The sequence below is a fragment of the Grammomys surdaster genome, unplaced genomic scaffold (genome assembly GCF_004785775.1).
Source record: "Grammomys surdaster isolate TR1022 unplaced genomic scaffold, NIH_TR_1.0 125630, whole genome shotgun sequence".
NCBI classification, from domain to species: Eukaryota; Metazoa; Chordata; class Mammalia; order Rodentia; family Muridae; genus Grammomys; species Grammomys surdaster.
Genome location: NW_021620469.1, coordinates 754,140 through 878,994, shown reverse-complemented (window position 1 = coordinate 878,994; position 124,855 = coordinate 754,140). Strand labels below are relative to the sequence as shown.

Sequence of the window (124,855 nt, the reverse complement as noted above, 5' to 3'; positions counted from 1 at the left end):
TCCAGCTCCAGCTCCAGCTCCAGCTCCAGCTCCAGCTCCAGCTCCAGAAGGCAAAAGTGCCATCAGGAATAGAAGGTCTGCATTTTTTGTGGCCAGAGAAGCAGCCTATGGTGGGCTTTTGGTGTATGCCTGTCCTGGTTCCTGCTTTTATAGCTCTAAAGTAGGAGAACGGAAGGGCTTCAAACCACAGATCTGTCTGGGACAAGCTTTATTATCCTTTATTCTCATGACTCTGCCCTCTGGTGGTGTTGAATCTGTCCCCAGATTCTGAGATTTTGAGATGATGACTGCACCCATCCAAGTGACAAAAGTGAGTCAATTTTTGTATTCAACACACACTAGGAGGAGTGTGTGTTGAATACAAAGCATGCAGGACATGACCAAGATATTTAGTTAGAGCTTCTTTAGCTTCCTAATGCTGTGACTCTATAATACAGTTGTGGTTGCTTCCAGCCATAAAATTATTTCATTGGTACTTTGATGGTTCAAACTTGCATGTGGGAGGCAGCTTGGGCCCACACGCACACCGAGCCCTCGGCACTCCCCTGAGCTGCTGCAGGCCACTGCTGCTGGGGAGGGAGCCCCACGGGCCACTGCAGTGGGGGAGCAGAGAAGCTTTTCCTGCGGGCGAGTTTCCCACTTACACAAGAAAGTCCAAATTCCAGGAGACACGTGGAATCCAAGATGAAATTTTATTTTCCATGATGATAGTTGTATCGAGATGATGTGCACTCCTCCTAAATGCCAGGAGGAGCTCCCTTATATGGGGAGCAGGGAAGAGGAAGAGCTAGGGAAGGGAAAACTTAATTATCTATGTCCCTCGGCCTTTAGGTAATTCATTAATATGTAAATCTCGAGGCATAGGCCTGTTATTCATGCCCTCTACCTGTGCCTTACATGACCGGGACATACAGGTTAAATGGAAATGAGACTGCATGTTAGGTCTCTGGGTTCTAGGGGTGTGGCCAAACACCCCAGGATGTCTTCTACAGCCCAACAATACTTCATAACTATAATACTACTTTTATGAATTATAATGTAAAATATCTTACATGTAAGATATCTGATATTCTCCACTCCTAAATGGGTTGTGATCCACAGGTTGAGAATAGCTGCTGTAAGTGCATGTTCTGATCTAGTCATACTAATAATCCTGTTGATAGATGTTCCAGTATACATTTTGGGAGAACTCAAGGGACTTTCAGGATATCACAGAACAGGAAGATCTTACAGTTAATTAGTTAGTATCTAAAACTTGTTCATTTCAATTCCAGTGGAATGAACGCAAAACACAATGGAAAGTTGAAAGTACCACCTCTGAGTTCCATAGGCGATCTCAGGCTTGCTAGCTATACATGGAGGGTCTCCTTGCTTGAGAACAATGTCAAATCTGTGCAGATCAGTATTGAGACTTGGTGCTTTCATCTTTTCATGTGTCACGGGAAATAAAACAGGGCTCACACTTACACAGGAAAGTACCATTGGTTACAAAGTTCATTCTTCCTTAATTGCTTACAATTCTGTGCATGTTTGACTAATTGACACATTGTTACATTTCTGGTCTCTGCTATTGAGAGAAAAAGACAAAGTGATTCCTGCTGTATCTCCCTTCAGGATATCAACTTGCATCTTGGAGAACTACAGTGGAGTATTATAAATTTAACTGGGTGGTGACTCTAGCCAAAGATGCTCTTGGTGTAGTTTTATTGTTGCTGCAAATGACACATGCCTGGGTCCTAATAATCTAGGAAAGGCATTGACATCCATCATTAAGTGTAGTAATGTCTATTGAAGGGACAGAATCATGTCACACTGATGGTATCATGTTCATTGGGCTTGGAGTATAGGAAGTAGCACCTACTGTAGACACCTTGAGAAGTCACACTCTTGCCTCAAAGTAGGAATAAGGACATTGACTTTATCATAGTATCCATGGTCAGTGATATTTCATAGGTCAAGTTATCTCTTCCTAAGTAAGGTTGTTGCATCTGACTCATTCATCTCTAAGGTAGAAGTGAAACCTTCCATGGGTATTTGGATGAGTAGTTGTCTGAGAAAGAATGCTCACACAGGATAGAATACAATTTGAGAGTAGATGTTTGGATTAATACAATCCTACTTGATGGTGTCATGGAAGACAGTGATGTACAGAAGTTTAAAACCAGCACAGCTGGGCCCAAGCGTAGAGCAGGTCTCAGGCAGCAGCTCTGTACCCAACCTCAGAAAACTGAGAGAAAGAGGGCCTCCCAGGAGCTTTAACTCAGGCAGCATCTCAGGTAAAAATGAATCACCCGTGATGTCTGCTGTTAGAAGTTCTAATCCAGATGCTGGCCTCTGAACTTATACTACTCAGACCTTTGAAGGACCACTGACAAGAACATCAAACAGCTAGAGATTGACATCTCTAATCTGAAGAAATCCCTTGTTTCACTGTCTGAAGAAACCTCCAAAAATCGCAAAGATCCTTATTGGACTTGATTTACTCTACTACAATAGAAAAGGCTGTGTGCAGATCTTGACTGTGTACAGCCCTTAAGGAAGAAGGTTGCCTTTACATAGACAAGACAGGGAGGGTTAAAGAGAGCATGAAATAGGTCAGTAAAGGCCCTGAGAAAAATCAGAGAGAGAAAGAGACAGATGAATGCTGGTACAAGAATTGGTTTACAGCCTCTCCAAGGTTGTCAACCCTACTTCCTCCCATCTTTGGACCATTATTTGGGTTCTTTTTGCTTATTTCTACTGGTCCCTGGGCCTCAAATAGGTTGACTAACTCTGTGAAACAACAAATAAATAATTTGGTAGCAAAACCTATTCACATACATTATCATAAGTTAGCTATGGAGGACTACGAGACTCAAGATGAGGTTGTTACTTTATACAGGGTGTTCCCAAAACCCATCTCCACCCAACCTAAAAGGGGGAACTTCTGCTCCTAGACCAAGCAGAGAGGGGCTACCCAGAACCCCCTCTCACTGGTGATCTGAATTCTTGCTTAGGCTGCAAGGCTAAGCACTGCAAGGGAATATAAATAAAGTTAAAAATATCTCTCTGGGTTCCCTGAGGGACAAGCCTGACTGCATAGGGGTTGATGTCAAAAGTATCCCCTCTCCAGGAAAAAAACATCAGGATGGATATGGACCTCATGCCTTACTGGACAACAACAGGGGGATGGGAGCCATTACAAGGTCCCCTTCAATTACTGGAGGTCAGGCCTCTATCCCTGCCTTCGCAAGATTGGAATCACCACAGCCCTTCTATACTTAGAGAAGTGAGGAGATGTCAGGGGCAGCCCTGTTTACACACTGTAGGCCTAAAATCAGCCATAGGCCTAAAATCAGCAATAGGCCTGTCATACATGTATACTAACACCAAGTCTTGGGTCTCAGTGGAAAAACATTGAAACAAATGGCTATAAGCTATTGTAAACAGGCAGCTTTTGTGGAAATTTACCAGCCCGAGTAGTCATAGACCTTGTAAATAGGTAGCCGTGGCAGATAATACCAACTTAGATAAAGACAAGTGAGTCATAGGCAGAGTCATAGTGACTTGTCCCCTGAACCTTCACCCAGCCGATACCTGGTTCTGAAAGATATCTGTATTCCCCCTGAACACCCATACTCCAGTGTCATCCCCTTCCCCACATCCTGCCTTTCTGTGTTTATAACCCCTGTGTGAATGAATTACAATTTGAGAAAAAATAAATAAATTATTTTAAAAAAAAAAGAAATTTAAGACCAAAATAAAACCATCCTCTACTTATACAAAAAGACCACCTAATCTATAATATTGGAAACAAGTAGCAACCAAAATTATATTTATTAATGCCATTTTCCTTTTGGACACGTGTAGATTCACATTGAATTGTGGAAAATAACCAGAGCCATCTTGACTTTCATCTTGCCAAAGACAATTTCTTAAATTTAAAATGTTTGTTTTTTAGAAATGTTGTGCAGAGGTATGGTATTTATAGCACTATCATGCCTCCTCTCCCTCTGAAATTCCTTTCATGATGTATTTTGCATAGCCTTATGGGGAATCCCACGTGGTAGGAGAGGTGAATGGTGTCCTTCATTTCCACTTTCGCATCCATTTTTCATATCCTGTTTTCACATCCCTTCTCTTAGTCCATATTTTTTAAATTGGGAGTTAAGACCATTACTATTGGAGAGTTATTAATGAGCACAGTTGTTGATTCCTGTTATTCTGTTATGTTGTGTGCCACAAACAACATATGCCCACTGTCTATGACTAGTTTAGCATTGTTTATTATTCGTTGTTTTTTCTTGAATGTGGTTGACACCTTCAGATTAAAGTTTTCCTTATAGTCCCTTCTGTAAAGCTTTATTTCTGGACAGAAATTACTTAGATTTATTTTTATCGTTACATGCTGTTTTTTTTTCTCTATCAATTGTGATAGTTCTATTGGGTATAATAGTCTGAATTTTCATCTGTGGTCTCTTAGAGCTTGTAGAACATCTATGAAGGCCCCATGGCTTTCAGAGTTTCCAGTGAGAAGTCAGTATTATTTTAGTGTGTTGTTATCACCAAAATTTTTTATAACATCTTCAATTTTATTACACTTTTGTGAGTTGGCTCACAGACCACATGAAGCTCAACAAGAAGGAAAACCAAAGAGTGTATGCTTCAGTCCTACTTAGAAGAGGAAATAAAATACTTATGGAAGGTAGAGGGAAGGAGGGACCTGGGAGGGAAAGAGGTGGGTCAGGGAAAATGGGGGGGGGGGAGAATCAGGTGTGGGAGGAGCAGAAGAGAAGTACAGAGGGTCAGGAAATTGAACAGGGTTGTGTAGCAGTGTGGGATGGGGAACTAGAATATCCCAGATGCCAGGCAAGCAAGAGTTCCCAGGACCCAATGGGGATGACATTAGCTGAAATATCCAACAAAGGGGAAAAGAACCTGTAGAGACCATATCCAGCAGTCAGGCAAAGACTCTGGTTGAGGGATGTAGCCATCCATTCATCTTAAAATTTTTAATTCAGAATAGTACCTGTTTGATGAAAATTCATGGACAAATTATGGAACAGAAACTGAAGGAAAGGTGACCCAGAGACTCCCCCACCTAGGGATCCATCTCATCTGTAGACAATAAACCTAGACCCTTTTGCTGATGCTAAGAATCACTTGCTGACAGGAGCCTGGTATAGCTGTCCTCTGAGAGACTTTGCCAGAGCATGACCAATGCAGATGAAAATGCAGATGCTTGCTGCCAACCATCAGAGTGAGCATGGGGACCCCAATGGAGGAGTTAGGGGAACGGACTAAAAGAGCTGAAGGGAATTGCAATCCCATAGGAAGAATAACAATATCACCCAGAGCTCCCAGTGACTAAACTACCAACCAAAGAGTACACATGGAAGGACCAATGGCTCCAGCTTTATACATAGCAGAAGATTGCCTTCTCTGGCATCAATGGTAGGGGAGGACCTTGGTCCTATATAGGCTTCATGCCCCCTCATGGGGGGATGCTAGGGCAGTGAGACAAGAGTGCGTGGGTTGGGAATCACTCACATAGACGTAGGTAGAGGGACAAAGGATGGGGGTTGCCAAGGAAAGACCAGGAAGGGGGACAATGTTTGGAATGGAAATAAATAAAAATAATCAATAAAAAAGAATCTTAGTTGGCACTTGCACATAATTCATAAGTTTAGGTTTTTCATAAACTCTCAGAATCTGTGTCTTGGATTTCATCTGAGTTTTTCTCTTTAGGAGACATAACTATAGAATTGGGCATGCTGTCTGGATTTTTCACATTGTGTTTTTCTGTTAGAAACTGGATATTTTAATTTATACTGCTTGCTGCTGCTGCTGGTAGTGGTGGTGGTGGTTCTGGTGGTGGTAGTGGTGTGTGATTTTCTCCAATAAGCTTGAATCCTGAGGTAGCCAGGATTCACTTACACTGAGTGTCTTGGGGTGTCTCAAAGGATGAAGCCCTGGCTGGGAATCTGGGTCTAGGGCAGAGTGTCCTACCACATCCAAGTCAGGTCTAGGCCCACAGCAATCCTGTGGAATGGCTGGGTCTGAGGTCAGAGGAGTGTTGTGAGATGGTATCACATTTAGGGTATGCTGGAGTCATGATAGTGTAGGAAAACACACCTGAGTTGAAGAACAATGTGGTAGGAAACTGGATGTGAGGTGGGCTCAGATTTCTGGGAGAAGATCACTGGTCCCAAGGTAGCATTGCAGTGGTAAGCCATGATAGGTCAGGAACTTGATTGGTTGGGTGATCTCACCAGAGCTGGAGCAGCCATGTTGAACATATCTTGATTAATCCCATTCCTACCATTGATTAAGGGTTAAGGGTGGCCTTCTGTGCCTGAGATGAGGTAGGTAACTTCCAAGGAGCTATTGGCTGTAAATGGTTTCTGGAGGAGACAAAATAAAATGATGCTTCCCATGCTCTACTGCAGTGGTTCTCAACATAAGGGTCTCCATCCCTTTGTGGGTAGAATGACCCTTTCACAGGGTCACATATCAGATATTCTGCATACCAGATACTTTCATTATGATTTATAGCTGTAGCAAAATTGGTTGTGAAGTACCTATACAAGTAATTTTGTGGTTGGGGATCACCACAACATGAGGAAGTGTTATAAAGCAGTACAGTATTAGGAAGGCTTCAACCCCTCCTCTAGTGGAAGGACCCACACCCATGTACAAATGGGAAGGACTAATTATACTTGTGGGTTTTAAGAAGAAATCAACTCTAGCTTTAAGTATCTCCATCAAGTAAGTAGCTATTAGGGTGATGTGTCTGCCCATGTTGTGACTCAGCCCTTATCTCTTGAAGCTTTCAGCACCTTTAGCCCTTTTAGTTTTAGCATTTTGATGATAATAAATCATCAAAATTTCACTTCTTTGACATTCCTTGAACCTGTGTACTTGGATGAGTAGCTCTTTCTTTGTGTTTGGGGATTTTTCTTCTATGAGTTTAATGAGAGTGTTACCCATGACTTTGGCCAGGAGTTCTTCTCTGTCTTCTATGTCATAAACTTGGGAAGGGCTTTGTCAAGGAGTACATGGTGGGAGTTAGATGGGGAGATGGGGAATATATATGATCATATTGTATACAATACAAATTCTCAATGAAATTCACAAAGGTAATGGAAAATTAAAAATAAACAACAAAAGATAAAACCAATTGAAAATGTCCTATAACAGAACCAAACAGAAAGCTCAGAAGAGAATAAACAGAAAGAGCTAGAAATAAAGAATTTAAAAGTTTTCAGCATCTGTAGCCAGAAGAAAAACCCAGACTAAAACCACTTTAAGATTCATTTACTATAGCACAATGGCCATCATCAAGAATGGCAACAACAAATGCTAGCATGGATGGATAGAAAGGGGAACACTTTACATTGTTTTTTGGAAGGTAAACTGGGTGAAGCTGAATTGGAAATCATTCTGGAGATTTCTCAAAATAACACCACTACCACCACTAGCACCACCATCAACATCCTGCCAAAATAAAACTACCACAGTTCCGGCTAAGTCACTCCTGAGCACTTATCCAAAAGACTCCATAATCTCTGATATGGATATCTCCACATTCAAGTTCATTGTTGCCATATTCACAGTAACTAAGAAATGGAAGCAGCCTAGCTGCCCATCAATTGATGAAGAGATAGTAAAGATGTGCTACTTATATAAAATAGGAAAATTTCAGGAAAATAAATGGAATGGAAATTCTATTTTTTCTGAGTGAGGTAATTCAGGACTTCAAGCACAAAACCTGCATGTTCTCTCTCATATTAGGATCCTAGCTATGTGAATGTACGGTTTTGTGTGTCTAACATGGAGTAACTATGGAAGCTAGGAAAGAACAAAAGACAGCAGAAATTACCTCCAAGGAGGAGGAATAGTAAAGCATATGCAGTAAAGTAAGTTTATACCAAAGTAGAAAGGTTTAGGCAGTAAGAAGGCAGGGGGCTGAAAGCTGAGTGTGTAGGTTAGAGGGAAGAATTAACCAATATAAAAAAGTATAAAGGAACCATGTGAAAAACCAGATGTGCCCACATGTGAAATATCAGCTTCTCTATTTTGATGGTAACCAACTGCCTTGTAATCAGATTCAAGACCAACAACTTGGGGATGGAGAGGCCAATGTCTGGTACTCTTTCCTGGCTAACAACATACAGGGAAGTAAACTTAGGCAGTAGCAAACTGCCTTCTAAAGACCCACGCTTTTCCCCATAGACAAAAGTAGATCCCAGCGTTACTCAGAGATGATTCCCCTTCTGATGAACAGTGGGGTGAATGCAGAGAAGCCCAAGGGCCCAGGATGCACAAGTAAGTGGTGGTTGTGGGTCCTCTAAACAAGTCACTTAGTCCACCCCTCCTAAGGCTCAGGGAATCTACGTTGAGAGCATGAGAAGTATTTAACTGCTGGAAGACAGGGGAAAGGGATGCAAACTCCATTCTCTAGACTGGATACAGTTATGACAATCATCAGTTCACACCAACTGTAGTTTCAGCACTGGACCCATGTAAGACTAGTCAAATCAACAACTACTCAAGGAAGGGGGAAGGGAGTGCAGGATGCCACTTTTGATCTCTTGAAATATTGGCTATTGATAGTTTCTGGAATCGGAAGAGGAAATCACTGTTTTTAGTTGAGTATCCACGGCTGAGCCAACCAGGCTCCAATTTACACAGATGGTCATTGTTAATCTTCGTGGGTTACAAAATTAAACACATGGACATGAACATGAGAGAGATATTTGTGAGGAGATCCTAGGGTGTCCAAGGATGTTAGGGAGATGAGAGTGGTTAAGAATGTTTAATTTGTATGGAGTACATGTGAAAAATTGTTTTTTAAAAAAATGTATCAGGCTGCCTTCATGATTATGTGCACAAGGTGAATAAAACAATAATTATTCAGTGGGTTGCTCATGACTCTAAGCTTACACCAGGTCTCTGAGCCAAGATATATTATATGAGAGGTGCTGACCTGGCCCTGCTGCAGAGGAAGTGAGTCTACTTACTGGTCTGGGCATTCAATATTTTAGTCTCTTTCTAAAGTTTCTGATCTGCATTCGGGGGCTGTCCTGTGTCATCTCCTGAGTCCCTTTGGACAAAGTGAACAGAGGTCAGTATAGTTCTAAGATTAGATGACAGCTTCATAGAGAGGCCTTGCTGAAGCTGGACCAGGGGACCTGGGGGGAGTCTCAGAGAACAGTGAACTTCCCAGTGTAGGACCCCCAAAGGCTGCCATGCCCTAGCTGAGACTTTACATGTGCTGCTGTCTGCCAATTAACATTCTGCAGGTTTTTCTAAGAACAAAACCTCCTGTTGAAGGTGTAATGTCCTGGGCAGGGACTTTCCACTATACAAACCATTGGCCCCAGTTGAGTTCCTGTTTGTGTTTTTCTTTCCCCAGTTTGGTGTATATACTGAACCTGCTCAGAAGAAGATTCAGCATTCTCTCATAGTGAATGACCTGATTCTGTGTTTTCCTTTAATCTCCCAGGCCTAAGCTTTAGCTCAGTACCATGGCAGTGCTGGCACTGTCACCCAGGACAAGAGGCATTCCTTAGAGGAACAGGGAGAGTGAGAGGTATAGACTAATGATCTTTCTGAACCTTGGTAGCCTGATAAGTGTAAACAAGAATTGAAAGAAGAAAGAAAGAAAGAAAGAAAGAAAGAAAGAAAGAAAGAAAGGAAGGAAGGAAGGAAGGAAGGAAGGGGGCATCCTTCTCAGGCAAAAGACAGGACTTTCCAGGACTGAGAGTACTGGCCTTTGTGTATGCTGTTATGATGGAATCAGTGCACAGGCTTGATTCTCAAGCTTCATGAAGTGATCTGAAAAAAGAAACAATTAAATGAAGAGAGTAAAGAGAGAGCAAATAAAGAGAGAGTAAAGAAGGTCATGTATGAAAATGTTTTAAGCTCTGCACTCATGGAAGAGAGCAATACTACTCCTTTCCTGCAGACAGATTTCTTTATTAAGACTCAGATAGCCATACCCCAGGATGCTGCACACTGGCCCAGACACAGGTTTTGTGTTCTAGAGTTGTTGCAGGAGTTTCACTGTTCTCTGAATCCAAGGTATAAAGCTGGAGACTCTGGTGAATACCCGAGGAGGTGCATATGCACTTAACCGATAACTGACAATGCCCTGGGCCACTCCATCACACACAAAAGGTCCCCCAGAGTCTCCCTGTAGACAGAAAAAGGAGAAGTCTTAGTACATAGTCTCTTATCACCTCTTTCCAGACCCATTTTCTCCCTGCTCTTCTCTGTTCCCACTTAGACCTGAGTTTTCAGATGGGAAACATACTTGAGCCCATTGACCTCAATTCTGAATGGGACCAAGTAGACAGAGTCTGTGAATCACTAACTAGTGTGTCTCTGTCTGGCTGTGTCCTTCTTTCAGGTTAACTAGACTTAGCTCTCCTATTTTCCCATGGTGAAAGGACAAACGATTGGCTGAGGGAAAATGCCAGATCCCCATATGTTGTTCTCTCCATATCCTGTGGACTACTCGTGGTTGTAGAGCCTGGCTGTATACCTGCAGTATAACTCTGGCCCTGGGCAAACATTTGAAGATGGTTATGTCCTTACGTAGGAAGTAGCCTTCCTCTCATTGGGATTTCCCACACAGAGCTGGATGAAGTTGTTGTAGTTTCTGGACCTGGCATAGCACTTTTGGCCGTTTTGAACTTCTAGATTCACTTCTTGAAGTGTTTCAGGTGAAGTACAATTGGGCAAGATTCCCCAACCTGCCACTGTGCACACCTGCCCAGGCTTCACCCAATCATGGCTTTTTGGAAGACCAATAGTCTTCACAGCACTATTGAGTTGAGCTTTGCTTTCCAGCTGGTGAGAAAGACGAAGAATAAGAGTTCAAGTCTGGCTCTCTCAGCAAGCTTAAACCAGGGATGAAGCTGCCTGTATCCTCCCTATTTTCAAAGTCCCCCACACCACTCCCACTCCAGGTACATTCTATTGCTCTAGGACCAATAGATCAACCACCAAGTAGAGAAAACAGGACTGATCCACTACTGATCTATGGGAGTAAACCAGATAACAGTAAAATGGTACCTTCAGGAGCATGATGTCATTAACCAGTGTTTTACTATTAAAGTACAAATGAGGTATGGCTTTATAAACACGAATGACCTGGGTGTTTTCCAGTTCCTGGATATTGTGAGCACCTAAGGTTACAATCATATGGCTGTGAAAAGAAGATGGGTTAAGTATAACACAGGAGCAGTGAAGTGGTCCCTGAAAGGCAGGTTGAGGGATCAGGCTAAGGCTGAGTCAAATAGCAAGACATTGATGGGGGCATTGCTCCTTTGGTCTTCAATAACCGTCTATCCATTCAGATCCTTCACTGACACTATCGGTCTTGAGTTTCACAATCACTTTAGGTCAACTAGGATAAAGTCAGGTTGATCTTCACCTTTGGTTCTACATGTTTAGGGACAGCCAGGGTCTGTTGTTATTTGGTCAGTCCCAGGCATCAAAGACCCAGTTGTTTCTCCTTACCTTCCAAAACAGTGAGCTGCTGTCATTACAATGTCTTCTCTGACCAGGAAACCACCACAGTGACTGAGACCTATTTTGGTATCATAAAACTTTATGTATGCCATGTAGGGCCGGGAGTGGGGTTTGGTCTCTGTACCCCATATGATTTCTCCTGAAAAAGAAAGCATATTCTGAATCTTGGTGCTCATGGAAACTGTGCAACAATCCTGGAGGCTGGAATAAGGGACATTTCATGCTTGGAGAGTCTGTGGACCTGACGCAGATGGAGAAAAGATCCTTTTGTAGGGGCTGTGACACAACAAGAAAAGGTGCCTGGATGCTTCGAGGCATCACACAGAGCCTGCCACATGACGTCACTTTCCCCTAGTTTCCAGTTTCTTCTTGTCATCGTGATGGTGCTAAGACTTTGCCTTGAATCAAATTAAATCTCATGTACACATTAAGGAGGAACTCAGCACACATTATCCAGCAGATCAACACACTCCAAACAACTAGATTTGTTCCTGTGTCTCATGATTCACCTGGTGTCCTGCTCACTTAAGCACTGGACTCTGTCCCAAGTAAGCATGATGCATTATTGAGGTAGAAAGCTCTGGCTGCTTTTCCTCTATTCTGATTCATGAGACACAGTAAGTACTTCCCTTAGTGATGGGAATGCTGCATAAACACTGAAAAGCTCTCAGATGTGCTAAGCAAGTAGCTGGGAGGAGGTTTCCTAATGTAGTCTGCACCTCAGCATAGATTTGTCTTCCTAAGTCATTGGAATAGCCTTCAGGATGAAGAAGAGAGGGCACAGGACTAGTAAGATCATAGAGAAGAGGGGAAATGTGTTGTAGGATCCTGTGTCTGCCTGTTTCCATCAAGCTGTGGAGCAGGGATGGAACCACACTTTGCTGGCTCTGCTAGATTTGGGGTGTTATAGTAGATCTACATGGTTCAAAACAACAGAGATGAGACCAAGGTGACTTCTGGAAACCTGAATAGAAGAATTCTTCTAGTCTTGATCCAGGTGGCAACCCCTGGATAAAGCTGGTTGCTCTTTGATTTGTGCAATTGAAACTTCCAGCCCTCATTTTCAACTGCAGCTTTCCAGTAGGGTCCTATGATGTTTTATAATCCATCACTTTTAGATGATTGAGGTCTCACTCACCAGGTGCCACTGCAAGTAGTTCACTGACATTTTGGTGCCCTATTTATCTTGTGCTAGAGCAGGGGCTCAACTAACTTCTTAGATGAACCAAGTCAAGAAAAGACCTCAGGTACAGCCTGACTGGGCACCATGCAAGCAAGTGTCAGTGCTGGAAGCCACATGCCACACCTCTAGGAATCTGGATGGTTGCTTACCTCCTTCAGTGTTGACTGGTAGGACAGCCACCAGGAAGACCAGGAGCAGGAACATCCTCTTCAGGTTCTGACCAGGTCTCAATTGGTCACTTTGTCACTTCTCACAACTTTTAAACCATCAGGTGAGGAAAGAAGTCCAGAGCCAGAGATCTCTAATTTCCTGTGTGATAATTAAGATCCGAGTTCTTGTCACATCTGTGTGGTGAATGTACAGGAAACACACTATCATCAGTTGCTGGTGATCATGACCACGTTCCCCACAGGAATGATGGAATCTGAGAAAGGTAGAAGTGCCTACTGAGGCCTTCCACACTAGGCAGAGGACAAGTCAATGCTTCAGGTCTCTTTTAAATAATAATATCTCTACATATCATAGTACTCTCTTTGAAGAGTTTTGTTGTTGTTTGTTTTGTTTTGTTTTTGGTTTGGTTTGGTTTAGTTTGATTTTTTTCCACAGGACATTTGGTTTCAGATTTAGGCCGGGTCATATATTAACATCCTAAGAGCTTTGAACACTTTGGGGTATGGGATAAGAGTAAAGACTTAGGTTGAAATGCCATTGGGATGCTGATGACAGTGTCAGGAGGTAAGAAAATGACTGAATGGGAGCTGTACAGGAAGGATTTGACAGACACATGCTCAGAGTCCCACACTATAAAGACACTGATGTCCTTGTCATCTTGACATCTCAAAGGTTTCAGATATTTTATCGTGAAAGTAGTTAGTGGCACAAAAGTAGACACAAACAGCAAAAAGAAAGCTCTACTGTTGGCGCTGAGTCTCCGCATTTGCTATTTTCAACACTGTCAAGGCAATCTGGTCCCTAGGGAAGACTGTATGCAATGCAGGCAAAGCCCTTTACTGCTCACTTCTCTGTCTCTGCTGAGCAATCAGCTGTGATTCATCTTAACCTGGTTGATGTCAGCTTTTGAATGTAGAACTCAAGTGCATTTCTTCCTAGAATACCAGAGTCAACCGAGACTACTGTTCCTGGCAATCTTGTCATTTCATATAGACATAAGGATACTTCTGATGTAAGCTGCATATTGTCTTCATACTGACTTTGCATCTGTCCCACCAAAGCTGGAATATTCAAACACATTCTCATTTGCATTGCCCTCTCAGGGGATTCTACAAGGATTATTGTTATTATCTTATTACTCCGTTAATTTACTTGCATCCTCATCCTGTCAATTTGAAAATGATGAACACATTCAGTAATGGTGGAGTAACTATTAAATATCTGTGTGATACCATATATCTGCTAAAACAAAATCCATAAGGCTATACACCAAGAAAATAAAGATACTACATTATAATGTTACTCCCATAGCCTGATTAGCCTGTGAATGCATCCGATCCTGTGCTGTCACAATTTCCACTGCTGATTTCTTGTATCTTGATAAAGGTATCACATTTCCCTTGTAGTTAAACGTCTTTTGAGTCACTGGGACAGGCACTTGAACTAGCCTGCTGCCTCACACATGGCTCACAGCCCCATATCTCAGGACTTCTGGGAACCAGTTCAAACTGTCAGGCAAAAACAGTGTGAGCACCTCTCCTGCTCCCAAAATTTATGGCTGTTCTGACCAAGGATTGGGGAGTCTGTGGATGTGCTTAGACACCATGTGGAGAAGGAAGTTTGTTTGTTCATGTAAAGATTTTACTGCTAAATGTGTAACTGCCTTAAGACTTTGTGAGTAGAAAGAAGGAATACAAATAGGGATGACCTTTTAATTGGATAGTGTGTGTAGATCTACAGTAAGGTCTGGAAGGTAATGACAGAAGGGCCAGGAAAGATGTATGAAAGCAATGAGCAGAAAATTCTCATGTTTGATGGAAAAAAAATCACCAAGGTCCTCCCGTGGAGCCCAAGGCCTTTATGTAGGATAAACTCAGACAAGGGTCTAGGACATGCAAGCTCACTCTCCTTGTGTCTTAGCTCGATTTCTCTTTTCCTACCCAGACCTGTCTTGAGATAGTACCTCTGGGGTCCCTGTCACCCACGACTTCTGTTTCTATGCTAAGGTCACAGATGAGCATGGAGCTTCTGCTAGGCTTCTGATAGCTACACTTGGAACCTCTCTTCCTGAGCTTGGGAAGCTGAAAGTCCAAGGGGAAAAGGAGCCCTTGGCAGTACTTTACCTGAACAGGGGATGGGGCTGCCCACTGTATCTAGACAACATCTTAATCCATTTAAGATCTGATCTTTTTGCATTCTCAGAATCTGTTTAAAATTTTAAAAAAAATCATCACTATTACAAAAATGAGAAAACACAAGTTTGATGATTATAGCTGTTTCTATTAGTAAAGCACAATGGCACAGTCTTCTACAGCTATCAAACAACATTCTTCTTAGACATTTTTCATCTTCGTGTATGGAAACAATAACCCTATATGACACCATTGCTCCTTCTGTCTGACTCTGTGTCTCCATGGATCTGTGGGAGACTTGCACAGACACCAGCATCCAGAGAAGGATGCTACCTCATGCTTCATACGTGGTCACTACTTTATTGACCAACCAGACCTTAGTAGATAGTAGGGAAGCCCTATGAATATTCAGGACTATAGTGGGGCCTAGAAAATGAGGAGAGTGTAAAGACCAGATCAAGAGCTGGGGAGAGGGTAGGGTGATAATCCAAAGCCTGAATTCATCCTTCTGTTCTGAACACCTAGGATGAATCTTCCAAGAGGGAGTTGGCTCAAAATGTCCCCTGAGTGGTATAAGGCAGACTACAGGGATTGGGTTGCCACAACTTTGGATGTTTTGGAGGATAAACAAGAGAAACAATGATTTATTGTTGTTTGTTTTATTTTGTTTTGTTTTTGTTTCTTTGTTTTTTTATAAGTGGGAAATGTATGTTCTCAGACTTAACTTAGAAAAGCCTTGCACAGGCCTTTCATCTTGTTTCCAAGGAATCTTTGGTTCTGCTTTCCAAATGCCCCCAGGGTGTTTGAACTCTGCTAAGGCAAGCTCAAGAAAGCTATGCTGCATTTTCCCTGTGCTGCCTTCTGGTGTCTGGTGATGGGCTTTTGAGAATTGCTGAAGCACTCTCCAGGTGGGAGAAAACAATCTAGGATGGGGACCTCAGACTGGATGAGAAACAAGGCAGGCTGAGGCCAAAGTGTCAGGGGTTCTCAATCTCCTAGAAGTCCATTCGCACTGGAAACCTCAGGGAATCAGTAATGAAAGGGGGAGGGGACTGCAATGGGGGAGGTGGGCTCTGGTTTAGCTCTGAGCAAATGTTGTGGAGGGGCCTTCTGTTAGGTGAAATCTCTGCATAATGAAGGCTTCCACCCACTACAGGCCTCTATGACCAGAGATTAAATACCTTTTGTATGAAGGAATGTCTGGGAAGGAAAGATCATTGGCTAAACCCTCAGAGTCCATCTAGATACCTCCTTAGCAGATAGGTTTCAAGTCAGTGAGAGGAGAAGAAATAAGTCAGTTTTATATGAGACATCCTCTCCAGGTACATAGTAAAGCTGAGGAAGCACCATGAAAAATATTTAATTGGAGGAGCATTGGCTAAGAGTGCAGATGCAGCCCAGGGATCAACTGTGTTCCTGTAGTCACTTAACAAGGTGCTGTGTGCTCATTTCCTTTCTGGGCCTCCCATTTCCATGAAGGTGCTTAGTGTCTGTTGGGCCTTACAGTTTTCTTTTGTAAGCCATGCATATTTTCATTAACTAAATGAAACTGAGTCAGCAGGTGGTATCTCACACCTTTAATCCCAGCACTTGAGAGACAGAGGCAGGTGGATCTCTGAGTTCAAAGTCAGTCTGGTCTATAGAATGAGTTCTAGGAAAACCAGAGCTAAAACAGAGAAATCCTGTCTCAATAAACCAAAACCCAAACCCAAACCAAAAACTAACAAAGAAAGAAAGAAGCCCTAGCAAATACTCATGGTTTTTCTCTGACTTAGTGGAATGGGGTAGATAGGTATCTTGATTCAGTTTCCCCCTCCAACCCATATAGGCTGTTGCCCAATTTGAATGCTTGAACGTGATAGAATCTGTGGCAAGTTACTGGTCTAGCAGGACAGTCCTGTAGATACCATGTGACAGGAAGTCCTAGAGAGCTGTTAACTGAGGCCTGGGAATCCAACAGTCTTCTGGAGCTGCTTGATAAGAGAATCCTCAGTTCCATGTGCTCAAACCCTTTTGCAATAAGGATAAACCACCAAACAGTGTCTGTGCTTGAGGGTTAAGTGTCTGTACATATAGTATCTCTAATATTAGGAAAATATTACAGTTTATTTTGGCTTTTTAACCCTGTCAATTGTTCAGCATGGGGCATTGAGTTTTATCCTATGACTGTCTCATCAGAAATGGGTTCAAACATGTGGTCTTGGGTGAGTTGGAGGGGAGGAATGAAAGGACTGCCCTGAAGCTGGGAGAGGAGCTGCCCCGTTGTCCTGACTTCTGCAGTCCTTTCTCCATGTTTATACCCTGCTTGTTCCAGATATTCCTGTAGGCCATATTTCAATTTGTTTTAGGCCTGATATCAGGCCTTTTGCAATGTGTCTCAGCTCTTCCTGAGGAAATTCTTTCATGCCTCAATACCACAATGTGTTGAAGGGGCTACACTTTCAAGCACCACAGTGTTTCAACATATATGTAGAACAGGAAGAGGTAACACATGTTGATAGTTACAATTTAAACTACAAAATTTAAATTACAATAGCAGAGACAGCAGGGTACTGGCAATGGGAGAGACAGACAGGTCAAGGGAACAGGATAAAGATATTTTAATAGCCCCAGAAAAATAAAGTCAATGACTTCTGGGGAACCTAGCCCCCAGTGGATACATTGACACCACAGGTCCTGCATCTGTAGCTCAGAGAACATCACGGAAGAGGGGCTGGAGAGATTGTAAGAGCCTGCAAGTCTGCTGTGAAAGAGTGTCTCCTAGAAATGGCAGCATAAGCAAAACCAGGGCTAACAGGTCAATGGACACGTTAGCATGGAAGGGGGACAATTCTGCTGGGTACAATCCCCAGACAGGAAATACAAGAAACTATTGACTGCTGAGAGGAGAACTAGAACCTCCCAGGGATGAGCCTCCTTGTTTTTTATCCAATTCAGAATTGTCATCCTTGACACACATACACAAGAAAAACAGACCCAGCTGGTTGTGTTTGTGACAATAACAGATGGCATGTTGACTAGTCTTATGCCAACTTGACAAAAGCTAGAGTCATTTGAAAAGAGGGAAAATCAATTAAGAAAGAAAATGCCCCAAAAATCAATAAGTAGGCAAGGTTGTAGGGCATTTTTGTTTATTGATTGATGTGGGAGGGCCAAGCCCATTGTGGGTGGTGCTGCTCCAGGGCTGGTGGTCCTGGGTTCTATAAGGAAGCAGGCTGAACAAGCTTGAGGAACAAGCCAATAGGCAGCATTCCTCCATGGCCTCTCCATCAGCTCCTGCCTCCAGATTCCTGTTTCGAGTTTCTGCCCTGACTTCCTTCAGTGAAGCACTGTGACCTAAGAGTTTTAAGATGAAATAATCTGTTTCCCAAGTTGCTTTTGGTCATGGTGTTTATCACAGCAATAGAAACTCTAACAAAGACAGTTACATAATCGATTTTCAATTAATACCACAGTGAAAGACACTGGTAAGAGAATGAGAAGGCACAGCAAAGAGAACATTATCCTCTCAGATATCCCCTAATCAATTTCTGCTAAATGTTACAAGTACTGATTTAATGAGGCTACTTTTTTTTTCTCTCATTCAGACTCTGTACTGGTCTCAGCTGGATGCTGTGTGTGCTTGACTTAATGATGTGTGACCTCTCTCCCTACCTCTTACGTATTCTTTTACTTTTGCTTGCTATGTACTTAATAAGCTTGGTCACTCAAAACTGAAAGAAGGAGTATGCACATCACTCTCCAGACCTTAGAGAACACTGTACTCTGTAAGAGTGGGAAGGGAGGCAGGGGCCTGGGACAGCATCCCTGCTGTGGTCATTGTCACCTAGTCTAGCCCTGGGGCAAGAAGAGAGGTCCTGCAGCTGTCAACTTGAGTTCACTTTGCAACCAGAGCAGGTGAGATTTAGAGGCTAGTATCTGCATTCACATCAGTTTCTATGGTCAGGGATTGGACTGTGCTTTCTCTCCTAAAGATACCTTAGGATCTAAAGAGAAAAGCCATTGTCCTTGCCTGACTCTCCTGTGGGTCCTGGGCTTAGAGTTCTCTGAAAGTAGGAGATTCATGGCTGTTTTCCCATAGGCAACATGCTAACAAGTGTGATTGTGCCTGGAATATAGGAGACCAGATTGAGTTATTTTCATTTCCTGCTCAGATGTAACTATTTCTTCAATAGTGACTGATTCTATTGCTGCTGCTTAGAACAATATTCTACAGGAGAAACACTTAAGCCTCTGGTTGCTAAAATGTCATAATATATCCATAGGCACTTTGTTTTTGACCTTTAATTTTTTTGAGATTATAGTTTAATTACAATATTTCTCCCTCTTCTTTTCTCCCTCAAAATCCTCCCATATATCCCTCCCTGCTCTCCTTCAAATTCATGGCCTTAAAAAATGTTACTACATTTATATATGTATTTGTATACATATACATATACATGTACATGTACATGTACATGTACATGTACATGTACATGTACATATACGTGTGTGTGTGTTTAAAAATATGATCTGATGAATCCATATAATGTTGCTTGTATGCATGCTTTTAGGATGGACCATTTAGCACTGGACAACCAATTGGTATGTTCTTTCCTGAGGAGGGTCACCTCTCCTGCTCTATAGTCACCTACAGTCCTTTGTGTAGGGTTTAGGCCTCCTGGGTTTTTCCTTGTCCAGTTTGGCATGCCCATTGGTGTCAGCCTTTTTCACTTTGCACTTGGATGGTCATGTTGGTGAGACTTTATGCATAGCTTCTACTGTTACTAGGAGACACAATCTCACATCAAACTCCCTGGTCCTCTGGCTCTTACAAACTTTCTGGCTCCTCTTCTGCAATCTTCCCTGAATCTTAGATACAGGAGTGTTTCATAGATGTATCTACTTGAACTGGCCTCCACAACTCTCCATATTGATTGGTTGTAGTTTTTTCTAGGGGTCTCTGTTACAGAGCAAAGTTTCTTTGGTGAGAGGCAAAGACTACAATCATCAATCTACACTCTTCCCTGGAGATAGAAGTCTGGGTCCCAAAGGCTCTTATACCTTTGAAGGTGTGTTGAAGCAATGGTGATTAAATGTAATGCTGAAGACTGTTTTAAGCATGCTAGGAGACATGCCACCTAAATCTGAACTTCAGTAGTTCTTCATTTGGATGAAGTGCCTAGCAACTCCAGACATTTATTGAACTTTTATTTTGACAGAGATATTTCCTTGAACCTTTGAGGTCACCTCTACTGTGTCTCTGGGCTTCACTCCCCACCCATAACAATCAACTGTATGAGTGACTGCACTCCTAATATAAGTCCCTGTATTCTTCTTTTTCTCCTCTTTTTTAGGTTCCAGAACTGAGTAGTTCAGATGTGTAAAGTCACAGCAATAGATCTCTGAAGATAACAGGCTGTTCAAATTCTATTGCTAACTGGAGATGTGCAGGTGATAAGTAGCTCAGAGGCAGGATGTGAGACCACATGGTCTCTCATGCAATATCCTCCCAGACCATGTCGGAGGGCACTGGGTGTCCACACAAACATATTTGGAAGAAAAATGAGAGTGAAAAGGAAATTTGTCTAAGTAGAGGAGTTTGGACAAGAGAGTCCTGGTTCTGTAGAAGTCTTGTTGAGGCCTAGGAGGGTCATGCTATTGTCTGGGACTTACATCTGCTTATAAGCCTGTATCCTTAATTTTTTTAAAAATGTGATAGTTTTTATCTTAGGGTCTCATTGCTCTGAAGGGATAATATGATCAAGGCAACTCTTATGAAGGCAAATGGTTTTTAATTTAATTTTATGTTTAATTATTGACTTTAGATCTTGCTCACTGCCCTCCTACCAGTCACCCCCTCCCACAATCCTTCCCACATCCTCCCTCCCTTTCTCCTCTGAGTGAGTGGGCAGTCCCTGGGTATCCACCCCCATCGTGGCATTTCAAGTCTCTGTGAGCAAGGAGCATCCCCTCACACTGGGGTGAGACAAAGCAGCCCATCTAGAAGAACGTATCCCACATACAGGCAACAGTTTTTGGAATAATCTCAGCTCCAGTTATGTGGGACCTACATGAAGTCCAAGCTGCACATATGCTACATGAGAAGGGAGGCATAGGTCCAGCCTCTGTATGTTCTTTGGTTGGTGGTTCAGTCTCTGAGAGCCCCAAGGTTCCAGGTTAGTAGATTCTGTTCTTCCTGTGGAGTTCCTTTTCCCTTCAGGACCACAGTTCTTTCTCCTATTCTTCCATAAAGTTCCCAAGGTTTTTCCACTGTTTGACTGTGGGTGTCTCTATCTGTCTGAGTCAGCTTCTTGGTGGAGCCTCAAAGAGGACAGCCATACTAGAAGCTTGTCTACAAGCATAATATAGCATCATTATTAGTGTTAGGGATTGGTGCTTGCCTATGGGATTGATCTCAAATTATGTTGGTTTTTGGTTGGAAAGGCAAACATTTAGTTGAAGCTGGCTAACAGTTTCAGAGGTTTAGTCCAATAACATCATGGCGGGAAGCATGGCAATATGCAGGCAGATGTGCGTCTGGAGGAACTGAGTGTTCTACATCTTGAGCCAAAGGTAGCTAGGAGAAAACTAATTTCCACACTGGGTATACCTTGAACTTTTATATGGGACCTCAAAGCCTACCTCTACAGTGAACACTTCCTCCAACAAGGCCTCATCTACTCCAGCAATGCCACCACTTTTAGTAGTGCCACTTCTTTGGGCCAAGCACTCAAAGTTATGAATCTATGGGGATCATACCTATTCTAACAACCACCATTTTCTTTCAGGAAATAATTTTACCCATGAAATTACTCATTATACTCATGAGTGAAATACTTCACATTTAAGACCCATGGGCATATGTAAATAATTGTAGAGGGATCGGGCTTTAGCATCTTTCTTCCTCTTGTCCTCTGGGGACCTTCATAATTTGATCCCTGGGCCATGAGCATAAGCAATTTCTATGAACTCCAGTCATTTTTCTAGTAGTAATTTACTATGGCCATGCCAAATTCTGCCAGAATATATAGAATACAGGTGCTATAGTGACAGTTGTGATATTTATACTAGACTTGAATATTCTTACTTCTAGTATCAGGAACTGGATTTACAGTTGGGTTGCAGATTGCCTCCTAACCCAGCAATGAAGGTGAAGTCACCCATATTCCACAGGGATCTGAGCATCTCTTGCCATGGCAATTACCATAAATTCTCAGCGTCCATGTAGTTCACCTCCTACCTTTACCTGTGAGCAGTTACATCACAGGCTAAATAAAAGGCAGATCCTCTTGTCCTTTGCTCTCTCTTTTCTCTCTTTTCTCCTTTCATCTCCGTCACCACCTTTTGCCCCCTTCCCCCACAATAAACTTCTCACCTGGAACTGTACTAGCCTGGTGTGGTCTCTCTAGACACAAGCTGCGATTCTAACACAACACTTAGCTTTGTACTGACATTAATTTATTAAAATTAAGATACAATTACATTACTTCCCCCTTTCCTTTTCTCTCTCAACCCTCTTAAATATTCCCTTGCTTTATCTCATATTCATAGCCTGTTTTCTTTCTTTTTGTTAAGTATGAGTATATGCATCGTATGTGTTGGAGGATGGAATACAGCATAGGATCGCTGAAGATGCAGTTACAGGCAGTTGTGAATTGTCTGAGGTGGGTGCTGGGAACCAAACTCAGGTCCTGTGAAGGAATAACCACTCTTAAACATGGAACCAAGTCTGTAGGCTCAGAATCTCGTTTTTTTAAAAAAAATTATTACTGTTACACACACACACACACACACACACATATATATATATATATATATATATATATATATATATATACACATACATGCATACATAAACATATAAATAAAATGACCCATTGAGTTCATTTAGTGTTGCTTATGTGTATATGATTTCAGGGCTTGACACTTGGTATTGGACAACCAATCAGAGGGTCAGCTCTGAGGAAGACAATTTCTTCTGCTTTCAGAATTTCTTAGTTGCCTGTAGCTCTTCCTTTAAAGTTACAGCCCCTAAGATTCCCTGTCCCATGTTAGCATGTCTATTGGTAACTATTACTTGTTCAGCTCTTGTTTGGGTAACTATATTATTGAGGTATCATGAGTGAAGCCTCCTTGTCATTTCTAGGAAGCTTAATCACACAGCACATTTCCTGACTCTCTGGCTCTTACAATCTTTCTTCTTTCCCCCTCTTCTGAGATGTTCCCTGAGCCTTAGGTTCAGGTGTTTGTTGTAGGTGTATCCATTAGAGCTGAACATCCCATGATCCTTTGCTCTCTGCATTTTGAACACTTGTGGTTTTTTGTAATGGTCTCTGTCTCTTAAAAAAAACTTCCTTGATGAGGGAGGAGAGCTACCTTTATTTGTGGGCATAAGGATAAGCATTTAGAATGTGGAAAGGAATCAAGCTGGTTTAGTAAAGTGGTAGTAGTCGGTTCTCTAACATCCATGATCTCACTAGCTCCAGGAATTGGTTAGATTTCCAGTTCCAAGCATGCCTCTCCTCCTCCAGTTGAGCAATAGCAAACATGCCTTTCTTCCTGTTGCACAGGCTTTAAATCTAATTAGACAGATATTGATTACTGCCATGATATAAGTGCCACTAGTGCATCTTAAGGGATACCTTGTTATGATGGTCATTGTGGTTTATAGATGTCATGGTTAGGACTATTGGTTGTTTCCCTCTGTTGGTAGCTTTCAGAGTATCTTCCATTATAACCATAGCTAATCTTTAGGGAGGAAACTCTCAGGCTATAATCAGCCTAGAGTATTTGAGTCCTGTGTCCAAAGGGTATGGTGTCTTCAGCAACAGGGAATTACTTTCAAGTTCTGAGAGGCAACTAAGGGCAACAGAAATAACCTACATTTGTTTTAGAAGTTAATTGAACTTCCCTGACTAACAACTCAAAAGGAGGCTTCCCATGCCTGGTACCAGTGTTTTTGTTAGATAGTGTATACCTTTTCACTGAGCATTGTCAGCTTAAGTCACACCACTTGGTATTATTTTCCCTCCTCCCTTCCTGATTCTTCTATATCAACCCCACTTCACTGCCCAGTAAAGCCCTCCTCTATGTTTTCCTTGTATAGTCTTTTCACCTAAGATTCATCACAAGGGGCTATTAGCACAGAGCACAAGACTCTGTGAGTGTAGATTGGATCACCCAAACAGCAGGTTAGCGAGCACTTGTCATTCTTCCCACTGCATCTCCAGAGCACAGCATTCTTAGACTCCTCTTACAACAAGGCTGGCTATCATCATCATCGTCATCATCGTCATCATTGTCATCCTACATTATTGACAGGCTGACAGCTATTAGCAGCGGGATTGTCTAAAGTAATGTTGAGACTGGAGAATGACTGGATAGTATGTACCTTTGAACTTGGATACATGCCCAGGACTCTGCTTAGAATCCAGCTTAGAATCCTCTTTGCTGAGATAGAATGTAGACTAGCATCAGAGGAATATCCTGGCTGTCACCACTGTTACAACAGATGGTTAATAAAAGCTTTGAACTCTCACCAGGGAGATGTGAGAGACACAGTGGGAACAGGTGCTGGTGTAGAGTGGTCTCCCAGTCCCTCAGGCCTTTCATATCTGATTGATACATTGAGCACATGGATTTGGTCATGACAAGAGCAAAACAGTGGACATCTGGACCTTCAGACATGTCTTCCTTCAGAAAAAGGATTCCTTTACAGTCTAGACCTACATATGTTAGTGGGTTAGACCCCAAGAGAGACTTTAAGTCCTGAGTGTGTGTGTGTGTGTGTGTGTGTGTGTGTAGTGGTGTGCTAAAGAACACAGAAGTACCAAGGAGAGTGATGATGTAGTTAGGGTCTGCAGGATCTCGTGGGAAACAGGCTTCAGGCCTGTATGGAGTTGTAGAAAACTTTCTAAACAGATGTCTGGTCTGGAAGCTGCCTTAGAGGTGCTGACAGGAGCAGGAAGACATGCAAAGAGGTGGAGACTCCATTGTGTTTCTTTATTATCGGGTCTGGGACTGGGCAGTGTTCTGGGGTTCCAAGTAAATGTCACAGAACAAATGTGGTGTGGGGGACTTTTCTGCTGCTCTCTGCTCTTCTGACCTTACTGGCAAGAGTTGTCTCCATTTGCCAGTACAACCATTTAATAGTGAGACTGTCATCCCTGAGAAACTGCTACATGTAATCAATAATTCACATGGGCATGCAGTTACTAGAGAATGACTGTGTGATGCTAGAGATGAGCTGTTAACTACAATTTTGTTTACAATGGTCTTCACTGAGTATTAAACAAATGGCCGTATGACAGGAGTTACATGTAAAACAATGAACTTGGATAGATGCTTAAAGGAATTCATGAAAGCATTTCGTATGTGCCCAGTTGGATTTGGTAAGACATCTGATCATTAATTATTTCACTTAAGACAATAGAAACTGAAGAAGTTCAGATTGTAAACACCACAGGATCAGGTGTAATTAACATTTTGATGTGTCAGAAAAGCCTTACCAGCTGAGTCCCTGCAGTTACTTTAAGATGCTTAAAGTCTGATTTCAGTCTACGTGATTTCAGTGACCTTTTATTTGATTTAGACAACCACAGAGTAGTCTATAGGGCAAATACACCATTCTTTTAGTCAACATTTTTTCTGTAGTTTTATGGAACTTCAAAGCACTCAAAGTGTGAAGCAAATCTTCACCACTGGAAATGGAAACACTGGTCTATAACCCAGTGTCTTAGTATAACCTGTGGTTTTAGACAGGAAGTGCCGTCTCTGTTGGACACTGCCTTGCTTCTAATCTGATTTTGTGACTTGTATTCCTACTAACATTGGCATTAGCTTAAATATTCCTACGTTCTATTTTTCCCTTTCTTCTAGAGCGTATGTAGTTTAAGCTAATACCATGTATTAAAAACTCGGTTTTTATCTTTTTTCTAACCTTAAGATTTATTCACGTATTTATTTCACGTAAGAGTGCTCTATCTGCATGTCCACGTGCAGTCCAGAAGAGGGCATCAGATCACATTATAGATGATCATGAGCCACCATGTGGTTGCTGGGTACTAAACTCAGGACCTCGAGATGAACAGCCAGTGCTCTTAACTGCTGAGCCATCTCTCCAGCATCAGAAGTTCATTATTTTCATGGGTTTGAGATTTGTCTTAAATAAGGAATTAGTGGAATTTCAACTCTGTCCTTGGATCAAGATTATCTGTCTGGATAGCTCAGCACTGAGTGGGAGGGTTTCAGGGAGAGAGTCTTGACCTGGGGAGAGATGCTGATTCAGAAAGTGGGATAAGGTGACAAGGGGGATGCATGGCTTAGGGAAGAAAAAAATCTCATCTTGATCCCCATGCTGAGGAGAGTGGCCCACAGGGTGTGTTTGTGATTGGGAAGAAATCTCATTTTCTGTAGGAACGTCACTCTATCTAGGCAGATGTCATTGGGTATCCACTAGAGAAGGAGTGTTTATGCTCCTTCAGTATCAATACATGGAAACCTAATCCCTATCAGAAAGGAATTACATGAGAAGTGACAGCTACTGAACCCTTGTGAGTAGCAGTCCTGTTAGAGAGGCCCCATGGATTCCTCTTGTGCTTTCTACATTGTGAGAATGCAGGAAAGGATAGCTGTGATCTAGTGAACAGCTTCTCATCAGACACCGGATGCTGATGCCTTGACTTTGAACTTCTCAGCCTCTGAAATATGGTAAAATGAATGTCTGTTGTTTAATATACCACTCTAATACCACTATGTGGTTCTTTGACATATGAGTTCCAACACAGTAAGACAACACTAAATAATATTTAATAAACAAAAATATATGCTGTCCAGGAGACATTAATAAGGGCTATGGAAATCACCTGGAGCTGGTCTGCATCTGAGACAGGAACTCAGCAGGTCCCTGATATCATGGAGCAAGACGTCTCATTGTTCTTTTGATCCAGGGCATGAAGCTCTGGATCTTGGTGAATACAGCTGGAGGGTTCCCATTGTTGCTTCCATAGGAGACAATGCCCTGGGCCACATTGCTACATACCAGAGGACCACCAGAATCCCCCTGTGGGCAGAGGAGAAAAAGAACATGAAGCTAGGCTTTCTGGATCTTGCTGCCCTATGATACAGGCTCCCAGAGAAAGGTATGTGTTGGAGGCTTCTTCCAGTTGCCTGTGTGTGGGCGATGGGCTTTTGATGGGCTTACAGGAAACAATTTGCTGTGTCTTTCAGCTGCTAGCCTTCAGATCCTGTTAAAGTTACTGCTGTCAGCTAACTCCATCAAGGTACTTCTACCTTCCCCAGTACACTAAATTGTGGGTCTTCCTGTCATTCCTGAAGAGGAAAAACCCTTTCCACTTTGGTCTAGTCCCCAGGTTTGAAGGAGTGGAGACCTGTCCTGCTGTCCTCTGCCAGCCTTGAGCCCCTTGTCCCAAGAAAAATACTGGTGGGTGTTCACAATCTTACCCTGAAGGCAGACTTCCTCTCTCTTGGGTTTCCCACACAGATCTGAGTCTGGCTGTTGTAGAATTGGAAGCGATTGGAGCACTTTTGGTCCATCTGGATTCTTAGCTGCACCTCCTGGAGTACATTTGTTCTCCTTCCCTGGCTCACCTGGCCCCAGCCAGCCACTGTGCACACATCCCCTGGCTGCAGTTTCCTGCTGGCCTGAGGCAGAGCCACTGGCTTCACTGCTCTACTCCTCCGGGCTCTGCTCCTCAGCTGTCAGGAGGGATGGAGGCATTCCAGCTCAGCTGCTGTCTCCCACCAGCACCCATTGATTCTTCCTCCCCATCACCCCTCTGGAATCCTGTTGAGGCATTCTCCTCAAAAGCCACACACCAGGAGTGAGCCAGTAAGCCTGGAGAACCAGAGGTCAGAAGGGGAGTACCTGCAGTAGCATGATGTCATTCCTAATGGTCTGTGGATTGTAATCAGGATGGCGGATGGCTCTGAGCACAGTGATGTGTTGCTGGGTCTTTTCTCGCCTTTGGATGTTGTGGGCCCCTAGGGTAACATTTATGGAGCTGCAAAAGAAAGGTTGTGATAGAGGTAGGTATGATAACCAGGATCTTAGATCCAGCAGTTCAGAAGGGCAGATGAATATCCCAAGGGCAGAAAAATAAGCTGGAAGTGGGGGTGAGGGGGGGGAAGTGCGAGGGCCTTAGGCCTGACCCCTGCCTGCTGATTCCCACAAACCCTGAAATGGGGAAAGCAGATTAAACATAAACAGTCTGAGTTCATAGTTAGCGCCCAGCCTGTGTCTTCCACTTTCTGTTTCTTTTTGGACCACAGCCTCCTTTTCTGTGTATGGGCACTTGCTTCTTACCACCCTCCTCCTGGTCCCATCTTGTCTCCAGAGGTTCATTATCATGCTACTCAATTGTAATTGCATACTTTCAGGCTCTGTTGAGGGAATTTGGGGACACTGACTTCCTCAGAAGCCCCTGAGTTTCTCACCTTCCCAAGCAATGACCTGCTGTTAGGACAAAGTCTTCTCGCACTAGAAACCCTCCACAAGCACTCAGCCCTTCTGGACTCTGGATCAGAAGAAATGCCATGTAGGGGTACGAATTTGGTTTGGCTTCTCGGCCTCCAATGATCTTTCCTGCAAAGAGGCATCTGCCACTCACCTGTGTACTTGGAAACTTGCTGACAGCGCCAGGTGGGCAGCTTAAGAAAGGCTGGAAGTGGGGGAGGGAGGTGATACAGAAGAGCTTTGTGGAACATCAGACACAGGGAGAAGATGCCAAGACTCCACAGGAGTTACTCCTAGCTTGAAGGGAAATTCATCTCCTTCCCAGACCTTCTCCAAATGGAAAACTATGCTTTGTTCCACATGAGGCTGACTCAGGCTATTGAGGCAAGATGCTTTCCCAAAGTATGAACTTTCTCTGTTTTCTGGTACTTCTTTCTTCAGAGAACAACCCATGGCCCAGAGTCTACCTTCACAAATCTTGGGACTAGATATGGGTGACTGAATAAATTCATGTAGAAAATATTTATATAGTACTTTCTATGTGTGAAGGCCAATGACAAGACTCTCTTGTATATTAACTAATTTAATTTCCATCCAACTCTATATGGCAGTAATAATGTTATCTACATTTTATAATTAAGGAATCTGAGGAGACGTAAGTTCAAGTAACTTGCTCAACAATAGAGAGTTAGGATTGCTACAACATGTCTATTCAAGTGTATAGGATAGGACCCATTCTATGAGGTGCGGTTGGCCACTCACCTGCCTCATCTCCTTGGAGTAGAATAAAGGTCAACAGGAGCAAAAGTGGCTGCATCTTTCCAGAACTGGTGCTTAGTTGCTGCTTGTACTTTCCTCTGGCAGACTTTTATCCTCCCCTGGAGAGGAAGGAAGGGTGTGCTGAGAAGTCACAGGTCCATTTTCCTGCTCCTGTGATAGATTTCATCACCCAAGGCTTCCTAGGAGGTTTGCACACCAACTGCCAGTGATCTGGGAGAAGAGAGAGTTGTCTACATCTATGTGTTGTCCCACACAGTTGCTGTGTCCTTGCTAACAGCAAAATAGAAATCCAGCAAAGAGTGAGGTCTTTGAATATTGTGTACCAAGAATACCATACACCAATAATTCTGGGAAACTGGTGACTACTTTCTTTTCCTCCTCTCCTTCTGGGATTACAGCTTCAGTTGACAATGAAAGACACACACACACACACACACACACACACACACACACACTGAGGATGACTTTGAACTTCTGATATTCCTGCCTCCATTCCTGACTGCTGGAGTTCACCACAATATCAGGTTTATGAGGTGCTGGGAATCAAACCTAGAGTCTCATGCATGATAGGCAATCACAATATCTGCTGAGCTAAAGCTCTCCAGTTCTGGACCTCTTCCTCACTTCCATTTAGCAATGTCCAAGGATAAGGTGAGTAAATGATGGTGAGTGTGGGGGAGGTATGGATGAAGACAGCAGCAACATGCCAAAGAGGGATAAAGAGAAATAAAACCTGCTTGTCTTCATCCTTTAAGAACCCTACTGCTCCTACTACTGTCTAGAAGTTGCCAAGATTGATAGAATGAATGGTCACTCTCTTGAAGTCATGGAGGGAGCTACTGGGGAAGGAAAGGGTAGATCAAACCTCTCATATTGACTGTTTCTCTTAGGTCGCCTGAGCTGCAACCCACACTCAGAGAAAATCATAACTCACTTGAAGAGTTTTTGTCAATTCTGGCAAAGATCTTTGTGTTCTGCAGGATGCCCTGAATGCTGTGGTGCCCAGCAGGCTGACTTGCTGAGAGCTCTCTGCTTCGAAACATTTGGGATCCCATATCATTGATGATGGAAGACACCAGGCAGCCTGGTTTCCATTCTCTGCCTTGTAGATACCAACTTTAAAGAGAAGAAAGAAAAGAAAGAGAAAATAAAGTAGTCACCAGTTTCCCTGAATTATTGAGTGTATGGTCACTCATCGTTTATTACGTGTACCTCAAGAAAAGCTATGGTTAAATAATGAACAGTATGGGACAGTGGGGGTGAGATGACACAAAAGAGATCGCTGTTACACAGCGGATCTTTAAACCTGCTGAAGAATAGCTAACAGATTCAGTGTTTGCTGCAGAGCATTGTAATCCTGTATCTCTTCTGTGAAGGAGCTGAAGACTGACATACTAATATATGGAGCATGTAGGCTAACTCCTAAAAACCTTAGAAGTTAAGGATTCTTTCTCATCTCATACACAGTTTCCCACTTATTTTATAGTTGCATGAACTGTAATCCCATCTTAATCCATGTTCTCTGACATTTTATTTTTTTGTGTTATGAATTTATTTTGTTTGTTTTGTCTTGAGAAAGGGTTTCTCTGTGTAATCCTGGCTGAGCTGGAACTTAGAACTAGGCTGGCCTCAGACTCAGAGATCTTCCTCCTTCTGTCTCCTGAATGCAGGGGTAAGAGACAGGTGCCACCAAGGCCAGGTTTGGATTTGTTTGTGTGGGAGGAGTAGCAGAGGGAAGATAGAAGAGCACCTAGCATTCTTACCTTTGCATTTGCTATAATTTCATTTCACTGATATCTTAACATTTTGCGTTGTTTCTGAAATGATATCTGAATGGAAATAAAGGAAAAAATGATAAAATTGTCTGCATATACAGAAAAAGAGGGATGAAAGACATACCCTGACTTATGTAGATACAGCTGTGCATAGGGCATTTTGTACTAGGGAACAAGGAATTCATGTCAACTTTCCCACTGAAATCAACCAAAAACCCAGCTGCTTAAAATAACCAGCGAATGTAAAAGCCTGAGAACTGCCTGTACAGGAGTTATTGTCAGGCCCTGATTGAAAGAATAGTGAGTCTAGGCAGGAAGCTAATGATGTCCAGGGAAGGTACTGAACCCATGAATTATGAACCTTTGAAAATCAAAATAGTGAAAGACTATTGTATATAACTCCTGCAGACAGGGCTCCCATCTCTTTGATGGGATTAGCATAACTTTAAGACCAAATCTAATGAAAATATTAATCTTTATGAGAAAGATACTGATGTGTCATATTTTCAAGTCTTTATTTGCGCTTGGCCCTATTTTCTCCCTAGAAAGAATTTTTTTGGTGTGGTGTGAATAAAAAGACATAGTGTACTTTTTCCACACAGAAAATATGTGTCCACATAAGACAATAGAAACTTGTGCCTTATAAATATTACCTATTAGGGTGAAAAGAAGACAAAACCTTACTATGTCAGAGGATGCACCCTCTATCACAAACGAAATATCCAGCCAACAGCCATAACATATGTGAAAAGAACATTATGGAGCAATGTTACTTTGAATACATATCAAATTTGATATACAATAATACACACAAATTAGCAAAAATTTACACCATGAGAAGATTGAGTTTATTCTAGGAGCATGTGGTTGTCTTTGCATTTGAAAATTGGTTGCTATAGTAACTAACTGATTAGAGAGAAACATTGTTCACAGTGATGCAAGAACAAAAGGAAAAACTGCCTAAGTATTTGCTAAATTTCACAATCATTCATTGCATTTTTTTACAGCAAATTAGAAAGGAATCTGATCTCATAAAATTAAACACTAATAATAATTAATGGTGAAACATAAGAAACGTTTTCTTTCAGAGCAAAAATATATCAAAATACCTGGATATAAATTGCCATCCATCATCTTCCATGTCATGTTAGCAGTTTGAGTTAGTTAGGCAGGAAATATAAGTGAAAGGGCTAAGGCCCAGGAAGGAGGAAACCAAACTGTAGTATTTGTGGATAGGGAAGTACTTAGAGAGGCTTTAAAAGAATCTACAACTAAATTACCATCATTGATATAAGAGCCTAACAAAGGGGCTGGATAAAAAAAATCAATTGTATTTTTACAAATATAGCAATAGTGTTAGAAAAATTAAAAATGCAATAATTTAATATATAATTGCATAGAAATGAAAAAATGATAAAACTACATGAAAGTTTAAAAGAACAGATGTGATAAAAATGAGCAAAGAATCATTTAAGAAGACTTAAACATAGTGATTTCCATGCACATGAACTGGAAGACAATACTATAAAAGTGTCTTTTTCCCCAAAGTTGACATGTAGATCCATTGCTCTTGAGAAATATTTTGTAGGATTCTTTGCAAGTGTGTGTGTGTGTGTGTGTGTGTGTGTGTGTGTGTGTGTGCTGATATGTGACATAGCATATGGAGAGAGTTCAGAGGACAACCCATGGGGGTTAAGGTTTGCTTTTAGACCTCACACAGTCCGATATTGACATACCACATACGACAATTTTGTTCTCCATCAAATACTCACTGAGCAGGGTCAACTCTGCTCAGATCAGACAAGACTAGGCATGTTCCGGGGGGAAGGTATGGCTGTTGGCTGCATATTTAATTTTTGATAGAAATTACATCCCTTGACGTAGTAAAAACTAATATTCTCTTATTTCTAATAATGAGAAATGATATTTATAAGGCACAAGCTTTTCCAGCATCCTAGAAGCACAGACATTTCTATGTGGAAGAGATAAAACTTTACCTGTTATTTATGCCACTTCAAAAATTCTAGGAGAGGAAGGACATTGACCAAATGTGAATAAAGACTTGAAAATATGAGACATCAATATCTCTATCATAGATAAAGATTTTATATACTATAATTAAAAGTAAACAATATAAAGAGAATAATTGATGGATTTGATACATTAAAATCGAGAGGAAACAAAGACAGAGATTCTTAGAACACACACAACCAGCAAGACTTGTGAGTCAAGTTATATAATGAACTTCCATAAAGCAGTGTGAAAGATAAATAAATAAACAGCATAATGGACTTTAATAGAAATCTCAAAACAGAACAACCAGCTGACCAATAAACATCTTGAGAGTTGCTGATCTCACCAGGTATCACCAAAGCAGCAAGTTAAAACACTCTGAGCTACCAACATCACCACCCATCCATCGATATAAATGTGAAGGAAGCCTGTGTCCAAGAAGGCTGCATCAAGCCAGAATCGCAGCACTTCAAGGATTGGCATAGAGAGTCATAGAGGGCTTCTGGAGAATGGCCCACTTCCTGACATAAAACACAGTGATTGTCTTATAAGTATTCTTTCAAGAGTATACATGGAATCTGTAGACTTTTCAAGTGAGCATATTTCACAATAAACACACACACACACACAGTTTGCTTGCTATAGAGTGGGTGTTAGAGAAAACATTTGAGTGGAGAGGAGATTAGCATAATATATTAGAGCTTGTACCTTTAAAATGTTTTTACTTTAATAAAAAATGTGGTTTGAACAAGTAAGACTGTGATAGGTTTCACAATGTCCATGGCTGGTGGCATCTGTTTCCGGCTGTTCCACTACATTTCTGTCAGTTACAGTTTTTCTCCTTTGGGGTGTTGGGACACCAATAGTGGGTGTTTCCCATCTCCACGCTCTGATCCTCTGGGCAGGCAGTGAACAGATGCCACTGGCTCAGAGTTCTACCCTCCCGCCCGCCCCCCCCCCCAATCAAGAAACCAATTTAGTTGTTCTTGACTTTGTAGGAGACTGGGACTCTACTGACCTCAGGTCCTCAGGGTGTCTTAGTGTCACTCCTGAAATGGTGTTTGGAAAAATCTCAGATGCCTCCTCTGAGTGTGGATATTTTGTCATTATTGGTGTTGGGAGTAGGATGCATCACAAGCAGTCCTTTTGACATAGTGTCTGCAAGCAGCCAGACCTTTTAATGGAGAATTGGAGTGTGTGTTGCTTTCTGTGAAATAGCAGCAGGCAACAAAGGAGATATGGAAGCTCCAAACGGTCCTGAAGCACGTGATTGCAATAGCAGATTTGCTGGCATCTGCACAAAACCCCTCAGATTGAGAATGCAGATGGAACAACACATGTGGATGTCTCAGGTCTTCAGCATGCAAGTCAGAACGATATTTCCAAGGTTAGGCAGAGGTCAATGTAAGCAAGAAGAGGAGTACACTTTGAGACCCTCTTGGCAAACCTTCAGACCATCCAAATAAGCAACAATATAGGTCATGATATAGGTATGGAATGAAGTGCTAACAAGTCAGAAAAGTTTATCTTAAAATTCTATTTAGTGACATTCAGAAACCTGTATTCTCTTATGGTGAGTGGAAAAAGCAGAGTGTAAAACCATGTATATAATTTAATTCTAATTCTATAGAGGGAAAGGGGCAATAACCAGAAAGAAGGGCAATTTTATATAACCCTTACTTGCATCACCATATTATCTATTTTTCCATAAGGGAGATGATTGTTCCTACTTACCCTTTTTTAATTTTTTATTTTTTGGAGACAGGATCTCAGGTAGCTCAGGGTGGACTCTAAGTCTCTGTGTTGCCAAGGATGATTTTGGATTCATAATCTTCTTCATCACTAGTGCTGGGATTGCAGGCATGCACTACCATGACAGACTGGGTTGAAATGTACTAGTTTTATAAGAAGAGAAAATTATGTTGCTTACAGGAAAATGGATGGAAATAGAGGTCATTTGGAGAAATGAAATAAACCAGACTCAGAAAGACAAATGTCACATGCTTTCTTTCAGGTGTGGATTTTGGAGACAGGGAGACATGGTAGTAAAGGGTGTCTATTAGAAATATGGAAGGAGGTAAGGCTTGGGGCAGGAGGGAAAGGGTAGGGGAGGCTGAATAGGATTAAAATGTGTTATATGCATATAAGGAAATTTCCAAGTGAAACCCACTACTTTGTAAAATCAGTATATGATAATAAAAGAAGATGGTAGAGGAAGGAAAATCTAAAGTAGGGCCCATATGTTCTTACAAACAGCAATGGCATTAAGCATTGTAATCACCATGAGCTAAGCATGTTCCCTTGCTCCCAGCTCAGGTGAGGGCTAATGCTGTACTGTGACTGTTGTTGTACAACATGAGAACACGTCAAAGCTCTCCTTAGAAAATGTCTTGGGTTGAGGAGGGAGGGAGAGAGACAACTAGAATTAGGGGGCATCTCATCAACAAGCCAGAAACCTACAGCAATAGGACCTCCCAGGAATCTATGAGGATGACCCTAGCTAAGGCTCCAAGTAATGAGGATATGGAACCTGAACTTGCTATTTCCTGTAACCAGGTGAGACTACCAGTGGAGGGATTGGGACTCCAGCCCAGCCACAGAATCTTTAACCTATACTTTATTATTGTGGATTTGGTTTATTGTTTTTATTATGTTAATTGGGTTCCTCAAAAAATTACAAGAGAATCCCTCATGCAAAATGCTGTGGTTCCCTGCTCCCACTTGGTTCTAATTGGTAAATAAAGTTGCTGAGAGCCAATGGTTGGGCAGGGAGACAGAGGAAGGACTTTAGTTTTCCCAGGGCAAGGGAACTGAGTAACAAAGAAGGAGGAGAATCGCCATGCTACGGAAAGAATAAGATTCAAGCTTGAGAGCTGCTAGAAGAGAGGCATACCAGCCATGTAAGAGCCAGGAAAGAGTGGTCCCAGGGCCCCCAGCCCCACTGGGTCTGGGGAAGGAAAGATGGAATATAGATTTTAGTAAGTAATAACTCAGAAGTATCAGAGGGGAGGTGTTAGCAATGTGGAAGTCTGAGAGTGGCCCAGCTGACTAAGGCATATTAAATATAAGGCTGTGTGTGTGTGTGTGTGTGTGTGTGTGTGTCTTTCATTCAAGAATCCAGAGCACCCTTCCTCCACTGCCTGGTCCTGTGGGCTGGGGCAGACACAGAGTTGGTCTGCTCCTGTCCTGTGGGGATACTGACTCCTGAGTCATCCTAGAGGAGCCACTGCACTCAGAGCAGCCGAGGAGCCACTGCACTCAGAGCAGCTGAGGATCCACTGTACTCAGAGCAGCTGACACTGAGTTGATCTACTCCTGTCCTGTGGAGATACTGACTCCTGAGTCATCCTAGAGGAGCCACTGAACTCAGAGCAGCAGAGGAGCCACTGCAATCAGAGCAGCAGACACCAAGATGAGAATCTTAAGACTACAGAGACATCTGGACTCTGAGGAGCTCTGCAACAAGCAAGATAACTGGAAATACAGACTCCAGTCTTACACAGTGAGGGCAGGCAACACTAGAGTTAACCAGATGGCGAAAGGCAAGTGCAAAACATAAGCAACAGAAACCAAAGTTTCTTGGCATCATCAGTACCCAGTTCTCCCAATATAGCAAGCCCTGAACACCCCATCACACCTGAAAAGCAGGATTCAGAATTAAAATCACTTCTCATGATGATGATAGAGGATTATAAGAAGGAATTAAGTAACTCCCTTAAAGAAATACAGGAGAGTACAAGTAAACAGAAGCCCTTAAAGAGGAATCACAGAAATCCCTTAAGGAAATGCAAGAAAACACAAAGGAGGAATTAAACAAAAAAATTCAAGATCTGAAAATGGAAATAGAAACAATAAAGAAAGCTCAAAGGGAGACAACCATAGAAATAGAAAACTTAAGAAAGAGGTCAGGAGTCATAGACGCAAGCATCACCAACCGAATACAAGAGATAGAAGAGAATCTCAAATGCAGAAGATGCGGTAGAAAATATTGACACAGTTGTCAAAGAAAATGCAAAATGCAAAAAATTCCTAACTCAAAACATCCAGGAAATCCAGGACACAATGAGAAGACCAAACCTAAGGATAATAGGTATAGATGAGAATGAAGAGTCCCAACTTAAAGGGACAGTAAATATCTTCAACAAAATTATTGAGGAGAACTTCCCTAACCTAAAGAACAAGATGCCCATAAACATACAAGAAGCCTACAGAACACCAAATAGAATAGACCAGGAAAGAAATACCTCCCGTCACATAATAATCAAAACATCAGATGCACAAAACAAAGAAAAAATACTAAAAGCAGTAAGGGAAAAAGGTCAAGTAACATACAAAGGCAGACCTATAAGAATTACACCAGACTTCTCACCAGAGACTATAAAAGCCAGAAGAGCCTGGACGGACATCATACAGACCCTAAGAGAACACAATTGCCAGCCCAGATTACTATACTCAGCAAGACTCTCAATCACTATAGATGGTGAAACCAAGATATTCCATGACAAAACCAAATTTGCACAATATCTTCCCACAAACCCAGCACTTCAAAGGATAATTGATGGAAAACACCAACACAAGGAGGGAAACTACAACCTAGAAAAAGCAAGGAAATAATCTTCCAACAACCCCAAAAGAAGATAACTATACAAACATAACTTTACCTCTAATAGCAAAAATAACAGGAAGCCCCAATCATTTTTCCTTAATATCTCTTAACATCAATGGTCTCAATTCCCCAATAAAAAGACGCAGACTAGCAGACTGGATACACAAACAAGACCCAGAATTTTGCTGCATACAAGAAACGCACCTCAGTGACAAAGACAGACATTACCTCAGAATAAAAGGGGGGAAAACAATTTTCCAAGCCAATGGTCCCAAGAAACAAGCTGAAGTAGCCATTCTAATATCAAATAAAATCGACTTTCATCCAAAATTAATCAAAAAAGATAAAGAAGGACACTTCATACTCATCAAAGGAAAAATCTACCAAGGTGAACTCTCAATTCTGAACATCTATGCTCCAAATGCAAGGGCACCTACATACATAAAAGAAACTTTACTAAAGCTCAAAACACACATTACACCTCATACAATAATAGTGGGGGATTTCAACACCCCACTCTCAGCAATGGACAGATCATGGAAACAGAAACTAAACCGAGACACTTTGACATTAACAGAAGTTATGAACCAAATGGACTTAACAGACATCTATAGAACATTTCATCCTAAAACAAAAGAATATACCTTTTTCTCAGCACCTCATGGTACCTTCTCCAAAATAGACCATATAATTGGTCACAAAACAGGCCTCTACAGATACAAAAAGATTGAAATAATCCCTTGCATCTTATCAGATCACCACGGAATAAGACTGATCTTTAATAATGACAAAACCAATGGAAAACCCACATCCACATGGAAACTGAACAACTCTCTACTCAATGATGACTTGGTCAAGGAAGAAATAAAGAAAGAAATTAAAAACTTTTTAGAATTCAATGAAAATGAGGACACATCATACCAAAACTTGTGGGACTCCATGAAGGCAGTGCTAAGAGGAAAACTCATAGCTCTAAATGCCTACAAAAAGAAACTGGAAAGAGCACACACTAACAAGTTGACTGCACAACTAAAAGCTCTAGAACAAAAGGAAGCAAATACACCCAGGAGGAGTAGAAGGCAGGAAATAATCAAACTCAGGGCTGAAATCAACCAAATAGAAACAGAAAGAACAATACAAAATATCAATAAAACCAGGAGTTGGTTCTTTGAGAAAATCAATAAGATAGATAAACCGTTAGCCAGATTAACCAGAGGGCACAGAGACAGTATCCAAATTAATAAAATCAGAACTGAAAAGGGAGACATAACAACAGAAACTGAAGAAATTCAAAAAAATCATCAGATCCTACTACAAAGGCCTATACTCAACAAAACTGGAAAACCTGGAAGAAATGGACAATTTCCTAGACAGATACCAGGTCCCAAAGTTAAACCAGGAGCAGATAAACCATCTAAATAGTCCCATAACCCCTAGGGAAATAGCAGCAGTCATTAAAAGTCTCCCCACTAAAAAAAGCCCAGGACCAGATGGTTTTAGTGCTGAATTTTATCAGACCTTCAAGGAAGACCTAATACCAATTCTCTTCAAACTATTCCACAAAATAGAAACAGAAGGAACACTACCCAATTCGTTCTATGAAGCTACAATTACACTCATACCCAAACCACACAAAGACCCGACAAAGAAAGAGAACTTCAGACCAATCTCCCTTATGAACATCGATGCAAAAATACTCAATAAAATTCTAGCAAACCGAATCCAAGAACACATCAAAACAATCATCCATCATGATCAAGTAGGTTTTATCCCAGGAATGCAGGGATGGTTCAATATTCGGAAATCCATCAATGTAATCCACTATATAAACAAACTCAAAAAAAAAAAAAAACCACATGATCATCTCACTAGATGCTGAGAAAGCATTTGATAAAATTCAACATCCCTTCATGATAAAAGTCTTGGAAAGATCAGGAATTCAAGGCCCATACCTAAACATAGTAAAAGCAATTTACAGCAAACCAGTAGCCAACATCAAGCTAAATGGAGAGAAACTTGAAGCAATCCCACTAAGATCAGGGACTAGACAAGGCTACCCACTCTCCTCCTACCTATTCAATATAGTACTGGAAGTCCTAGCCAGAGCAATTAGACAACAAAAAGAAGTCAAAGGGATACAAATAGGAAAGGAAGAAGTCAAAATATCGCTATTTGCAGATGATATGATAGTATACTTAAGTGACCCCCAAACTTCCACCAGAGAACTCCTAAACCTGATAAACAACTTCAGCAAAGTGGCTGGTTATAAAATCAACTCAAACAAATCAGTAGCCTTCCTCTACATGAAAGATAAACAGACTGAAAAAGAAATTAGGGAAATGACACCCTTCACAATAGTTGCAAATAATATGAAATACCTTGGTGTGAATCTAACCAAGCAAGTGAAAGACCTGTATGACAAGAACTTCAAGTCCCTGAAGAAAGAAATCGAAGAAGATCTCAGAAGATGGAAAGATCTCCCATGCTCATGGATTGGCAGGATTAATATAATAAAAATGGCCATCTTGCCAAAAGCAATCTACAGATTCAATGCAATCCCCATTAAAATCCCAACTCAATTCTTCACAGAGTTAGAAAAAGAAATTCTCAAATTCATATGGAATAACAAAAAACCCAGGATAGCGAAAACTATTCTCAACAATAAAAGAACCTCTGGAGGAATCACCATTCCTGACCTCAAGCTGTACTACAGAGCAATAGTGATAAAAACTACCTGGTATTGGTACAGAGACAGGCAGGAAGATCAATTGAATAGAATTGAAGACCCAGAAATGAACACACACTCCTATGGTCACTTGATATTTGACAAAGGAGCTAAAACTGTCCAGTGGAAAAAGGACAACATTTTCAACAAATGGTGCTGGTTCAACTGGAGGACAACATGTAGAAGAATGAAAATTGATCCATTCTTATCTCCTTGTACAAAGCTCAAGTCTAAGTGGATAAAGGACCTCCACATAAAACCAGATACACTGAAACTAATAGAAGAGAAGGTGGGGAAGACCCTCGAATACTTGGGCACAGGGGAAAAGTTCCTGAACAGAACACCCATGGCATATGCTCTAAGATCAAGAATTGACAAATGGGACTTCATAAAATTGCAAAGTTTCTGTAAGGCAAAGGACACTGTCAATAGGACAAAACAACAACCAACAAATTGGGAAAAGATCTTTACCAATCCTACATCTGATAGAGGGCTAATATCCAATATATACAAAGAACTCAAGAAAGTAGACACCACACAACCAAATTACCCTATTAAAAAATGGGGTATAGAGCTTAACAAAGAATTTTCAATGGAAGAAACTCGAATGGCGGAGAAGCACCTAAAGAAATGTTCAATGTCCTCAGTCATCAGGGAAATGCAAATCAAAACAACTCTGAGATTCCATCTCACACCAGTCAGAATGGCTAAGATTAAGAACTCAGGTGATAGTAGATGCTGGCGAGGGTGTGGAGAAAGAGGAACACTCCTCCATTGTTGGTGGGACTGCAAGATGGTGCAACCACTTTGGAAAGCAGTCTGGCGGTTCCTCAGAAAATTGGACATAGCATTACCTGAGGATCCAGCTATACCACTCCTAGGCATATACCCAGAAGATGCTCGAACATATAACAAGGACATATGCTCAACTATGTTCATAGCAGCCTTATTTATAATAGCCAGGAGCTGGAAAGAACCCAGATGTCCTTCAACTGAGGAATGGATTCAAAAAATGTGGTATATTTACACAATGGAGTATTACTCAGCTATTAAAAACAATGAATTCGAGAGGTTCCTAGGTAAATGGATGGAACTAGAAATTATCATCCTGAGTGAAGTAAGCCAATCACAAAAGAACACACATGGTATTCACTCACTGATTATTGGATATTAGCCCAGAACCTTGAAATGCCCAAGATGCAACTCACAGGCCACATGAAGCTCATAAAAAAGGAAGACCAAGTGGGGGTGATTCAGTTCTTCTTAGAAGGAGCAACAAAATACTCAAGGGAGCAAACATGGAGACAAAGTGAGGGACAGAAACTGAAGGATGGGCCGTCTCAAGACCACTCCACCTGAGTATCTATCCCATGTGCAATCACCAAAGGTAGATGCTGATGTGGAAGTCAGGAAGTACATGCCAATAAGGGCCTGATATGGATGTCTCCTCAGAGGCCTTCAAGAGTCTGACATATTCAGAGGCAGATGCTCACAACTAGCCATTGAACTGATCATGAGGTTCTCAATGGAGGAGTTAGAGTGAGGACTGAAGGAGCTGAAAGGGTTTGTGGCACCATGAGGAGAGCAACAATACCAACCAACCACAGCTCCCAGGGTCTAAACCACCAGCCTGGGAGCACTTATGGAGGGATCCAGGGCTTCAGCTGAATATGTAAGAGTAGAGGGCCCTGCCGGGCACAGGTGGAAGATGAGATCCTTGACCTCATGAAGGCTGGACGCCCCAGGGGGTGGAAATTTTGAGGGTGGGGAAGTGGGAGTGGGGGGGTAGGTGGGGGTTACATCCACAGAGAAGAAGTTGGAGGGGTAAGAGGATAGGGGGTTCCCGGGTGGGTGGGGGATGGGGTAAGGGGATAACATATGAAATGTAAATAAAATATCCAATAAAAACAATAAAAAAAATTTAAAAAATAAATAAATAAATAAATAAATTCCTTGTTTGGATTTGCAAAAAAAAAAAAAAAAAAAATCCAGAGCATTGGTGTGGGTATCAAGGAATACTCCACTGCCAGCAGGGAGATTAAAGTAGGTTTAATCAACTACTGCTACAATTTATCCTGCCTACAAGATGTGCTGGGATAAAGCTGTCACAGAAATTGTTGGAGTGGTCAGCCAATGACAGGCCCAGCTTGAGATCCATGCCATTAGAGGGAACCTACTCCTGACACTTCCTGGAGGTCCAGGACCCAGAAGCTGGATAGTCTAGAGATCTACAATAGAACCACACATAACTGGTAAACAACAATAAAAACAAACAAACCCCCCAACAACAAAAATCAATGAAAAGATTCCTAATGATATTCTGCTATATCATACATTGGGGTCCAATTGTCATTAGAGAGGCTTCATCCAGTAACTGATAGAAACAGATGGAACCAAACATTAGGTAGAGCTGGAGAATCTTGCAGAAGATGAAGAAAAGGACTGAAGGAGCCAGAGGGGTCATGAAAACACCACAAGAAAACACACAGAATCAACTAACCTGGGTTCATAAGGGCTCACAGAAATTGAACCCACAATCAGGGAGTCTTCACAGGTTTGACCTAGGCTCTCTGCATAAATATTACAGTTGAGTAGCTTGGTCTTTTTATGAGACTTCTAACAGTGAGGGCAGGGGCTGTTTCTGGCTCTCTTTCCTGCTTTTTGTGACTCTTTTCCTCCTACTGGGTTGCCTCATCCAGCCTTAATACAAAGCAAGGTACTTAGCCTTACTGTAACTTGATATGCCATGTTTGGTTGATATCCATGGGGATAAGAGAAATCGAGAGAGCTGATAGGGCAAGGAGGACAGAAGGGAGGTGAGGAGGTACTTGGGGGAAAGGAAGGGAGGAGAACCGTGGTTGGGATGTAAAAAAAAAATCATAAAAAGTCACTAGGGGAGAGCATGTGTTGGTAGGGAGATGGGATCAGGGAGCAACTTAGGGTAGGGGGTAGGGATGGAAAGAGGATCAATGTATATAGAGATCTTTATAAGCAATCAGCCTTGTCAAGAGCACCTCTTCATGCTGTCTAGTCAGAAAGTCTCATAGGTAGTGTTTCTATCTGATATAAGTCATAGGACTGATTGACACTGTTCTACAAGATTCCCCTTACCTTGGTAGTAGACCTCTTGTACACTGAGCCATGGACTCTGGCTTGTACTCTAGGACTCTTGGTGGCTGGATTGAAGTGGAAATTTCTGGTTTCGTTGGAAACTCAGTTATGTCATATGGTGTTTTCCTGGGGGAGGCAGGTGAAAGGATGTTTTGCTGAAGCAGATATATGGGAGGATCTGTGTTATTTAGAAAGAATATAAATATGACCCCACAGACAGTAGGGGATGCTCTGGCATTGGGTCTCCTTATTCTGCTTCACTAGTCTTCACTGATGATGCTCTGGTATTGATTTACCTTGCATCACATTACTGATCTTTGCTTGTCACGACTTCATAGAGAATAACTTGCCAAAGAACTTCTCATGATATTCTGGAAGCTTCTTGCTGCTTCTGTGGACTCACGCCAATTGGTGGAGCGAGCCTCACAATTTCTTCTGAATAGAACTGCTGCTGCTGATTCACATGGTTATTGCTGAGTGGGCTGGACTGCAGTTGTTGATTTCCATTGGTGTTTTGCTAAAGGACTGGACTTCTGACAATGAAGACTGGAATAGCCCCAAAGAAGTATTTCTAAACAGGTCCACAACCTGCTTCCTACTAACCTTTCTCTGTCTACTACCTCTGGTGGGTGATGGGCTAGAAGGGAGGTTAAAGGGTTTAAGAACCCTTATTAAAGTAAGTTTTTAAAAATCTAGGCCACCACTGTTTTTTGTTTGTTTGTTTGTTTGTTTTGTTTGTTTGTTTGCTTGTTTTTGGCGCTGCTCTCTTGCACTGTCTGCTGGATATCTCTACACAGGTGTCTAACTCTGTTCTCAGTATGTTGCTGTGGGTAGTGCTGTGAACCAGGCTGGAGGAGGGAGGGAGTTAGCACCTGAACATTGGGACTGCTTTGTACGAAGCATAACTCTATCTGTTCCCCCTCGTTATTCAATGTTTTGAGTTTTGTTTGTTCATAGCCATGTGCTTGGTTTGTTATTACTTTTTTTTTCTTTTAAATCCTTTTTATCTGCAGGCCACTACAGCCAGGGATTCAGGTAAGGAACTGATGATCTTCACCGATCCCCCAGTTCCTCTAAAAACAATCACCAGACTCATCCCCTATGTAGTCCACATGATTGAGAGACTTCTTCTCAATCTCTGCCCCTACTCCCAGGGGACAAAGCAGATACTGGTAGAACATCATGCTTTCCTTCTTCCTGTGGACTCCCCAACCCTTCTTAGCCCATCCTCATTTCTATGTTAGCTCCCAATACCTAGAAACACATTTTACCTGAATCTGCCAGTGGCCACACATATCAGGATCCCAGAAGAATTTCCTCACAGGAAACACACAGCCACCACACTTTCCAAGGAACCAGAAAGGGCAACAGAATTGCCTTAGTTAGGATTTCTATTGCTCCATGACCACAGCAACTCTTATAAATGAAAACATTTAATGGGGCTGGCTTACAGTCTTAGAGGGTTAGTCCATTATCAACATGGCAGGAGCATGGTGGCATGCAGGCAGATATGGTACTAGAAAGGTAGCTGAGAGTTCAATATCTGGGTCAGCAGGCAGCAGGAAGAGAAAGTCACTCTATACATGGCTTGATCACCCCCAGTGACACACTTTCTCCAACAAGGCTGCAACTATTCCAACAAGGTCATACCTTCTTATAGTGCCACTCCCTATGAGACTATGGGGGCCATTTTCTTCCAAACCACTACAAGAACTAAGGAACAAAACAAAACACTCACCCAACAATGACAAGACCAGATATCAGCATCTAGAACCACATCTTCTGAAACCCAGACACCAGCATAAAATCACAATTAATAACAGGCAGCACATGTCTAGTCTAGAGCCCAGGAACCCTATCACAGCAGGCCCTGAGTACTGCAACATGGCTGAAGCACAAGAGATAGACCTTAAGATACCCTTTATGAATATGATAGATGTCCTGAAAGAGGCAGTGAATAAATCTCTTAAAGAAATCTTTGGAAATACAAACATACAGTGGAAATGAATAAAATCATTCAAGTGCAGAAACATCAATAAAGAAAACAACAACAAAAAAAAACAAAGAAAATCTGAAAATGAAAAATTTAGGAACTTTAATAGCAACCTCAGATACAAGCTTCACCAACAGAATACAAGAGATGGAAGAAAGAATCTCAGGCATTGAAGTCACAATAGAAGAAATGGATGCCCTGATCAAAGAAAAGGTTAAATCTAAAAACTCATGAAACAAAGCATCCTGGATATCTAGGAGACTATGAAAAGATAAAATCTAAGAATAATAGAAATGCAAGAAGGAGAAGAAATACAGGTCAAAGCCACGGAAGATGTTTTCAACAATATCACAGAAGAAATTTGCTCTAATGTAAAGAAAGAGGTGTCCATCAAATAGAACATCGAATAGATTGGACCAGAAAAGAAAGTCCTCATGGCACACAATAATCAGAACACCAAATGTACAGAACGAAGAAAGAACAGTAAAAGCTGCAAAGGAGAAAGACCAAGTAACATGCAAAGTCAGACCTATTAGAATTACACCTGACTTCTCAACAGAGATATAGGGATGGTTCAAGATATGTACATCAATAAACCTAATTTATTATATAAACAGACTGAAAGACAAAAACCACATGATCTTCTCATTAAATGAAGAAAAGGCCTTTGACAAAATCCAACACCCCTTCATGATAAATTATCATAGATTTATTTATCTATCCTCAGTATAGTACTTGAAGTCATAACTAGAGCAATAAGAAAACTGAAGGTGATCAAGGGATACAGGTTGGAAAGGAAGAAATCAAAGTATACTTATTTGCATTTGATAGAAAATTGTACACAAGTTATCCTAAAAGAAACCCACTTAGAAACTCCTACAGCTAAGAAATTCTTTCATCAAGGTAGCTGCATACAAAACTCACTCACAAAAATTATAGCCCTCCTATACACAAATGACAGACTGGGAAAGAAATCAGGAAAACAACCCTTTTTACAAGAGCCTCAAATAATATGAAATATCTTGAAGCAACTATAAGTAAGTAAAAGACTTGCCTGACAAACACTTTAAGACACTGAAGAAAGAAACTGAAGAAGATATCAGAAGATGGAAATATGACCCATTATTATTATTAGGAAATGTATGGTTATGGGTTCTGCCCCTCCTGGTGGGGTGCCCTGGTACTGCTAGTTCACAGGCTTGGAGAAGGCAGGGTAAAATCTGGAACAGATAGAGTCCAAGGTCTGCCCCTTCCCTCTGGGGCATCAGCCATTGCTGTATGCCAGACCAAAGTAGGGGAAGAGAGGTTGAGACAAATACATTCTATAAGGCTCTGGTCTGGCAGGGATGCCGGGAGTGTTACAGCTCTCAGAGAAGGGATAAAGTTCCAGTGGCCAGCACAGGGCAGGTGGTCTCAGTTCTGGTCTCAGTTCAGTTCTGTACAGCTGCAATGTCCACAACCAGTGCTCTGATGTGAGCCCCTGAGAGCCATGGGATCCTGGCCAGGCAAGCAAGCCCAAGGTCCAACGATGAGTGCTTCAGGGAAGAGAGTCCTCCCCAAAATGTTAGAGTTCAATAAAATAACCAGTCTCAGAGGATCCTTGGTGAAATAGCTTGCACACTTCATTTTATGTGGACAGGAACTATATGAACTGAGGGATAAATACATCTTATTGGCTGAGGCTAAGATACTGGTGATGCTCTATATTGCCTGTGATCACCTTAGTTGAGGGTCATGATTACGTGTTCCAGAGCAGGCATGGAGGCAGCGAGGGAGCAGCTCTGCTACTGTCTCAAATCTCTGAGATTCCTGGAGTTTGAACATGCTTCATCTCATCACAAGTCTCATGCCTGTCTGGTAGCACTGTCCACATGCTCTACAAAAAGGAAATAGAATAGGTAGTTATGGATGGATGAGGGGGCTGGGATGAGAGTATCAAATGGGGAGGGGATAACGGAACAAGGGAGAGAACAGAGGGAAAGACAGCTAAGATCAAGGGCCATTTGAGGAGTAGTATAGAAACCTAATATACTAGAAACTTCCTAAAATATATAATATATGAAGGTGATCCAAATGAAATTACCGAATAATGTGTTAATCCCACCTGGTGAGAATAAGACCACGATCACAATTTTGAGCCAAATTTATAACAAGGTTGTCTTTTATTGGGGAGCACCCAAGAGCTGGCCACTGACTGCTTCCTAAGTTAGGTTAAAGAGAGCAGCCCTGAGTCCATTTCTTGGGCCCTTCCTAAGGAGTAGAATCATAAGTAGTTAGAAAGCAGGTTTACAGAAGAGAGATGATGGGGCAATAAAGAAATACAGGAAAGCAAAAAAAACAAAAACAAAAACAAAAAAACAAAAAAACCCCAAAAAAACAAAAGTGAAAACAAAACAAAGCAAAACAAACAAACAAACAAAAAAACCCAAGTGATTTAGGGAGGGTTATGGAGGATCTGGGAGTTCTCAAGGACATGTCAAGGTCATGGGACAGGTCAGGCTCCAAGAAACAGACTTAAAGACAGTAACTCAGCTCTTATAGTATAATGGAAACATTTTTAAAAATCCAACATCATGGCTCCTACCTTCAAAATGGAGTCAGGCAGGTTCCTCAACTTGGGGAGACAGATCTCTAACTGGACATCTCTTGTCATTAAATGAAGCTTCCAGTATATATGATACTGCTTGGGTGACCAATAACCTGGTACTAGATAGACCAAGGGACCTAGGGTAAAACCAAATACTACTGTTCTAAACAAATAAACATCACAAAACAAGCAATAAAATGACTCTAAATGGCATTGCTATAGATCAGTGCCTTGCTTGGCCATCATAAGAGAAGCTTCCTCCTGCTGCAGATGGGAACACATACAGAAACCCACAGCCAGACAATATGTATAGAGTGAGAAGCCTTGGACAACTATCCCAAACTTAATGTTTCTGTCAAATCCCTCCCCTCAGGGTTCAGGCGATCCTGCAGAAGAGAAGGAAAAAGAGTGTGAGAGCCAGAGGGAATAGAGGACACCAAGAAAACAAGGCCTTCCAGTCAACATGGTCAATGTTCATATGAACTCACAGAAACTGAGGCAAAATGCACAGGGCCTGCTCAGGTCTGTATCAGGTCATTTTTTTTTAAAAAAATACATTATGGCTTCTAGTCTAGTGTTTTTATGGGATCCCTGAGTGTTCAAGTGAGTGAACCTCTGATTATTGTGCTTTGTCTTGGTCTCTTTCCTTCTGTTTGTTTTTTCTAATTCTGAAGTGTTAGTTTTTTATTTATCGTATTATATTATTATATGATATGATATTATAATTATCCCTTAGATGCCTGTTTGTTTTAAAGTGAGAGACAGAAAGGTGGTGGATCCAGATGGAAGGGAGATGGAGAGAGGAGAGGGGGGGATCATAATCAGGATATATTATGTGAGGGAACAAAATCTACTTTCTATAAAGGGAATAAAAGTAAAAAAACAACACTAAAACCCATCTCCTGTACAAACTAACACACTAACCAACATAGTAGGGAAAGTTCCAGAAGTTATTAGAAAATTCTAAATACATTTCTTTTTGTTATAATGAGAAATAATATTTAAATATTAATTTGCACAAAAGACAAGAATCATAAGCCAATGTTTATAGAGAAAACTGACAATGTCATACAAATACATACAGATTGCAAAAGAGAAATAATTGGCCTTAACAAAAACCTGAGAATATTGCACTGCCTTCACTGTTAAGCATCGATAACTGTTGTACAAAGGAGGAAAACAAGGAGGAAGAAGAGGGGGAGAAGGAAGAGGAGGAAGATAACGAGGAGGAAGAAGAGGAGAAGGAAGAGAAGCAAAACCAACAGCTTCATTCGTAAAATTTGTGTTTCTTTCTTCCTTAAATGTCTAGGCAGAGACATATAGCCAGAAGCTGGCTTGTCTTCACACAGAAGCATGGAATACCCAGCGGTTCCTCACTGTGCCCTGTCATGTTCTTGCCATTGCCAACTTCTTGAGGGCTGAGTTTTCACTCTGAGGACTTGGTAGAAAAAGGGAGAAATAGCAGTTTTGATGTGTTTTGTGCTATTCTTATTAATTTAAATAACTTTATATTTTAACTATAAAATTTTATTATATCATTGCTAATTTCTTTAATTTTTTATTTTAATTTGTTTATACGATATTTGTTGATAGAATTATTTTCCCTCCCGCAACTCTTCCTGGACCTCCACATCCGCCTGCTTCATGCTCTCATTCTCTCTCAAAGCAAACAAACAAACTAACAACTGAAAACAAACTCAATACGCAAAACAAGAAACAGAAACCACCCTTTCCAAATAACCTTCAGAAAATGAAAATCAAAGCAAATGAACTGAAAAATAATTAAGTCCCTTAAATACCACCATGATGAGTTATATGTAAATGCAAAACAGAATCAAAGAAAACCAACATCCAACAGTGCAGGAACTTTGAAAGTATAATTCCCCACTGATGCTGTGTGAGGAACTTACTAGAGTCACGTGGGCCACCATGTACTGTCTTATACTTCACCTGGAATGGCAGAGTCTATAGTTTGAATGTCAAGCAAGCTAAATCATCTCTGCTCACCTTTCTCCTGCCCACCTATATTGATGAGGGCTCCACATGAGGTACATTGAAAACCACAGGGCTGGAGGAGTTCCAGCTTCATCCCAATTCCACAAACTGCATTCAGAACCAAAGAAAACCAATGCATGAGACACCATTAGAATATAGAGAGTTTAATCGTGTTTTTTAAAAAATGATTGTGTTATTTTCAAATATAGATTCATTTGTGTGAAATTGAGCTGTCTAGAGAAACAAGAGGATGAAGGTTAACAAGGAGTCTACAGTGTACCTGATACAAAACCAGAGACCTACAAGTGTTGATTGATGATGTCAAGAGACAAAATTAGCCTAGCATCCCTTAAATCCCTAGGATTCACAAACTGCCATATCCCCATGTGGCCAGCAGGGGAAGGCAGAGGTTCCTGACCGAGCAAGGGTAGTTGACAAACTGGAGGACTTGGCTGAGCCTCTCTGTCCATGGAACTCCTGGGTTGGAACAGGGCTCACTATCCAGGCTTAGGTGGGAGGGGTGAGCACAGGTGACTGGCAGCCCAAGTCTGGCTGCAATGTGAGGTAGAGGAGACTCCACAGTTTTGGAACTTACAGGTAGAACAGTGAAAGGCTGGTGTAAGTCAGGCCTGGGTGAGGTAGGGATGGGATAGAAACTTTTGGTAGCTGGAGGAGGTCAGATGGAAAACACTGGAAGGCCAGCAAGGGGGACAGAAGTGACTGAGCTCTGGGCTGGGCTGGGTAATGAGACTCGGGTAAGTCTGTGTCCATCAGAGGAGTGTCTCAGTCTTCTAGTCTGCAAACAATTCAGGTCATGAGAATCCCCTACCCTGCTAGAAAGGGGGACCTGAAACAGGAAACTTAATGCACTGCACAGCTCATGGCCTTCTGAATTCCCAGAGTCAAATCTCCCTTCACCCCACTGCCTTGTTCGGCTCTCTGCCATTGTTGGGGCTGGATGAAGGTGGCTCAGAGATGGAGGAATTTGCTAGGCCCAGAAGATTCATGTCTGGAGGACTAAGGACGAATGAGTGACTGAGCACAGGGCACCTCAGTAGTGCTGTAGACTCCTGATGATTGTGTGTTGAGAAAGCTAACCTTGGAGACTTGAGAATTAAAAATGGATATGGCTGACTGTTATGGCACACACCTCTAATCTTAGCACTGAGGAAGCAGAGGGGGGCAGATTTCTGTGAGTTGAAGGACAGGAAGTTTTACATAGCAAACTCCAAGCCAGAAAACAACATCCTACCTCCCACCAAGTATTGGTGATAAAAATGTAAGAATCCTGTAGCCTGAAGTTCCAGTAAGAGAAGGGGCTGGGGAAGGAGGAGGAAGCAAAGCCCAGAACTGACAGGGGAGGTCTGCCTGGACCAGCGATGTGTGCAATCAATTAAGTGGCTAAAACAGCAAAGAACTTCAGTTATATGCATTCCAGAGGTTATTTATTATGAATTTTCAGTCGTTGTTGCCCACTCCACATCATTCTTGCCTGAGGTCAGGCAGGCTGGTCGGCACAGGTGGTTTAACATCTGTTAGAGGTGCTTCATGTTACTGCTTATCCATGGCAGGAAGTATACAACCTTAGTGAAGACTCCTGAAGAGATTGTCCAATTTTTTGTATAGGCTACAACTCCATGAGCTTTGTTGTCACACACGAGGGGTCCCCCAGAGTCACCCTGTAGGCAGAGAAAAGAAGAACTTATCTTGAATTCCTCTGGCTCTGTTTTCCCCACCTCCTCCTGGCAAGGCTAACTCTTAGATCAGGGCCAGGACAGGTTTTCCAGCTTCCCTCAGTACCAGAGCTCCAGGCAGGCCCAAATTTTCTTTCTAGCTCAGTCTTAGGCTTTCCCTGAACTCCTCATGGATACTCTGAGATAATTTATCCTGTTTAGGATGACAGATTTTTTTTTCCAAGCTTACACTCTTGCTCTACCCACACAAGAGCCAAAAGCCAGATTTTGGGACTTTCCTGTTCTCTGAGCTGAGGCTTGCAGGGTTTGACATTCTCACACCTTGGCCTTTCCCAAGCCCTCTCACCCCTCATTTTGTCTGTTAAATGCTTATCCCCACCTCATAAAAAGTCTTTTTTTTCTTCCAGTCTCCAGCACAAATCTCCGTGGTATTGGTGTAGTGAGGAAAGCGTTTTTTGCATTTTTTGTCTTCCTGAATGATCAGCTGAACCTCTCGTAGGCGGGAAGATCCTTCAGTGGCATTGATGGACGTTTTTCCCCAGCCAGCCACATGGCACACATCCCCTGGCTTCACCTGGTCACTGGGCTCAGGCAACTTGAGGGGCTTCACAGCTTTATTCCTCTTGGCCTTACGCCCCAACTGACAGGAAAGATGATAGAGAGATCAGCTCAGCTAAGATCCTGCAAGCCTGAGACTTTTAAAGTCTGGATAGAAGTGAGGGAAGAAGAACCAGGATAAGAAAAGGAAAGATGTTCTAGCTCTGTACCAAGAAGAGCACAGCTGGGGGGCAGTAACAGGTGGGAAGATGTTGGTGGTTGGAAGGGTGTCAGGTCTCACCTTTAACAGCATGATGTCACTAGAGAAGACAGTATCATTATAGTCTGGATGGGGAATGGCTTTTGCCACAGGGATGATCTGCTGTGTATCCTCCTTAGCCTCGATGTTGTTGGCCCCCAGTGTGACTGTCATTGAGCTGTGGAGAGAGCAGAGTGGAAAGGAGAGATGAGTCAGAGAGGATGCAGTGCAGGAGCTGTGAAAGGCAGGGCAGGCAGGGTAGGGCTCAAGCTGAGAGGAATTGAGGACTCAGGAGAGCCTCAGGGTCAGACCTACTACTCTCCGATTCTTAAGGATATTGGACTCCCGGGAATTCCCTCTTGTATCTAGGCAATGTTCCATAGCTTGCACTGTGTTTTAATGTGATCTTTCAATGTCAACCACTGCTCTAGTTTGTCCAGTGCAGTTGATCATCTCAAGTGTGCTGCTGGCTCTGACATCTTAGACTCTGATCTAAAATTTGTCTCTCATCTGACTCCCGTTGTCACAGTCCTTCCTTCAAGAGAAATCACATGGGAACATCCACAATAAAGGACAGAAGCTCCTGTGTATGTGTGAGTAGGGGGTGGTGCCTAAGAAAATGTGGGCTAGCTGCTTCTCCTCACCTGTTTCTGCAGTGAGCAGCAGTCAGCACAAAGTTGTCTTGAACCAGGAAGCCTCCACAGTATCTCTTATTCCCTTGAATATCCACAGACTCAACAAATGCCATGTAGGGGCGGGAGTGTGGCTTCACCTTATGGCCACCGATGATCTCATCTGAAAAAGGGGCTAGAGTATGGGGTGTCTGGAAGCAGTAGATCAGGTGAGGAGGGGAGATCTAGGAAGGGACTGACTGGGGGTCAGATCTGCAGTCCCTAAAGCTTGTTGCAAACAGGATTCCTTGCACATGGAATAATCTTTGCTCACAAGCCTCAGAACCCAGCTCTGTCTTCACCACATAGAGCCTGAGGGGATCCTGTGAATATCCACATTAGTTTTTGATTGTTAGTGAGTCATCCTAAACACTGTAGAATTGACTGGTGTCATTTTCTCACATTTTACCTCCATGCCCTATAGAGGTGGATTTTCTAACATTATCTGTGTTTGGTACCTAACACATCTTGGGTTCTCAGTAAATGCTTTTTTTTGCATGAATGAGTGGTTTGTAGTTAACTGGGGGTCTAGTGGGTCAGTGCTGGTAGGATTCAGAGCCAAGGGATATTGGGGTAGTGTGCTGTCCCAGCTGGGAGTAGCTGGGGACCTGCAGAAGAAGTGGAGAGACCAACTAAAACTAGACTGCAAAGCTAGTGGAGCATGCAGTGCAGGATCTTGTCAGCCTGGGCCTCTTTCTTCTGCAGGACTGGGGGTGGACTTAATGAATGATGCTCATACTCTTGAGCTGGTGGACTCACTTCATTACAGGCTGGACATTAAAGCTGCCTTTCCCTCAGTTGTAATCAAGTTAATGATGTGCCCGTTGTATCTTTGCATTGTCTGCCACATCTCTTTCTAAGGATCATCCAGTCTACAGGTAATGAAAAAGAAAAAAAAATTAGCTGGAAGAAACTAGTAGCTACTAAATTTCTGAGAATACCTCTCTTCCTCAGACATTGATGAGAATCTAGCCAGTGTCACATTTCCATGTCTGGATTTGGTATGGGACCTGAGGTTCAGAAACTTCCTGGTTTCAGTGGCAGAACAATTCCTAACTACTGATGGGCAGAAAAACAACAACAGTTTCATGGGCTGGCATATCTGCCACAGGGGCGGTCACTCACCTGCACCAGCTCCAAGAGGCAGAAGTAGGGTCAGGAGAATCAGGACTGGTGGCATCTTCCCAGGAAGGCTGCTCAGGTTGGAGAAGAGCAGAGCAGACACAGCCTTTGGAAGGGGAGGAAGGTGTTGGATCAGTGGCCTCACAGGCATTTTAAAGCTATGCACCTTTGCTTCTGATTGACGTCACATTACTTAAGGAAATATTCTGCTTTGGGTAAAAACAAACTGTCACCACACTGACATCCTATGAGCTAAGCTGAGATAAAGATCAAGAATGTAGATGTTGGAGGCTGTGGTTGAGGAGGCTGAGACCTCAGGAAGTCCACAGTGAACAGAGACAAGTGTGTCCTTTTCTAAGGCTAAGACACTTTGGCATCTGGTAAAATTTATTCGAGTTTCTTTGCTTTTTTTATTCCTTCGTTTCTTTAAAAAAATAATACTGACAACCAAATTATCCTAACAACAGTTATAGTATACTTACACACACACACACATACACACACACAAAGTTACACAATACTTTGTGACAATTGATACTGTGCCATATCTCTTGGGCAGTATCAAAGTGCATCATGTCATTAACCTTTGAAATGACTGATCATCCTGTGGAATAATCTGAATATTCTAATGAATTAACCTGAACTCACGCTGAGTCTCTTGAAACTCCTAGGAAGTCACAGAGAAATCTCAAAAGCATGTGTTACTGTCATACATAGTTAAGTGTAATAACGGATCACAAATGACAGGTACCGGATTTCTAGTTATTGTCATTTAACTCTGGGAAGAGCTTGAGGATTGAATTCAATGGTCAATAAGATTAGATCAGCATTGTCTTCCCTGTTGATGACTTTAATGATATTTTGTACAAAGATGCCTAGTATTTCCTATAAACAAACAAGGACCGTGATCATGGGTGACTATTTAATGGGCTACATCCAGGATTGAGAAGGACAGGGATGCAGCCATGAAAATGCCCATCTTGACTGGAGTCAGCAGAGAGCCCTGGGGGTTGAGACAGGCTGGTCTCGCCTTGAGCACAGGGGTGTGTGTGTGTGTGTGTGTGTGTGTGTGTGTGTGTGTGTGTATCCAGAAAACCACAGAACTACTGGATCCTGCTTTCCCATCACTGCTGCATGGAATTCAGATACTTTTGAACTTTCTCATTTTATATTTTGGAACCAAGGAAGGATTTCTTGTCTTCATTGTGAACTAAAGTTGTGATCTTATTTGAATCAAAATTTGTCATCTAGTCCACTCTTATGTAACCTTTTAGCTTTTCTGGGCCACCTTGAAGGGATGACTCTTTTGGGCTACACATTACCTACATAAACTATAATGAGCATGATATTTCCCCCTAAAAGGGACTGTGTATAAATGACATGACATCTGCACATACGGATAAGCAAACAAAGCCTAACAGAACAGAATAATCTTAATTATTGAATTGTTTAATAAAATCTCAAATATTATATTTTTGTTAGGATAAATTGGTCATCTCTCTATGAGCACATAGAAAGAATCTTAAGTCCATGAAAGAGAGTCCATATCTGTAATATCTAATGAGTAAATTATGCATATGTAAGAAATAAAATTTGTTCTGTTATTCTTCTATTTTAAATGTATGAGTCTGTGTATACAAACACCAACTCTTGGGTCTCAGTGGAAAAACATTAAAACAGATGGCTATAAGCTAATGTCAACAGAAAGCTTTTGTGGAAATTTATAAGCCTGAGTAGTCATAGACCTTGTAAATAGATAGCCTTGGCAGACAATACCAACTTAGATAAGGACAAGCGAGTCATAGGCAGAGTCATAGTGACTTGTCCCCTGAACCTTCACCCAGCCGATACCCGGTTCTGAAGATATCTGTATTCCCCCTGAACACCCACACTCCAGTGTCATTCCCTTCCCCACATCCTGCCTTTCTGTGTTTATACCCCTGTGTGAATTAATTATGATTTGAGAAAATTTTTTTAAAAAAAAGTATGAGTGTGTGTCGAAATTCAGCATTGCTTTTGGTAACTGAAAGTTTCACCCCCTGCCTTGGTGGGCACAGCTCTGACCTCAGTGAATTCCTAAGGCACTACTGAGATGTTTTGGTTCTAATCTCACTGTTAGTGTGCTTAACACTTAAAATGGAAAGTAAAATTAAAACCTTACATCATTCCTCATTATTCCTCTTACCTCATCCACATCTCTTCATGCCCTTCAGATTCATGGCTTCTTATTCTTTACTTATCATTCTCTCACACACGTACAAGGGAATAAAATATAAATCCATCCTACAAAGATGGTTTAATATTGCTTGAACACATACTGCTTTCAGGTGTGACCACTTAATGGTTATCTAGTCACTGTGTAATCATCATGATGCTCACCTTTGGAGAAGACTAATTCTCCCTCTTTCAACAGTTTACAATTGTGTGTTGCTCTTCATCTAGTGATGGGGTCCCTTGCTATTTTCACATCCACTTTGATGGTCAACTGATGCTGTCATTTTTCAAGTCTTGTTTGAGCTAGAATATTGTTGAGATTTAACTACTATTTTATTGTTGTTGTTGTTGCTGTTGTTGTTGTTATATTTCTTTTTTTTACACTCCAGATTTTATTCCCCTTCTGGTCCACCCTCCACCTGTCCCACATCCGATGTCTCCTTTCTCCACCCCTGTCTCCACAGGATGTCTCCCTACACACACCCCATCAGACCTTTATACTGCCTGGGGCCTTCAGTCTCTTGAGGGTTAGGTGCATCTTCTCTGATTTAACTCAGATTTGGCAGTCCTTTTCTATAAATGTGCTGGGAGTCTCATATCAGAGATTTCTTGGGTATATTTTGCATGTCAAATCTACAAGTCATATAGCTAAGAAGATTTTTAACCTTTGATGATGTATCTGTGTTTGGATGTGAGCACATGGGTACAGGTCCCCTTGGAGGCCAGAGAAGCTGAAGTTACAAGTGATGATGAGCTACTCAACGGGGCTGCCAGATTTGAACTTGGGTCCTTGGCAAGAGTAGTGTGTACTGTTAAGACTTCTGAGATATGTCTGCAGTCAGGTTTGCTCAATTCTTGAAAGTAGTTGCTCACAAATGTAGGTGCTGTGAAAAAGTGGTGGTATGAATACACTGTCATTGTAAAGTGTGAGCATTTGTCTCTCAGAAGGACCCATAAAAGCTCTAGAAAAGTTGTGAAGGGACATGAGCAAAATATTTTTAGTTTAAACAAAAGATTCCAGTTCTATACATTTCTTTCTATGTATTTGAAAATTGTCAGATACCATCTCTATGCTGATGGGAAATGAATTTGATTGTACCAAAATAATGACAATATTTCTGGAGGTCTTAGAATCTATTTTCAAATGCTTGTGTCAAATGTCAAAGTGACATCATAGTGCAAAAAACTGTATTCTGCTGGGTGGAAATGCAGTGAGTTATTTGCCTTAATTTGAGCTCCCCTTAATGCTGCTTTCACTGGAACACTCACAATTTGAAATATGGTATTAATTGTTGGTTTTCTTCTTAAAGATAAGTCCACTAAATGATTCAAATGGTAAATTTAATTCCATTGTCCTATTCTTGCAGACATTTTGTTTCAAATTTTATTTATGTCAACCTAACTAACTTGATAATATTACTCTAATGTTCTCAGCTTGTCCATCTTCCTCCTGAAATGAAAATGATGTTACCAGAATCAGGACCAACACTTTTTTAGGAATTTCTGACATACTGGGTAAATCCTGTGACCCTTATGAAATTCAGTCCTAGTAATGATTTATATGATACTACCAATATTTAATGTTCTTGCACTAACTTTCCTTTTAAAACTTACTTTTTATTCTTTGACAACATCACACATGTATTCAACACATTTTGGCCACTCTTACTCATGGTTCCCTTCTCCTACCCCACCAATTTCCAATGAGACCGTCTACTCTATGCACTAGTTTTTGAAATGTCTTCTGCAGAAAGCCAGCATTTAACATAAATGTAGAGTGGCAATACCATGGTCCACTGTTCATTCTTTGATGCCCTCTGTATTTTTTTTAATGTTTATTTTTTGAGACAGGGTTTTTCTGTGTAGCCCTGGATGTCATGGAACATGCTCTGTAGTCCAGGTAGGGCTTAAATTCATAGATCCTTCAGCCTCTCTTCCCCAGTGCTGGGATTAAAGGCATGTGTCACTACCAAAAGCTTCTTTTTTGAGATCCCATTTCTTCTATGATGGAATAGAAAAAATGCTGTGATTAAAAATAAAAATATATAAGGAACTGCATTTATTTTTATTTGGAAAATTGACAAGGAAATAGAGAGCAAGGCTTGAGAATGCCAAGTCTCAGCTGCTGATGTAGTGCAGAGTGACATGATTGTAAAGATGTGAGTTGGGTGCTCTGTGCGAGGCATGGCTGAGGTGTGTAAACTCCTAATGATCAAAGCAGAATGCTTACTTGGATCGTAATTGCCATTAAATACACATTATCTGAAAAGAAAGGACTAAGGATCATGGGTAATCAGTGCATTTCATTTACTGAGTCTCCAGAAGCACATGCAAATCTGATGATGTCAGTTCAATTGTCTGCAGGTGGAAGATAAAATGCTGGACACCTCACATGCAATCAGTCTGGACTCGGGCATGTATGACAATAGCAATAGCATCATATGTTCACTTTGTAGAACATTAGAACATGTTGTCATCTACACAGTTCATGCTCAGGAGTCACAAAATCATCACAGAATCTCTCATGTTTTCAGTGAGCTTTGGTTTTCTCTTGGACTGTATTTATAGCCATTCTAGGCCACATGCAGTCCTCAGGCCAACAGGTTGAAACTCTGAACTAGTCTATAAAAATCAAGTGGCTTCTGCCATTTACATCTTTTAAAAATATTTTTAAATTAAAAATAATTTTTTCATACAATATATTCTGATCATTGTTTTCCCTCTATGTCTCTCCCAGACATGCCCACTTTCTTATCCATAAACCTTACTATTAAGAAAATCCTGAACATAAATAAAAACAAGCATGAACATTAACAGGACCCCAAGTCTGTACTATTCACTAAACTTTTTTACAGTTAGAATTGGCATTCAGAATGGAAATTGTGAAGCTTCATATTGAATTCTACAGTTTCAATACAGAATATATTTTATGTGCTTATCTACTGCCCGGTTAAAAAAATAAAAGAATCTGTGACAGGATTAGAGTAAAAATGACAATGAGTGCACCAGTCAAGCTGGCCTAAGGAGGCCAGGAGACAGAACCAAAATTAATATAAAGAATTAATGCAATGCATATTGAAACCCCCATGCCATATTTCACATGCTAAGAAAGCAAAACCAAACATTCATATAGCACAACAAAAGTCCACAAATACCAAAGCAGTCCCAAGGACTAAGAACACAGCTAGAAATGTGACAATATCTAGTACCTTAACTTATACCCAGAGTACAGTGATGAGGGAGCCTGGCACTGGTGCAAACCACACAGGAAGACCATGAAGTAGGACAGATGTCCTGGACAGGAAGAGGGAAAACAAAGGCCACCTAATTGTTGACAAGGAGGGAGTAAAACCCGTTGGAATAATGATTCAACAAAAGGTGCTTACAAAACTGAAAATCTACCTGCAGAGGAATGAAATTAGATTTCTTGTATAAAAATCAGTTCAAATGGAATAAAGGCCTTAGTTTATAACTGGAAAAACAAACTTATAGAAGAAAACACATGGGACATACTTCAAGATATTGGCAAAAGAAAGTATTTTTAAACAGAATACCAAAGGTAGAATAATTCAATATTAACAGGTGGGGCTACTTGAACATAAAGATGCTGTATAGCAAAAGAAACAATCATGGCTGACTCCTGACAGGAAGCCAAGGAGCCAGTTATTCTATCCACAAGACCAGATGTCTCAACTGTCCCTATCTGGCGCTGGGGTTCCCAAGGATTCCTAGAGAGCTGCTGCTCTCATCTGTAATGAAGTCCTGAAGAAGTAGATTCTCCAACCAAGGAAGGAAACATCAGCAACAGGACAGATTGTGGGGTGGTGGGCTGTGAAAGGCAGCTGGGTACCTGGTCGAGTGCAGAACTCAAACCCTGGAGACCCTAAAGGTAAGGTAGGTATTCGGCCTTGCTCATGGTTCCTGCTTCCTTTCACTTAGGACAGCCCTCTACAGTCCCTTCCAAAGAGAGGTTTGTGTCACATAACACAGGTAGAGGGTGTGACTACAGGCCACAGAGCCTCAAGAGATCTCCATATTAATGAGATACCTAAAGGCCAGAGGGTGTAGCCAATTAAATATTCCTTCCCAGACCATCCTCCTACTTGCAAAAGGTATTTAACCTCAGGCCTGCCCTGAGAACACGGGATACAGCTTCATCTACTTTCTGACATGACAATAAACCTTTTAAAACCACGGACTACCTCTCCTACTTGGCACCCACCATGGAGAGCCATAGAGGGGGCCTTCAACTAATGAACCGCCACCTAATCTCCTGCAGAGGACTTCTCTATGTTCCAGCCACGGAGCTCACCAACTCAAGCAAGCTAGCTGAGCCAGCAGTGACCCAGACAAGTGAGTCACCTCCACCAAGAGTCTCATCCAACAGGACCCACGTGCAAGCTACAGCCCCACAACAGATGCAGCCAGAAAGCATGGGACAAGCAGGCAAAACCAAATTTCCATTCTCCATTGTACTTTATGTGGCCTGCTTCTAGAAGGGGTAGTCCATATTTAGGGTCCATTTTCCATGACAAATAATCTAATTAAGATAGTCTCTCACAGGTGTGCCTAGATGGTTGGGTTTGGTTACTTCCCAATGCAGTCAAGTTAACAACCATGATTAGCTATCACAGAGTATTCTTAAAATAAATAAATAATTTCAGAAATCAAATACCAGGGAAGTAAAACTGCCAATTAGCAAATGGGCAATTACAGGAAATAAACATTTTAAACTAAGAGAAAAAGAATGAATGAAAGAAATAAAATCTAATAACTATAATTTTTAAAGTGTTTAATATTCATCCCTGAATTTAAGCTCTACTACTGAGCTTTAGTAACAAATAGTACATGATACTGTCATAAAACCAGACATGTTGTTCAACAAAATCCAATAGGTTCAGGTTTTAAATGCACAGACCTATGGACAAGTGATTTTAGAGTAAAAAAAAAAATCCATAAATACACAATGGAAAAAGACAACATATTCAGCAAATGGTCCTGGTATAACTGGATATTTGCATGTAGAAGAGTACAAATTGATCTATATCTATCATCCCCACAAACTCCAGAGCAAGTGGACCAAAGACCCTAACAGAAATCCACATACACTAAACCTGATAGAAAATAAAGTGGGAGCAGCCTTGAACGCATTGGCACAGGAGACAACTTCCTGAACAGAACACAGATAGACTAACAGTTTACAAATAGGACTTCATGAAAGTGACAAGCTGCTGTAATGCAAAGGAATCTATCGGTTAGACAAAAATGGAAACCTGGGAAAAGATTTTCATCAACTTCATGAATGGCTCTAGCAGGCCTGAGCACAGCAAAGACAAGTCCTAGCATGACAGACATGGCACCCACAAGTTTTGACTTTTACTCTAACTCCTTTGCTAAAAACTGTTAGATTACGTTTTTAACCCCCAAAGTCCCTTCCCTTATTTGACTATTGACTCATTACTGAGACTAAACACCAATGTCCAAGAATCAAACTTCATTATTTGGTTAACATGTTAAATCTTGATTTACCAACTCAACATAGCACACACTCCCATTTTCCACTTAAAAACCAGTTTCTGACTATTCTGAATAAAGCTACTATGAACATAGTTGAGTGTGGGTTCCTGTTCCAGAGGGCATCCCATGAAGATCTCCAGCCTGGCTGGATGTGGTGGTCCAGGCCAAGGGGATAGAGTATGAGCAGAGAGGGGGGATTGCCTCTGCTGCCTCTGCTGCTGCCTCCACCCATGTCTCCGATATTGCTACCCAGTTACTCCCAGGTGCTGCACCTGTCTCTCCAAGCTGAGCTGGCCCAGGCTGGGCTGGTAAGAAGCCAGCTAACTAGCAAGGAGGGGAGGGTCCTGAAGGTGCTTCAGGAGAGCAGATCTCTTCCCAAGTGTTAAAGCTCTTTCGACAGAAACTGTCAGACAATGGGATGATTTTTTGCACACCTTTACTTCTCCTGAATAGGCCTCTTATATACAGTTTTGGGGTGGGTTAGGGTCTGGCAGCAAATAACCCCTATTGGCTTGGTCTGAGAGCTTGGAGATACCTCATCTACATGTGGGAGAGCCTGAGGCACTATTCCTACATGACTGATGGCCATAGACCTCTCTGTGGGAGGGGCTGTGGAGGGCTGAAGCTGAGTGAAAGGCACTAGGAGCCCAGAAGCAGAGCCAAACACCTTCCGTCCCATGAGGGTCCAGGATTCAAGGCCTGTGCTTGACCAGGCACCCAGCTGCCTCTCACTGCCCACCACCCCACAGTTGAGCATCTGTCCAAACTGTAGGATGGAGTACCTTAAGTGAGGTAACCAAGATCCAGAAAGTTAAATGTGGTACATACTCACTTATTGGTGGATATTTGCTGCTAAATAAAGGATAATTATGCTGTAACCTACAGATCCAGAGAGGCAAAGGGACAAGAAGAGGTCAAGGTGTGGGCAGGGAATTATGCAATTCCCTGGGAAGGAGAAATAGAATGGATTGTGCAGATGGACAAGACTGGATGAGGTTGTGAACAGGAAGAATCAGGTGAGGGAAGCAGCAATGAAGGGAGGGTGTACTGAGACGATGGCTGGGGTTGGAGCATTTGGGCAGCAAGGTGATAATCTATTGCAACAGAATGTCCCTGGAAATTTTGAAGGATACCCTAGTAGTCTCTAAGTCCTGGGGGATACAGAGGTTGAACAGGCTATCTTCTGTAGCCAGGCAACATTTCCAGTAGTGGTACTGAGGCACCAACCTAACCAGAAGTATTTGACTACAATTTGTCCTGTCTACAAGTTGTGATGGGGTAAAGGTGGCAGAGCAATTGTGGTGTGGCTGACCAATGACTGGTCAACCTGACCCTTGTATCATGAGAGGGGCTCCTACCAGACACTGCCTGAATGTTCAGGAAGCAAAGGCTGGATAGCACAGAGGCCAAGGATGGAAACAAACACAACTGGCCACAAGGAGAATTCAGTGAAATGATGTCTGCTGATATTCTGCCATACTCATAGATGGATGCCTATCCATCAAAATCAGAGAGGTTTGTCTAGCAACTGATGGGTTAAGCTTCAGAGACTCACAGCCAAACACTAGGTAGAGCTTGGGGGAACCCTCACTGAAAGGGGTCAGAAAATATTTTAGAAGCCAAATGGATCAAGTCCACTAGGAAACACACCCCACAAAATCAAGGAGGCAGAGCTCTTCAGGACTCACTGAGGATGAAATGACCATCAGAGGATGAAATGACCATCACAGAACATGTATGGATCTTAGCTATGTCCTCTGCATGTGTGTTATAGTTATGTGGCTTAGTGTTCTTGTGGGACTCCTAACAGTGGGAGTGGATATGTCTCTGAACTTTGACCTACTCTTGGACCCCCTATCCTCCTACTGGATTTGCCTTGTCCAGTCTTGATATGAAGGTTTGTGCCCAGTCTTATTGTAACCTGTTATGCTGTGTTTAGCTGATACCCCTGGAAAACCCATGCCTTTCTGGAGGGAAATTTAGGAGAAGTGAATCTGAGGTACATGAGGAGTTGGGGTGCTGGGAGGTACCCCTAAGAAGGGTAGACTACTGTAAGGATGTAGTGTATGAGAGAAGACAAACTACAATTCACCAAGCTGCTGTGTGAAGGACTTGACTAGGGTCTCGTGGGTCACCATAAGCTGTTTTATACTTCAGCTGGACTGGCTGAGTCTACGATTTCAATGTCAAGAAAGATAAAACCTCTCTACTTGACTTTCTCTTGTTTACATGTTATAGTAGAGATTCCATGTGAGGTACACAGACATCCACAGGGGTTGAGTGTTTACAACTTCCTTCCAATTCCACACACTGCATTCTGAACCCAAGAAGACTGTGTACATGGAACTGTTAGAAAAGAGAATTTGATCATTTTTTAAAAAATATTATTTTTGTGCATTCCATATATAGATCCATTTGTGCCACATTGAGCTGTATAGAGAAACAAGAGGATGAAAGTGAAAAAGGAGTCTATTGTGTACCTGATACAAAACCAGAGACTTAGAAGTGTTGGTTGATGATCTCAAAAATATACTTCCAGCCTAGCATCCCTTAGATCCTTAGAATTCATAAACTGCCTTATCTGGCCATTAGGGGCAGCTAAGTTTCCAGGACAAGGCAGGGTAGTTGATAAACTGGAGGTCTTCTCTGAGCCTCTCTGTCCATGGAACTCCTGGGTTGGAACAGGGCTCACTATCCAGGCTTAGGTGGGAGGGGTGAGCGCAGGTGACTGGCAGCCCAAGTCTGGCTGAAATGTGAGGTAGGGGAGACTCCACAGTTTTGGAACTTACAGGTAGAACAGTGAAAGGCTGGTGTAAATCAGGCCAGGGTGAGGTAGGGATGGGGTAGAAACTTCTGGTAGCTGGAGGAGGTCAGATGGAAAACGCTGGAAGGCCAGCAAGGGGGACAGAAGTGACTGAGCTCTGGGCTGGGCTCGGTAATGAGACCAGGGTGAGTCTGTGTCCATCAGAGGAATGTCTCCATATTCAAGACTGAAATTTAGGTGGTGAGAGTCCCCTACTCTGCTAGAAAGGGAGACCAGAAACAGGAAACTGAATGCACTGCACAGCCCATGGCCTTCTGAATTCCCAGAGTCAAATCTCCCTTCACCCAGTGCCTTGTCTGACTCTCTGCCATTGTTGGGGCTGGATGAAGGTGGCTCAGAGATGGAGGAATTTCCTAGGCCCAGAAGATTCATGTCTGGAGGACTAAGGACAAATGAGTGACTGAGCACAGGGCACCTCAGTAGTGCTGTAGACTCCTGATGATTGTGTGTTGAGAAAGCTAACCTTGGAGACTTGAGGATTAAACATGGGTATGGTTGGATGTCATGGCTCACACCTTTAATCCTAGCACTGGGGAAGCAGAGAGGGGCAGATTTCTGTGAGTTGAAGGCCAGGCAGGTTTACATAGCAAACTCCATGCCAGAGAGTATACTGTGAGAGCCTATCTCAAAAATATAAACAAAGAAAGTCACCCAACCTCCCACCAAGTATTGATGATAAATATGTGGGAATTGTGTAGTCTGAAGTCCCAGTAAGAGGAGGGGGTGGGGAAGGAGGCGGAAGCAACGCCCAGAACTGACAGGGGAGGTCTGCCTGGACCAGCAAGATGCACAAACAATGAAGTGGCTCAAACAGCAAGAACTCCAGTTATATGCATTCCAGAGATTATTTATTATGAATTTTCAGCCGTTGCTGCCCACTCCACATCATTCTTGCCTGAGGTCAGACAGGCTGGCCAGCACAGGTGGTTTAACATCTGTTAGAGGTGCTTCATGTTACTGCTTATCCATGGCAGGAAGTATACAACCTTAGTGAAGACTCCTGAAGAAATTGTCCAATTTTTTGTATAGGCTACAACTCCATAAGCTCTGTTGCCACACACAAGGGGTCCCCCAGAGTCACCCTGTAGGCAGAAAAAAGAAGAACTTATGTTGGATTCCTCTGGCTCTGTTTTCCTCACCTCCTCCTGGCAAGGCTAACTCCTAGATCAGGGCCAGGAAAGGTTTTCAAGCTTCCCTCAGTACCAGAGCTCCAGGCAGGCCCAACTTTTCTTTCTAGCTCAGTAATAGGCTTTCCCTGAAGTCCTCGGGTATACTGTGATATAATTTATGCTTCATTGGGATGACAAAAGTTTTCCCACTTTAAACTCTTGCTACACAAACACAAGGGACAAAAAAAAATTGATTTTTGCACATTCTCATCTCTGAGCTGAGGCTTGAGGGTTTGGCCATTCCACACTTTGGCCTCTAACAGGTCCCTTTCTCTCCCTGCATTTTAGTTTTTAAATGCTTAATCCCCACCTCAGAAATAGTCCGTATTTTCCTTGGGTCTCCAGCACAAATCTGTGTGGTCTTGGAATAGCAGAAGTAGCCTTTTTGGCACTCCAGGTCATCCTGGATGATAAGTTCAGCCTCTTGTAAGCGGGAAGATCCTTGATTGGCATTGATGGACATTTTCCCCCAGCCAGCCACATGACACACATCCCCTGGCTTCACTTGGGTTTTGCTCCTGGGCAACTTGAGGATCCTCACAGCTTTAGTTCTCTTGGCTTTACTCTTCAACTAATAGGGAAGAGGGAGGGAGACCAGATCAGCTAGGAGCCTGCTTTCCTGAGACTCTTTCAAAGTCAGGATGGAAAAGAAGGAAGAAGCAGGATCAGAGCAGGGGGGAGGGGATAGCCCTGCACCAAACAGAGCACAGGCACAAGGGGGGAGGAGTGAGGGATGGCCACAGGAGTATAGATGGGAAGGTGGCAGGTCTCACCTTTAATAGCATGATGTCACTGGTGTGGTTCAGAGGATTATAGTCTGGATGGGGAATGGCTTTTGCTACAGGGATGATCTGCTGTGTATCCTCCTTAGCCTCGATGTTGTGAGCCCCCAGTGTTACTATCATTGTCCTGTGGAGAAAGCAGAGTAGAGAGGAGAGATGTGCAGTGAGAGAGGATGTAGTCCAGGAGCTGTGAAAGGAAGGGTAGGCAGGGTGGGGCTCTAGCTGAGGGAAATTGTGGACACAGGAGAGCCTCAGGGTCAGACCTACTACTCACTTCTTTTCAAGGATATGGACTTCCTGGGGTTTCCTCTTGCATGTAGGCAATATACCAAATTTTGAATCAACTCTTAAAGTGAACTTTCAATGACAACCACTGCTCTAGTTTGTTCAGTGCAGTTGATCAATTCAAGTGTGCTGCTGGCTCTGAACTCTCACTCTTGGACCTACAATTACCTCTAATGTGACTCCCATTGACACAGTCCTTACTTCAGGAGAGCTCACATAGGAACGTCCACAATAGAGGACAGAAGCTCCTGTGTATGTGTGAGTAGGGGGTGGTGTCTAAGAAAATGTGGGCTAGCTGCTTCTCCTCACCTGTTTCTGCAATGAGCAGCAGTCAACACAAAGTAGTCTTGAACCAGGAAGCCTCCACAGTATCTCTTCTTCCCTTGAATATCCACAGACTCAACAAATGCCATGTAGGGGTGGGAGTGTGGCTTCACCTCATGACCACCAATGATTTCATCTGAAAAAGGGGCTAGAGTATGGGGTGTCTGGAAGCAGTAGATCAGGTGAGGAGGGGAGATCTAGGAAGGGACTGACTGGGGGTCAGATCTGCAGTCCCTAAAGCTTGTTGCAAACAGGATTCCTTGCATATGGAATAATCTTTGCTCACAAGCCTCAGAACCCTGCTCTAAGAAGGTGTGGGTAGCACTTGACTTCCAACTCCTGCTCTACACATACATGGAGGGATAAGCTCTGTCTTCACCACACAGAGCCTGAGGGGATCCTGTGAATATCCACATTAGTTTTTGATTGTTAGTGAGTCATCCTAAACACTGTAGAATTGACTGGTGTCATTTTCTCACATTTTGCCTCCATGCCCTATAGAGGTGGATTTTCTAACATTATCTGTGTTTGGTACCTAACACATCTTGGGTTCTCAGTAAATGCTTTTTTTTTTTTTTTGCATGAATGAGTGGTTTGTAGTTAACTGGGGGTCTAGTGGGTCAGTGCTGGTAGGATTCAGAGCCAAGGGATATTGGGGTAGTGTGCTGTCCCAGCTGGGAGTAGCTGGGGACCTGCAGAAGAAGTGGAGAGACCAACTAAAACTAGACTGCAAAGCTAGTGGAGCATGCAGTGCAGGATCTTGTCAGCCTGGGCCTCTTTCTTCTGCAGGACTGGGGGTGGACTTAATGAATGATGCTCATACTCTTGAGCTGGTGGACTCACTTCATTACAGGCTGGACATTAAAGCTGCCTTTCCCTCAGTTGTAATCAAGTTAATGTTGTACTCGTTGTATCTTTGCATTGTCTGCCACATCTCTTTCTAAGGATCATCCAGTCTACAGGTAATGAAAAAGAAAAAAAAATTAGCTGGAAGAAACTAGTAGCTACTAAATTTCTGAGAATACCTCTCTTCCTCAGACATTGATGAGAATCTAGCCAGTGTCAGATTTCCATGTCTGGATTTGGTATGGGACCTGAGGTTCAGAAACTTCCTGGTTTCAGTGGCAGAACAATTCCTAACTACTGATGGGCAGAAAAACAACAACAGTTTCATGGGCTGGCATATCTGCCACAGGGGTGGTCACTCACCTGCACCAGCTCCAAGAGGCAGAAGTAGGGTCAGGAGAATCAGGACTGGTGGCATCTTCCCAGGAAGGCTGCTCAGGTTGGAGAAGAGCAGAGAGCAGACACAGCCTTTGGAAGAGGAGGAAGAAGGTGTTGGATCAGTGGCCTCACAGGCATTTTAAACCAATGCACCTTTGCTTCTGATTGACGTCACATTACTTAAGGAAATATTCTGCTTTGGGTAAAAAATGACAACAAACTGTCACCACACTAACATCCTATGAGCTAAGCTGAGATAAAGGTCAAGAATGTAGAGGGTTGTAGGCTGTGGTTGAAGAAATCAAAGGAAGTCCACAGTGAACACACAGAGATGTGTGTGTGTGTGTGTGTGTGTGTGTGTGTGTGTGGTTTTTTTATGGCTTACACATTTTTTTGCATTCTGCTAATATCTCTTTGGGTTTCTTTGGTTTTTTTCCTCCTTTGTTTTTCAAAAAATACAGTCAATAAAATTATCCCAACAACAGTTATAGAACTCTACAAATACATTCACAAAGTTACACAGTACTGAGTGAGAGGTGATATTGTGCCATATCTGTTAGGCAGTATCGAAGTGCATTATGTCATTAATCTTTGAGACAACTAATCATCCTATGAAATAATCTGAATATTCTGATGAGTTAATCTGAGCTCACTCTGACTCTCCTAGAACTCCTCAGAAGTCACAGAGAAATCTCAAAGGCATGTGGTTGCCTTGTACTCAATAGTCATGTGGACTGTCATACATAGTAAAGTGAAATAATAGATCACAAATGACAGCTATTGTTTATCTGTTTAGTAGTTATTGTCATTAATCTCTGGGGCAAGAGCTTGAGGATTGAATTCCGTGGTCAGTAAAATTAGATCAGCATTGTCTTCCCTGTTGATGACTCCAATGATATTTTGTACAAGGATGCCTAGCATTTCCTATAGACAAACAAGGACCGTGATCATGAATGACTATTTAATGGGCTAAATCCAGGAGTCAGAGAGACAAGGATGCAGCCATGAAAATGCCCATCTTAACTAGAGTCAGCTGAAACCCTGTGCTTAGAGCATTAGATGCTGAGAGCGAACTATGTGAGAGCACTCTGGGAGGTGAGATGTGTGTGTGTGTGTGTGTGTGTGTGTGTGTGTGCATCCAGAAAACAGCAGAGCTATTGGATCCTGCTTTCCCATCACTGTTTCATGGAATTCAGATATTTTTGAACTTTCTCATTTTATATTTTGGAACCAAGGGAGGATTTCTTGTCTTCATTGTGAACGAAAATTGTGATCATATTTGGATCAAAATTTGTCATCTAGTCCACTCTTATGTAACCTTTTAGCTTTTCTGGGCCACCTTGGAGGGATGACTCTTTTGGGCTACACATTACCTACATAAACTATAATGAGCATGATATTTCCCCCTAAAAGGGACTGTGTATAAATGACATGACATCTGTACATACGAATAAGCAAACAAAGACTTACAAAACAGAAAAATCTTAATCATGTGGGTGACCACATAGAAGGAATCTTAAATCCATGAAGGAGAGTTTATGTTTGGGATATCAAATGAGTAAATTATACACATGTAAGAAATAAAATTTGTTCTGCTATTCTTTTATCATAAAAGTATGAATCTAGGCACTTCCGGTTTGGGACCGAGCCTAGAGCAGGTCGCAGGCAGCAGCTCAGTACCCAACTGCAGAAAACCAAGAAAAACAGGGACTCCCAGGAGCTTGAACTCACGCAGCATCCCAGGTTCCCTGAAGCTGGGCAACTGCAAGATCCTGCTTGGCAACTGCAGATAGACTCAAAGCAGTGTACCATATCATCTGAAGAATAGCAGGGAGACCATAACTCAAGCAGTGTACCATATCTTCTGAAGAATAGCAGGTTGCAGTCCTCCTCGCCCCCACGAATAACCAGGACCCGCCGGTCGGGTCAAGTGGCACCCAGACGTGGGGCTCGAGGCACGGACCCATCCGGATGGACCCTCATTGAGAGGATGTGCGCACGACATCAAGATTGAGCAAGACAGAGATCATCGCCCGTGACCTGTCGTCCACGGAACCAGGTTGATGCTGCCATCAAGAAGGCAGTTGAAGTTCATTACCATCAGCTGAAAATTGCAGAGGATCCAGAAGTGACTCCGCAGGAGACTGACACAGCCGTTAGCTCCCCTGCCTCCCCCTACGGTCGACCCCTAGACTTCCACGCCCTCCAGAAGGGTTCCTGGTATGCCTGGCTTTGCCCTCATTTCTCTCGCTAGAGAGCTTGGCCTCTTGATCACCACAACAAAAATTGGCTTTTTCCTAAACCAAGGCCACCCTTGATATGGCCGCTAACATTGGGGAGCCTTCCTTTATGACAATATTACACCCCAAACTGACAAATGGTTGGTAACTTGAACATTTACAGGAGACTAGGATGGCTGTGAGTTAGCCCAATGACGGGATTATTGTAGGTCCACTTCCCAGGGGCCCACCCAATGCAGCCGAAAAGGAGTGCGTGGTGCTGGGAGTGGGTGCAGCCTACATGGCCTAAGACAGGGCTCTCACCCTCCTTTCACCCACATCAGAGTCCCTTGACGTTGCCCATCGTCGACAGCCTAAAGCCTTCGACCATCGATGTGACTCGTCTCACATCAGTGTTTTGGGGTTGTGAACTTGTCTAAGACCCCCCATAATTAGACATCCAAATTCAAAACTCACATAGTTGGGATTGAACATAAGACGCCTTCTCTAACTAAACAGAGAAGGGGGAGATGCCAGAAGCCAGGACCCTCACCCTTACCCTTACCCCCTACCTTTCCCCACCTGCACAATGTCCTCTGAAGCTTGGCAACTGCAAGATCCTGCTTAGCAACTGCAGATAGACTCAAAGCAGAGTACCATATCTTCTTAAGAATAGCAGGGAGACCATAACTCAAGCAGTGTACCATATCTTCTGAAGAACTGCAGGTAGATCATAATTCAAGGCAGCATACTGTATAGACCATGACATGTTTCAAGGCACAGGCCAAGAAGATTTTGTACTTTTCCACCACCTGGACCCTCTTACCCCCTCTCCTTGTAAAACATGCTATAAAAAAGCATTTCATGTTCAAAAAAAAAAAAGAAATTAAAAAAAAAGAAAAAAAAGAAATACAAAAGACACAGAAAAATTTAAAAAAAAAAAAGTATGAATCTACATGGAAATTCAGCTTTGCTTTTGGTAACTGAAAGTTTCACCCCTGCCTTAGTAGACACAGCTCTGACCTCAGTGAATTCCTAAGGCACTGCTGAGATGTTTTGGTTCTAATCTTACTGTTAGTGTGCTTGACACTGTGAATGGAAAGAAAAAATGAAAACTTTACATCATCCCCCATTATTATTATATCTTACCTCTTCCATGTCTCTTCATGCTCATCAGATTCATGGTATTTCATTCTTTAATTATCATTCTCTCTCACACAGACAAGGGAATTAAATATAAATCTATCCTACAGGGTCACTGTACTATTTCTTGAACGAATATTTCTTTCAGGTCTAACATCTTGGGATTGGATATCCATTATGGCGCTCACCTTTGGAGAAGACTAATTCTCCCTCTCAGCAGTTTACAATTGTGTGTTGTCCTTCATCTAGTTAGAGGGCCCTTGCTAGTTCCCCATTCATTTTGATGGTCAACTGATGTTGTCATTGTTCAGGTCTTGTCTGAGCAGGCATATTGTGGAGATTCCTTAGATGTAGTTTGCTTGTCAAATCAAGAAGACATATAGGTAATATAATTTTAACCTTTGATTGTGTGTCTGTGTTTGGATGTGTGCCCATGAGTATAGGTGCCCTTTGAGGCCAGAGGAGCTGAAGTTACAAGTGGTGATGAGCTACTCAACAGGGCTGCTCAGAAGTGAACTTGATTCCTCAGCAAGAGCAGTGTGTACTGTTAAGACTTCTGAGACATGTCTGCAGTCTTTGTGCTCAGTTCTTGAAAGTAGCTGCTCACCAGTGTAGGCACTGTGAAAAAGTGGTGGCATGAATATAGTGTAATTGTAAAGTGTGAGCATTTGTCTCTCTAGAGGACCCATAAAAGCGCCAGAAAGTCATGAAGAGACATCAGCAAAATATTTTTAGTTTAAACAAAATATTCCAGTACTATGCATTACTTTCTATGCATTTGAAAATCAGCAGGTATCATATCTATGCCAAGGAGATTTGGTCTTTTATTGTACCAAAATAGTGACAATATTTCTTTAGGTTTTGAAATCTGTTTTCAAATTTTCATGTCAAATGTCAAAGCAAGGCTATATCACTGTTCACAAAAGCGTACTGGGCTGGGTTGAAATGCAGCAAGCTGTTTGCCATAATTTGAGATCTCTATAAGGCCACCTTCACTGGAACACTCATGGTTTGAAACATGGTTCTGACAGTTGGTTTTCTTCTTAAAGATAATATGATCAGTAAAATTCACTGAAAGATTCAATTAGTAAGTTTGATTTTATTTTCACATTATGGCAGACATTTTATTTCAAATTTTATTCATGTCATGATATCTAAATTGATAGTAATTCTGGTGTCCTCTGCTTAGCCATCTTACTTATGAAATGAAACTGATATCCCCAGAGTCGTCAGCAACACTCTTTAGGAATTCCAAGCATGGATATTGGTTTAATCCTGTGACCCTTATGAAATTCAGTGCTGGTCATGATTTATATGATGCTACCAACATTTAATGCTTTTTCACTAACTTTCCTTTTTAAACTTAATTTTTATTCTTTGACACCATCACAAATGTATTCAATATACTTTGGCCATTTTTACCCATGATTGTCCCCTCTCCTACCCAACCAATTTCTCTGAGACCTTCTCCTCTGTGCACAAGTTTTCTTGATGTCCTCTGCAGAGAGCCAGCATTTAACATTAATGTAGTGTGATGATAGCACAGTTCACTGTTCATTCTATGAGATCCTCTGTATTATTTTTTATGTTTATAAAGGCAGGGATTCTCTGTGTAGCCCTGAATGTCCTCTGTAGATCAGGCAGGGCTTGAACTCAGAGATCCAGCTGCCTCTATGCCCCAGTGCTGTGATTAAAGGCATGTGCCACCACTAAGAGAGTCTTCTTTTTCTTTTTTCTCTTTTCTTTTTTCTTTTTTCTTTTTTTGAGATCCCTTTTCTTCTGTGATGGGATAGAATCAATGCTGTGATTAATAATAATAATAGATAAGTAACTATGTTTACATTTATTACAAAAGCTGACAATAAAAAGAAAGCAAGGCTTAAGAATGTCAGTGTCTCAGCCACTGATGCAGTGCACATGATTGTGAAGATGGTGGGTGGGTGGTGTGTGTGAGGCTCAGCTGAAGTATGTGAACTCCTAATGATAAATACAAGATGCTTACTTGGTTTCCATTAAGTACCCATTATGTGCAAAAGTAGCACAAAGCATCATTTTATTTACTAAGTCTCCAGGAGTACGTGCAAATCTGATGGTGTCAGTTCAACTGTCTTCAGATGGAAGATAAAGTGCTGGAAGCCTCACATGCCATCAGTCTTGACTCAGGCATGTGTACCAATAGCAAGAACATCATATGTTCACTTCGGAAGACATTGAAGCATGTTGTCATCTACAAAGTTCATACTTGAGCTTGGAGATGCTTGAGAGTCACACAATATAGTTACAACATCATCACAAAATATTTTTTTACAGTTAGAATTTTTTTACAGTCAGAATAGAAGTTGTAGAGCTTCACATCAAATTCTACACTCTCAATACAGAATATATTTCATGTGTTTATCTACCACCAGGTTAAAAAAAAAAGACTCCATGACAGGTTTAGACCAAAAATAAGAATGAGTACACCAGTCAAGCTGGACTGAGGAGGCCAGAAGAGAGACAGAACCAAACTTAATATATAGAATACAATGCATATCAAAATTTCAGTGCCATATTTCTCATGCTAAGAAAAAAAACAAAACAAAATAAACAAAATAAGTTTAATAAAAAAACAAAATAAGTCATATGATGCAACAAAAGTCTACAAATACCAAAGCAGTCCCAAGAAATAAGAACACAGCTAGAAATGTGGCAATACCTTACTTTGCACATGAAGATGCAGAGGCCACTTAATTGTTAACAAGGAGGAGAAAAAAAAACATTGGAAAGATGATTCAACAGAAGGTGCTCACAAAATTGGAAACCCACCTGCAGGGTAATGAAATTAGATTCCTTGTACAAAAATCAGTTCAAATGGATTAAGGGCCTTTTTTATAACTGGAGAAACAAGCTTTTAGAAGAACACACAGGGTCAATGCTTCAAGATATTGGGAAAAGCAAGAATTTTTTAAACAGAACACCAAAGGCAGAAGAACTAACTCAGTTTCAACAGGTGGGGCTACTTGAACATAAAGATGCTGTGTAGCAAAAGAAAAAATCATGGCTGACTCCTGACAGGAAGCCAAGGAGCCAGCTATTCTATCCACAAGACCAGATGTCTCAGCTGTACCTATCTGGTGCTGGGGTTCCCAAGGATTCCTAGAGAGCTGCTGCTCTCATCTGTGATGGAGTCCTGAAGAAGTAGGTTTTCCAACCAAGCTATGTCTGAGCAACAGGACAGATGTAGCCATAAAGGATGGGACAAGCTGGCAAAAGCAAATCTTTCTTTCTCCATGTCCTTATGTGGGCTGTCTCTAGAAGGGGTGGCCCTAATTTGGGGTCCATTTTCCACCTCAAATAATCTACTCAAGAAAATCCCTCACAAGTGTGCCCAGATGCTTGAGCTTGTTTACTTCCAAATGCAGTAAAGTTAACAACCACAATTACCCATCACAGGCTATTCTCCAAAATAAATAATTTCAGAAATTAAATACCAGAAAAATAAAACTGACAATCAACAAATGGGCACTTAAATAAAATAAACAGTTTAAATGACAAGAGAAAGAATGAATGAAAGAAAAAATCCAGTAACTATAATTTTTAAACTTTTCAATATCCATCCTGAATTTAAGCTCTACTATTGAGCTTTAGTAATAAATAGTGCATGGTACTGTCATAAAGCCAGACTTGCTGATCAACAGAATCTAATGGGAGATTCATGTTTTGAATCCATTTACCTATGGGTAATTTATTTTTACATAAATACATAATAGAAAAAGGACATCTTCAACAAACAGTCCTGGTCTAACGAAATTTGCATGTAGAAGAATGTAAGTCAGTCCATATCTATCACTCTCACAAACTCCAGAGCAAGTGGATCAAAGACCTTAACATAAATCTGCACACACTAAACCTGATAGAAAATAAAGTGGGGAGCAGCCTTGAAAGCATTGGAACAGGAGACATCTTCCTGAACAGAACATGGATAGTGCAGGCCCTAAGACCAACAGTTTACAAATAGGACTCCATGAAAGTGACAAGCTTATGTAAGGCAAAGGAACCTGTCAGTTAGACAAAAACAGCAACCTGGGAAAAAAACTTTCACTAACTTCACAAATAACTCTAGCAAGCATGGCAAAGACAAGTCCTAGCTTGACAAACATGGCACTCACAGGTTTTGACTATTACCCTCTCCTCCTTTCTAAAAACTATGATTTCATTCTTAAAGCTATCCCCCAAGGTCTATTTCCTTATTTGGCCATTAACTCATTCCTAAGACTGAACACTAATTCCAACAATCTAAACTGATTATTTGGCTAGCATGTTCAATCTCTATTTACCAACTCACTCTTGTACACACTCCCCCTTTCCCCTTAAAATCCCACTCCTGCAAAAACACCTGTTCTTTTTCCTCCTCTGAACTTCTTTTGCTTGCTTGTTTGCCGATGGTGCTACTATTGTATCCCTCCTCTGCCTGGCAACCCTGCTTACCCTTCTTTGGTAATAAATCTCCTTTGTGCTAAGAATTTGGTGTCTGAATACATCCTGTACTGATTTTAGAGGTCCGCCTCCCTTGAAATTCTCATCTGACAAAGAGCTAGTATACAAAGAATGCAAAGAACTCAAGAAACTAGACATAAACAAACCAAATAATCAAATTTTAAAATGAAGTACAGATATAAAGAGAGAATTCTGAGTAAGGTAACCCAATCACAAAATATTACACATGGTATTCACTCACTGATAAGTGGATATTAGCCCAAAAGCTCACAATACCCAAGATACAATTCACAGACCACATGAAGCTCATGAACAAGGAAGACCAAAGTGTGGTTGCTTTGGTCCTTCTTAGAAGGAGTAACAAAATACTCATGGGAGCAAATATGGAGATAAAGTGTGAGATAGAAACTGAAGGAGGGGCCGTCCAGAAACTGCTCCACCTGGATATCCATCCCTTGTGCAGTCACCAAAGGCAGACACTGTTATGGATGCCATGAAGTGCACACTGACAGGAGCCTGATATAGCTGTCTCCTTAGAGGTCTCCCATAGTCTGACATATACAGAGGTGGATGCTCACAGGTAACCATTGAACTGATTGATCATGGGGTTCCCAATGGAGGAGTTAGAGAGAAGACTGAGCTGAAAGGGTTTGCAGCTCCATGGGGAGAGCAACAATACCAACCAACCAGAGCACCCAGGGTCTAAACCACCAGCCTGGGAGCACATAGGGAGGGACCTATGGCTCCAGCTGTATTTGTAGGGGAGGTTGGCCTTGCCAGGCATAAGTGAGAGAGGAGATCCTTGGTCCCATGAAGTCTGGATGCCCCAGTGTGGGTGAATTTGAGGGTGGGGAGGAGGGAGTGGGTGGGTAGCTGTGGGCACATCCTCATAGAAGCAGGAGAAGGGGGATGGAATAGGTGGTTCTGGGTAGGGAAAAATGGGGAAAGGGGATAACATATGAAATGTAGATAAAATATCCAATAAAAAAAGTGAAAAAAAAGAAGAATCTTAAATAACTGAAAAAAAAGCTTAAAGAAATGTTCAACTTCCTTTTTCATCAGGCAATTGGCAATCAAGAGTAATTTGATATTTCATCTTATGCCTGTCAGAATGAATAAGATCAAAGCCACAAGTGAGACCTCATGCTGCCAAGCACCCATAGCAAGGAGAACACTCCTTCATTCCTAGTGGGAGTGCAAACTTGTACAACCACTATGTAAGCCAATAGGATGGTTACTCAAGAAGATGGTTAATCAATCTGCCCAAGGACCCAGCTATACCATACCTGAGCATATACCCAAAGAGTGCTATTCTCCATTCTACAATTAAGACACTTGCTCAACTATGTTCATAATAGTCAGAAACTAGAAACAACTTAGATGTCTCTCAACAGAAGAATAGATAAAGTGTGGAACATTTATTCAATGGAGTTTGGAGCAGCTATAAAAATGACAACATGGAACTTGCAGGCAAATGGAAGGAAGTAAAAAAGAATCATCCTGAGTAAGGTAACCCAGACTCAGAAAGACAAGCATGGTATATACTCACTTGTAAGTGCATACTAGCTGTTAAGTAAAGGATGATCAGGCTGTAATCTACAGACACAGAGAGGGTAGGTCATAAGGTCAAAGGGGGTAGGGGGAATCATCAAATTCCCTGGGAAGGAGAAATAGAATGGGTTGTGCAGGGTTGGGTGGGGTTGTGAATAAGAAGGATCAGGTGATGAGGCAACAATGAAGGAAGAGTGTACTGAGACGATGACTGGAATTGGAGCATTTGGGCAGCCATGTAGGAATCTATTGCAATAGAATGTCTCTGAAAAATTTGAAGGTAACCCTAGCAAAGTCTCTAAGTCCTGCAGGATACAGAGGCTGAACAAGTCATCTTCTGTAACCAGGCAACATTTCCAGTGGTGGTACTGGGACACCAACCTAGAAAAAGTATTTGACCTACAATTTGTCCTGTCTACAAATGGCACATCAATTGTGGCATAGCTGCCCAGTGATTGGCCAACATGGGGCTTGTACCACAAGAAGGAATCCCATACCAGACACTGCCTGGATGGTTAGGAATCCGAGGTTGGATAGCACAGATACCAAGGATGGAACTAAACACAATGGCCATAAGGAGAAGTGAATGAAATGGTTTCTAATGATATTCTGCTATACTCATAGATGGATACCTACCATATCATCATCAAAGAGGCTTCATGCAGCAACTGATAGGAGCAGTTGCAGAGACTCACAGCCAAACTAGGCAGAGTGTGCAGAGGAAGCCCTTCTGAAAAGGATCTGGAAATAATTTAAAAGCCAAAGGAGTTAACTACTCTAGGAAATATGGCCCACAGAATCAACTAGGCTGGTCTCACAGGGACTCACAGAGACTAAAATGACAACCATGGAGCATCTATGGATCTGAGCTAGGTCTTCTGCATATGTATTATGGTTGTATAACTTTGTGTTCTTGTGGGATTGCTAACAGTGGGGGTGCACATGTCTCTGAGTCTTTCATCTGCTCTGGGATCCTTTTCCTCCTACTGGATTGCCTTGTCCTGTCTTGATATGAAGGTTTGTGCCCAGGCTTATTGAACCTTGTTAGCTGTGTTCAGTTGACATCCATAGGAAGCCTGAACTTTTCTGAAGGGAAATAGAGAAGCAGTTAATCTGAAGGAGGTGAGGGCTGGGGATGCTGGGAGAAGTGTTGGGGGGTAGACTATGGTCAAAACGTAATGTCTGAGAGAAGAAAAACTATAATTCACCAAGCTGCTGTGTGAAGGACTTCATTAGTGTCACATGAGTCACCATGAGCTGTCTAATACTTCAGCTGGACTGGCTGAGTCTTGATTTCAATCTCAAGAAAGGTAAAGCCTCTCTGCTTGGCTTTTTCTGCTCACATGTTATAGGAGAGGGTCTGCCTGAGGTACAATGAAAACCACGGGGCTGGAGAGTTTACAACTTCCTCCCAATTTCACACACTGCATTCTGAACCCAAGAAGACCATATACATGGAACTGTTAGAAAAGAGAATTTGATCATTTTTAAAAAACATGATTTTTTGTACATTCCAGATATAGATCCATTTGTGCCACATTGAGCTATATAGAGAAACAAGATGATGAAGGTGAAGAAGGAGTCTACTGTGTACCTGATACAAAACCAGAGACTTAGAAGTGTTGGTTGATGGTCTCAAAGTATATTTCTAGCCTAGTATCCCTTGGATCCCTAGGGTTCACAAACTGCCATATCCCAATGTGGTCAGCAGTGGGCAGCTGGGGTTCTGGGATAAGCCAGGGTAGTTAACAAACTGGAGGTCTTCTCTGAGCCTCTCTGTCCATGGAACTCTTGGGTTGGAAAAGGGCTCATTAGCTTGGCTTAGGTGGGAGGAATGAGAGCAGGTGACTGGCAGCCCAAGTCTGACTGGAATGTGAGGTAGAGGAGACTCCACAGTTTTGGAACTTACAGGTAGAACAATGAAAGGTTGGTGTAAATCAGGCCTGGGTGAGGTAGGGATGGGGTAGAAACTTCTGGTAGCTGGAGGAGGTCAGATGGAAAACACTGGAAGGCCAGCAAGGGGGACAGAAGTGACTGAGCTCTGGGCTGGGCTCGGTAATGAGACCAGGGTGAGTCTGTGTCCATCAGAGGAATGTCTCCATATTCAAGACTGAAATTTAGGTGGTGAGAGTCCCCTACCCTGCTAGAGAGGGGGAAACAGGGAACTGAATGCATTGCACAGCCCATGGCCTTCTGAATTCCCAGAGTCAAATCTCCCTTCACCCAGTGCCTTGTTCGACTCTCTGCCATTGTTGGGGCTGGATGAAGGTGACTCAGAGATGGAGGAATTTGCTAGGCCCAGAAGATTCATGTCTGGAGGACTAAGGATGAATGAGTGACTGAGCACAGGGCACCTCAGTAGTGCTGTAGACTCCTGATGATTGTGTGTTGAGAAAGCTAACCTTGGAGACTTGAGGATTAAACATGGGTATGGTTGGATGTCATGGCTCACACCTTTAATCCTAGCACTGGGGAAGCAGAGAGGGGCAGATTTCTGTGAGTTGAAGGCCAGGCAGGTTTACATAGCAAACTCCAAGCCAACCAGAGCTATACAGTGAGAGCCTATCTCAAAAATAAAAGCAAAGAAACAGCACCCTACCTCCCACCATGTATGGGTGATAAACATTTGGGTATTGTGTAGCCTAAAGTCTCAGTAAGAGGAGGGGCTGGGAAAGGAGGAGGAAGCAAAGCCCAGAACTGACAGGGGAGGTCTGCCTGGACCAGCAAGATCCACAAACAATGAAGTGGCTCAAACAGCAAAGAACTTCAGTTATATGCATTCCAGAGATTATTTATTATGAATTTTCAGCCTTTGCTGCTCACTCCATGTGGTTCTTGCCTGAGGTCAGGCAGGCTGGTCGGCACAGGCAGTTTAACACCTGTTAGAGGTGCTTCATGTTACTGCTTATCCATGGCAGGAAGTGTAAAACCCTAGTGAAGATTCCTGAAGAGATCCTCTTGGATTTTACATAGGACAAAACTCCATAAGCTTTGTTGTCACACACGAGGGGTCCTCCAGAATCACCCTGCAGTCAGAGAAAGGAAGAACTGAGCCTGGTTCCCTCTGGCTCTGTTCTCCCCCACCTCCTCCTGGCAATGCTAACTTTAGATCATGGCCAGGACAAGTTCCAACTTTTCTCAGTACCAGAGCTCCATGGAGGCCCAACTTTTCCTTCTAGCCCAGTCCTAGTCTTTCCCTGAAGTCCTCATGGATTCTCTGAGGTAATTTATCCTGTTTGAAATGACAGATTTTTCCCAGCTTACACCCTTACTTCGCCCACAGAGGAGACCCAAGCTGAGGCTTGAAGGTTTTGTCATTCTCACACCTTGCCCTCTCCCAAAACCCTCTCACTCTCGATTTTGTCTGTGAATTGCTTGATCCCCACCTTGGAAGGAGCCTCTATTTTGTTTGGGTCTCCAGCACAGATCTCCGTGGTCTTGATGTAATGACGGAATCGTCTTTTGCATTCCTCGTCCTCCTGGATGATCAGTTCAGCCTCTTCTAAGAGGGCAGATCCTTTAGTGGCATTGATGGATGTTTTCCCCCAGCCAGCTACACCACAAACATCCCCTGGATTCACCTGGTCACTGGGCTTAGGCAACTTGAGGGGCCTCACAGCTTTAGTTCTCTTGGCCTTACTCTCCAACTGATTGGGAAGAGTAATGAGAGACCAGCTCAGCTAGGAGCCTGCTAGCCTGAGACTCTTTTAAAGTTAGGATGGAAGAGAGGGAAGAAGCAGGATCAGAGCAGGAGGGAAGGGCTAGTCCTGCTCTAAGCAGAGCACAGGCACAAGATGGGAGGAGTGAGGAATGGGCAGAGGAGTGTGGGTGGGAGGGGACAGGTCTTACCTTTAATAGCATGATGTCATTGGAGTGGTCCAGAGGATTATAGTCTGGGTGGGGAATAGCTTTTTCCACAGGGATGATCTGCTGAGTCTCCTCCTGTGCATGGAGGTTGTGAGCCCCAAGTGTTACTATCATTGAGCTGTGGAGAGAGCAGAGTGGAGAGGAGAGATTTGGAGTCAGAGAGGATGCAGTGCAGGAGCTGTGAAAGGCAGGGCAGGTAGGTTAGGGCTTTAGCTGAGAGGACTTGAGGACTCAGGAGAGCCTCAGGGTCAAACCTACTGCTCTCTTCTTTTTAAGGACATGGGACTACTGGAGATTCCTTCTTGCATCTAGGCAATATGCCCTATTTTGCATTGACTTTTAATGTGAACTTTCAACCTCAACCACTGCTCTAGTTTGTCCAGTGCAGTTGGTCAACTCAAGTGTGCTGCTGGCTCTGACGTCTTACACTTTGATCTTAAATTTACCTCTCATCTGACTCCCATTGTCACAGTCTAGCCTTCTAGTGAGCTGTCAGGGGGAACATCCACAATAAAGGACAGAAGCTCCTGTGGGATTCTCAGAAGACGTGGGCAAGCTGCTTCTCCTCACCTTCCAATGCAGTGAGCAGCTGTCAGCACGAAGTAGTCTTGAACCAGGAAGCCTCCACAGGAACTTCTATTCCCATTAACTTTCAGAAATGTAACTAATGCCATGTAAGGGCGGGCGTGGGGCTTGACCTCATGGCCCCCGATGATCTCCTCTGGGAAAAAAAAACTAGAATATTGGATGTCTGAGAGCAACAGGTAAGGTCGTCAAGGTAGATCAAAGGATGGAATGATTGTGGATCAAATCTGCAGTTCCCCAGGCCTGTGGCAAACAGGATACGTTGCACATGGACTAATGTGCTAACTCTGAAGTCTCTGAGTCATGCTGTGGGACTTGTCCCTCAGCTGCTGCTTTACACATACATGGAGGGATAAGCTCTATCTTCATCACGTAAAGGCTGAGGGGATCCTGTGAATATCCACGTTAGTTTTTGACTGTTAGTGAGTCATCCTAAACTCTGTGAAATTGACTGGTGTCGTTTTCTCACATTTTACCCCCATGCCCTATAGAGGTGGATTTTCTAACATTATCTCTCTTTGGTACCTAACACATCTTGGGTTCTCAGTAAATGCTTTGTGTTCCATGCTTATAGTTAACTGGAGGTTTAGTGGGTCAGTGCTGGTAGGATTCAGAGCCACAGGGATATTGGGGTAGTGTGTTATTTCAGATAGAAATAGCTGGGGACCTGCAGAAGAAGTGGAAAAGCCAACTAAAACTAGACTGCAAAGCTAGTGGAGCATGCAGTGCAGGATCTTGTCAGCCTGGGCCTCTTTCTTCTGCAGGGCTGGGGGTGGACTTAATGAATGATGCTCATACTCTTGAGCTGGTGGACTCACTTCATTACAGGCTGGACATTAAAGCTGCCTTTCCCTCAGTTGTAATCAAGTTAATGATGTATACTTTGTATCTTTGCATTGTCTGCTACATCACTTTCTAAGGATGATCCAGTCTCCAGATGATTTAAAAAAAAAAAAGCTTAGAGAAGCTAGTGCTTACTAATTTTCTGTGAACATCTCCCTTCCTAAGATTTTGTTAAGAGTGAAGCCAGTGTCATATTTCTAAGTCTGGGTTTAGTATGGGACCTGAGGCTCAAAGGCCTCTGGTTTCAGTGTCAGGACAATGCCTGACTACTGCTGGGCAGAAAGTCAGCAGAGGTATCATGGGATGGCATCTCTGCCACAGGGGTGCTCACTCACCTGCTCCATCTCCTAGTGGCAAAAGAAAGGTCAGGAGAATCAGGACTGGTGGCATCCTCCCAGGAAGGCTGCTCAGTTGAAGGTGGGCAGAGTAGACACAGCCCTTGAAAGGAGAGGAAGGAGGTGTGGGCTCAGTGACCTCACAGGCATTTTAAACCTACGCACCTTTGCTCCTATTTGTTGACACATTACTTAAGGAATTTTTCTGGCTTGGGTAAAAATGACACTATCACCACATTGATATCCTATGAGCTAAGCTGGGATAAAGATCAAAAATGTAGAGGGTTGGAGGCTGTGGTTGAGGAAGCCTGAGGCCCCAGGAAGACCACAGTGACTGTATGGAGACACATGTGTCCTTTTCTATGGTTTATACCCTTACACTTTGCATCCTGGTAAGATGTGTTTGGACTTTTTTTCTTCTTTCCTTCTTTCTCCTCCTCCTCTTCTTCTTTTCTTCTTCTTTGCAAAATAATTCTGACAACCAATTTATTCTAACAACAATTATAGCATACTATGCATACATAGTATACATAAGTGTTATACAGCACTTAATTGGAGTTGATACAGAGCCATATTTGCCTGGACAGTATTGCAATACACCATCTCACTAACCTCTGGGATGACTGATCATACTGGAAAAATCTGTTTAAATATTCCTGTGTATTAATCAAAGCTCACTCTGACTTTCCTGAAACTGCTATAAGTCACAGTGAAATCTCAAAAGCAAGTATTTGCCCCATATCCACTAATCACATATTACTGTCATACATAGTTAACTGAAATAATGGAACACAAGTGACAGGTCTACTTCATCTGTTTACTAGGTATTATCATTAATCTCTGGGGCAAGAGCTTCAGGACTGAATTCAATAGTCAGTAAAATCAGATCAGCATTGTCTTCCCTGCTGATGACTCCAGTGGCATTTTGTACAACTCTGCCTAGTATTTCCTGTAGACAAACAAAATCATTAGATTTGGAATGATTATTTAATGAGCTAGATCCAGGAGTGAGAGAGGCAGAGATCCAGCTCTTAAGATGCCTGATCTTGAATGGAGGGAGCTGAGAACCTGTGCTTAGAGCACTAGATGATGAGGGCTTGTGAGATCATTCTGGGAGGTGAGACAGGCTGGCATTGCCCTGAGCAAATGGGTATATGCATGTGTGTGTGTGCATGTGTGCACGTCCAGAAAACCCTCAGAGGTATTCTGGTCCTGCTTTTCCCTCACTGCTTCATGGTTTTCAGATACTTTTAATTTTTAACATTTTATTTTGGGACAATGGGAGGCTATCTTGTCTTAGTTGTGAACTAAAGTCCTGATGTTAATTGGATCAGAATTAGTCATGTAGTCAACAGGTATGCAATCTTTTAGCTTTTCTTAGCCACTTTGATTTTTTTTCTTTTGTTCTTTTTTTCTTTTTTATTGGATATTTTGTTTATTTACATTTCAGATGTCATCCCCTTTCCCCATTTCCTGTCCCTAGAACCCCCCATCCCATCCTTCTTCCTTCTTTTTGCTTTTATACCATTTTAATTACATGCAAGTACTAAGGTCAGTACTAGGTTAAGGAACTAGAAATACAATAGATGCAAATAGTCAAGGGTCAAGCAAGACAATAAACACAAATAATCAAAGAACAAGCAAGGCAATAAACAAAATTCCGTGAACACTCCTGTGACCATTGTTTCTAAGAGCTTGTCAGGATGACCAAAATATCTGAGCCAACTTCCCTGTCCTAGCCAAAGTCATTTTCATGTCTGAAGCCTACTTCCTTGTTCTAGCCTAAAATGTAGATTCCTCTCTGAAATTACTTCTTTATTTTAGCCTAATATTTAGATTCCTACCTGAAAGTACTTCTTTTTTCTAGCCTAATGTCAGATTCCTGCCTGAAGCCCACTTCATTGTCCTTGGCCAATGTCATATTTCTGCCAAGCAGCCCATTTCCTTATCCTTAGCCCATGTCAGATTATTGCCAATCAGCCCACAAAGCTCTTTACTTCTCCCCCTTTTTTTATTTCATAAACAAGACTGAGCCTGTCTTACATCATTCTACCAAGAATGCCTTTCTTAACCATCATAGAATACGAATTATCAAAACCAATGCACTTCTGTCTTAGGTTGGTAAGGCTCTGTGCAGAATCTTACCCATCCTTGGTTTGCCAGACTGTTAATTTAATAACTCTGTCTGGGAGTCCATTTTTAGGTTCAAGCCGTGTACTCTGGCTGCCAACATGTTGATGTTGTTAAAGACAAGCTTTAACATGATGGGCAGGGATAAAAGTATTTCCAGGACAAAAAGGGCTAGCATGGTCAAGCTATATCTGCCATTCTTGAAGCTTGACCAAAATAGAAATACTTGCCTCAGGCCATGGATAATTTTGTCTACCATATCTACTGCATCAATACTCATCAGAGCAGCATTCTTGAAATTCACAACCTCACTATGCAAAGTGAAAACATCCAGAGAGGTGTTAGAATTATGCCAAATACACTGCAACTGTCTTTAAACTTTTTCCTAATTTATAATGACTACCATTGTAAATTTTAGAACTAACATGAATCCAATGGTATTAGGCATGAGACTTGAGATGGCTCTTTACTCTTAAACTCTGAACCTCCTTCCAATAATTTGAATAGGAAAAAGAACATCAATCCATTGTTCCAAATGCCTATCTAAATCCTCTTGTGTATTCAACACATTAGTAACATTTTTGGCTAAATGATTAACAAAAGTAGCTGTCTCAACTTCTTATGTCAAAGCAATTGCAGAAGCAATGGTGCTAGCAATTAGTGTAATTGAAACTGTTATACCAGCAATAGTCAAGCCCACTGCTCTCTTGCTTCTGCTTAAAGCCTGATTCACTTCTTCCAGTACTTGCAAGCCTTTTCAGAACACCAAGGTTCTGTGATACTCAAGGCAATGAAACAAAAGCTGGTTGATAGACCTCCATGACAGACATGCCAGATTTCAACACACTAACAGAATTAGAAGGTGTGCAATCAATGCAACTTACATTAAATACTGTAGAAGAAACAAAAGTAATTTTGACTTGAAAATTAAAAGAGCCTTAGCACATGTGCTAACACTTGTTTGAAATCCGGATCCTGCCCCAACTTTATCTCTTGCTAACATACCATCATAGAGAATTGCAGCTAACTTCCAAATATATCTCTGAAAATGTCCAGAACCAGTCTTCCAAATGAAGACTGTTATTTCCAATATTGGATTGATTTCTAGACCAGTCCAAGATTGAGTCCAAATACCTGATCACATTTAAGAAAAATACAAGAGTCATTATAACTTCTCTTTTTGATTCTCTGTTCCACAAGGTCTAAAAATTTGAGGCAAGGAATCTTGTCCTATCAGGGGTATAGATAAGCAATGGTGGGTCAGGAACATATGTCCGATACAGCTTCCCAGTCACCATTGTCAGGTCTGAGACACTTTAAAGGGATAACTTCTTTGGGATGTATATTACTTATACAAGCTACAATGAGTGTAAATATTTCCCCTGAAATGGACTGTGAATAATGACATATCTGCACACATAGATATATTACTTAAAATCCTTACAGAACAGAATAATTCTCATTGTATGGGTGACCACAGAGAGAGAATCTATTAAAACCATGAAGCAGGATCCATGTTTTTGATATCTAGTAAGTAAAGTGTACACATGTAAGTTATGACATTTGTTCTGGTATCAGTCAGTGGGATACAAGTAAGCCACTGACAGTGTTAGTGTGGGAGAGCTGGCCCTGTACTTCCTTTCTCAAGGGTTGTCATGGAAGCCATCTCCTTACACACTACTCCTTCACCACCTGAGGTAGGCATGTGAGCTGGCCCCAGCCAGCATAGGCTGCAGCACCAGGGAGAGAGAGCAGGCCCTAACCCTGGTCTGGGCAGCACAGTAGAGCTGACCACCATGTTAAAGGCATCAATGTGCAACTGAAAGGATGTGAAAACAGAACAGCTAACCCTGTCCCTTGGTGCCTGCATCATTGGGTGAACTAGCCAGGGAAGTACAGGAGAGCTAACCTTGGTAGTATACATACAGGACTGCTGGTAGGCTGATCATCTCAGCAATCTTCTAGAACCAAATGCAGGGCTTTGAGTTGGCCCACCCCAACATCTACCTAATCCATGAACTACTGGAGCATGTGAAGGGACTCAGTCTTATAAAATCATAGCCACAGGATCTCCATGACCCAGGGCAACAACACAATATCTGAGAGGAGCACTCATGAGGATCCAGTATAGACAGTGCAGCAGAAGACAGTGGCCTTGAAACAGGCCAATGACTCATTTCAATGAACATTTGCAAGTAAAGATATGTGGATAAAAGGGTAGACTGTGAGACACATTGTGACATACTACAGCTTTCATGACAAGATTTTTAAAATTCCATCACATTTTGTTTTCTTTTTCTTGGATGGAAGTTACACAGCAGAAGGTAGATAAGAAGGGATGAAAAGATGAGTGGGATTGAGGTGCATAGTCAATAAGGTTAAAAAAGTAATAAAAATAACAATTAGTTTAACATACTCTTTCATATCTCATGTCCATCACCTGTCTTCAATCTTCCACAGCCCCTTAGTTTTACCTTTCTCTTTCCTCACATTATTATCCATTATTATAATAAATATATTATACTATATTCTCATGTTTACTGGTTTATGTATATGCTATCTTATTAGTCATGTTCAATCTGTGGTTTTCTTCTCTCCAAAGTTTCAAGATATTACAAAAGGAAACCATAGAAAATTATTCAAGATGGAAAAATATTTCCTGTTCCTGCATAGGCAGAACCAACATTGTGAAAAAGTTAATACTGTTAAATTAACATACTGAATTAATGCAAAGCATATAAAAATTCTCATGTTATATTTCACAAAAATAGCAAAGAGTTAAAAAGAAAGGTATAAAATTGCCAAAAGTAAGCAACTTTTGCCACCCCCAACCCCTGTAATCATTAATGACACACTTTGCTGCCTAGCTCAGTTTATCTTGTAATGCTAGGCTGGGCACTGGAAGTGGATATTAGCTGTTAAGTAAAGAATAATCATGCCATAATCCACTGATCCAGAGAGGCTAAGTGAAAAAGAGTGCTCTGGAGGGAATCATAGATCTCCTCAGAAGGAGAAATAGAATAGATTTTTGCAGATGGACTGGGGTAGGTGAAGGTGTGATCAGAAACAACCAGGTAGAGAGGGCAGAAAAGGGAGAGTGTACTGGGAGACTACCGGAATTGAAGTATGGGGAGCAGGGCAATGTGGAAACCTAGTGCACTAGAAACACCCTGGCATCCATAATGGTTACTCTAGAAAAGTAATCTCCCAGGTAATGGGGGATATGGAGTCCAAATGAACAAATGAAGCATCTTCTGTAACCAGGCAAGACATCCAGTGGTGAGACTGGAACAGTAACCCAGCCACAAAACCTTTGATGGACAACTTGTCCTGGTTACAAAATGTGCTAGAGTAAAGATGGTACAGAAATTGTCCAGTGCTCAAACAATGACTGGTCTAACATGAGGCTCATACAGTGAGAGGATGCCAATGCCTGACACTGCCTGGATGGTCAAGAGCCAGAGCCGAGAATGCCCAGAGAACTAGGATAGAGCCAAACACAACTAGCCATAAAGAGAAGTCAATGGAGTGATTCCTGCTGATCTGCTATACACATAGTTGGATGCCTAGCCCAATTTTCATCAGAGAGGCTTCCCCCAGCAACTGATGGGAGCAGTTGCAGAAACTCACAGCCAAGCATTAGGTGGAGCTCAGGGAAAGCCCCTCTGAAAGGGGGCAGGATGGATTCTAGGACCCAAAGGAGTCAAGAACACCAGGAGAACACGGCCCAAAGAATCGTCAAAGCAGGGCTCATAGGGGCTCACAGAGACTGAAATGACAACCACGGAGCATAATCTGAGCTAGGTCCTCTGTGTATGTGTTACAGTTATGTAGCTTCATGTTCTTGTAGGCCTCCTAACAGTGGGAGTGGACATTTTTCTGACTCTTCCACCTGCTTGTGGATCCTTTTCCTTCTACTGGGCCACCTTGTTCAGTCCTGATATGAAGGTCTGTGCCTAGTTTTATTGTAACTTGTTAAGCTGTGTTCAGTTGATATCCTTGGCAAGCTTGCCTTTGTCTGAAAGGAAATAAGGGAAGAATGGATCTGGAAAAATGGGGTGGGCACTGTGAGACATGGAGAGAGGGAAACTGTGATCAGGGTGTAATGTATGGGAGGGAGAAGGAAGAAAAGTACAATTTAACAGTGCTGCTGTGTAAGGGACTTGAACAGGGTCACATGGGTCACCATGAGCTGTCTTATACTTCAGCTGGGTTGACAGGGTCTATGGTTTGAATGTCAAGCAAGCTAAAGCCTCGCTCTGCCCACTTCTTTTGATAAAGGCTACACATGATGTACATTGAGAAACACAGGGTTGGAGAGTCTACAACTTTCTCCCAGCTCTACACACTGCATTCTGAACTCAAGAAGACCATGCATGTGGCACTGTTGGAATAAAGTAAATTTAATCCCATTTTAAAACATTATTTTTTGTGCATTCCAGATATAGATCCATTTGTGCCACACTGAGCTGCCTAAAGAAACAAAGGATGAAGGTGAAGGAGTCTACTGTGTACCTGGCACAAAGCCAGAGACCTACAAGTGTTGATTGATGATGTCAAAGTATACTTCTAGCCTAGCATCCTTTGGATCCCTAATATTCACAAACTGACATATACCCATGTGGCCAGCAGGGGGAGGCCGAGGTTCTTGGCTGAGCCAGGGTTGCTGAGAGCCTGGAAGTCATTCATCAGTTTCTATCTCCATGAAAGACTTGGGTTGAAAAAGGGCTCAACCAGTCAAGCCTACTTGGAAGGAGTGAGCATCAGGTGACTTGCAGCCCAAGTCTGGCTAGAATATAAGGCAGGACCGACTCCATAGTGCTTGGAACTTATAGATAGAGGAGTAAAAGGCTAGCTTAAGTCAGGCCTCGGGGAGAAGGGGCTGTATTGGAAACTACTGGTAGCTAGATGAAATTGGATAGAAAATACAGGAAGGTGAGCAACGGGTATTGAAGTTGACTGAGTTCTGAGCTGAGCTGGGAAACAGGACCAGGTTGATCCTGGGGCTATCAGAAGGATGTCTCAGCCTTCTAGACTGCAGACTGTAAAGGGAATCTCTTGTGTAATGTTTGAAAGCGTCACTTGTCAATTAGGAAGCTTATGGGCTATGAACTTGGGCTGTAAAGAGGAGGTTGTAATTCAGGTATGTAGAGAATATTTCTTGGGTAGAGAGAGGCATGGAAAGGATTCACCCAGAAAAGCTGAGGAAGAGATGGATGAACCTGGGAGGAAGTAACAAGCCATATGGTAGGACCGAGACTAGAACAAGTGGATAAGTAAGTTATGATATAGTTGGGGAACATACCCAAGCTTTCTCCATAAGAATTTATTTATGCATAATTCAGTCGCAGAACCATTATTTTGGGGGAACATAGAGGCCAGGTAGAACAGCTCACAGCTACAGATGGCATCTAATGTGGCTTACAACAAAACGATTCTGGCATTAGGCCAAAAGTTCCAGACATGAGAGCCAGACTAGAAGTCAGGCAGTTGTGAGCTAGTTGAACAGGAAGCCTGACCTTTAAAGAAAAGAAAGCAGCAAAGCCAGCAGAGGGTACAAGAAGAGGCTTCACTCTGCAGTCTCTCTTGGACCTGAGCTTGAGGTGGCTCATACAGTAGCTGTGGCTTTTCCCAAGCCTGGCATGGATTCAGAGAAAGATTGTTAGTGTGATAAAGACTGGTGACCCAATTTGGGTCCACTCAGGAAAAGACTACAACTTCCCAGAGAAAGGGACCAACCCAAGGGAGAAGGAGCTTTGGGGAAACAGCAATTGGCAGCCCCATTAGATGGAGCTAAGGAGGCAGAGTTAGCCGCTATAGACACATGCTGGCCTGAGGTCCCTGCAGATTTTTCCAGAGCTGCAATGGGACTAAAAAGTCCCAAGCTCCTGAAGTGGTAAGGTGTTAAGTTTGAAAACAATAAAAGAGAAGATAAACTGGGTACAAAAGCTCATTGAAAAAATACTTTAAAAATAAGAAAGTAAAGTCTCTAAAGGAAGGAGAGAGTTAGAGTTTACAAAAGAAAAATAGATTCTGAGTTAAGAATAGAGAGATCCAAAGTAACACAATGCATCTGTATTCTTTATGATTTTGTTTCACTTATAAGCATCAAATAATTATTTTTAATAACAATTACAATTTTGTATATCATCTTTAAGAGAGATCAGAGTAAACAGACTTACATTAGGAGAAGACTGAAAGAAAGAATCCTAGATGGGAGATCATAGAACAAAGGTTAGAGGATTCTTTAAATCAGAATAAAGAACCTTCAGAAGAATCCAATCTGGAACCTAAAATAACAGCAAAAAAGGTAGTTCCAGATTTAAAAAAAAAACTCACAAAGGATTGAGGAGCTAGAATGGCAACTCCTAGAGATGCAGTATCTCGAGTTAAGAATCCAGATCCTACTTCATGATGTTATCTTAGAGCAGTGTCATACAATAGATTATGTGCTTCATTTTATAGAGTTTAGAGAATTAAGGTATGTACACATGTTGATACACCATACTATCGATACACATTCAGAATTCCAAAGGGCTTTTGCCTTGAACTCTGAGAAGGATGATTCTGAGATTATACATTTATGAGAGATGATAGCTATCTTAGAAATGCTTTTGCAGTTTGGAGCAGATGATGCTCAGGCATATGTACCCATTGGGACACAACAATACTTTAAACATCATGACATGAAACATGTTACAGATTTATATTACAATCCTACAGGTCAAGCAATTGTAGAGAGAGAACTAGTAGGACTTGAAAGGAAATGATCACAGAACAGAAGGGGAATATGAGATTTTCCAGAGATAGGTTGAACAGTGATTTATTGACTTTGAGTTTTAAAAAAAAAAATCAATGAGACAGATAACACAGCTGCTAAAATGCACTGGAATTTGGAAGGGACTGATGAGTTAGATCAATCCATATATATGATAGCCTTGGAATGGAGGGCAGGAAATATGTCGCATTAGGGAGATTTTGTCTTTATTTCAACAGGAGAGAAAAGGTTGTTGACTCATCCAAACTGAGGAAAATCAGATTTGACTAGGGAAGAACTCCTGAAGATCTTGACTACAAACAGGAAGAAAGAAGAAAAAGAGAAGAAAAAAACAACAAGAAATAAATAAGGCGATCCCTCTGCATGGGAGCAGCTCTGAGACTGGCTGAGACAGGAAAAGGTTCCCAGCCAGCTCTTCAGCTGTGTATAGCCAATAAATCACATTAGCTCCAGAGTCTTTAGGACTTATCATAGCATCCTTTCAAATGGCATAGATAAAAAATTAGATTGCAGTTTGTTTATACAATCCAAACTAACTTATGAGACAGGTACATATACTGTGCCTCCTCAAACAGAAATCAGACAATCTTCTTAAATGAGTTTTTCACACTGTACATTCCATACGTATGTCAATACAGAAATGAATAATATCTTTGAAAGTTTATATGGACCAGACACCAAGGAAGACAAGTAGCTCAAGTGATCCGACCTCAAACTTCCTTCATATCTGTTTCATCAAAACCTGCTTCCAGGACAGCTTCAAAGAAAGCTGCCAACCCCAACTGCTCCAGCTTTTCAGACTTTTCGAGTCAGGACTTCATGTAAACCTGAATTTTCACAGCATGCAGAGACTGTACAACAAATACGACAGCTAGTTCTACTAAGATTGACCAATATCCCATGTTTAGGGAGCCCCGAAAAGGAAAATGACACCCTAAATCAGCAATGAAGAAATTTTTAAGAGAGCAAAACCCCATTCTCAAGAGGTGGGTTGGATGAGTTTTGGTCTTTCAATGGGTGATGGATGTTGTTGTTGTTGTTGTTGTTGAAAGCAGCTTGGCTACAAATTTAATGGTCTTGATCAGGGAGGAGACAAAGTATAGGAGGTTAGAATCAGAGATTTATTTTTCTCTTTTTTTTTCTTTCCTGTATCCTCCTTTCTCTCCTATCTGTGTTAGGTGGAAAGGGAGAGAGAAGGGATGAAAAGAAAATGAGGATATAACAGGAATAAACAGTAGATTATTAAATCTACTCTGAAACTATAGAGCTACTACTAGCCAAAAATCTTACATTGCTATATGTCTTTGTATATTGATTGATACAAATTAAGCTTATATTTGGTTACATCATACTATATATCAACTCTTTTTAAGGTATTATACCTATATAATTCTTTAAAATTCAGTGTTAACTTCTAGTTCTTTTGAAAACTGCTATTAAAAACCATTTAGAATAATTAATAAATGTAAATTAGCAGTCAGACAAACTCATGGTCCTATTGGATAATAATTTAGTTAATTACCGAAATATGCTTTCTAGGTTGAACAAATAAATAGTAAATAGCTAGAAACAAACAATTCATATATACTAGATAGATAGATAGATAGATAGATAGATAGATAGACAGACAGACAGACAGACAGACAGACAGACAGACAGACAGATAGATAGATAAATGATCTTCAAAAACCTCAGAGATCTAAAGAATATGACATTTAAAGATGTTTTACCAACATCTTTAATAATCCTTTTGACAAAGAAGCAGGTCTGCTCCTGGGAGCACCCCCATTCTACTTCAAAGAAAACGATTAACATTGAAGAACCTCCTTATGGAGATTGCTTCAAAAGAGGCTAATTAGTCACTGTGCAAGAACCTATCCTTGTTTCAACTGCTGACAGTATCCTGTGCAAACTGGACAGACAAGATGCAGGGAAGTTGGCTGTTGAACCTTGCTTACCAAGACAGGGTAAGCAGTTCTTCACATTCATTGCTTCACAGAATAATCTGTCAGATACTCTGGGCCAGAAGGCTGAAGATGACACAGAGAAATTTGGGGAAACTATCCAGACAGTCAACTTTCTCTATCATTTCTAAAGTTTTGGAAACTTCTTGACTGCATTTCCTAATTACTCCAGTGATATTTATTCCTTCTCAGGTCTCTGATGGGATTAAACCCTAACTAGCTATAGTCTCAGAATTAAACTTAAGTTGTTTAGGATTTAATAAAATGTTGTTAAGACTAAGAAGATGTTTTAAGTTGGTAATTCAAGTTATGATAGAAATTGATTTAGGTACAGAACTTTGAACTTAGCAAAATAGGATAGATAATAGAATATTAGCTCCAAGGTTTCCAAATACATATGGACTGGACATTGTGAATATAAATCTTACCTTATAGTTCTTTTGTAAATGTTGTTATTGTATTAAGTTTATTATAGTTAGAGAAAGAACCTTTTAATGTACTGAAAGGGAGGAAGTATAGAGGGAGTTCCTAGGTGGGACACAGACTTTTGACTTAAGCATTTATTCATACATAAATCAGTCTCAGAGTTGTTATTTTGGGGAGCATAGAAGCCAGATAGGAAAGCTCAATGTAACAGCAGATAATTCAGGTGACAAGAGTCCCCTGCCATGACAGAGATGGGGAGGTCCAGGAAACAGGAAACTGAATGGGTGGCAGGACCCACAGCCTTCTGAACTCTCAGAATCAAATCATTCTTCACCAACGCCTTGTTTGACTCTCTGCCAAATGCCAAAGAAACAGCACTCTACCTCCCACCATGTATGGGTGGTAAACATGTGGGAATTGTGTAGCCTGAAGTTCCAGTAAGAAGAGGGGCTGAGGAAGGAGGAGGAAGCAAAGCCCAGAACTGACAGGAGAGGTCTGCCTAGACCAGCAAGGTGCACAGATGATGATGTGGCTCAAACAGCAAAGAGCTTCAGTTAGATGCACTCCAGAGGTTATTTATTATGAATTTTCAGCCGTTGCTGCCCACTGCACATCATTCTTGCCTGAGGACAGACAGGCTGGTCGGCACAGGTGTTTTAACACCTGTTAAAGCAACTTCATTTTTCTGTTTATCCACGTCAGGAAGCATACAACCTTAGTGAAGACTCCTGAAGAGATTGTCCTATTGTTTTGTGTAAGCTACAACTCCATAAGCTCTGTTGTCACACACAAGGGGTCCCCCAGAGTCACCCTGTAGGCCGAGAAAGGAAGAACTTAGCCTGGCTTCCTCTGACTGTTTTTCTCACCTCCTCCTGGCAAGGCTAACTGTTTAATCAGGACCAGGACAGGTTTTCCGACTTCCTTCAGTACCAGAGCTCCAGGGAGGCCCAACTTTTCCTTCTAGCTCAATCCAAAGCTTTCTCTGAAATCCTCGGGTATACTCTAAGGTAATTTGTACTGCTTTGAGATGACAGATGTTTCCCCATCTTCCTTTCTTGCTACACCCATGCAAAGGACTAAAAGCTGCACTTTGGAGTTTTTCCTTCTCTGAGGTAGTGTTGAAGGTTTGGCCATTTTCACATGCAGGCCAATACCAGATTCCTTTCTCCCTGCATTTTGTCTGTTAAATGTTTGAAACCCACCTTGAAAAAAGCCTGTATTTTCTTTGGGTTTCCAGCACAAATCTCCATAGTTTCAGAATAGTGACTGAAAGTTTTTTTGCATTCGTGGTCCTCCTGGATGATTAGTTGGGCCTCTCATAGGCAGGCAGATCCTTTAGTGGCACTGATGGATGTTTTCCCCTAGCCAACCACATGACACAGAACCCCCAGCCTCACATGAGCATGGTACATGGTACATGGTACATTAGCTAATTGGAAAAAGATAGGAGGGACCAGCTAAGCTAGGATTCTGCTAGTCTGGTATATTTTGAAAGTCAGGATGGAAAAGAGGGAAGAAGCAGGATCAGAGCAGGAGGGAGGGACTAGCCCTGCACCAAGCAGAGCACAGGCACCAGGATAGGTGTTGGGGGGTGAAGGGTAGGTGGAGCTATGTGGGTGGAAGGGTGTCAGGTCTCACCTTTAATAGCATGATGTCATTGGTGCGGTCCCTACAATTATAAGCCGTGTGGGGAATAACTTTTTCCACAGTAATGATCTGCCATGTCCTCTCTTGTACACTGATGTTGTGGGCTCCCAGCATGACTCTCATTGAGCTGTGAAGAAAGCAGAGTGGAGAGGAGAGATGTGGAGTCATAGAGGAAGCAATCCACAACCTGTGAAAGGCAGGGTGGGCAGGGTGGGCAGGGTGGTGCACTAGTTGGGGGACTTGAGGACATGGGAGGTCCTTACTCTCAGACATATTGCTCTCTGTTTCTCAAAAACATGAGACTCCTGAGGGCTCCCTCTTGCATCTAGGCAACATTCCCTCCTGTTCTGATCCTGTGTTGACTTTTAATGTAAACATTCAACCCTAACTCCTGTTTTAGTTTGGCCAGTGCAGTTGACCAACTCAAGTGTGCTGCTAGCTCTGAGTTCTCAAATGTTCCCACTTAGCAGACTTTAATTTTCACAGTTCTGCCTTCTAGTAGCCCCAGGGGAGCACCTACAGTAGAGGACGGAAGCTCCAATGGGGATCTCAGAAAATGTGAGCTAGCTGTTTCTCCTCACCTTCTCCTGCAGTGAGCAGCTGTCAGTACAAAATTATATCGAATAAGGAAACGTCCGCAAAAACTTATTCCCGTCAATATACCCATATGTAATAAGGGCCATGTAGGGGCAGGAGTGGGGCACAACCTCATGTCCCCCCCGCCCCCCCGATGATTTCCTCTGAAAGAAAAGGCAAGGATATTGGGGTTTCTGGGAGCCACAGATGAGGTCAGGAGGAAAGATGTAGGGAAAGTGTAATTAGAGGTGGAATCTGCAGTCCCCAAAAACTGTTTCAGAGAGAAATCCTTCCACATAGAATAATTTTTGATGACTCTTCGTCTCAGAGAGATGCTTATCTTCTAGCCCCTGCTTTACAAATACATGGAGGCATAAGTTATTTCGTCATGTCTTCATTATGTTATGGGCCATGGATATCCTGGGTTATCACCATTGCTCTTTCTTTGATAGCGAGGTGCCTCAACACCTATAATGTTGATTGGTGTCATTTCCTCACCTTTTGCCTCCAAGCCCCATCTATGGTGGTGGATTTTCTAACATTCTGCTCTTCTGTCGACAACACATTTTAGGTCCTCATAAATGCTTTTGGCTGCATGAATGAGAGGCTTGTAGTTCACTGGGGAGCTGGTAGATCAGTGCTGGTGGGATTCAGAGCCGGGGAGGATATTGGAGTCATGTGCTGTTCCAAATGGGAGTAGCTGGGGACCTGCAGAAGAAGTGACGAGGCCAACTAAAGCTCGACTGCAAAGCTAGTGGAGCATGCAGTGCAGGATCTTGTCAGCCTGGGCCTCTTTCTTCTGCAGGGCTGGGGATGAACTTAATAAAATTGTGCTCGTATTATTTAGCTGTGGGCCTTACTTCGTTGCAGGCTGGTCGTTAAGGCTGACTTTTCCTCAGCTGAAGTCAAGTTAATGATGTACATTTTTTGCATCTTTGCACTGTCTGCCACATTTCTCTCTAAGGATGATCCAGTTTCCAGGAGAAGAAAAAAAAAAGCTGTGAGAAGCTATTGGCTACTAAGTTTCTGAGATTACCTCCCTTCCTCAGACCTTGTTGAAAATCTAGCCAGTGTTGGATTTCCAAGTCTAGGTTTGGAGCAGGACCTGAGGTTCAGAAAGCTCCTGGATTCAGTTCCAGGACAATGTCTGACTACTGCTGGGCAGAAAGACACCAAACAGAGGTATCACGGGATGGCATCTCTGCCACAGGCATGGTCACTCTTCAGCTCCAGCTCCTAGTGGCAGAAGAAAGGTCAGGAGAATCAGGATTGGTGGCATCCTCCCAGGAAGCTGCTCAGGTGGAGGAGGACAGAGGAGACACAGCCCTTGGAAAGGAAGGAAGGAGCTGTGGGCTCAGGGGCCTCACAGGCATTTTAAACCTATGCAACTCTGCTTCTGAGTGACCTCATATCACTTAAGGAATTTTTTCTGGTTTGGATAAAAATGACACTGTCACCACACTGACCTCCTGAGGTGAGCTAAACTGGAGTGGATATCAAGAAAGTAGAGGATGTGGAGGCTGTGGTTGAAGGGGTCTGAGACCGCAGGAATTCCACAGTAGCTTCCCTGAAACACAAGTGTGTCCTTTTCTAATACATGCACCCTTTTAAATCCTGGTAAGAGCTTTTTTTGGTTTCTTTGGTTTTTTCTTCCTTCATTCATTCCTTTTCTATTCTTTTCCTTTTTCTTCCTCTTTCTTTCTTTCTTTCTTTCTTTCTTTTCTTCTTTCTTTCTTCCTTTCTTTCCTCTTTCCTTCTTATACTTACAACCAATATATCCTAACAACAATTATAACATACTACATATACACTCACATAGTTATACAATATTTAATGAGAGTTGAAACTGTGGTATATTTATCTGAATAGTATTGCAATATATCATCTCACTAATATTTGGGATGATGGATCATACTGTGGAATAATCTGAATAGACTGATGAATTAAGCTTAACTCACTCTTACTCTCCTGAAACTGCAAAGAAGTCACAGAGACATCTCAAAAGCAAGTGTTACTGTCATACATAGTTAATCGCAATAATGGGTTACAAATAACGGGCATAGTTTACCTCTTTACTAGCTAGGTATTATCACTTATCTCTGTGGCAAGAGCTTCAGGATTGAATTTAATGGTTATTAAGATTAGATCAGCACTGGCTTCCTGGCTGATGACTCCAATGGTATATTCTACAATTTTGCCTAGGGTTTTCTATAGACAAGCAAGGACTGTTATTAGATCTTGAACGATTATTTAATGGGTTACATCCCTGAGTGAGAAAGACAGGATGCAACCTTTGAAAAGGCTGGTCTTGTCTAATGACCTTATCATTGGTTCCTGCCAGGAGCACCACACTGGATAGGTTATCTAATTACTGTTCCCAGTGTAAGAAAGATGGGGCTGACCTTACCAAGAGGTGTGTGGAATAAGATTAGAGAACATACTCCAGCCCTTGCCATCAGGGAAAATACCAATGTTTTGGCCGGTTATGGCAACATCTGCCAGCATAATGGCACTGTACTCACTTTGGAGCCTGAAATTCTCCCTGGTGGGGACCATGACTTGAAACACTATCGGTGTGTAACAGAAAAGGTGCTGGCAGCTGTCTTCAAGGCCCTAAATGACCATTTTGTCTATCTGGAGGACATATTGCTGAAGCCCAACATGGTCACACCAGGTCATGCTTACACCCCAAGATTTTCCAGTGAGGAGAATGTCATGGCAACTGTCACAATACTTAGTCACAAAGTGTCAGGAGCCATGATGGGACAAGCTAATAACTAACAATTGACCATCCTGAAATGGCTTACCTTGTATTTTTATATACTCTGCCACAAGTACATCCTTAACAGCAAGGCTGTAAGGGATTCATTTTAGGAAAGATTCCTACTATTAATATCCTTTTCCTATTATGGCTCCTGACAACAAAGTGCCCCTTGCTGTCCCTGGGGTCACTTTTCTGTCTAGAAGTCAGAGTCAGAAAGAGGTGTCGATAAACCTCAATGCTATCAACAAATGCTCCCTGCTAAAGCCATGGCTTGACTTTCTCCTATCGCTGAGTCCTGTAGGCTTCTGCTCCAAAGGCCTGTGGCAGGAAGAAGGAGAATCTGAAGGCTATCCAGGAGGAGTACATCAAGTGTGCCCTGGCCAACAGCCTAGCTTGTCAAGTAAAGTATACTCCAAGTGGTAAGTCTGGATCTGAAGCCAGTGAATCTCTCTTCTTCTGTAACCATGCCTACTAACCAGAGGTGATCTAAGGCTGCTCCACCCATTCTCCAGGCCCCTGCCTATCCACTTGCTATTAAAGAGGGGCCTTCAGGATCTTTCCCATCAGTCTTTCCAATCAAGTGACTGGTGTGTGATGATTTTGTGAATGCTAAATTTGTCATCCCTTTGAGCTCATTGCCAATAAACAACTGGGATGGGGGGAGTAAAGACTCACCTTGACTGGGGTCAGCTGAGAGCCTGTGCTTAGAGCACTAGATAATGAGAGATCTGTGAGTTCCTCTGGGAGGTGAGGTGTGTGTGTGTGTGTGTGTGTGTGTGTGTGTGTGTGTGTGTGTGTATGCGAGCATACCACAAAACTACTCAGGTCCTGATATCCCATCACTACTTCACTACTTCATGGATCTCAGATACTTTTGAATTTTCTCATGTCATGTTTTGGGACCAAGGGAGGCTATCTTGTCTTAGTTGTGAACTAAGATCCTTAGTTAAACTAAAGTCTTTAGTCTTTATGCAATTAAAGATAAATTTAGTTGCATCAAAATTAATCATCTAGACCATGGATATGCAACCTTTTGGCTTTTCTGGGGCACATTGAAGGGATAATTGTTTTGGGCTATATATTACTTACATAAGCTATAATGAACTTTGATAATTTCCTGTGAAAGTGATTGTGTCTCAATGTCATTGTATATGCACACACAGATAAGCCCCCCCAAAAAAGCCCTTTACACCGTATATTAATCTTAATATGGGCACTCATTTGGTGAGAATTTTGGTTTTAATTTAATTTTTTTTTACTTATTCATTTTATATTCCACTCACTGCCTCTCTCCCTGTCACCCCCCCCACAACCCTTCTCCCATCTTCCCTCCCCTTCTTCTCAGAGAAAGTGAGGCCCCAGGCTATCTCCCATCCCCCACTTTGGCACTTCAAGTTGGAGAGAATCTTTTAAAACCAGGAAGCAGGCTCCATGTGTTTGTGGTATCTAATAAACAAATTGAACCAATATAAGTAATAAAATTTATTTTGGGATGCTTTTATCATAAAAGTAAAGATGGACTGTGGGACCTCATAAGGGTATCTTGGTTCTTGGCTAGGCATGGGTCTGGAACCCCAAGACTCCAAGGGAGAAACAGCAGGTGTTCAGACACATCCCCAGAACCCAGGGTCCTAACAGGAAGTCTAGTCTCCATGGACCTATACTGTTCAGTCACACAGGCCATTACAGACCCTCCCAAAGTGCACAGGTAGAGGGTGTGACTACAGGCTTCAGGTCCTAGAGAGATTTATATACTAATGAAGGCCAGAGGGCGGAGCCAATTAAGCATTCTTCCCAAAGACCCTCCCCCTTTCTCCTTCCCTATTTAACTCAGGTCTGCCCTGAGTTTCACGAGGGGTACATCCAGATCTATCTACCATCTGCCATGAAAATAAACCCTTTAGGAACTATGGACATTCTCTTGTCTTTGGGGCCTGCTGTCACCAAAGCCTCTAGCCTTTAGAATTCCAGACCTTTCTCCTGATTGTGGGACCCACCATGTGGAAAGTCTCCAGGACTCCATCGCCATGGCTTTTTCCCACAAAGGACAACATGAATCTGGGTGGATATTTAACATTGCTTTTTATTTTATTTCTTTTTCTTAATTAATTAAATTATTTACTTTATATCCATATTGCAGCTTCTTCTTCCTCCTCTCCTCCCAGTCTTTCCCTCTCAACTTCCCACATCGCCCTGTCCCTTTCTCCTCAGAAAAAGAGAGGCCTCCGATTGATATCAACCCGCCTTGTAATATCAAGTTGCAGTAGAACATGGCTTATCTTCTCATTTTGAGGCTAGACAAGGCAGCCCCTTAAGGGAAAGGGAAGCAAAGGCAGGCAACAGAGCCTACTTTCTTTGTTAGGGAATCCACATGAAGGCCAAGCTGTACAGTTGTTACATATTTGTAAGGAGCCTAAGTGCATCATCCCATGCCTGCTCTTTGGTTGGTGGTTCAGTCTCATCCCCTATAGGCCCAGGTTAGTTGATTCTACAGATTTTCTTGTGGTCCCTTTGACCTCTACAGACCCTTCAACCCATCCTCTCCCTCTTCCACAAGGTTCTCCGAGCTTGGCCTAATGTTTGGCTGTTTGCTTTCTGCATCTGTTTTCATCAACTTCTGGGTAAAGTCTCTCAGATGACAGTTATGCTAGGTTCCTGTCTGCAAGTATAGTAGAATATCATTAATAATGTCAGGGCTGGAACCTCTCTCATGGCATTTTTCTGAAGTCGGGCCAGTCATTGGTTGGCCATTCCCTCAATTTCTGCTCCCTCCTCATTACTGTACATCTTGTAGGTAAGAATTGTGGGTCAAAGATTTTGTGGCTCCTTCTATACTTAGAGAAGGGAGGAGATGTCAGGGGCAGCCCTGCTTACACACTGAAGGCCTAAAATCAGCCATAGAACTAAAATCAGCAATAGGCCTGTCATACATGTATACTAACACCAAGTCTTGGGTCTCCGTGGAAAAACATTGAAACAGATGGCTATAAGCTAATGTAAACAGGCAGCTTTCGTGGAAATTTACAAGCATGAGTAGTTCATAGACCTTGTAAATAGGTAGCCTAGGCAGACAATAACAACTTAGATAAGGACAAGCGAGTCATAGGCAGAATCATAGTGACTTGTCCCCTGAACCTTCACCCAGCCGATACCCGGTTCTGAAAGATATCTGTATTCCCCCCGAACTCCCACACTCCAGTGTCATTCCCTTCCCCACATCCTGCCTTTCTGTGTTTATAACCCCTGTGTGAATGAACTACGATTTGAGAAAAAATAAATTATTTAAAAACAAAAAAAAAGCAAAACAAAAACAAAAAAGAACAAGATTAATGTCTGTACTTTAACCTAATAAAATTTAGACATCAAATGAAAAAAAAAAAGATTTTGTGGCTCAGTTGGTGTCTACATGATGTCATTGGAAGTCTTGCCTAGTTACAGGTGGTGGCCATTTCAGGTTCCATATTCCCTATTGCTAGGAGTCTTAGATAGTCACTCTCAGAATGGGAAGTTTCCATTGTCCTAGGTGTCTAGCTCATGCCCCCTCACCAATTACAGTTCTCTCTCTCAGTTCTTGTTCCCTCATTTCTCCCCATACTTGATCCCCCTGTTCTATTCCTCACCCCTTCTTCTACCTTTTTCTCTCCCTCTATCCACCCTCAACTTCTATTTTATTTGCCCTTCTCAGTGAGATCAAGCATTTCCCTTTGGTCCTCCTTGTTACTTAGCTTCTTTGGGTCTGTGGGTTATAGCATGATTATTCTGTATTTTATGGCTAATATCCACTTATAAGTGAGTACGTACAATGCTTGGCTTTCTGGGTCTAGGTTACCTCACTTGGGATGATGTTTTCTAGCTCCATCCATTTCTCTGCAAATTTCATGAAGTCATTGCTTGTAATAAATGAATAATATTCCATTGTGTCAATATACCATATTTTCTTTATCCATTCTTCAACTGAGGAATGTATTGGATGTTTCCAGTTTCTGGGTATTATGAATAATGATGCTGCTATGAACATAGTAGAGCAAGAGTCCTTGTGGTATGGTGGAGAATCTTTTCAGTTTATGCCCAGGAGTGGTATAGCTAGGTTTTGAAAATTTCCCAATTTTTCTATGAAACCATCAAATTGATTTTCAAAGTGGTTGTACAAGTCTGCATTCCTACTTTTTATCTTATTCATTTGACAGGTGTGAGGTGGAATCTGAGTCGTTTTGATTTGTATTCCCCTGATGATTGAGGATGCTGAACATTTCTTTAAGTGCTTCTTGGCCATTTAAGATTCCTCAGTCAAGAATTCTCTGGATTTGTACTCCTCTCCTTTAATTGGGTTATTTGGTTATTTGATTTCTAATTTCTTTAGTGCTTTATATATTTTGGATATCAGCCCTCTCTTGGTTGTAGGCTTGGAGAAGATCTTTTTTCCATTCTCGGGGTTGCTGCTTTGTCCTTTTGACAATCTTCTTTGCCTTGCAAAAGCTTTTCAGTTTCATGAGGTCCCATTTATTAATTATTGATTTTAGTACCTGAGCCACTGGTGTTGTTTAGGAAGTTGTCTCTGTGCCTGTGCATTCAAGGCTGTTCCTCATTTTCTATCCCATCAGAATTAATGTATCTGGTTTTTATATTGAGGTCTTTGATCCACTTGGACTTGAGTTTTGTGCAGGGTGACAGATATGGATCTATTTGCATTCTTCTATGTGTAGACTGCCAGTTAGACCAGCATTTGTTGAAGATGCTTTCTTTTTTCCATCGTATAGTTTTAGCTTCTTTGTCAAAAATCAATTGTCCGTAGGTGTTTGGGTTTACTTCTGAGTCAATATTTGATTCTATTGACCAACTTGTCTGCTTTTACGCCAATATCATGTAGTATAATTGCTATTGCTCTATAGTATAGTTTGAGATCAGGGATGGTGATATCTCCAGAATTTCTTTTATTGTACAGGATTATTTTGGCTATCCTGAGTTTTTTGTCTTTCCATATGAAGTCAAAAATTGTTCTTTCAATGTCCTTAAAGAATTGTGTTTGGATTTTGATGGGAATTGCATGGAATCTGTAGATTGTTTTTGGTAAGATGGACATTTTTACTATGTTAATCCTACTGATCTATGAGCATGGGATAGCTTCTGATCTTCTGATATCTTCTTCAATTTATTTCTTCAAAGACTTAAAGTTCTTGTCATACATGTCTTTTGCTAGCTTGGTTAAAATTATGCCAAGATATTTTATATTATTTTATGACTATTGTGAAGAATATTGTTTCCCTAATTTTTTTCTCAGCCCGTTTATCAATTGTACAATTGTATAATTTGTATTGGAGGGCTACTGATTTTTTTTAAAGTTAATTTTGTATCCAGCCACTTTGCTAAAGATGTTTATCAGCTATAGGAATTCCTGCTGGGATAATCTTTTTGTACACCATATGAAAGTGTGTCCCTGTCCTTCCTCATCTACATAAGGTACCTTCTGATTGGTTTAATTAAGGACTGAGGGTCTATATCGATGCAGGAGAGAAAAGGTGGGACTTCCAGGCAGAGATAGGAATTCCAGAAAAGAATCAGGCATGAGGGAATTCACCAGCTAGACACAGAGGAAATCAAACATGCAGGACTAAAAAGAGGTAACAAGCCACATGGCAAATGTGAAATAGAATAGATGACATTGAATAAGTTACACAACCTAGGTGAGAGGCAGCCAGCAAAGCCTGATCTTTCCTAAATAAATATGTCTCTGTGTCATTATCCAGACAAACTGATGATGATATTTAGTGTCCAACATAAGGGCATCTATATCCAAACTGGCAGGCAGGGAACTGGCAGGAGAGGGTCTAACTTGGATGTCCCTGGTGCTGGTAGGACTCTTCTGGAAGGCAGGCAGTGCAATGGGCCAGACAGTGGATCTAGGGAACAGCATACAGCTCACTGCTACTGGGTGGATCACAAGTGACACAGTAGGCAGAGGACTGTGGGGGAAGGATCTCACATGAGCCATATACCATGTACAAATGACATGATGTCTGTACACACAGATCAGCCACAAAACCATTACAGAATATAATAATCTTAATTATATATGTGCCCATTTGGAGAGAATCTTTTTAAACCATGAAGCAGACACTATATTTGTGATATATAATAAATCAATTGAACACACATAAATAATAATACAATTTATTTTGCTATGCTTCTATCTTTAGAGTAAATGAGGACAACATGAGTCTGTGTGGACATTCCAAATCACTTTTGAGAAGTGATTGTTTTATTCTCTGGCTTGATGGACACAGCTCGGACCTCAGTGAATTCCTAAGGCACTGCAGAGATATTTGTGTTCTGATTTTATGATTAGTGTGCCTAAATCTTTTAATTAAAATAAGAATTAAAACATGCCTTTCAATCAACCCTCATTATCCCTCTAACTCCTCCCATGTGTCCTGTTCCCCTTCAGATTCATGGCCTCTTATTCTTTAATATCATTCTCTCACACACGCATACAAGGAAATAAAACATAAATCCATCCTACAGAGTCAGTGTACTATTGCTTGAACACATATTTCTTTCAGGTCTGACCACTTGTGATTGGATAACCACTATGGCACTCACCTTTGGGGAAGACTAATTCTCCTCTCTCAGCAGTTTTTAATTGTGTGCTGCTCTTCCTCTAGTGATGGGGCCCCTTGCTATTTCTCTATCCACTTTGGAAGTTCAGTTGGTGTTGTCATTGTTCCAGTCTTGTATAAATTGTCATAATGTTGAAATTTCTTGGGTGTTGTTTACGTGTCAAATCTAGAGGACATATAGCTGAAAGATGTTTAACTGTTGATCGTGTGTCTGTGTTTGGATGCATGCACGTGGGTACTGGTTCCCTTGGAGGCCAGAGGAGCTGAAGTTGACAGTGGTGATGAGCTGTTCAACAGAGCTGCTCAGAATTGACCTTGTGTCCTTGGGAAGAGCAGTGTGTACTGTTAAGACTTTTGAGACATCTCTGCAGTCATATGCACTTAGTTCTTGAAACTAGTTGCCCAAAAATATAGGTGTTCTGTGGGACTTTTTCTCTGAGAAGGACATATAAAAGCTTTGTAAATGTCATGAAGGAACATTGTCAAAATATTTTTAGTTTGAATGACTGCAGTTCTATGCATTCCATTTGAAAATTTGCAAGTACCATATATATACTGAGTGAAAATGGACTTGTGAAAATACCAAACTAGTGACAATATTTATGGAAATCCTGACATCTGGAGTTTTTTTGTCATTACTTTTATTTTTTTACACTCCAACAATTGTCCCCTTCCCAGTTCCCCTCCCACAATTCCTCATCTCATTCTTCCTCATGAAGAGGAGGTCCCCCTACCCCCAGGCCTCTCCACTATCTGAGGCCTCAAGTCTCTCAAATGTTAGGCATAGGCATATTTTCTCCCATTCTGTGTGTGTATGTGGGGGTGGGGTGGAGGGTCGTGTATGCTGCCTGGTTGGAGGCTCAGTGTCTGAGAGATCTCAGAGGCCCCAGTTAGTTGAGACTGCTGGTCTTCCTATGGGGTTGCCCCCCCCCCTTCTAAGCCTCTTCTAGCCTTTCCCTAAATCAACCACAGGGGTTCCAGACTTCAGTCCAATAGTTGTGTGTAAGTATCTGAGTCTGTCTCAGTCAGCTGCTTGTTGGACCTCTCAGAAGACAGCCATACTAGGCCCCTGTCTGTAAGCACACCATAGCATCAGTAGTAGTGTCAGACCTTGGAGCCTCCCCTTGAGATGGATCCAAAGTTGGACTGGTCACTGGACCTCCTTTTCCTCAGTCTCATCTCCATTTTGTCCCTGCAGTTCTTTTAGACAGGAACTATTCTGGATCAGAATTTTTGTCTGTGGGATGACAACCTCATCCCTCTACTTGATGCCTTGTCTTTCTACTAGAGGTGGACTCTACAAGTTCCCTCTCCCCACTCTTGGTCATTTCATCCAAGGTCCCTCCCTTTGAGTCCTGAGAGTCTCTCACCTCCCAGGTCTCTGGTACTTCCCAAAGGGTCTCCTCACCTTCCCCTGCCCAGAGGTTGCACATTTCTATTGTTTCTATTGGCCCTCAGGGCTTCACTCCTGGTCCACACCCCCAATACCTAATCAAGTTCTTCATTTCCCATCCCCCTCCCCTCGCCCACCTAGATCCTACCTCCTTCTGCTGCCTGTGATTATTTTCTTCTCCCTCCTCATTGGGCCCTCTGCTTTTTAACCGTCTTGAGTTCTGTACATTGTATTCTAGGTATTCTGTACTTTGCGGGGAATTAATATCCACTTATTAGTGAATGTAAATCATGCATGTCCTTTTGGGTCTGAGTTTCCTCACTCAGAATATTTTCTAGATCCATCCATTTGCCTACAAAACTCATGGTGTCCTCATTCTTAATAGCTAAGTAGTATTCCATTGTATAAATGAACCACATTTTCTGTATCCATTTTCTTTTGTAGGACATCTGGGTTGTTTCTACCTTCTGGCAATTACAAATAAGGCTGCTATGAACATAGTGGTGTATGTGTCCTTGTGGCATGGTGGGGTATCTTTTGGGTATATGCCCAAGAGTGGTATATCTGCTTTTAAATTTTCATGTTAAATGTAAAAGCAAGGTTACATCACTCCTCACAAAACTGCATTCAAATGTTTTGGAATACATAAAATTATTTGCTTTAATTTGAGCTCAATGTAATTCCACCTTCGCCTGGACATGCATGGTTTAAACCATGGTATTAACAAGTTGGTTTTCCCCTTAAAGATTAAATGATCAGTTGATTTCACTAAAATTTTCAAACGATAAGTCAGGTTTCAATGTGAAGACTGGCACAAATTCTGTTTATGTCACAGTAAGTAACTTCATAATGTGACTCTAATGTCCTTGGCTTGGCCATTTTTCTTCTGAAATGAGAATGATGTCACCAGAGTCAGCAAGGATACTCTTTAGGAATTCCTGGCATGGGCGCTGATATTAATCCTGTGGCTCTTATGAAATTCATTCCTGATGTTGATTTATAGCATGCTACCCATTTTTAATGCCTTTACATTTCATCTTAAAGTTTATGTTTTATTTTTTGACAACTTCATACATATGTCCATTGTGTATGGGTCATTTGTACCTACTTTTGTCCCTTCTCATCCTGCTCCAGTTGCCACTGAAACTGTCTTTCCAGTACATAAAGATTTTTGATGTCCTTTGAAAAGATACAGCTTTACACATGAGTTAGATATGGAGATTTCATCTTCTGCTGTTAAATCTATGAGTCCCTCTGTATTTATTTATTTATTCATTTATTTATTTATTTGAGACAAGGTTTCTCGGTGTAGCACTGGAAGTCCTGGAACATGCTCATTGACCAGATAGGGCTTCAACTCAGAGATCTCCCTGCCTCTGTTCCCCAGTGCTTGATATTAAAAGCATGCACTACCATCATCAATAGCTTTTTCTTTATTTTTGAGATCTGTTTTCTTCTATGATGAAATAGAAGCCATGCTGTGATTAAAATTAATAATATATAAGGAACCTTATTTGTGTTTATTATGAAAATTGACAAGGAAACAGAAAGCAAGGCTTAAGAATGTCAACATCTCAGTTGCTAATGCAGTACAGACTGACATTATTGTAAAGATGGTGGGTAGGTGCTGTGTGAGAGGCACAGCTGAAGTGGGTGAGCTCCTAATGACCAAAGCAGAATGCTTACTTGATTTCCAATTGCCATCAAACACACATTATCTGTAAGGGTAGGACTACATTTGCAACATTGGTAATCTGTGCATTTCATTCACTGAGTCTTCAGGAGGACATGCAAATCTGATGGTGTCAGTTAAACTGTCTGAAGGTGGAAGATAAAATGCTGGACACCTCACATGCAATCAGTCTGGACTCAGGCATGTGTGCCAATAGCAAGAGTATCATACATTCATTTTGCAGGCCACTGGAACATGTTGTCATCTACAAAATTCATGCGCAAGAGTCACACAATATAGTTACACCATCATCACAGTATATCTCATGTTTTCAGTGAGCTTTGATTTGCCACTGGGCTGTATTTATAGCCATTCTGGGGCATACACAGTCCACAGGCTACCAGTTGGAAACCCTGAACTAGTCTATAAAAATTGAGTGGCCTCTGTCATTTACAACTTTAAAAAAAATGAAATTGAAAATAAACTTTTCATACATTATATTCTCATCATGGTTTTTCCTTTAGATCTCCTCCCAGATCCACCCATCTCCCCATCCATAAACCTTATTATTAAGAAAATCTTATATATAAATTTGAAAAAAACACCAAAATTGGCATCTATACTATTCAATGAACTTCTTTACATTTAGAATCAGCATTTAGAATTTAGGCTTTGAAGCTTCACACTAAATTCTACACTTTCAGCACAGAGTAAGTTTTATGTGCTTATCCACCACCAAGACAAAAATACCTATGATAGAATTAGAGCACAAATAACAGTGAACCAGTAACACTGTCCCAGGGAGGCTGGAAGAAAGACACCCAAACACCTGCCTTGGGTACCACTACAATGGAATAATGTGTGTTGGAGAGATGGGGACGATGGAGTAGTAAGTGGAGAGATGGAGAGAAAAGGAAGCCAAGGGGTTCATGCATTGTGGAAAATTAAGGAACTAGAGACTCGACAGCAGTGAGAAACAGGCAGATATGAGGAGGCCATGGTGAGGTCCTGGCTCGAGCTGCCACCATGGACCATGACTGTGTCTGTGGTCTTGCTGAAGCTGCAATCTGTGGCCTGAGTTATCATGAAAGGCAAAGTGGATGTTCGTGGTCTGGGCTACCACTGGAGAACATGTGGATATATGAGGATCATGCTGCTGGGGGAGATCATGCTGAACTGAGTGACCTCCTCTTCCATCTGAGGCCATAAGGATATCTGGGTTCCGGCTACTGCCAGGGGCCATGTCTAGGTTCATGGTTCTTTGGCAGCTGGGGTCTCTGTTGATGTCTCAGGCCAATGTTATAACCAAAGGCCATGCAGATGTCCCTGGTCTGGATTGCTGCATGAGGTACTTTGCTGAGCTGTACCACCCCTTACCTGAGTGGTGCAGTTGAGCTGATCCATCCTGATACTGGTGGAACAGATGAGTGGACAAGGAGGGCATGAGCATGGGAGGGATGGCCCCACCCATAGATTGCTTTGGGTGAAGGAAAAATTTCCTTCTTTGCCTTTTGTCTTCGCCACCTGTGTCAGATGGGAAGCTTGCCTGGATGGGGTTATGAGAGCAGGAGAGCCTGCTCTGTCCCTCACCAGCAGCAGCACTAGAGAATGTGGTCCCTGCAGAGCATGTGGGCAGCACAGAAGATCTGACTCTGGTGGTAAAATGCAGGTAAGCTAGCTGGGGGTGTGAGTGCTGGAGAGTTGTCCCTTTCCCTTAAGGAGAGCTTGGGCAAAATGTCCTCAGCTCACTCCTAATTACCCGAGGCAAGCAGATGAGCCAGTGTGAGATCCTGAGGCTTGGTTATCTGGCACAGCCCCTCACTTGCTGCAGCACTGGAGACAGCAGACCCTGCAACTGGCCAGGGCAGCACAGTAGATAGTCCTGGTGGTGAAGGTGCAAGTGAGCCTGCTGGGATACAGGAGAGCAGGAGAGCTGACCCCTCCCTTTGACAGCTGCAGCATTGGGTGAGCTAGCAGGGGCAGTGGGGGAGAGTGCACTCTGGTGGTGTTGGTTCAGGACTACTAGAGAGCTGACCAACTCAGTTACCTTCCAGAACTAGATCCAGGGCTCTGAGTTGGCCCACCCAACATCTACCCCATCTATGAACTGCTGGAGCAAGTGACGGGCCCTGTCCTGAAGAACCATAGCCACAGGATCTCCATGACTCAGGGGAACAACAATATATCTGAGAGGTGTTCCCCTAATATCCAGTATAGATAGTGCAGCAGAAGCCAGAGGCCTCAAAACAAACCAATGACCCATTGCAATGAACATTTGCAAGTAAAGATATGTGGAAAAAGGTATATATACTATGTGACACACTACAGCTTCCACGACAAGATTTTTTTAATTCTATTCTTTTTTTCCCCAGGGGAAGGTTGCAAGATAAGAAAGGACAGAGAGATGAGGGGGATTGAGGTGCATGATGTGATGCCCATGAAGAATCAATTAAAAAGTTAAAAAAGAATTACAAAAACATGATTCCACAGACCCTTATTTTTACCTTTCTTATTGTCTTCCTCACACTATTATCCATTATTATAATGAATACATTATACTGAATTCATATGCATATTTGTTTATATATGCTCTCTTATTGAATCTATTTAACATGTGAGACAGAACCCGTGGTTTACTTCCCTGTAAAGTTTTAAGATATTTCAAAGGGAACTCACAGAAGATACTACAAGGTGCGATATTATTCTTTGTTCCAGCATAGGCAGAATCAGCAGGATGAAAAATAATTCTGCAAAATTAACACACAGAAATCCGAATACCATATTTCTCAGGCTTAGAAAAATAACAAAAGAGTTATATGGAACCACAAAAGTCCACAAATACTAAAGCAGTCCCAAGGAATAAGAACACAGCTGGAAATGTGACAACACCTCACCTTAAATTATACCCAGAGCACAGTGATGAGGCAGCCTGGCACTGGGGCAAAGACAGACATGAGGACCACAGAGTAAGACAAAGTCCTGGACATGAAGAGGCAACGCAAAATCCACTTAATTGCTGACAAGGAGGAAATTTTTTTTAAATGTTCAACAAATAGTACTGCTGAAACTAGATATTCACCAGAGGAATAAAATTAGATTCTTATCCTTCAGTTTATACATAAAACATTTCAAAATGGACTAAAGGGCTTAGGATGAAACTAGAAACACAAACTTTTGGAAGACAACATGGAGGGGCATGCTCAAATAATAATGAAATTGGGAAAAGCAAGAGTATTTAGAACAGAACACCAAAGGCAGAAGAACAACTGAGATGTCCCTCAAATGAAGAATAGATAAAGAAAATGTGCTGCATTTCTGTAATGAATATTACTCATCTGATAAAAAAAATGACAACATGGAAATTGCAGGCAAATGGAAGGAAGTTGAAAAAGTCCTCCTGGGTGAGGTAACTCAGATCCAGAAAGACAAGCATAGTATATACTGACTTATAAGTGGATATTTGCTGTTCAGTAAAGGATAATTATGCTGCAACCTACAGACCCAGACAGGCTAAGTGACAAGGAGAGGTCGGGGGTGGTCATGGAATTCCCTGGGAAGGAGAAATAGAATGGATTGTGCAGATGGACAGGGCTGAGTGTGGTTGTGAACAGGAAGAATCAGGTGAAGGAGGGTGCAATGAAGGGAGAGTGTACTGAGACGATGACAGAAATTGGGGCATTTGGGGACAATGTGGAAACCTATTCCACCAGAAAATCCCCATAATCTATGAGGATGACCCTAGAGAAGTCTACAAGTATTGGGAGACACAGAGGCTGAACAGGGCATCTTTTGTAACCAGGCAAGACTTCCAGTGGTAGTAGTGGGACACCAACCTAGCCAGAAGAGATTTGACCTATAATTTGTCCTGTCTACAAGATGTGCTGGGGTAAAGGTGGCACAGAAATTGTGGAGTGGACAACTAATGATTGATCCAACCTGATGCTCATGCCATGAGAGGGATCCCATATAAGACATTGCCTGGATGGTCAGGAACCAGAGGCTGGTTGGCCCAGAGAACTAGGATAGGACCAAACACAACTGGCCATAAGGAGAAGTCAATGAAATGATTCCTGCTGATATTCTGCAATACTCATAGAGGGATACCTACCCAATCACTATCAGAGAGGTTTCATACAGCAGCTGATGGGAACAGTTGCAGAGACTCACAGCCAAACATTAAGCAAAGCTTGGGAGAAGCCCCTCTGAAAATGATCAGAAATGATTTTAGGAGCCAAAGAGGTTAAAAACACCAGAAAAACACAGCCAACAGAATCAACTAGGCTGGTCTCACAGGGACTCACAGAGACTAAAATGACAACCATGGAGCATCTATGGATCTGAGCTAGGTCTTCTGCACATGTTTATGGTTGTATATCTTTGTGTTCTTGTGGGATTGCTAACAGTGGGAGTGGATATGTCTCTGAATCTTTCACCTGCTCTGGGATCCTTTTCCTCCTACTGGGTTGCCTTGTCCTGTCTTGATATGAAGGTTTGTGCCCAGGCTTATTGAACCTTGTTAGCTGTGTTCAGTTGGCATCCATAGGAAGCCTGCACTTTTTTGAAGGGAAATGGAGGAGAGTAGATTTGAAGGAGATGAAGTGTGAGGGTGCTGGGAGAAGTGTAGGGAGGGGAAACTGTGGTCAGGATGTAATGTATGAGAGAAGGAAAACACCATGATTCACCAGTGCTGCTGTGTGAGGGACTTGACTAGGGTCACATGGGCCACCATGTACTGTCTCATACTTCAGCTGTAGTGGCAGAATCTATGGTTTGAATGTTAAGCAAGCTAGAGCCTCTCTGCTTACCTTTCTCCTGCCCACCTATTTTGGTAAACGCTCTATCTACATGAGGTGCATTGAAAGTCACAGAACTGGAGAGTTTTCAACTCCCTTCCAATTGCACACAATGCATTCTGAATCAAAGAAGACCAATTTCATGGAACTGTTAGAATATAGAGAATTTGATCTTTTTTTAAAACATGGCTTTTTTTGTGATTTCCAAATATAGATCTATTTGTGCCATGTTGACTTGTCTAGAGAAACAAGAGTATGAAAGTGAAGAAGTCTACAGAGTACCTGATACAAAACCAGAGACCTACAACCTACTGTTGGTTGATGGTGTCAAGAGATACTTCTAGCCTAGCAGCCTTTGCATCCCGAGGGTTCACAAACTGCCATATCCCCATGTGGCCAGCAGGGGGAGGCCTAGGTTCCAGGAGAAGCCAGAATAATTAACAAACTGGAGGTCTAGGCTGAGCTTGGAAGACTTGGATTGGAACAGGGCTCCGCCAGCCTTGTGTACATGGGAGGGGTGAGCATCAGGTAACTGGCAGCCCAAATCTAACTGGAATGTGAGGTCAAGGAGATTCTATAATTTTGGATCTTATAGGTAGAGGAGTAGGGTCCATCTTCCATGTCAAATAATCTAATCAAGCAAATCTCTCACAGATTTGCCCAGAGGCTTGGGTTTAGTTATTTCTAAATGCAGTGAAGTTGACAACCAAGACTAGACATTACAGACTTATTCAAAATAGACAAAGAATTTCAGAAATTAAATACCAAGGAAGTAAAACTCCCAATCAATAAATGGGCAAGTGAAGGGAAGAGAATTTTTTATAAAAGAAAAAGAACCAATAAAAGAAAAATGTTCAATGATTAATTTTAAAAGTGTTCAATATCTATGCCTGATTTTTAAGGTCTACTAGTGACTTTAGTGCACAGTATTGGTGTAAAAACAGACAGGTTAATTAATTGAATTGAATGGAAAATCTAGATTTAAATCCATACATACACAGATGCCTGATTTTTTTATTTAAAAAAAAGCCAAAAAATACACAATGGATAAAAAGAAAGCATCTTCAATAAAGGGTGCTGGTCTAACTGTATGTCTGCATATAGAAGAATGCAAATAGATCCATATCTGTCATCCTGTACAAAACTCAAGTACAAGTGGATCAAAGACCTCAACATAAAACCAGATACACTAAACCAGACAGAAGAGAAAGTGGGGAGCAGCCTTGAATGCATTGTCACAGGAGACAACTTTTTGAACAGAACACAGATAGTGCAGGCCCTAAGATCAACAATTCAGAAATGGGACCTCATGAAACTGAAAATCTTCTATAAGGCAAAGGAAACTGTCAGTTGGAAAAAAACCAGCAGCCTCCAGAAAGGGAAAAGATTTTCATCAACTTCATGAATGGCTCTTGTAGGCCTTGGCACAGCAAAGACAACTCCTAGCATGGCCAACATGGTGCCTACAGGTTTTGACTTTTACCCTCTAACCCTTGCTAAAAACTGTTAGATTACATTCTTAAAGATAGCCCTCAAGGTTAAAGAGAGCATGAAATAGGTAGTGAAGGCCCTAAGAAAACCCAGAGAAAGAAAGAGACAGATGAATGCTGGTACAAGAATTGGTTTTCAGCCTCTCCAAGGTTGTCAACCCTATTTCTTTCCATCTTGGGACCATTATTTGGGTTCTTTTTGCTTTTTTCTGCTGGTCCCTGGACCTCAAATAGGCGGACTAACTCTGTGATACAACAGATAAATAATTTGGTAGCAAAACCTACTCAGATACATTATCATAAGTTAGCTATGGAGGACCATGAGACTCAAGATGAGGTTGTTACTTTATACAGGGTGTTCCCAAAACTCATCTCCACCCAACCTAAAAGAGGGTACTTCCACCCCTAGACCAGGCAGAGAGGGGCCACCCAGAACCCCCTCTGTCAGGCGATCTGAATTCTTGCTTAGGCTGCGAGGCTAAGCACTGCAAGGGAATATAAATAAAAGATAAAAATATCTCTCTGGGTTCCCTGAGGGACAAGCCTGACTGCATAGGGGTTGATGTCAGAAGTATCCCCTCTCCAGGAAAAAGACATCGGGACGGGTATGGCCCTCATGCCTCACTGGACAACGACAGGGGGACTGGAGCCATTACAAGGTCCCCTTCAAATACTGGAGGTCAGGCCTCTATCCCCGCCTTCGCAAGTTTAGAATTAGAAGGCCACAGCCCTTCTATACTAAGAGAAGGGAGGAGATGTCAGGGGCAGCCCTGCTTACACACTGTAGGCCTAAAATCAGCCATAGGCCTAAAATCAGCAATAGGCCTGTCATGCATGTATACTAACACCAAGTCTTGGGTCTCAGTGGAAAAATATTGAAACAGATGGCTATAAGCTAATGTAAACAGGCAGCTTTTGTGGAAATTTATAAGCCTGAGTAACCATAGACCTTGTAAATAGGTAGCCTTGGCAGACAATACCAACTTAGATAAGGACAAACCAGTCATAGGCAGAGTCATAGTGACTTGTCCCCTGAACCTTCACCTAGCCGATACCCGGTGCTGAAGATATCTGTATTCCCCCTGAACACCCACACTCCAGTGTCATTCCCTTCCCCACATCCTGCCTTTCTGTGTTTATGACCCCTGTGTGAATTAATTATGATTTGAGAAAAAAATTTATAAAATTAGATACTTTCTGTAAACTATAGATTAGACATTGTATAGCTGTTAGCCCAAGAACGCTTTCTTTTGTATTTCTCAATGCTGTCTCTTTGTAAGTCGTTGCATTTTCTTTTAATTGTTCACATTTTCCAAAAAGCCAAAATATTATTCCAATTGAATAGGAAAAAAAGCCCTCAAAATCCATTCCCTTATTTGAACATAGACTTGTTCTTCACACTAAACACCAAGTCTAACAGTCAAAACACATTATTTGACTAACAAGTTGTGGTGGTTTGAATATGTTTGGCTAAGGGAGTGGTACTATTTGAATGTGTGGCACTATTTGGATGTGTGGCCTTGTGGGAATAGGAGTGTCAATGCAGGTGTGGGCTTTAAGACCCTTGTCCTAACTCCCTGTAAGACAGTCTTCTCTCTAGAGGCCTTTAGATGACGATGTAGAACACTCAGCTATTCCTGCACCATGACTGCCTGGATGCTGCCGTGCTCCTAACTTTATGATAATGGACTGAACCACTGAATCTGTAAACCAGTCCCAATTAAATGCAAGACTTGCCTCAAGGTCATGGCATCTGTTCACAACAGTAAAACCCTAACTAAGACACATGTCCAATCATGATTTACCAACTCACCCTAGCACACACTCCCCTTTCTCCTTAAAAACCTGATCCCTGCAGGAACACCTGTTCTCTCTTGCCTCTCTTGCTTCTCTTGCCTCTCTTGCTTGTTTGAACCTTCTGATGTTGCTGCCTTTGCAGTTCCCTTTTCCCCCTTACCCCTTTGGGTAAAAATCTACCCTGTGCTGAGAATTGATGTCTAGGTAGGTCCTGTACTGATTTGGGAAGATGACCTCCCTTACCATCCACATCTGACAGTAGGTTATTATCCAATGTATGCAATGGATTCAAGAAGCTAGATATCAACAAAACAAATAATTTAATGAACATAATGGAATATAGATCTAAAGAAGAATTCCCAATGGTGGAATCTAAAATAGCTGCCAGCACTTTTTAAAAACTGTTCAACATCCTTAGCCATCAGAGAAATGCAAACTAAACTAACTGAGATTCCATCTTACACATGACAGAATGAATAAGATCAATACCACAAGTGACAGCTCATGCTGGCAAGGAGGTGGAACAAATATCCTCCTCTATTGCTGGTGGGAGTGCAAACATGTGCAATCACTATGCAAATAAATATGGCAGTTTCTCAGAAAAAAATGGGACTCAATCTAACACAAGGCCCAGTTGGGTATAACCACAACTGGACATATACACAAGTGGCCTTCCATCCTAAACAAGGAGACTTGCTCAGCTATGTCCATAGTAGCTTTATTCATAATATCCAAAAAGTGGAAATAATGTAGATGTCTCTCAACAGAAGAAGAGATGCCAAAAATGTGGTACATTTATAAAATGGCTATTACTCAGCTTTGAAAAAATGACAACATAAAACTTGCAGGCAAATGGATGGAACTATAAAACAAAAACCATACTGAGTGAGATAATCCAGATCCCAAAAGACAAATGCCATGTATACACACTTATAAGTGCGTATTAGCTGTTAAGTAGATAATCATGCTAAAGTCTACAGACACAGAGAGGCTAAGTGGCAAGAAGTACTCTGGGGATCTATGAGACCTGAGAAGGAGAAATAGAATAGATTTTGCAGATGGGCTAGGATGGGTTGGGATGTGAATAGGAAGAATCAGGCTGAGAACGGGCAGAAGAAAGGAAGTGTGTACTGGGAAGGCTAAAGGAATTGGAGTGTTTGGGGGTGATGTGGAAACCCAGTACACTAGAAACTCCCTGGCATCTATGATGATCACTCTAGCAAAAGCCCCGAGTAATGAAGGATATGGAATTTGAACCAAGCAAGACTTCTAGTAGTGAGACTGGAGCACCAACCCAGCCACAAAACCTTTGACTGATAATTTGTCCTGACTACAAAATGTGCTAGAGTAAAGATGGTATGGAAATTGTCCAATGCCCAAACAATGACTGGTCCAACATGAGGCTCATACAATTAGAGGATGCCAGTGCTTCACACTGCCTCTCCTTTCATTCTCCCCTTTCTCAGTCTGATTCTTCCTATTCACATCCCAATCCACCCTAATCCATCGCAAAATCTATTCTATTTCTCCTTCCCAGGGATATCAGGAGCCAGAGGTGACAATGCCCAGAGAACTAGGATAGAACCAAACACAACTAGCCAGAAAGAGAAGTCAATGGAGTAATTCCTGCTGATATTATGCTATATGCATAGTTGGATCCCTAGACCAATTGTCATCAGAGAGGCTTCACCCAGCAACTGATGAGTACATTTGCAGAGACTCAAAGCCAAACACTAGGCAGAGGTCAGAGGAAACACCTCTGAAAAGGATCAGGAGGATTTTAGGTGCTAAGGAAATCAAGAACACCCACATGAACATGGCCCACATAATCAATTAGGCAGAGCTCATAGGAACTCTCAGAGGCTAAAATGACAATCACTGAGCCTCAGTGTATCTGAGGTAGGTCTTCATATGTGTTATGGTTTTATATCTTTGTGTTTTCTGTGGTATTACTAACAGTGGGAGTGCACATGTCTCTGGACATTTTGCCTGCTCAGATCCTGTTTCTTCTACTAGATAGCCTTGTCAACTCTTGATATGAGAGTTTGTGTCATCTGATTGTACTTTGTTAAGCTGCATTCAGTTTATATCCTTGGGAAGCTTGCATTATTCTGAAGGGAAATAGGGGTGGAGTGAATCTGGGAGAGATGGAAGTCAGCATGGTGTTGGGTGAAGTGGAGATAAGGGAAACTGTGATCCGGAAGTAATGGATAGGGGAAGGAAGAAAAGTATAATTCACCAGTGCTGCTGTCTGAGGAACTTGAACAGCATCACATGGGTCACCATGTACTGTCTTATAATTCAGCTGGAGAGGTAGGGTCTGTGGTTTTAATGTCAAGCAAGCTAAAGCCTCTCTGCTTGCCTTTCTCCTACCCACATATATTGATGAGGACAGGGTTGAAGAGTTTCCAACTTTAATTCTGACACTGCATTCTGAACCAAAGAATACCATGCATGTGACACTGTTAGAATATAGAGAATTTAATCATATTTTAAAACAAGTTGTGTGAGTGTGTGTATGTTAATTAAAAATATAGATCCATTTGTGCCACACTGAGATGCCTAGTGAAACAAGAGGATGAGGGTAAAGAAGGAGTCTACTGTGTAACTAATACAAAACCAGAGACTTTCAGGTTTTGTTTGATGTAAAAAAATACTTCCAGGTTAGCATCTCTTGGATACCTAGAATTCACAAACTGCCATATCTCCATGTGTCCAGCAGGGAAAGTCTTAGGCTCAAGGCTGAGCCAGTGGTGTTGAGAGACTGAGGGTCATGACTAAGCCTTTCTGTCCATGGAACTCCTGGGTTGGAACAAGGCTCACTATCCAGGCTTAGGTGGGAGGGGTATGCGCAGGTGACTGGCAGCCCAAGTCTGGCTGCAATGTGAGGTAGAGGAGACTCCACAGTTTTGGAACTTACAGGTAGAACAGTGAAAGGCTGGTGTAAATCAGGCCTGGGTGAGGTAGGGATGGAGCAGAAACTTCTGGTAGCTGGAGGAGGTCAGATGGAAAACGCTGGAAGGCCAGCAAGGGGGACAGAAGTGACTGAGCTCTGGGCTGGGCTGGGTAATGAGACCCAGATGAGTCTGTTTCCATCAGAGTAATGTCTCCATATTCAAGACTGAAATTTAGGTGGTGAGAGTCCCCTACCCTGCTAGAGAGGGGGACTGGAAACAGGGAACTGAATACGTTGCACAGCTCATGGCCTTCTGAATTCCCAGAGTCAAATTTCTCTTCACCCAGTGCCTTGTTTGACTCTCTGCCATTGTTGGGGCTGGATGAAGGTGGCTCAGAGATGGAGGAATTTCCTAGGCCCAGAAGATTCATGTCTGGAGGACTAAGGATGAATGAGTGACTGAGCACAGGGCACCTCAGTAGTGCTGTAGACTCCTGATGATTGTGTGTTGAGAAAGCTAACCTTGGAGACTTGAGGATTAAACATGGGTATGGCTGGATGTCATGGCTCACACCTTTAATCCTAGCACTGGGGAAGCAGAGAAGGGCAGATCTCTGTGAGTTGAAGGCCAGGCAGGTTTTCATAGTAAATCGCAGGACATCCAGAGCTATACAATGAGCTCCTATCTCGCAAATCTCTGAAAAAGCAGAAACAACCCCTTACTTACCACAAGAAAAACATGTGGGAATTCTGTAGCCTGAAATTTCAATAAGTGGAGGGGCTGGGGAAGGAGGAGGAAGCAAAGCCCAGAACTGACAGGGGAGGTCTGTCTGGACCAGCGATGTGCGCAATCAATTAAGTGGCTAAAACAGCAAAGAACTTCAGTTAGATGCACTCCAGAGGTTATTTATTATGAATTTTCAGTTGTTGCTGCCCACTGCACATCATTCTTGCCTGAGGTCAGGCAGGCTGGTCAGCACAGGTGGTTTAACACCTGTTAGAATAGCTTCATGTTACTGCTTATCCATGGCAGGAAGTATACAACCTTAGTGAAGACTCTTGAAGAGATTATCTTGTTTCTCCCATAGGATAAAACTCCATAAGCTCTGTTGTCACACACGAGGGGTCCCCCAGAGTCACCCTGTATGCAGAGAAAGGAAGAACTTATCTTGGCTTCCTCTGGCTCTGTTTTCCCCACCACCTCCTGGCAAGGCTAACTCTTAGGTCAGGGCCAGGACAGGTTTTCCAGTTTCCCTCAGTAACAGAACTCCATGGAGGCCCAACTTTTCCTTCTATCTTGTTCTAGACTTTCGCTGAAGTCCTCATGGATACTCTGAGGTTGACAGATGTTTCCCCAACTTACACATATGCTACACCCACAGAAGAGACAAAAGCTGAACTTTGGGGCCATCCCTTCTCTGAGCTGAGGCTTGAGGGTTTGGCCATTCTCACACCTTGACCTCTCCCAGGTCCCTCTCACCCTGAATTTTGTCCATTAAATGCTTGATCCCCACTTTGAAAGTACACTGTATTTTCTTTGGGTCTCCAGCACAAAACTCTGTGGTCTTGATGTAGTGACAGAAGCCTTTGCATTCCTGGTCCTCCTGGATGATTAGTTGGGCCTCTCGAAGGTAGGCAGATTCTTCAGTGGCACTGATGGACGTTTTCCCCCAGCCAGCCACATGGCACACATCCCCTGGCTTTATCTGGGCATTGAGTCTGGGCAACTTGAGGGGCCTCACAGCTCTAGTCTTCTTGGCCTTATGCTCCAGCTGACTGGGAAGAGTCATGAGAGACCAACTAGCTGAGATCTTGCTAGCCTGAGACTCTTTGAAAGTCAGAATGGAAGAGAGGGAAGAAGCAGGATCAGAGCAGAAGGAAGGGGCTAGCCCTGCACCAAGTAGAGCACAGGTGCAAGGGGGGGGAGGAGTGAGGGACGGGCAGAGGAGTGTAGATGGGAGGTTGGCAGATCTCACCTTTAATAGCATGATGTCATTGGTGTGGTCCTCATGATTATATGCCGGGTAGAGAATGGCTTTTTCCACAGGGATGATCTGCTGGGTCCTCTCCTGTGCACGGAGGTTGTGGGCCCCCAGTATTACTGTCATTGAGCTGTGGAGAGAGCAGAGTGGAGAGGAGAGATGTGAAGTCAGAAAGGATGCAGTGCAGGAGCTGTGAAAGGCAGGCCAGGTAGTGTAGGGCTCAAGCTGAGGGGACTTGAGGATACAGGAGAGCCTCAGGGTCAGACCTACTGCTCTCTGCATCTCAAGAATGTGGGATTCCTGGGGTCTCTGCCCTGCATCTAGGCAACATTCCATTGCTTGCACTGTATTTTACTGTGAACTTTCAACCTCAACCACTGCTCTAGTTTGTCCAGTGCGGTTGATCAACTCAAGTGTGCTGCTGGCTCTGACATCTCGTCCTTGGACCTACATTTACCTCTCATGTGACTTCCATTTTTCACACTCCTGTATTGTAATTAGCACTCATGGAAACATCCACAATACAGGACAGTAGCTCCTGTGGGGAGGTTTGGGGGCATGTGTCTGAGAAAACATCGGCTAGCTGTTCCTTCTCACCTTCCATTGCAGTGAGCAGCCATCAGCACAAAGTAGTCTCGAACCAGGAAGCCTCCACAGGCACCTATACTCCCATTAACTTTCACAAACTTCACATGTGCCATGTAAGGGCGGGAGTGGGTCTTGACCTCATGGCCCCCAATGATCTCCTCTGAAAGTTAAAAAGAAGGCTAGATTATGGGTTGTCTGGGGGAAGCAGATATGGTCAGCAGGGGAGATCTAGGAACGGACTGACTGGGGGTCAGATCTGTGGTTCCCCAAGCCTGTTGCAGACAGGATTCCTTGCACATGGAATAATCTTTGCTGTCTTTTAAGCCTCAGAACCCTGCTCTGAGAAGGGATGGGTAGCACTTGTCCCCCAGCATCTGCTTTACAAATGCATGGAGGGGTAAACTATATTTTCATGATGTTACAGACCAAGGTGATCCTGGGTGAATTGCTATTGGTCTTTCTTTGATAGTGAGGCACTCTAACCTCTATAATATTGAGTGATGTCATTTCTTCACCTTTTACCCCCAAGCTACCTGCACCAGCTCCAAGCAGCAGAAGAAAGGTCAGGAGAATCAGGACTGGTGGCATCCTCCCAGGAAGCTGCTCGGTTGGAGGAGGACAGAAGAGACACAGTCCTTGGAAGGGAAGGAAGGAGGTGTGGGCTCAGGGACCTCACAGGCATTTTAAACCTATGCAATTCTGCTTCTGATTGACGTCACATTTCTTAAGGAAGTATTCTGGTTTGGGTAAAAATGACACTGTCACCACATTGACATCCTATGAGCTAAGCTGGGATAAAAGTCAAGAATGTAGAGGGTTGGGGGCTGTGGTTGAGGAAGCCTGAGATCCAAGGAAGTCCACAGTGACTGCATGGAGACATGTGTGTCCTTTTCTAAGGCTAAGACACTTTTGCATCTGGTAAGATCTCTTTTGGTTTCTGTGCTTTTGTCTTCATTCTCTTTTATTTTTTTTTTCATTTCTTTTTCATTCCTATCTTTCTCTTTTCTTACTTAAAGAATAATAACGAGAGCCAATTTATCCTAACAACAGTTACAGCACAATACAAACACACTCACAAAGTTACACAGTACTTAGTGACAATTGATATCGCACCATATCTGCAGGGCAGTATTGTAGTGCATCATGGCATTAAAATTTGGGATTTTAATTGGGACTGATCATACCATGGAGTGATTTGTTTAAATATTCTGATGAATTAATCTTAACTCACTCTGACTTTCCTAAAACTGCTAGGAAGTCACAGGAAAGTCTCAAAAGCAAGTGTTTGCCTCATATTAAATGATCATATGTTACTGTCACACATAGTTAAATGTAATGACGAATCACATATGGCGCGTATCGTTTACTAGGAATTGTCATTTATCTCTGAGGCAAGAGCTTCAGCACTGAATTCAAAGGTCAGTAAAATTAGATCAACATTGACTTCTCCTACTGTTGACTCCAATGGTATTTTGTACAGTGCTGCCTAATATTTCCTATAGACAAACAAGCACCATGATCTTGAATGTCTATTTAATAAGCTACATCCAGTGTGAGAGACACAGGGATCCAGCTCTTGAAATGTCTGATCTAACTGGAAGGAGCTAAGAGCCTGTGCTTAGAGCATTAGATGCTGAGAGCTGAGAGCTGTATGAGA

At 42.1% G+C, this 124,855-nt stretch overlaps 6 protein-coding genes, 4 non-coding genes and 2 pseudogenes across 13 annotated transcripts; 5 read left to right on the top strand and 7 right to left on the bottom strand.

Annotated features, from left to right (window-relative positions):
* Nucleotides 1–9,942: 9,942 nt before the first annotated feature.
* LOC114638828 (granzyme-like protein 2) lies at nt 9,943–12,918 on the bottom strand. Its single transcript, XM_028787406.1, has 5 exons — nt 12,853–12,918; nt 11,509–11,659; nt 11,062–11,194; nt 10,582–10,836; nt 9,943–10,177 (listed from the first exon to the last, which is right to left on the bottom strand). The coding sequence occupies exons 1-5, from the start codon at nt 12,905–12,907 to the stop codon at nt 10,025–10,027; spliced, it is 747 nt and encodes a 248-aa protein (XP_028643239.1). The 5' UTR covers nt 12,908–12,918; the 3' UTR covers nt 9,943–10,024.
* Nucleotides 12,919–26,899: 13,981 nt separating this feature from the next.
* On the bottom strand, nt 26,900–29,282 carry LOC114638849 (cathepsin G). The gene is made up of 5 exons (XM_028787432.1): nt 29,225–29,282; nt 28,444–28,591; nt 27,875–28,010; nt 27,451–27,705; nt 26,900–27,049 (listed from the first exon to the last, which is right to left on the bottom strand). The coding sequence occupies exons 1-5, from the start codon at nt 29,277–29,279 to the stop codon at nt 26,900–26,902; spliced, it is 744 nt and encodes a 247-aa protein (XP_028643265.1). The 5' UTR covers nt 29,280–29,282.
* A 21,801-nt stretch (nt 29,283–51,083) lies between these two features.
* Nucleotides 51,084–51,165, top strand: LOC114638857. The gene has a single exon (XR_003713929.1). It is a non-coding gene; the product is annotated as a small nucleolar RNA SNORD55/SNORD39 (small nucleolar RNA).
* Nucleotides 51,166–51,435: 270 nt separating this feature from the next.
* Nucleotides 51,436–54,449, bottom strand: LOC114638822 (granzyme E-like). 2 transcript variants are annotated; one of them, XM_028787400.1, is made up of 5 exons: nt 54,334–54,449; nt 53,182–53,332; nt 52,580–52,715; nt 52,121–52,381; nt 51,436–51,726 (listed from the first exon to the last, which is right to left on the bottom strand). In XM_028787400.1, the coding sequence occupies exons 1-5, from the start codon at nt 54,386–54,388 to the stop codon at nt 51,583–51,585; spliced, it is 747 nt and encodes a 248-aa protein (XP_028643233.1). In that variant the 5' UTR covers nt 54,389–54,449; the 3' UTR covers nt 51,436–51,582. The 2 variants fall into 2 exon arrangements, with proteins under 2 accessions (XP_028643233.1, XP_028643234.1); XM_028787401.1 differs by having other exon boundaries at nt 52,580–52,728; nt 53,183–53,332; nt 54,334–54,431.
* Nucleotides 54,450–65,286: 10,837 nt separating this feature from the next.
* On the top strand, nt 65,287–65,368 carry LOC114638860. The gene has a single exon (XR_003713932.1). It is a non-coding gene; the product is annotated as a small nucleolar RNA SNORD55/SNORD39 (small nucleolar RNA).
* A 455-nt stretch (nt 65,369–65,823) lies between these two features.
* Nucleotides 65,824–68,709, bottom strand: LOC114638825 (granzyme E-like). Its single transcript, XM_028787402.1, has 5 exons — nt 68,655–68,709; nt 67,431–67,581; nt 66,828–66,963; nt 66,365–66,625; nt 65,824–65,967 (listed from the first exon to the last, which is right to left on the bottom strand). The coding sequence occupies exons 1-5, from the start codon at nt 68,707–68,709 to the stop codon at nt 65,824–65,826; spliced, it is 747 nt and encodes a 248-aa protein (XP_028643235.1).
* An 11,689-nt stretch (nt 68,710–80,398) lies between these two features.
* On the top strand, nt 80,399–80,480 carry LOC114638859. The gene has a single exon (XR_003713931.1). It is a non-coding gene; the product is annotated as a small nucleolar RNA SNORD55/SNORD39 (small nucleolar RNA).
* A 353-nt stretch (nt 80,481–80,833) lies between these two features.
* On the bottom strand, nt 80,834–92,057 carry LOC114638821 (granzyme E-like). 3 transcript variants are annotated; one of them, XM_028787399.1, is made up of 6 exons: nt 92,001–92,057; nt 83,689–83,791; nt 82,496–82,646; nt 81,908–82,043; nt 81,411–81,705; nt 80,834–81,084 (listed from the first exon to the last, which is right to left on the bottom strand). In XM_028787399.1, the coding sequence occupies exons 2-6, from the start codon at nt 83,741–83,743 to the stop codon at nt 81,080–81,082; spliced, it is 642 nt and encodes a 213-aa protein (XP_028643232.1). In that variant the 5' UTR covers nt 83,744–83,791; nt 92,001–92,057; the 3' UTR covers nt 80,834–81,079. The 3 variants fall into 3 exon arrangements, with proteins under 3 accessions (XP_028643232.1, XP_028643231.1, XP_028643230.1); XM_028787398.1 differs by having other exon boundaries at nt 81,445–81,705; XM_028787397.1 differs by lacking the exon at nt 92,001–92,057 and having other exon boundaries at nt 80,941–81,084; nt 81,445–81,705; nt 81,908–82,056; nt 82,497–82,646; nt 83,689–83,743.
* A 3,595-nt stretch (nt 92,058–95,652) lies between these two features.
* Nucleotides 95,653–98,488, bottom strand: LOC114638844 (annotated as a pseudogene).
* A 1,036-nt stretch (nt 98,489–99,524) lies between these two features.
* Nucleotides 99,525–100,448, top strand: LOC114638806 (annotated as a pseudogene).
* Nucleotides 100,449–121,088: 20,640 nt separating this feature from the next.
* On the top strand, nt 121,089–121,170 carry LOC114638858. Its single transcript, XR_003713930.1, has one exon. It is a non-coding gene; the product is annotated as a small nucleolar RNA SNORD55/SNORD39 (small nucleolar RNA).
* Nucleotides 121,171–121,625: 455 nt separating this feature from the next.
* LOC114638805 (granzyme F-like) lies at nt 121,626–123,786 on the bottom strand. Its single transcript, XM_028787392.1, has 5 exons — nt 123,732–123,786; nt 123,208–123,358; nt 122,605–122,740; nt 122,143–122,400; nt 121,626–121,769 (listed from the first exon to the last, which is right to left on the bottom strand). Exons 1-5 carry the CDS (start codon nt 123,784–123,786, stop codon nt 121,626–121,628), a joined length of 744 nt encoding a protein of 247 aa, XP_028643225.1.
* Nucleotides 123,787–124,855: the final 1,069 nt, after the last annotated feature.

What these genes read in the sequence shown, in the direction of transcription:
- LOC114638849 (XM_028787432.1), bottom strand. Translation starts at nt 29,279, where the DNA reads ATGCAGCCACTTTTGCTCCTGTTGACCTTTATTCTACTCCAAGGAGAT. An exon ending in ACTCCAAGGAGATGAGGCAG is followed by an intron (nt 28,592 to 29,224) that starts GTGAGTGGCCAA and finishes GCCTCTTTGCAG; the next exon opens with GAAAGATCATTGGAGGCCGA. An exon ending in GCAGGTCATTGCTTGGGAAG is followed by an intron (nt 28,011 to 28,443) that starts GTGAGAAACTCA and finishes TTTCTTTTGCAG; the next exon opens with CTCCATAAATGTTACCCTAG.
- LOC114638828 (XM_028787406.1), bottom strand. Translation starts at nt 12,907, where the DNA reads ATGTTCCTGCTCCTGGTCTTCCTGGTGGCTGTCCTACCAGTCAACACT. An exon ending in GCAGCTCACTGTTTTGGAAG is followed by an intron (nt 11,195 to 11,508) that starts GTAAGGAGAAAC and finishes TTCTTTTCACAG; the next exon opens with CCATATGATTGTAACCTTAG. An exon ending in AGAGGAAGGCTACTTCCTAC is followed by an intron (nt 10,178 to 10,581) that starts GTAAGGACATAA and finishes TTCTGTCTACAG; the next exon opens with GGAGACTCTGGGGGACCTTT.
- LOC114638805 (XM_028787392.1), bottom strand. Translation starts at nt 123,786, where the DNA reads ATGCCACCAGTCCTGATTCTCCTGACCTTTCTTCTGCTGCTTGGAGCT. An exon ending in ATGACATCATGCTATTAAAG is followed by an intron (nt 122,401 to 122,604) that starts GTGAGATCTGCC and finishes CTTCCCAGTCAG; the next exon opens with CTGGAGCATAAGGCCAAGAA. An exon ending in AAATACAGTGTACTTTCAAA is followed by an intron (nt 121,770 to 122,142) that starts GTGGGGATCAAG and finishes CTCTGCATACAG; the next exon opens with GGTGACTCTGGGGGACCCCT.
- LOC114638825 (XM_028787402.1), bottom strand. Translation starts at nt 68,709, where the DNA reads ATGCCACCAGTCCTGATTCTCCTGACCCTACTTCTGCCTCTTGGAGCT. An exon ending in GCCTCTTGGAGCTGGTGCAG is followed by an intron (nt 67,582 to 68,654) that starts GTGAGTGACCAC and finishes CCCCTTTTTCAG; the next exon opens with ATGAAATCATTGGTGGTCAT. An exon ending in GTGACATCATGCTATTAAAG is followed by an intron (nt 66,626 to 66,827) that starts GTGAGACCTGCC and finishes CTTCCCTATTAG; the next exon opens with TTGAAGAGTAAAGCCAAGAG.
- LOC114638821 (XM_028787397.1), bottom strand. Translation starts at nt 83,743, where the DNA reads ATGCCACCAGTCCTGATTCTCCTGACCTTTCTTTTGCCACTAGGAGAT. An exon ending in AGCTGCTCACTGCATTGGAA is followed by an intron (nt 82,057 to 82,496) that starts GGTGAGGAGAAG and finishes CCTCTCCACTCT; the next exon opens with GCTCTCTCCACAGCTCAATG. An exon ending in AAATAGAGGCTCCTTCCAAG is followed by an intron (nt 81,085 to 81,444) that starts GTGGGGATCAAG and finishes CTCTGACTGCAG; the next exon opens with GGTGATTCTGGAGGACCCCT.
- LOC114638822 (XM_028787401.1), bottom strand. Translation starts at nt 54,388, where the DNA reads ATGCCACCAGTCCTGATTCTCCTGACCCTACTTCTGCCTCTTGGAGCT. An exon ending in TGCTGCTCACTGCAGAAACA is followed by an intron (nt 52,729 to 53,182) that starts GGTGAGGAGAAG and finishes CCTTTCCACTCT; the next exon opens with GCTCTCTCCACAGCTCAATG. An exon ending in AAAAAAAGACTTTTTATGAG is followed by an intron (nt 51,727 to 52,120) that starts GTGGGGATAAGC and finishes CTCTGCCTACAG; the next exon opens with GGTGACTCTGGGGGACCCCT.